We start from the raw sequence: 143,062 nt of genomic DNA, 5'->3' as shown, positions 1-143,062 counted from the left end.
TCGAGATTGGAAGTAGTTAAAACTTAGAAAGTGAGTACTTCACAAGCATAGAATAGTGTTAGGGGTTTCAAATTTTTACAGCCCAATACAATTAGCCTAGATAAATTAGCTTCACACGGTTTGGACCTAAAGATCAATGAAGGCTCAATTGTCAGAGTTTGGTGAAACAGATACAAAGTCTCGAAATCTAAACTCATGCTTTTCCATCCACAAGGCCATTATCAAGGCCCAAACTCAAGCAATTTCTATTACGTTTTTCCAAACTGTGGTCCAATTCTACTAAGAAATCCCAAGAAAAAAAAGTATGGGAATTGTGATTCGGAGGGTAAGAGAGGATTTTATCTTTCTTTTCCTTAGGCTCTAGGGAAAGCTTTGCAAATGGGTTTGGGGTATTACAAAGCCCATAACCCCATGAATGGTGTGCTACACAGAGGCCCAATACATAGGAAACACTTTGCACTTGCTAGAAGTATGTTCACACTTCACTCTCAGTAACCTTAAATCTAAGCATAATCACAATTAATACTTGATGTCATGAACACACAAATTTAAACAGTTTCAAAAGAAATTAATCCCCCTTACATTAACAAACCAAACTGAACTAGGCTGATCAGGTTACTCTACTCAGCACACTATTCACTACATTTAGCAAGAGCGAGACTAGTTTTCCTTTCAATTTGGCAGCACCAAGCAAGATGTTCTCTTCTCCCCAATCTCTCACCAAACCTTTGCTTTTTTCTTATTCTTTTCTTTTTTTTTCTTTTTTTCTTTTTTCAAATCAATTATGTAGATTAATATTCATGATTGTTTTGTTTTTTCCTCTCTTTGCTAACATTTTTAGAGTATTTCTATTGGCTCATGCAAAAAATTTTATATATTTTAGTATAAAAACCTATTTTTTTATTTTACATTACTATTTTTATAAACAACAATATCATAATTATTTATGTTACACTATATTTCATTAAAATATTATTTATAAATTAATTAATTATTATTATTCCAAATCATCTTTTTCTCTGAGTGAAGAAAATATTAAAAAAATAAACTTGCATATGAATAGCAACTATATATATTTACACACTTACTATAATTTTTGCACCATTTTAAATAAATTGACGTAGATAATGTTTTAAGCGTGGTGGGCAAATGGTAGGACACGATACTATTTAAAATGGACTATAAGCTCACAAGGTAGAGTTAAGTAACACATTAATATCCGTCAATTCACGTCAGTAGTGAACTCGACCTCCCTGATTTGAAACCAATACAAAGACAAGCCCATCAAATTCAAAAGACACTTGGCAGAATAACAAAAAGAACCTCTACCAAAAAAAAAAAAAAGAAAAAGAAAAAGAAAAGGAGAGAGAAGGTATTCATGGATTACACTAGCATTAATGAATTCAAACAAAAAAGGTGTCCCATTATCACTTCTTGTTAAAGCAAAAACAAAAAACCCAAAGAGCTAACTGCATATTATCGCCTTTGATTCAAAATTTGCTACTACGTCGGAACTGGTGGTAATAAAAAAGTGAGTGCTTCACAAGCATATTTTTTTTTGCTAAAAGAGTGCTTCACAAGCATATGATAGGCCTCCCATGTGGAGTAAAACATGGAATAACAAATAGACAGAACACGTGTCCAATGCATTAATATATTGAACATAAACTTAGCTCTTAACAAATTCATACAAAAAGTGTGATTCAATGTCTAATTATCACTTGTTAAAGCCAAATAGAGTAATGATCAAGGTGGTCAATACCGTACCAGTATTGAAACACCAACGTTTAGTACTAGTTCAAATACCGGGCATACCTGCCTTGTACTAGGTGTACTGGCCGGTACAAAAAAAAAAAAAAAAAAAAAAAAAAAAAAAGTTTTTTTTTTTAGTTTTGTAATTTTTGAATTTTTATAAGGGTAAAATGGTAATTTTTTTGCACTAACTTATTAGTATTATTTGTTTTCTTAGTATGCAATGAACAATGAAGCTTTCTATCTTTTATATTGTGTTTTTTTTTTTTTTTCTTTTTGTTAATACTAAAGTCTAAAACTATGAAAAATTTATTCTGAATTGAGGTAATGTTTTATGGTAAACTTTTATATTTATTATAATATATATATATATGAAATAGCGGTAAATCCTAAATGGTACACCAATATTGATCGGTACTAAAATATATCGTTTCACTGGTCAATCGGTACAACCTCCAGTACGAGATTGACTCTCCTGGTAACGATAGACAACATTTGAGGTGAAAATATATAGATATATACGCACAAATACAAAATACTATAAAAATAACCATCCTTATAAAAATGTCATCCCTATTATTTTATTTGTTAATTTTTTGTTAAATCATTCCTATTGTTCTATTGCAAGACCTGTAATAGTCACCAATTTTTTTTTTTTTGAGAATTAATAGTCACCATTTAAATGACCATGCATGTTGCATTGGCTGGATGATTTATTCACATGGATTAATGGTCAGTATCAGTTGAATCAGTCTTTCGCTTCCACATCTTACATCTTACACATTATAGTCATTACTATGACATGCGTTTTCATGTGACATTTTTTTTTTCTCATTTTTATAGTCGTTAATATATATATATATATATATATGATACTTATTCAACTCCTAGTTAGAGTATATATATATATATGATACTTATTCAACTCCTAGTTAGAGATCCTTCATAGATCTGTAATTAGAAGCCACACCCTTTTTTTTGGGGGGGCTAAAAGGTATCTCTGTAATTAGAAAATTATAGTTAGCTTAAAAACAGACATAGATTCTTAATTGGAAAATTACAGTTCTAAATAGAACGAACCACTTTAGGCATAGTTTTCAGAACCGGACCGGACCGGGAGGTCGGACCATGAAAACCGGAAACCGGGATGAAAACCGGTTTTTTAAGCCTAAAGAACCGGATTTTTTGTTAGTTCCGTGAACCGCTAAAACCGGGGTTGGACCGCACGAACCGGTGAGAACCGTGCGGTCCAACCCCTAGCAATTTTTTTTTTTTTTTTTTACAATTTTATTCTACTTAATTAAATTATCCATCTCTTACAAGGAATAAAAAAAATTATAATTAAAATCCTTCAAAGATATTCAAATTTACTTTAAAAATCAATCATAAATTTTAATGTTTTCATGGTTATTATTTTATTTTATTAACTTTCTTATTTAATTATTAAATATATGCTTGAAAATCATTAAATTTCCCTCACATATATAGATATATTGTCAATTTTGCTAGTTTTATAAATTTAATATCTATATTTAGGCTTTAATTAATTATTAAATTAATTATGACGTCATCAAGGTTCGACCCCGGTTCGACCTCAAAAACCTTGAACTTCTTCCTTTTACGGTTTAATGAACGGTCTGGATCTGAAAACCTTGACTTTAGGTACTCAACAACAAAATTAATACTATAATATTCTCGGATACAAGGAGATAGGGAAAGTCCATTGCTTTTGTTACTTTGTCTCTCTTTTTTTATTCCTTATTTTTCTTTATTTTTTACCCTTTCCTGTTTAGATGACTGTGATGGAAAGAGAAATGTTGCCAATATTAATTATCCTCGAATATTCTATCTATTGACGAAAATGGCAGAAGAGTGAGACAACAATTGCTGGCCCCAGTTAGAACCAATCGATATGATAAGAAATTGGAAAAAAAATAATAATAATAAAATTATTAAACACTGAAGGAAGACTTTACTTGTAGTTTAATTAAAGCTTTGCCCATCCACATCCAAATTTTATTTTGCTTGACCTCACCAAAGCAAGTAAAACTTGGATCAGCATCAACAAACAAGGTTTGGACCGAGCCTATTGTCCGTATATGCAGCATCATCATTTCATGTGGATAATACATGTTCCTTGTGTCTCAAGTCTTAACTACCTGTTTTTTGGATTCGTTTACTCTCATTTTATGCTACTATTACGGCTCTAATGCACTGAATTATGGGTGACACTGTCACATGATGCAGATTAGAGACTATTTTAATCTACTTTTTTTGGATTTTTTTTTTCCTTAGACTATTTCAAGTTAGGCCGGCACAATCTCTTGTAATCAAAATTCTTTGCCAAATGGGTTTAGGTTTGACAACACTAGAACTTGCTTCTATATATATATATATATATATATATATATGTATAAAAGTTTTTGACATTCTTAATTCAAAAACTTTGACACAAAAATATTTTACAATTGCCCTTGTAACAAGTTAATAATAAATGGTAAAGTGATTTCAGTAGTAGGCCTAAATGAGAATTAACAAAAGCCTACTAACTCAATTCTTGTGAAAAATATCATGAAATTTGTTGTGTATGGATTATGTAACACTACTTTTCTTAATGTGTCTTATTTTTCTTTCATTATTGTATCATTTGATTATATATTTCCTTAATAAATTAAACTCAATATTCTTTTCTAACTTATCATATATATTGTTAGGTAAACATATATAAGTGAAGTTTCACATTCAATAATAATAAGAAGAATGAATCGTTATTCATTAATATAGCATAATTAGGCTCAAACTCATTGGTTTAAACTTTTAGATTAAATTGTGTCTATGTATTTTATATTATCTACTCAATTGGAGACCTATCATTTATGTGAGAGAATGAAATACTACATCACCATTCTCTAAGAGAACTTAAGTATAAACACTGAAAATAAGATATTTTTATTTGATTCATACTATCAAACGTATAACTAAAATATTTTACTAAAAATCTGAATATTCAACCGTTTTTTTTTTTTTTTTTAATTTTTAAGTAAGAAAACACTACTGCTCGCCAACAACGCTATTTGTTTTCTTGACCTCATTAAGATGCTCGAGAGTCAAAATACCAAATAAATTCATATGGCCAAACAGAACATTATAGCTTGTTTTAAGGGGAGAGGAATACCGAGGAATATAAATAAGGGGGGGAGGGGGGGGTGTCGAATTTTCGAATACCATCTTGTTTTGGAGTTTAATTGGAGAAATTTTATTCCTTCCCCTCTTAAACTCTTTTTTATTTTATTTTATCACTATGAAATTAGGAGGAATTAGGGGAAGTTCTAGCTAACTTAACTAATTCACTAATTTGAATTCGGCTAACACCAAGAATTAATTGGTGTCATTATTTGATAGCAAAAACAATTATCATGGAGTGGATGTTGCAGTCTACAAGTTCAAAATCTATCATATCTAAAAATAATAATGAAATTAGTAAAGTATATTATCATCAAATAAATAAATTCTACCTAAAAAAATCATTGGTATTTTGGTCAAATGATAAAAAACAATTATCATAGCTATCAATATATATGTGAATTTTTATCTAAAACCTCCAATATTATTTATTAATTCCTATGCCTTATTTTTACTAATGGGGTGACATAAAGAGATATTTGTACACTTTGATAGTATTTCTTAACTTCCCATATCAATCACTTTCGACTCATTTATCAATACACCAATCGATTTTTGGTGCAAGTAGGGATAAAATCTTAAATCTCTTATTCAACCATTATAAACTTTACCAATTAAATTAACTGTAACCTATTAAGGTACTAAGATAAAAGTATACCTATGCATGTGCTAATATAGCAATATTCTATTAATATAAAGAACCGCTATCTTTCTTCTAAACCAAAAAAGGGTATAATATTATGAATTGTAACTTTGAACTCAAATTTTTAGTCTTGTAACTAGTAGTTAGATATGGCAAAATGTGCAGGTCGAGTCGGGTTCGGGTTGGATCAATTAGGTTACGGGTCAAAAACGAGTCATTTTAAGCGGATTAAAAATGAGTTCGGGCCGGATTAGTTCAGGTTGGGTTGACCTATATTTTTCACATGATCTTTTTTTTCTTTTCTTTTTTATATAAAGAAAACAACTTGTATTTGCCGTTTGGAAAGTCATGCAACAAATTACTTAATGTAAAATGCATTATTTTGAATTCACCACTTATATCAATAATGAACTCAGTTAAACTTATTAATACTTATTCAATAATTTTAAAATTATACAAATCTCAATATTACTAACTAAAACAAAATAACATAAAGATAAGTAAAACAAATACACATGTTTTATTTCTACACAATATCAACATCCCAAAATATAAAACAAAATTTCAAATGACTTATTAGATAACTCGTTTGACAAAGAATAAAAACATATAAGAAATTTACAATCTTGAAAATTAATTTTATAATCTATTATCAATTGTGGTTGGCACTCTATTTCAATTTGAGAATATACATAAAGTTTGATTGTTTACTTATTTATACATGATCTCTTTTATGAATATCATATCATTGTTAAGTAACACACACTCTAGGAAATATCATAATTTATTTTGAAAAGCCGTTTATTTTGGACATAAATTGTTAAAAAAAGGTCAAAGCATTCATAATTTATGCTAATTTAATACTTTGACTTCACTATTTTCACACTTATGAATGTTTCTCACACATGCTACAATTTTAAATCTATATTTTTGACTCTATTATAACCAGATTATCTTGGCATGTACTTACTATTTGATATCTAAAAATATTTACTTATTACAGAATGTTCAACCATTCATCTTTCAATTCATTTGTATGCAGTTATGTAAATGTCCCAATTGTTTCCTTAAAACTCACAACAAACAATTAAACCAATATTGTCTTAATTTTATTACTCTATTTTTTTTACCAAAAAAATTATTTTTAAAAATAGTTCGGGTCACAAGTCAGGTCGGATTGACCCGTAAAAAAAAACTAATCGGATCACAGGTCAACCCGTTTTTATTTCGAGCAAAAAAATCGAGTTCAAGTCAATTATTTTTTAGGTCAAATTGGGTCATAAAATTCAGACCCGGTTTACCGTATCTACAAATATTTTAACTATTGTTTGCTCTTCTTGTCCATGGGAAGAACCAAAGGGAATGTGTAATAATTTATAGAAAACAAACAAACAGACAAAATCCAAGCCGTATGATTCTCCAGAAAAATAGTGGGGCCGACCATGATATCATAGGTAAAAGGGCGTTGTAGCCGGCCTGAATGGCTAAACGAGCTTGTTGGGAGTTATGGGACCCATTGAAAGATCAGAAAATCAAGCGGTTGATCAGTGTGGATAATGCGGACGCGTCGCAGGGAATCAAAACAAGTACGTGGACCCGGTCAAAGCGAGGCCTTAGTTTTTCTTTAGCTCTGACGATGGTCCCTACTAGTGGGAGAGTGGCGACTCTCTCTCCACAGAAAAAGAGAACAGAACAATACAACAACGCCGCGTGCAAAACCGCGATGACTTTCGTGTCTGGAGCTGACTCGGCAACACGCCATTTTGCTTTTACCAGCTCTACCCTTGTTCTTCTTTTAAACCACCTAATTGCCATTCTTTTTTTTTTTTTCTTTTCTTTTTTATCCCAATGTATCATTTCTTTTTGTATTCACTAGTCAGAAAATAGAATTTATTGCTCTATATTTTCACATAAATTTTCTGTCACATGATTATTCTTAATTTATTTTAGCATTTTTTATTTAGGGCTTGTTCATAAATAAATTTGACAGGCTGTTGAATCGAGACGGTAGAGAGAGAATGCTTTGCATAAAGTTTTAAGTTGGTTAATTAGATGGAACGCAAAATTTTATCAACGGCTTTTATTTTTCTTTGCTTTGTCTTTGCTTTTTTGATATCTAGATAGCGAAAAAAGAAAAGCAAAGATGGACAAAGAACTTTAAATTGAAATGGTTTGAGATTTTAATTGGAAAAATTATAAGCCCAATACCTAATATGATAAAAAATAAAATAAAAAAAACCTTGAAGCTATTTTATGTAATTTATTCATTTTAGTACAAATTACATGAAAGACTCAAGTTTATCTTTGCTATTACATAGAAAAAGACTCCTTTGTGTTTGGATGAGTTTATTTTGTTTTAAAAAATAAGCAGGGTATAAATAAGATGTATTAAAGAATGTGAGTTTTAAAATTTTTTACGTAAGTTATATAAGTTAGTTCACACATTAATGTAGTAGAACAAAATAAGTTTAGTGACAACTTATTTCACAATCTGCTAAATTGGTTAGTTGAAAGTGGTGGATAATATAAGTAGTGTTAGTAATTGATTTATGTAGAAATGATTGTATACCACTGACAACTTACCAATTTAATAAGTTATAATTTTTTTTTTAAAAGCTATAAAATAAGTTTTGTTCTTAACAAAATTGAGGGGAACAATATTGTGTGTGTGTGTGTTTTTTTTTGGATATTGTATTTATTCCTAAAAAACCTAGGGTACATTTGGTACACTGAATGTGGATTACAACAGAAATGGTAATCTTTATTACCAAGAATAAAAGGTGTTGTAATGTAATAACCAAACCTATTCATTAGTTTAGTTGTGAGTTGTAACATTAGAATAAAACTTATGATCTATTTTAGGAAATATCTCATTTATACAAATATATTTCCTAGAAAATAATATATTTTAAATTTTAGAGAGATGAGTTATTTTTTGATGATTTTTTATTTCCATAATTATTAGGTGGATATGGAAAGTTTATTTATTTAGAAATATATTAATGTTAGAATTATTACATCTACTAAGGAATATCTATTACAACATTTTTAGAGAGGAATAATTATTCCTCATTTTAAAGAATAGTTATTCATAAAGAATGATTATTCCCTATAATAAAAACTATTCCTCATTTTAAAGAATAGTTATTCATAAAGAATGATTATTCCCTGTAATAAAAACTTAACCAAACTATTAAATAGCTAAACCATAGGAATAACTATTACATTACAGTGCCTATTACAATCTACCAAATGTGCCCCTAATTTGTTTAATTCATGTAAAGCTGAGGTTTTATCTCCAATTTCCCTCTCTTCTTCCCCTCAGGAGGAAAGATGGCCTTATTTCAGTTGTTTGTTCTTATTTTTCCAACATTTTGAGAATTAATTCCAGCTTACCAAAAAAACATAAAAAGGGAACTAGGAATTAAGAATTCCAAATATATATTTGTAAGTTTCTTTTACAAGGATTAAACATTAGTATCCTTCCTTAAAAAAAAGTATCCCTCTTGACTTCTTAAGTTTTTGTGTATATTATTTGGACATGGAATAGAGTAATTTAAATGCCGAATGCATATAATAATCAGCCATATATAAATACAATAATGCAAATTATTGTGGCATTAAGAGTAAATGCAATACCATCTAAAAAAACCCCCCAAAAAGAAAAACATAAACAGAGAAGAGGACATCCACTCTTTGTGAGATTAAAAAACTAACCAAATTAAACAAATACATGCATTCTTCGTTTTAGTGAGGGATGCAAGCCATCATTAGAAGTCAAAATTTATTATAACAGATCAAAATCACTAAAAAAAAATAGAAAAGTAATAAATTTTTTTGTAACAATATTAAGAATATGTAAGGAGTGGAGAGAAGGCAAACCAAATTATGGAAATTTTACAGGGAAATTATACTTTACCACCCTAAACTATACCTTAAATTACACTTTGCATGCTAAACTTTTCAAATGCACGTTTTGCACCTTAAACTATTACTCTTGTTACACTTTGCACCCCGATGTTAAGTTTGCCGTTAACTTGGATGGAAATATAATATTTATGGTGTAAAGTGTAATCAAGAGTATAGTTTAGGATGATAAAGTGTAATTTCTTCTTTGTTTTTAATGATTTGAGAAGATGGACAATTGGGTCATTTCACATGATATCATACTTTTCCATATAAGTTAATGACAAACTTAACATCAGAATGCAAAGTGTAACAAAGGTTATAGTTTAAGGTGCAAAATGTGCATTTGAAAATTTATGGTGTAAAGTGTAATCTGAGATATAGTTTGGGGTGGTAAAGTGTAATTCTCCCAAATTTTCAACCATTGATAATTTATTCCATGAAGGATTGTCATTGTAATTACTAAACGGGTTGGGTTGCTTGTCGGTAAGACTCCATAAAAATTAAATCACATCTTTTGTTTGTCTAGCTTTTACCTTCTTCTTAAAAAAAAAAAAAAAAAAAAAAAAAAAAAAAAAAAAAAAAAAAACCACTTCTTTTCAAAGTTCCAAAAAAGAAAAAACCGATTCAAACAAAAGGATTATGTTTTACAATTTTGGGGAGCAATGTAGACAACTTTCAAATGTGAAAATCTACTAGTAGTTTAGAACAAAAACATTTTTTTTAACATAACTGTTACATTTGGATACTCGAATTTGAATTTTAAATCAATGAATTTGAAATGTCTTGATTCCAAATCTATAAATTTTAAAATTTCTTATTTGGACGTATATTATACCTTGAAGGAGTTGAAACTACAAAATTTAAAATCTATTACTATAAAAATATTAATTAACGTGCACATTTTCGCGCAAAAAAATAAAATTAAAATCAAAATATATTGAATATGAATAAAAATAGAACATTCCAACAATTTCATTTATGTTCGTGGAATTTGTGCTATAAAATAGGTATTACTTAATGTCATGTATTTTTTTTTAAATGCTATGTTCACAATATTTTTAAAATAAATTTTATGTGGCAGATTGTTATTGCTTTTTATTAGTAGGCAAAAAAGTAATTTAAGTGGTGAGTTTATATTAGAACGGTAACAACTGACCGTTTAGGATTTATTGTGACAATGTTGTGAACATAATACTTCTTATTTTGGTAGCGAGTAGTATGATATTTTAAGAGAAATGTTAAGTCCATAACATTTTAACAACAATTTCACAATAAAATCATAGGTGGTAAGTTACGTCCACAACATTTTAACAATACTTTTACAACAAAATCATGGGTGGTAAGTTATTATTATTATTATTATTATTATTATTATTATTATTTTACCGAAGTTGTTATTGGTTGTTATTAGTTTTAATTTGAACTTACCATTGAATTTTTTTTTCCCCACCAATAATAACCCTTAAAGCCCTAAAAACATATCACTTAAAATTTATTGTGAAAATACTGTGAAAATATTATAAAGATAATAATTCTCAAAATTAAAACATAAAACATTTGAAAATACAGTATGTAGGGACACGATTCGTGACGGACCGTAATAGTGTTGGGTTCGCACGTAAAAAGACCCAAACAATATCATTTGTAGAGCGTGGGTTTGAAAGGCTAGGCCTTGGTCGCCAAACGGTAGGTTTTACGTGATATCCATACATGGTTAAGTCGTCTTCGCCTTAGGAGTCTTTCTCCTAGAGGCGGGCTGAGAAACTCTGGTTTTTAGCCATTTTTCCCAGCCTCCTCTATGTATTACTTACTTTTCCTTTTATACTAGCCCATGTTTTTTATCCTTCGTCCACGTGTAGGATCGACATTCCAAGACTGATACTTGTCCCATCAGCCCATACCCGGAGTGGTTGGGGGTGGTTGATAAAGCTGGAGTGTACGGCTCTATCAGGTGCAGAGTATTGAATGACAGTAAGAGCAGTTTTCCCGGGTCGTTATATTTCCCAGCGTACCCTTTTCTAAATGTCATAGATATTTTATATTTTTTCCAAAGTTATTTCTATACCCTTTTTGCCCTTTCCTCTTGTGAGATCTCGGTTATGCCGAGGACTGAATCGTCCTCGGCTGTGTCCTAAGACTACTTCGTATTTGTATTGCCGAGCATGGACTATCACCTTCCTCGGCTTGGACCTTTGGACCCCAACAAGTAAATGGGCCTGGCCCACGGATTATTGGGCCCCACAATAGCCCCTCAAAACCCTGCTGTCCAACCTTTTGGTTGGAGAGGAGAGTTTTGATAATACCAAGCCCTTTATTATAGCTCGTTCAACTCAGTCCTTCATTAATGTTGACGTTTCTTCGTCTGCCCAAAAAATGTACCGGTCTACGAGACATTCTTCTGAATTTATTCACGACGCGCTCATGCCGTTTGGCTATCCAAAACGTGCTTTTAATAGTTTCCCTTTTACAAGATCATTCAAATTTAACGGTTATTGATGGTGTGGGGAAGTGGAGCGGGCATATTCTTATTTGCAAATTTCCTTGGAGATCTGAACATATTAAATACCTTCCGCTTCGCCCTTCATATAAAAAGAAAAAACAAGAGATTATCTTCTCCCAACACGAACCCTTTTAACCCTCCCAAAATCTGAAACCCTTAGACTCCCTCCAGAATTTACTTTTACCCGCTGGTTACACCTTAAATCATGATACGTTCGAGATAGGAATAAGTAATGGAGGAATCGTACATTTCCCATAAACACCATATTCTTATGAGACTCAAAATGGCTCGGTCAGGGCAGGGATGGTGGAGACTCAAGATCCTTCTTACCTTCCTTTCAGCCAAAATCCGAAGCAGGGGCTCGTCACGTCAAACTTTCGGCGTGACTGAGCTGGGGTCACCCATTATCAGTACCAGCCGCTCTCTCATGAGTATAACTAACATGGCACCAGTGTGTTAGGAGTCAGGACTGAGGCAGGGACTAAGTGCCCCTGCTTCTTCCTCTCTTCGTTCACTAGTGTCTCATTTTACCTCTCTTTCTTCTTCTTTCCACCACCAGATCCATTCTGGTGCTTTTCCTTCTCCCTCTTTTGCTCCTCTTTCTTTCTTTTCATCTCCTCCCTCTTCTTCTCCTCCTTCTTTTCATTCATCTCCTCCATCTTCTTCTGAAGAAGGTCCTTCTCTCAATATGGGTGCTACTGAGGCAGAGTTTGGAAGGACTTCGGAGACGAGTTTAAAAAGGCATCTGACTGTTTATTTGTCTGCATTGTTGTCGTTTGTTTTTTTTTTGTTTTTTTTTTATTTTTTTGTTTTTTTTATTGTTTTGGTGATCCACCTTTTGTATAGGCTTGTTTAAGCCCCTCTTTGTACGTTGTAATACATGTTTATATTAATAAAAATTGTTATTACTTTACTTCGCATGTTCTATCTCTATATTTCCGAAATGATAACGCGATGAATAGACGTACAATCTTGTGAATTTTTTTTATTTTTAAACTTTGACCGACGTCTAGGACCAAAGTCCTAGTTAATAAAAAGATCTTGCCCTGTGTTTATAGAAACAATCCGGTTTAATGAGACTTAATCAAACAAGTGTACTTAGAGCTGAAACTCCTATTAGGCAGAAAAAAGAAAGGACATTATGATGAGCTTTACTGAGTCGGCCTGGCACAATACCGCCGACCTTAGAGTACAATACTTGGGGCCGTAATCCCTTATCAAAGAGAAAGGCGCTATTATGAACTTGCAAGTGCTGTTCGGCACAATAGTATAGCATTGAATTAATGACACCTAGGGTCAAAATATTTGCTAAGAAAAAGATATTATCATAATTTTAATAGAGTTGTTTGGCACAACAACGCCAACCTGCGAAAACAACACTTACCCCAAAAATAGCCGAGACGACAACTGAATGCTCGATACGGTGTAGGAAGTAACTATCCGAAGACATACCACCCACAAAATGAACAGCCCCTGTAGGTTGCTGAATAGTGGGGCGTTTTACCATCTTCTTAACACTTTTAATAACTTTAACCTTTTATAGTATTTGAGCCGAGGACTGAGTAACTTAGAATTTTTACTAAGTAGCCGACTTTTTCCCCATAGGTTTGAGTCCGAGGACCATACAATACCTTGGTTCTGTCCAAAACTCGATCTTTGGAGTGGGACCTTGGTTTTAGGTGAATTATCTCCTCGGCCAAGCCCCTAGAACCATCCATGCGACTGACGCTACCAAACGTAACCCCTAATCAAGAACCATAGCCCCTGACGGAACTTTACACTAGAACTCTATAACCAACTGTTAGAAATGACCAGAGAACTCTCTCGACCTACCGCCTATGCCAACACACAAGCCTTTCCCATAGACGGCGCCAATTGTAGGGACACGATTCGTGACGGACCGTAACAGTGTTGGGTTCGCATGTAAAAAGACCCTAACAATATCATTTGTAGAGCGTGGGTTTGAAAAGCTAGGCCTTGGTCGCCAAACGGTGGGTTTTACGTGATATCCATACATGGTTAAGTCGTCTTCACCTTAGGAGTCTTTCTCCTGGAGGCGGGCTAGGAGGCTCTGGTTTTTGGCCATTTTTCCTAGCTTCCTCTATGTATTACTTACTTTTCCTTTTATACTAGCCCGTGTTTTTTATCCTTCGTCCACGTGTAGGATCGACATTCCAAGACTGATACTTGTCCCATCAGCTCATACCCGGAGTGGTTGGGGGTGGTTGATAAAGCTATAGTGTACGGCTCTATCAGGTGCAGAGTATTGAATGGCAATAAGAGCAGCTTTCCCGGGTTATTATATTTCCCAGCGTACCCTTTTCTAAATGTCATAGATATTTTAGATTTTTTCCAAAGTTATTTCTATACCTTTTTTGCTTTTTCCTCTTGTGAGATCTCGGTTATGCCGAAGACTGAATAGTCCTCGGCTGTGTCCCAAGACTACTTCGTATTTGTATTGCCGACCCTGGGTCATCACCTTCCTCGGCTTGGGCCTTTGGACCCTAACAAGTAAATGGGCCTGGTCCACGGATTATTGGACCCCACACAGTACATGATTGAGATCAAACGGATAAGGACTGTCTTATCCTTCTTTTTCTTTTTCTTTTTTTCTTTTTTGTTTTGTTTTTGGTGGTAAGAATGAGGGACTATCTTATTCTAAAAAGCACAAAGAATATAGCATTTTGGGATAAAGATTCCCTTCAATTTTTTTATTATTTTTAAAATGAAGATCCCATTCCATTAATTCTCTCCAATTTATAGCTTTTTTATATATAAATACCAATTTTTAGCTAGTATAAAACAAACGTCATTTATGTGAATATTTTTATGTTTATTTTTTTTAAATGAATATTTTAAAGATTATTAAAATTTTAAATAACACGTGTCTTACATCTTGATTAAAATTTAAAAAAGGGTTAAAATGAAATGGGATCCTTTTCCTAAAATTTTTCCTCACTCAATTGCTCACTTTGAATGTTATTTAATAATAATGTTGTATGTTCTCTGGTGCATGAATAATAAATCTCACCAATAATTTGTAAATACTCCACTCATCATCATTACACTTGTGTGTTTGTAATTTAGATTGTATTTTAGCTTTGCAGTGGAGGGTAATATGGGAAGCAGAAGCCGAGTCAGCGTCCACGAAATGAAACAGAGAAGCGGTCTCGACTCTGAGAAAGTCCTGACCATTTCCCTCGTATATATACCATATAAAACATTCATTCCAAGCCAACCCTTTATCCTAACACTGTTGTCTTCTACCTCTCTCTCTCTCTGACTTGTTCTTCCTCAATCTCCGTTTCAGATTTTTTGCCTTCTCTCAGTTCCTCTTTTCTCTCTTCCTCTCTCACTTTTAAGCCAAAGAAAACGATTTTATTATTCCACTCTGTCACTTTCTTCATCCAAAATTGTTTTTTTCATCAGCAATGCCTGCAACAGATAATCAAGGTTCATTTCTGAATCGAATCAGTATCCGTCGAAACCAAGTGGTTTCGATGGATGGGAACCATGAACAAGAGCTGGAGGACCTCGAGCTTTTTCAGAAACATGTGGCGGATAGGTTCGCCGATCTATTGTCTCAATCTGAGGACACTTTAGGCGATGGGCTCCTATCCATCTCGTGGCTACGCAAACTCCTCGACGTGTTTCTGTGCTGCGAGGCTGAGTACAAGGCCATTTTGTTATTGGGTCGGGACCCTTCTCAGATTTCGAAGCCCCCACTTGATAAACTCGTCCCTGAGTTCCACGATCGAGTGGTGAAAGCTCTCGATGTTTGTAATGCTGTGTCTCATGCTGTCGAGACCGTGAGGAATTACCAGAAGCTGGCTGAGATTGCTGTGGCCGCGTTGGAGCAAAGGCCAATTGGAGATGGACAGGTTCGTCGAGCGAAGAAGGCTTTGAATTCTCTGATGATATTGCTCGAAGAAAAAGAGGGCAGCAACCATAAATGGACGGAGCGAGCTTGGTCTTTTGGTCGAAGAAGTACAAACGCGACGACATCGAGTGGCAAAGACCGTGCGACCTCGGCGAGTCAATTCAGGTCCTTGTCGTGGAGCATGTCGAGGGGTTGGTCTGCCGCGAAGCAAATCCAAGCCATGTCCTCCAATCTCGTCGCGCCGCGTGGCGGCGAGTCCTCGAGCCCGGCTCTGCCGGTTTACATAATGAGCACCATCACGGTGTTTGTGATGTGGGCTTTGGTGGCAGCGATACCTTGCCAAGAGAGAAACGGTTTGCTCACTCACTTCCCTGTGTCTAAGCAATTGGGTTGGGCCCAATCGATAATTGCGTTGCAAGAGAAGATCGCAGAGGAGTGGAAGAAAAAGAAAGAGAAGAATCGATTGGCTGGGCTATTAGAAGAGACACAAAGGATAGAGAGGTTGGGATTGTCTTTGATCGAATTTGCTGATTCGTTTCAGTTTCCTCCAGATGCTGATCGATTGGATGAAGTGGCGGTTCACGTGGCTGAATTGGGCGAGACTTGTAAGAAAATGGAAAAGGGATTGGTGCCTTTGCAGCAACAAATCAGAGAGGTGTTCCATAGGATTGTGAGGAGCAGGACAGAGGTGCTTGATTTACTCGATCAAGGTGGGAAAGTGACTGCATCCACTATGTAAATTCGACACACACTCCTAATGTCCAAAAAAAAAAAAAAAATCTTTTTTTTCTTTTTTGAGGTAATTTTGTTGATCCCAGGTTCAATTTGTTCATGGGTGTGTTTTAAATTTATGGTCTTGGCCTGCGAACAGAGAGGAAGATTTGAACCTAATAGTGTGGATCGGTATAGGAATCCTTTTTCAAGGAGTATATAGCATTATAGTTTCAGCCCAGCTGAGGTTGTGAAGAGGTATTATTATGCATTGCTTAATGCGAAATGTACTCTTTTTAGCTTTTGTTTTAATTGGTAACTTTGTTGTTCTTTTTTGGGTACAGAAGCTTTTTGATTGGAAAGAAATGTATATACCCAATATATATATATATATATATATATATATTTTGGTATTAAAAGGGCTGTTCAGAATGGTTGGCTTATTTGCATATTAACTGCTGAGAATTTGTTAAAGCATTCAAATTTTGATTCATTTCTGTAGGTGTTTGATATTGTTTCACATAAATGGAGTCAATTGACAATGCGAATGCAAATTTGGAAGTCTTTTTGGTGTTGCATAATTACATTTCCATGGAAATTGAGTGTCATATTCTGCTGGAAATTATAGGGAGGTTTTAGTTTGTTTCATACTTGCATATCCATGGAAATTGAGTGTCATAGCCTGCTGAAAATGTAGGAAAGTTTGGTTAGCATCACTAGGTTCCACCAGGACTTTATCCTTTTTAAGTTTTAATGACCAAAACGTGTTCATATGAATCGAATTGATGACCCATGAATGTCTGAAGTAGGTGAATCGTGATGTCAGATTCATGATTGTTTCTGACATAGCGCACAACTTTAATCAGCAAGTGGCTGAAGAACCCAAATTACATTAACTTTTATTTTTTTCCTTTCAAAACGGCAGAGAATTAGGGAACTTTTTGACTCTCTGGTTAACACTTGAGGTTCTCTGAATTATTTTATCACTTTGGTCCATCTTGCTACTAGAAAGAAAAGATAGTTTTGGCGTGGTCTTTTAGAATTGACGGGTTGAATCGAAAAGCGAACGGTCCAAAAGAGTGTGCCAACTGCCAATGTGAACAACACGCAACCATATTCTATTTATGGGCGTGGCAACCAAATTATGATCCACGTAAATAAACTTTTGGGTAAATTATATGGTCCGCCTAATGTGTACCTTAAAACTATCTATTTTTGAAAATATTCTTTCGAAAATTGAAAAAGTTATCAATATTTTTTTAATTTTCGAGAAATTTTTTTTAAAAATGAAAATTATTAGGTCACACATTAGCAAAATCTAAATTATAATTATACTTCTAAAGTTTTGGGCTGTTAGATTTTACTTTCTGACTTTTCAAAATTTAAATTTTACTCTTGATGTTTATAAGTGTTTGAATTTTACACTCTAAGGTTTTAGAATTTGGATTTTAACTCCTATATTTTAGGGGTATTTGGATTTTACCCTTTAAAGTTTGAGGGTATTTGGGTTTTATCTCTTAAAGTTTGGAGGTGTAAAATCCAAACACATAAACTTTGAGAGTAAAATTCAAATTTTGAAACGTTACATTGTAAAATTAAAATTCTGAAATTTTAAGGTATAAAATACAATCACCCCAAACTTTAGGAGTGCAATTTACGATTTATCCTAATATTTTATATCAAATTAAACCCTTTTTGGGTTAAAAGTAGTTTTGGGCGTTTATTTAAATAGCATTATGTGAGGCGTTACAAATAGATTTCTTAAAGTCGGTTGGGCCATTTGGTATTTGCTCAAGCCACAAATGCTGGTTTTAGATAGACGCCCCATGGTACATACAATGGGGCAACTTGCTCAAATCATGCAAAAAAAAATTGACAACTTTTTTCACACTTGTTGAATTAGTATAAGTTTTCACTAATTTCACCACAAAAATCCCTTTTTTTTTTTTTTTTTAACCGCTAACAATATGCTACGTCGACACTAAGAAGGTTTCAATTGTTTTTTTTCCTGTTTATAGACTTTTTCCATCTTCAAATTCTAATGTCAATGATCATTAGGCCACGTTGCAGACGTGAGTCCCATCTTACCAACTATAAATATGCTCTGATGGTTTAGTGGGACCCTCGGAAGACATGTGTCAAGCAGTTACATACTTTAGACTCTCCTTTTCTGACTAAAAACACTACGATCACACAAAGAAACAGGCCCAATTGTGGGTACTTATTAAAGTAGTTTAATTGTGATATCTGGTGAAAAAGTGATCATCCAACCGAATTGTTAGCTTAAGGGGGCCGATTGAACGGGCCGGATTGAATGAACGAACTCATCATCTTGAAAAAAGGGGGTGTTAGTGTTACACGCCTGAGAGAATAACTCAATAACCCTAATGACTGAACAATATTGTTGGGAGAAGAAGGGATCTCATGACATTGTATCAAGAGAATATTATCTCACAATATGTGTGGATTCCACATGTGTGAGTTTTATATACCATAAGAGAGTGGTCTAATGAACTATCTCTTTAAAATATCATTTCCTTTGAAAAAATGGGACCCCCATAAAATAGAAAATGCGATGTTTGGAATACGTGAGCTATATTCACAAGAATTGACAATTAGAGGCTAAGATCCACGCTATAATTAAGGAAATTCCCCTAATCTTGCAGTGTGGCAAAATCTATGTCCATTCCAATCACGATCCAGATCATGACTGAAATTAAAGAGCAACATGTGTAACCATTAAACATATAAATCACCATATAAATTAAAAAAAAAAAAAAAAAAACCTATAAATCACATGTACTATCCACTAGGGAGAGGTATGAAAAAATTGCTATTATTGCATACTCCTTTCTATGAAAGAAGTTACTAACTTAATCAGAATACTTAGACTGGTACCACCTAAGTCATTCATTTTTTGTTTTAGGCATTTATAAATCTTCCTTTTGAGCTTACCAACACCGGGTTAGATGTGTAGTTACTGATTCATCACCATCATTGATTCTTAGTATCAAGAAGGTATGCGTTGAATTACATGACCTGCTTTGTGAGTTCTAATGGGTCAATGATACCTACATGACCTGTAGTTACTGATATATTTTTTTTAAAATCTTGTTGTGTCTATATAAACAAAAATAACCTATTTATTTTATCATTGACCCATTTGATATAGTTTCTTATTGTTTTGGCTCCCGTTTGTCTTGCCATATAGTGCCTTTTCTAAGATTGGACATTGTTTCATTTTAGGTTTCAAAATTGCTAGAGGCAAAAGAATTAGGGCAAAGTTTTCCTCTAGTGTTTTAATGGGACATATAGTGTGCATGTATTTTGTGATTCTTGACTAGTATACAAAAACATTGGACATAAACCAAGTACAAATTCTACAATGATTTTTAAGTCCTCCCAAAGGAATGCTAATTTAAATAAAGGTTTTGATTACACAATTAGTCATTGACCTTTATTCCATGTTTCAAAATGGTTTTTATTGTTTTAAATGTTTCACTTTAATCCTTATACTTTCAAGTTTGTGTCAAAAATATATTTGTCCTTAATTCTTGATTTGATTTTAAGTTGAGATTGTTCAATAAAATCACAGGGATTTTGATTATTCAAATACTTTGTTCGACTCTTTTATGCTCGTTTGGGGATAGAGAACATAAACAATAGCTAACTAATGGACCTTTTTGACACAAACTTAGAACAAGGACTAAAACGAAACATAAGAAAAAAATTAGAGGACTACGTGTGTAATTAAACTTTAAATAAATAAATAAATAAAAAGTTATATTAAAATTGTAGTATGCAAAATTGTAGAGGGAAGTTGACTGTATAAACATCAAACTTAGTCTTGAGAATTATCTCCTGCAATGTCAATTAAAAAGTTTCTGATTTTTTTTCCTTCTAAAAAAAAAGAAAGAAGAAGTTTCTGACTTCTTATTATACTTTAGACCAAACTACACTTTTACCTAAAATATCGCTAAAATATCATAGAACGCAGCAATAGAAATGAATTGCAAGGCCCAATAATGAGTTAACAACTTTAAACTTTGCACCAATCACAACCCAAAGCCCAATTCTAGCAACTTCCTCTCCTTTGACTCTTTCGTTCAAATTTACACAGACACAGTACACGCGTCCTGAACCTCCGACCTCCTCTACTACACCCACCACCACTACCTCACTACTCAGTCACTCACTAATAACAATTAGCAATTACACAGACAAGTGCTCATAGTTACAGAATGTCTTCAGGTTCTAATTTCTATCAGCATCTCTATTTTGCTTCTTTATTATTATTTTTTTTTTTAACTCCTAATCTCTTCTATTTCTGATTTTTTTTTTCCTACTTTTACCATCCACAGTTCGTACATTTATGCTGACCCTATCGTTGCCACGCAAGCACGGGCTCTCTCTCTTGTCTCCACAATCTTCTTCGATCGGATTCAGGAGCTTCCGGAGAAGCTACGTGGCCGCCTCCTCGTCTGCTTTCGCTAACGAGAACCGAGAGTCAGTTTCTGATTTCATTTTTCTTTGTTTGTTTAACTTTGAATTTGAGGTCGAAATTGATGATGTTTCCCAATTTCTGGTGATTTTTGTTTTTTGGTTTTGGTGAAGGTTTGTGATCGTTGGAGGTGGCAATGCCGCAGGCTATGCGGCTCGGACTTTCGTCGAACATGACATGGCCAATGGACGCCTCTGTATTGTGTCTAAAGAGGTCCATTTATTTATTTTTAGCTTTTGCAAATTTAGTTTGCTTGGTCACTAATCACTATGTGTTAAACTTACCGCATATCCAAAAAGCTTAAGCTGATAGGATCATAGGATCAGACTGAATTTAATCAGTGAGGGAAGCTAAGGTTATTGCAAATTAATCGTGCTACAGTTACTACAAATTTTACTATGTGTCGAGTTTTTAAAATACTAAACAAAACAAAAATGATTATGAAGTTTATTTATTGCATTATTCATTTTCATTGTCACGTCAGTTTGTAAGTTTTATGTACTAAAATTGGTTGTAGCTTTAATCAGCCAATGTGGGCTAGACTTCTTATTAAGTGGAGTTTATATCATGGAATTTTTAACTTTTAAATGGGGGACAGTGTATGAATTTAGGATTAGTTGCTTTGATTCCACGTTAAATTATTGATTATTCCAGAAAATAGTGAATATTATCTCTTAATTATTCTAGCACTAAATATGCATAAAAAATTTTTGAACGAAACCCTTTTGATCTGAAATTTACTATTTTTTTGAGGTTATAAGCATGTTGTTTTTGCAGGCGTATGCACCTTATGAGCGTCCGGCTTTGACTAAAGGTTACTTGTTTCCTCTGGATAAGAAGCCAGCACGCTTGCCTGTAAGAATGATTTACTTCATATTGCATTAGTTAATGTAACTCAAAATTTGTGATTCAGAGTGTTTATTTGCTTTTAATTCTTACTATATTGGCTTAATTAGTGTGTGTTTATCATAGTAATATTTTTGGACTTGAGGAGCTCAAATGAATGCATATTGGCAACTATTATAAAGATGTGATTTTATTTATTTATTTTTCTTATAATGTTGGTAATGGTAGGAACTGTTCTGCTTTATTAAATTTCATGTAGGGATTTCATACCTGTGTTGGATCTGGTGGGGAAAGGCAAACTCCTGATTGGTATAAAGAGAAAGGGATAGAGGTATTCTTTACAGCTCTGTTTGTTTCAGCATTAACGTTTTTTAGAAAATATGTTATTTTCTAAAAAGTATTTACTGAAAAACTATCTTATTTTCCAATGTTTGGTAATGACCTTAAAAATGAGCTTGAAATTGTTTTTTGTTGTTTGGTATTTGGTATGCACAAAATTTTTATAACATTTCTTGTATAATATAAAACATATATACCATATGTATTGTGTAAACCCAATTAATGTAATCAGTATAAACAAAAAGTTGATTCTCAACTCATCTGCAGCCTATTCCGTTCAATGGCTAAAGCCACTAAAAAATACCTCATCATCTCGTCCAGTTACTAGAGGTGGTTATTGGCGTTCATCTAAAGCTGAAAAATTCTCTTCAGATTTAATCCCTACAACCTACTTCACTTAACAAATTCACATCAATAGCCCAAGAAACGAATGTAAAGTGCTTCCTGTCCATTGGAGGAGACATGAAAGCAAGCACAAATTCTTTTTCAATATGATAAGGACCCTAGATGACCGTAGAGACTTTATTAGCTCCTCCATTAATGTGGCTCAGCAGTATGGCTAATGGCTTTCATGGGCTAGACCTTTACTCGAAATTTCATGCCAAACCTCTGGTTGCTCTTTAAGGAGTGGCGTGACAGTCTTATAAAGGAATCTTCTAATTCTGGAAGACTGGAACCCAAATTTTTCGACGTGCAATTGTTTATTTTGCACCCAAAATTTTACCACCCAGTGATGATAAAGGTTACCCATTCAAAGCCAGCTATGATTACTAACTATGGAAGCAAGGACTTTACAGCCATTGCTGAACAAGCTTTGCTCTAAAGACCAACCTAGTATGAAATTAATTTTTGTTTCCTATGCACAAAAGAATAGAATTATTTATAGGAGTGATGAAGTGCACGGGAGAGAGATTGTTTTCCGAAATTTTTTTTTGGAAAACAAGCTATAGAAAATAAGCCTTATTTTTGTTAAGGTTTTCCATTGATTAAAGATAGTTTTCCATTGACCAATTTTTTTTATACTACCAAATGCTAGAAAATGTGGAAAACTATCTTTACAAAAGGTTTTCCATCAAAACAAACAGAGCGACATTGAAAACCCTTTTCTTACACTTCAGTGTTTTAATTAAATTTGGATGGAAAAAAAAATGTATGCTTAATAGTTAACACTTACCTATGATTGTGAAAGTTTGGAAGATACACACCTTATTTGACAGAGCAAACATGATTCTTTTCTCATTTATCTTGAGGTGTACATTCATGATTGTTTTGTGAAATGGTTTCTTTAATTTTGTCCTTTCCATCTTTTTGCGTAGATGTTTTATGAAGATCCAGTAACGGGTATTGATATTGAGAAGCAAACATTGAGAACAAATTCAGGCAAGCAACTTAAATATGGATCACTTATAATAGCTACAGGATGCACAGCCTCGAGGTATGCTTGGCTTTTGAAGTAGTAATTAATAAGAGCTTTTAGGTTACGCATACAAATGGATCAAGCCAAACTGCATTCTTAGTTATCTTTTTCAGATTTCCAGATAAAATTGGAGGAAACCTATCTGGTGTTCACTACGTCCGAGATGTTGCAGATGCTGATTCACTAATATCATCGTTGGTAATTTAATTTTCATCTGGTCGTTGTCAACTTGCTTTCACTTTCTTTTTTTTGGTTATAATATGCTCAGGAATAAGCTTATGCTCCTTAAATCTTTGTACCAGCTGTATAAATATTGCATGAGATTTTTAGGAAATTCCATTTCATCTCTGTAGGTGTTTACATTCTGAGTTATAAGAAGTATTGAATAAAATAGTTAGTGTTCTTAATTTTGTAAGTTTTCAAAATGAAAATTAGAAATTCTACAAAATTTGCCAGAACAAAGTATACTTTTAAGCCTTTTAAATATTTTATTATCTCAAAAGCTGCCTACAACAATTACGTGGACCTAGAGGAGAGAATTATTCTGCTCTAGGAAATTCAGATGTCAGCTCTGCTTCTAGATTATATGCGAGCCATTGGGCTTTGACAAGCTATAATTTTGATAAATCAATTTCCAGAGACCATCTTGTGAGCTGCATATTCTCAAGGATTGCCTAATGGATTGAAGCTTCCAATTCATTGTTTTAAATGAACTTCCCCTTTGAATTTTTAGGAGAAGGCAAGGAAGGTGGTTGTTGTTGGTGGTGGTTATATTGGCATGGAGATTGCTGCGGCAGCCGTTGGTTGGAAACTTGATACAACAGTATGTGTTCTGTTCAATCTGTTTCTTCTACAATAGTTGAATGGACTTAATTAATGAAAGTGAAGAATTTTGGAATTTTCACCACTTTTTTTCATCTCTATATTTGTTGGGGCATATTGTTTGTTTGGTGTATCTGAGACTGCTTGAATAGCCCCTGGCACCTCTAGTGCATTGCACTGTTTTTCAGAAGTTTTATTCTCTCATTCATAGGATCCTTAATACATGATAAAACTATGCTCATGGCAATGTTGTTGTTTTTTATTTTATTTTTTTATTGTTTGGTACACATATCATAAAGCAGTTTTATATGTAAGCAACTTGTAACGATTTTCCTTAAACATGAATGGGAAAACTTGATGACATGATGCTTAAGAAGAACCTTTACTTTGTCCGTCTTACTTATAATTCTATAACCAGAATTATTTAAATTTCTCCCACCTATTGTTAAGCAAAGCAAAGGCTATTTACTCTTTTGACATGGAGATAACTAACACTTTTTTCTCTTAAAAAATAAAGATCATATTTCCAGAGAAGCATCTCTTGCCAAGACTATTTACTCCTTCTCTATCCAAGAGATATGAAGAACTGTATCAAGAGAATGGCGTCAAATTCTTAAAGGTAGTCTCCCTCTCTCTCTCTCCCCACACACACACACACACGCGCGTCATTTGTGTAAACTTGGTATCTGTTTTGCTAGCAAACAGTTCATTTAGTTATAGCCATGCAGGCTGACTTTCTAAACTAATTTAATTGTTCTCCAGGGTGCCTCCATAAAAAACTTAGAAGCAGGTTCTGGTGGACGCATAGCTGCTGTCAAACTTGAGGACGGATCTGCCATAGAAGCAGACACAGTAATGTTCTTCTGATGTTTGTGCATTATATTTAACACTTTTTCATATATAGGGACAAGTTTTCTCTTCTTGCACCATATGTTTTATAATTTAATGAAACTGAAATTATGGTCTGCATGTTTGAACATAAGAAGGCAAGATGGAGAAGTTGATGATACAGCAAATGCTTTTCTCCTTTTGCAGGTAATTATTGGTATTGGAGCAAAACCTGCTGTTGGTCCCTTTGAAAGGCTAGGTTTAAACACTAATGTTGGTGGAATACAGGTGCGCTTGATTGGAAACTAATTTTAGGTACATAAAAATGAATGGAAGCTTTGGCTTGAAACTCTGGTAATATTTGGTTCCAACCTAGAGCCATTGAAATAAAATCCATGTTTTTTTCACAGATCTTGATAAGAAGTTTGTAGTAACTTTGGCAGTTGGAATATTAAGCCTACTTTAGGGAGAGGAGAAAAATAAAATAAAATATCGTCAAGACTTGACATATATGTAATACCAAATCCCAGGTTGATGGTCAGTTCCGGACAAGTGCTCCTGGAATCTTTGCAATTGGAGATGTTGCAGCTTTCCCATTAAAGGTATGTTTTTCTCTATTAAGCAGCAAGATTCTTGCTTAATCTGAATGTACAAGTGGTTCACACTGAACAGATGTATGACCGTGTAGCACGAGTTGAACATGTTGATCATGCTCGTCGGTCAGCACAGCATTGCATTAAAGCATTACTAAGTGCCCAAACTCGCATGTATGCCAGACTTTCTTTTCTTCTAATTAATTTCTAGAGATGTTAACATGATTATCACTGTATTTGTCTCCCTTCTTAGCGATCTTACATGTTGATTTGCATCACTTCATGTCTTCCAGGTATGATTATCTTCCATATTTTTATTCAAGGGTATTTGAGTATGAAGGTAGCCCAAGAAAAGTGTGGTGGCAATTTTATGGGGATAATGGTAAGAATCTTTAATGCTGTTTTAGTTTCATCAAATTTTAGATAGTTTTTCTTATACTAGGCAATAATTGAGATGAGTTTTTTGAACAGTTGGAGAGACGGTTGAAATTGGCAATTTTGATCCTAAGATAGCAACTTTCTGGGTAGATTCTGGTACTGTAATCTGTTTGAAACTCTCTCTCTCTCTCTCTCTCTCTCTCATTTGTACATGCATTTTTAATTTTTTTTCATTGAAATAAAATGATTAGTTTATTCTTGGCTCGCAGGTAAATTAAAAGGTGTTCTTCTTGAAAGTGGAAGCACCGAGGTAACTTTTTATTCCCCAACTTCTAAATACCATTTATGGCAGAGTAGCCCACAAACCAAAATATAGAAATATTGATTTAGCTGCCAAATTGAAGTAAGATAAATTTGTGGCATTTTTGTGAATCTTGAAAATTTTCAGAAAATTTTGGGATGTTACAATCTATAGGTCACTAATACTATAATTAGATTCTTTCGTCACAAGATAACTTGTGGCCAATGAATTTGCTTTTATAGGTCTCATGTCATAAGTCTTGGTTTGTTATTTATTAAATATTTTTAAAATATCATCAAACTATAATTGTAAAAAATACAATGTGGACGTAGTCCTCACCTACTCCCAATCGCTAGAAGACCTCTCCATTATTGAAGGGGAGAGAAAGCACCTGGCTACAAAGGTAAGTGGTCATAGAAATCTTAATTCACATTGGTATGTAATGCATCTACTAGCGTATGTCTTCACATGTTTCCAGTTCCCAAAGTATAGGCTATAGCATTAGCAATTTTCAAAAGCATAAGCTTTACATCTTGGTCAGACTTAAAAAGTTAATTATTGCGAATGCAGAAGTAGTAAATCCTCATTAGTGTTGGGAATAATTTCAGTCCTGAATGCCATCGATGCTAGATTTCGTTTTTTCTTTAAATTGCTTTCAGATTTACTTATATAAAGCAGACTCTAGAGTTATCGAACTATCCTTTCTGCATTAGGCTCCGTAGGCTAAAAAACTGACTCCTTATTATGTTGTTTAAGGAATTTGAACTCCTGCCTAAACTTGCAAGGAGCCGGCCTTCTGTTGATAAAGCCAAGCTTCAGAATGCATCTTCAGTAGAGGAGGCCCTAAACATTGCTCGAACATCCTTACAAGTATAGTACACTACAGAATAGTGCAGAAGACATGTTACAATCATCAACTGAGATTGCTTCATTTACAGATTTTTTAATTAATAATCTTCATTAGGACTTAGTAAGAGAAATAATAATAATAATGATGATGATGATGATGATGATGATGTTTCTTTGGGGATTATTTTTCCTCGTTGTCATGTTCAATAACTTGAATATTTTATTGATCTTATTGATGTTCCTCTCGTTTTATTGATCTTATGGAAAGTATGCAGAGAGAGACTGATGCTTTTGTATATATGGCAATCATATGGTACAAATGTTGACATATGTACGTATGGCTTTTGTTTCTTAGGGGAAGTCAACTGATGCTTGTGGTTACTTTAATGATAAATGCAGCAGTCCATTGTTTCTTTACAAAATCCATGGGCTTGGCTAACTAGTTTCCGTTTTTAATATCTTAGAAGGGTTATCTTTGATATTTCTTAGAAGGGTTTTCAATGATAATGATATATGACTATTTAATATATAGGACAAAATTTAGGTACAGTACCTTAGGTGCTGTTCTTTAGGTTCATCTCTTCAGATTTAGCCATGTGGTTATTTAACTAAAAAATACACTTCTAACTCATTAGAAAAAATCTACATAGCTGAATCTTAAGAAGGTTACTTAAGAAACAGTACCTAAGTATTTTCGATAGAAAACCTTGTGTAAAGATAGTTTTCTGTATTTTCCAGTGTTTGGTAGCATAAAAAAAGATGAGTCAAAGGAAAACTATCTTTGGTCAACATAAAAAGTATGGCTTATTTTTAGCCATTGTTTTCCATTAAATTTTTTTGGAAAACAACTTTATCTCATAGCAAGCTAAATAAGGGAAGTTAGGAAATTTTTTTTCAACTCATTTAAAATTGTTGCCAAACATTGGAAAATGAGATAGTTTTATAAAAAATAATTTTTGAAAAATGACTCATTTTCTAGAAAACATCATTGCTGAAACAAACTAATATATATATCTTCCTCTGATGCCTTAAAATGCCGTGTTGTTTATTATCATTATTATTGTTATTAATACTTTGGTTGGAGAGAGAATAACATACATACAACCTCGAACAATAGAACCTGATAATAATAATTTCATTACAAATAGTCAAGCATAGTAATCTACTTCTGTATCATGTTCTACATCATATTTTTATAATATGTTTTTATGAAGTTCCAAGATAGTGGAGGAATGGAAGTGGTAACAAAAAAATTTTTATCTCCGTACTCCCACTAGTACTCTCTACCCCTCACCTTTCCCCCAACCCAGCAACCATGTCCACTATCACCTATCCTCCCTCCTCCACCCACCTCCACCTTCAACCACCATTTCCTACAATATCCTTCCCACACAAAAGCTATTATCTCCATCTCAGATCCATCATGAGGTCTCGACCTCATATCACGCACATAAAAAGTCACCTGTGAAGAAGCCAGAATAGAGCACCCTTCAAGCCAAGCTCCCACAACCTCACCAAACCTCATCCTCCTTCCCAAAATTATCACCAACAAAGACATAGGACTCACCTACGACAAGGATGTGGCCTTTAAAGCATGGAACCCGGTCTATCCCTTGGAGGTGGAATGCATAAATAAAAACATTTTCATGTTTTCATTCCATCACGAAGTAAACGCGCACAGAGCCTACCATAGACAACCATGGTCTTGAAAGGGTGTACACCTTATCCTCAAAAAATGGAGCCCAGACATCACCTGGCAAGAGGTCAACTTTTCCCCATCAACCTTTTGGGTTCAAGTCCACTGCCTCCCCGCCTTGTGGAATATAGAGGACAACTAGAGAAGGATAGGCTCGCGGTTGGGAGAAGATACAGAAGTGGATCTAGTTGGTGAACCAAGTGGTGCATGGAAAAAATTTCTAAGAATTCGCGTAGACATCCCAATAGAGAAGCCACTTTTCCCAGGTTTCTTCCTCCCCACCCAAATAATAGTGATTCATGGATCGAACTAAAATACGAGAAACTCACAGACATCTGCTATAAGTGTGGGGTTATTGGACACGAAGAAAGGTCATGCACGAGCACCCTTTTCCAGCTCTACAACCCCAACGGTGCTAGATTCAAAGCTGCCGAACCATGGCTCCAACCCGGACATGACAACTTACCACCTAGAGTTTTTGAGCACCTAATCGACGCCTCCAACGTGGTCATAGCTTCACTCGAAAATCTACCAGAGAATAGCAGCAGCTCTATATATGACACTGTACTTAGGGTGGCACCACCAACAACGTACAATACACATCCAGAGCATAGTACTAGGCCACTACCTACACAGAATACGTAGCACCCCCGCAACATTCCCACCTCCACTACATTAGTAAGTACGGATAGTATTGCCCCAACGACGCATACCCAAGCTGAGTTGGAAACAGTACTAGGGGTAGTTGTACCCCACCATGTCTTATCCATCGAGACCAACTCCCAAGCGGGCCCTTCAGTCAAAGTATCACTCTGAGGCCTCCAAAACATGATTCGTCTAACCCCAATGCAAGTGGACCTAAGGCTTATAAAAGAGCAGACACCCCTTTCATCAACCCACGACCCAACAGCCCTATGATGTCCCAATTTGATTGATTGTATGATAACTGTGGGTGTGTGATAAGTCCCACATCGGGTATTTACTGGGTAGATTTAGGCTTTATTAATAACTACAAGGAGTCTCAATTGTGACTAGTTCTTTTGAGGTATAGCGTAGATGTGGCTAGCGTTTTTCCTTGGGTTGTTACAGATGGTATCAGAGTCATGCCCTAGCCGGAAGTGTGGGCCCCACATGCGAGGATGCGTGTGCTCGTAAGGGATGTGGATTGAAGTGACCCAAAAAGGGGGGTCTCGCATTTCATGGAATCCCACATCGCCTAGAGAAGCACATGAGAATGTGTTTATAAGGAATGACCTCCCTTCAATGTGTAGAGGCCTTTTCCCCCACTACTGTGTGCTTTAGGGGAGAACAAAACCGTGAGGGGTATGAGACTCCAAAGCAAACAATAACTAGACAGGTGGGGTGGGGTCGTTACAAGCCCAGTTAACACTCCTATCCCAATCCATCCACAATCTCCTAAAGACACCTCTGAATCCTTAATTATCCAATCTCTTATACACCCCACACCTCTGAGTTCCTTCACCGCTAAAGCCAACCAAGAGCTCCTAACCCAGCACCTTACCCCACCACACACAATAACACCCCCACCAAATCCTTTGAAAAGGAAAGTTATAGAAAAAGAACTTAGCTTCTTCGTCAAACATCTAAGAAAGGCAGCTAATGGACCAGAGCCAATATATTTCGACCCAGAGACCGTTGCTCTCATCCCACAATTGAGCCTGAAATATTTCATTCTTAAGGAAAGATGGAAAGCAAAATATAAAGCTCATAATCATAAGTCTTTCTACCATTTACTATTTGGAAGTCTGTCCAGGCCCTAATGTTAACCCCGATTCATCTACTTCTACGACCGAGGAGGCAAACCCTATCAAGTCCCCAACGTCCCCATGAAACTACTCTGTTGGAACTGTCGAGGCATTTGCAACGCCTCGATAGTTCGAGCCTTAAAGGCTCAAATAAAAGGGGTAGGCCCGATTTAATTTCCTAGTCCGAAACTAAAGCTGCTGTTAATAGAATGGAGTTTGTTAGAAGCTCCATCAAGTTTGATCATTTGTTAGTTGTTGAAGCAAGAGGTAAAGCAGGTAGGCTCTGTGTTCTGTCGAAAGTTAGGCTATTTGTTAAGGAGGTAAAATACAAAAAAAATCTCATTGCAATCAAAATCAGCGATGTTGCCTGCGAATGGCTCATGGTTCTTGAATCCCATCAAAGACCCTGGGTGTGTTTTGGAGATTTCAACTTTGTGTTCAATGAAGATGAAGCCTTATGAGGTTAAAAAGGTAGCTCCTCAACCAACTATCTCAAAGAAGTGATGTTCGAAGTTAAAGCCATTGATCTTGGATACTCTGGTGGTAAATATACTTGGGCAAAGGGCAAATGGGGAAATGCCGCAATCAAGAGAAGATTGGATAGAGGAATAGGTAATATATCATGGAGGTTAGCATACTCGAAAGCCACAATAACCCACCTAGGCTCTGATCATGCTCCAATCGTACTTGACACCAACCCTTTATCCTGCTTTGCTCACCAACATTTCAGATTTGAGGCTGCTTGGCTAAGGGATGACCACTGCTACTTGGTTATTGACAACGCCTAGAATGAGGAACCTCGTAGCTCAGACTTCATCAAGTTATGCAAAAAACAAGCTGCCACCAAGGATGCGCTCAAGAAGTGGAATAAGGAAGTGTTCGGACGGTGCCAAGACAACATTAACTCCCTGATCCAATGCATCAATGCCATCCAAAAAGAGCCTCCTACAAACCATTCAGGGGATTTAGAAGCATCCTTTCAAGCTGAACTCTTAGAATGGCTCCTCCGGAGTGAAACTTTGTGGCGCCAAAAATCACGAGAGCTCTGGCTGAAGCTAGGAGACAAAAACACCAAATTCCATCCTTCCACAGTTATCAGAAGGAAAAGAAATAGCATCGATGCAATACGAGATGATAATAGCTTATGGATCACTGAGGGCAACTCCATTAGAACTGCGTTCCTTGAGCACTTCAAGAACCTTTTTCAGCAAAGTGAGTTTGACTTTTCCCCTCATCTCGAGCATCTTGTCCTCCCATGTATCACAGAAGACAAAAATTCCGAGCTTTGCAAAATTCCCAAACCTGATGAGATTAAATCCATTCTTTTCAGCATGCAAGACCTTAAAGCCCTTGGTCCAGATAGCTTCCCTACTATCTTCAATAAGTAGTGCTGGCCTACTGTCAGCGATGCCGTTACCAATGCAGTCACCTCCTTCTTCATCAGAGGGACTATGCCAAGGGAGGTAAACTGTTCTTTCATTGTCCTTATTCCCAAAATTTCTAACCCTTCTACTGTAAATTATTTCAAACCCATAAGCCTTTGCAACGTGGTATACAAGATTATCCACCTGTCTGATCCAATCCATATGTATTGAATACTCTGCAATCTCAACCCCATTGATAGCTCCCTGCCCACCTCCACTCGTGCATTTATGGTTCCCACTTCCTACAAATAGCATTAAGATCAACGTAGATGCTGCCATTTCAGACTCTCAAGCAACTATCACTATGGTGGCTCGTGATTACCGTGGTGTACCCCTCAAAGTCTAGGCAAGGTTGATAAAGAGAACATCTCTCTTCCAAGTGGAAACTGAAGCTTTGCTATGGGCAGTTCAGCTTGCAAAAGTAGAAAAATTGAGCCATGTGATTTTCGAAAAGGACGGCAAGACCTGCTTCGACGCCATCAACACCCTGAACCATCCTTACCCTTGGAGAATTCACACCCCGCTACTCAACATCCTTGCTTTAGTAAAGTGTTTTATTTCTTTTTTTTTTAGAAAGAGTAAAGTGTTTTATTTCTTGTTCTCTTGTTTGGGTTAGTAGGACCTGTAATGGTGTGGAACACCACGTAGCTAGATTTTCTTTAGAATGTCGTTTGGCTTTCTTCTTCTTTTTGGATAACTTGCCCCCTGCTTTGTTGGATGTTTGTAAGGCAGATTATCCCCCTTATTCCGTGTGTTTTTTAGTAATGCATTGCAGATTATCAAAAAAAGAAAAGAAAAAAGAAGATGGTAGAGTATATTGTTGGATTAGGTTAGCTTCACTTGTAAATTAATTATTTTTTTCTCGAATAAGATATTTAAGTTAGCTCAATTAGTAAAAATTTTTTGTCATCGAATAAAAGATCTAACATTCAATCCTGACATATACTAAAAATTATTTAGTGTCTTAGTCTAATTGTAAAAAGCAATTATCAAGTTATCGCTATATATTGAAATTCTATCTTATCTTGGTTCTCCAAAAAAAAAAAAAAAAAAATTCTATCCTATTTTTTTTAAAAAAAATAAAAAAATTGTAGACTACACAAGGAAACCGAACCTTTCCTTTTCAAGTACAGGTATGATTCAATTCCAAAAAGTAATAGTAACAGATTTTATCAACTGGGTTGGTTTGGTGAAGTTTATTTTATTTATTTGGTTAGTTACATTTTTTTTTTTTAAATTGGATTTTTTCTAAAGCGCAATTGTATATTTATTAATTTTTTGAGCTCTACAATTGTATTTTTATATAACTTATTTTTAAAAACATTTTTTAAGGGAACAAAACAAAATAAACAAATAACAAAAAAAAGCCCATCCAAATAGTACTGAATTATGGATTAAAGGATATCAACAATACCCCTAAACTAGTTGGAATCTATAATCTTTATTAGTTTAATTTAAATAGGGGTCCTGTGAATGAGTACTCTCAAATCATTTGTTAATAAACTATTTATAAAAAAAAAAAAAATTGATACCATTTTTATAAAATATATAAAAAAATTGTTTAAAAATCGATTATTTCTTCTTATTTTTCCAAATAAATATTTGTTTATCAGTAAAAGGAAATAAAGATAAAAGAAGAATAACAATAACATATGCAAAGATAATGATTGAGTTCGTCACCTGTGTGGACGTAAGCATGTTTGAACAGTTGGCTTAGATGTGGACCAGTGAGAATGGTCGGCAATTGAGAGCAATCCAATTCCGACATCAAATCAAAAACTTAAAAGAGTCCACAAATGACAATCAAACTGGCAGAGGCGCACTTACTAGGCAAGACATAAGTATCAGTATTGGCGGTGCCATAATGATTTTATTTTAACATTCAATTCAATAAAATAATATATTTATAATATGAATATAATAAATAATCTGACTTATAGTATGATTGTATGAACAAAATAAAAAATATATATATATATATATTTATAGATTTTTTTTTTTTACATTTGAATTACATTGCACAACTAACAAATTACTACTTTAACTCTACCAATATAGCCTTAATTTTATAATTTATGGTGCTAAAAATAACAATAGAACTATTTGGCAACATCTAACCATTCGATAGAATTTCATATGCATGATATAAACTTTACCAATTAGAGTTTATCCAAAAAAAAGAAATGACAATATTTAATTGTCATGTGATAAATAAAATTATTAGGTAGCTGTTATTTTCACGTAAATAGAACTGAATTACATTACTATCTAAATTGCGTAACCCTTCATACAACCTTATTCACTGCTTTAGTTTGGGACCCAGCACCTCTAGCCTCAGGCTCTCAGCCTCAGTAAAATTAAATAAATAAATATAAAAAGAGCTAGTCTCATCCACTTCTATTTCTGCTCAAAACATTTATTTATCTCATTCATTCACTTAGCAAAAAAGGGCAAAAAAAAAACCAAAAAAAAAAAAAAAAAAACGCTTTAAGACAATAATTGTTCTCTCTCTCTCTCTCTCCTTTTTTTATTTTATTTTTTATTTACATTAAAATATTTTTTTATAATCATATTATCAAATTGAAAATAATATGATATTCTTCAATATTTAACCTAATGTCTATTGCGAATTTGCAATTCTTAATGAGGAATCGAGATGATCACATTCACACTACCTTTAGAAAGTAGTAAAAGCAAACAAACAAATACACATTTAATTTTTTATTATTATTTATAATTTAATAGTTACAATGGGGTGAGAAATTTAAACATTGGATGTCTCATTTGAAAACACCAAAAAGTATGAATCAGTTAAGTTACAAGACTCTTAGCAAAAAAACTCATTTAATTGAATGTTGTGGGAGCTAACACAATAAATATTCAAATTAAAAGTTGTATACCTTTATTCTTCTTCTCTCCCTTTCCCCAATCTAATGTAATATGAAAATTTTAATCAATATTAATTAATAAGTAATAAAATATGCTCAATTAATATGAAAAATATATCTAGCTGAATTTGGACTTTAAATATCGGTTTTGCATAATTAATGAAATCACATTAGTCCAAGTTTAGAACGTAGCATCATTCACCTATTTTCTTGTGATTTATTATTCTGTTTGAAATACAATTTCTTTTTATCTCAACCATCATATATAACTGGCTATTATGTATTCTTCTATTTCATTTGTTTTTTCAAAAGCTTCTAAACACAGTATAAACCACATTTCTAGACTTTTCTTAGCAATCAATCAAAATAAGCTAGAAATATGCATCATGTATGGGAAAAGAAAACTATACATCAATTTCAAGGTAAACAAACACCTTATTTGAAATGTTGAAAATTTGAAATGCATCGAAATTTATAATGATGTCTTTAGTTGTGAAACCATAAAACGTTCAAAACCAGAATTTTTTCTAAGCATCATTAACCTATAGATTTCCAACTTCATGCAAATGTAATCGACAAAGAAGTATACATAACCAAGTCAGATCGGCCAAAAAAATACAATAATCGTGATATTTATCATGGCAGCAAAATTTCTAAAAAACAGTTTTTCATGAATTTATTTGGCTTAAGTCCATTACATTGGGATAATGACACGTGTACGTAATTCACATTGGTATGTAATGCATCTACTAGCGTATGTCTTCACATGTTTCCAGTTCCCAAAGTATAGGCTATAGCATTAGCAATTTTCAAAAGCATAAGCTTTACATCTTGGTCAGACTTAAAAAGTTAATTATTGCGAATGCAGAAGTAGTAAATCCTCATTAGTGTTGGGAATAATTTCAGTCCTGAATGCCATCGATGCTAGATTTCGTTTTTTCTTTAAATTGCTTTCAGATTACTTATATAAAGCAGACTTAAGAGTTATCGAACTATCCTTTCTGCATTAGGCTCCGTAGGCTAAAAAACTGACTCCTTATTATGTTGTTTAAGGAATTTGAACTCCTGCCTAAACTTGCAAGGAGCCGGTCTTCTGTTGATAAAGCCAAGCTTCAGAATGCATCTTCAGTAGAGGAGGCCCTAAACATTGCTCGAACATCCTTACAAGTATAGTACACTACAGAATAGTGCAGAAGACATGTTACAATCATCAACTGAGATTGCTTCATTTACAGATTTTTTAATTAATAATCTTCATTAGGACTTAGTAAGAGAAATAATAATAATAGTAATGATGATGATGATGATGATGATGATATTTCTTTGGGGATTATTTTTCCTCATTGTCATGTTCAATAACTTGAATATTTTATTGATCTTATTGATGTTCCTCTCGTTTTATTGATCTTATTGAAAGTATGCAGAGAGAGACTGATGCTTTTGTATATATGGCAATCATATGGTACAAATGTTGACATATGTACGTATGGCTTTTGTTTCTTAGGGGAAGTCAACTGATGCTTGTGGTTATTTAATGATAAATGTAGCAGTCCATTGTTTCTTTACAAAATCCTTGGGCTTGGCTAACTAGTTTCCGTTTTTAATATCTTAGAAGGGTTATCTTTAATATCTTTGAAGGGTTTTCAATGATAACAATATATGACTATTTAATATATAGGACAAAACTTAAGTACAGTATCTTAGGTGTTTTTTAGGTTATTCTCTTCAGATTTAGCTATGTGGCTATTTAACTAAAAAATACACTTCCAACCCATTAAAAAAAATCGACATGGCTGAATTTTAAGAAGATAACTTAAGAAATAGCATCCAAGTACTGTTCCCAAGTCTTGCTCTAATATATATATCTTCCTCTGATGCCTTAAAATGCCGTGTTGTTTATTATCATTATTATTGTTATTAATACTTTGGTTGGAGAGAGAATAACATACATACAACCTCGAACAATAGAACCTGATAATAATAATTTCATTACAAATAGTCAAGCATAGTAATCTACTTCTGTATCATGTTCTACATCATATTTTTATAATATGTTTTTATGAAGTTCCAAGATAGTGGAGGAATGGAAGTGGTAACAAAAAAAAATTTCTCTCCATACTCCCACTAGTACTCTCTCCCCCTCACCTTCCCCTTAACCCAGCAACCATGTCCGCTATCGCCTATCCTCCCTCCTCCACCCACCTCCACCTTCAACCACCATTTCCTACAATATCCTCCCCACACAAAAGCTATTATCTCTATCCCAGATCCATCATGGAGGTCTCTGACCTCATATCACGCACATAAAAAGTCACCTATGAAGAAGCCAGAATAGAGCTCCCTCCAAGCCAAGCTCCCACAACCTCACCAAACCTTATCCTCCTTGCCAAACTTCTCACCAACAAAGACATAGGACTCACCTATGACAACGATGTGGCCTTTAAAGCATGGAACCTGGTCTATCCCTTGGAGGTGGAACACATAAATAAAAACATTTTATTTCCATCACGAAGTAGATGCGCACAGAGCCTATCATAGACGACCATGGTCTTGAAAGGGTGTACACCTTATCCTCAAAAAATGAAGCCCAGACATCACTTGGCAAGAGGTCGACTTTTCCCCATCAACCTTTTGGGTTCAAGTCCACTGCCTCCTGCCTTGTGGAATATAGAGGACAACCTGAGAAGGATAGTCTCGCGATTGGGAGAAGTTACAGAAGTGGATCAAGTTGGTGAATCAGGCGGTGCATGGAAAAAATTTCTAAGAATTCGCGTAGACATCCCAATAGAGAAGCCACCTTTCCCAGGTTTCTTCCTCTCCCACCCAAATAATAGTGATTCACGGATCGAACTAAAATACGAGAAACTCACAGATATCTGCTATAAGTGTAGGGTCATCAGACATGAAGAAAGGTCATGCACAAGCACCCTTTTCCAGCTTTACAACCCCAACGGTGCTAGATTCAAGGCTGCCAGACCATGGCTCCAACCCGGACATGACAACTTACCACCTAGAGTTTTTGAGCACCCAACCGATGCCTCCAACGTGGTCATAGCTTCACCCGAAAATCCACCGGAGAATAACAGCAGCTCTGTACGTGACACTGTACTTGGGGTGGCATTGCCAACAACGTACAACATACATCCAGAGCATAGTACTGGGCCACTACCTACACAGAATACGTGGCACCCCCACGACATTCCCACCTCTACTACATCAGTAGGTACGGATAGTATTGCCCCAACGATGCACACCCAAGCCGAGCTGGAAACATTACTGGGGACAACTGTACCCCACCACGTCTTATCCATCGGGACCAACTCCCAAGCAGGCCCTTCAGTCAAAGTATCACTCTGAGGTCTCCGAAACCTGATCCGTCTAACCCCAGTGCAAGTGGACCTAAGGCTTATAGAAGAGTAGACACCCCTTTCATCAACCCACGACCCAACAGCCCTATGATGCCCAAATTTGATTGATTGTATGATGAGTGTGGGTGTGTGATGAGTCCTACATCGGGTATTTACCGGGTAGATTTAGGCTTTATTAACAACTACAAGGAGCCTCAATTGTGACTAGTCCTTTTGAGGTATACCGTAGATGTGGCTAACGCTTTTCCTTGGGTTGTTACAGATGGTATCAGAGTCATGCTCTAGTTAGAAGTTTGGGCCCCACACGCGGGGATGCGTGTGCCCACAAGGGGGGGTGGATTGAAGTGACCCAAAAAGGGGGGTCTTGCATTCCATGGAATCCCACATTACCTAGAGAAGCACATGAGAATGTGTTTATAAGAAATGATCTTCCTTCAATGTGTAGAGGTCTTTTCCCTCACTGCTGTGTACTTTGGGGGAGAACAAAACCATAAGGGGTATGAGACCCCAAAGCAAACAATAACTATACAGGTGGGGTGGGGTCGTTACAAGCCCAGTTAACACTCCTATCCCAATCCATCCACAATCTCCCAAAGGCACCTTTGAATCCTTAATTATCCAATCTCTTATACACCCCACACCTCTGACTTCCTTTGCCGCTGAAACCAACCGAGAGCTTCTAACCCAGCACCTTACCCCACCACACACAATACCACACCCACCAAATCCTTTGAAAAGGAAAGTTACAGAAAAAGAACTCAGCTTCTTCGCCAAACATCTAAGAAAGGCAGCTAGTGGACCAGAGCCAATATATTTCGACCTAGAGACCGTTGCTCTCATCCCACAGTCGAGCTTGGAATATTTCATTCTTAAGGAAAGAAGGAAAGCAGAATATAAAGCTCATAATCATAAGTCTTTCTACCATTTACTATCTGAAGTCTGTTCACGCCCTAATGTTAACACCAATTCATCTACTTCTATGGCCGAGGAGGTAGGCCCTATCAAGCCCCAACCGTCCCCATGAAACTACTCTGTTGGAATTGTCGGGGCATCTGCAACGCCTCGATAGTTTGAGCCTTAAAGGCTCAAATAAAAGGGGTAGGCCTGATTTAATTTTCTAGTCCGAAACTAAATCTACTGTTAATAGAATGGAGTTTGTTAAAAGCTCCATCAAGTTTGATCATCTGCTAGTTGTTGAAGCAAGAGGTAAAGCAGGCGGGCTCTATGTTCTGTGGAAAGCTAGGCTATCTGTTAAGGAGGTAAAATACAACAAAAATCTCATTGCAGTCAAAATCAGCGACGTTGCTTGCGAATGGCTCATGGTTGGCTTTTACGGCCCCCTGTACTTCTCAAAAAAGAAAAAAGCATGAGAGAATCTTTTCGCTCTACTTGAATCCCATCAAAGACCCTAGGAGTGTTTTGGAGATTTCAACTTTGTGTTCAATGAAGATGAAGCCTTATGAGGTTAAAAAGGCAGCACCTCAACCAACTATCTCAAAGAAGTGATGTTCGAAGTCGAAGCCATTTATCTTGGATACTTTGGTGGTAAATATACTTGGGCAAAGGGAAAATGTGGAAATGCCGCAATCAAGAGAAGATTGGATAAAGGAATAGGTAATATCATGGAGGTTAGCATACTGGAAAGCCACAATGACCCACCTGGGTGCCATCAGCTCTGATCACACTCCAATCGTACTTGACACCAACCCTCTATCCTGCTTTGCTCACCAACATTTCAGATTTGAGGCTGCTTGGCTAAGGGATGACCACTGCTACTTGGTTATTGACAACGCCTAGAATGAGGAACCTCGTGGCTCAGACTTCATCAAGTTATGCAAAAAACAAGCTACCACCAAGGATGCGCTCAAGAAGTGGAATAAGGAAGTGTTCGGATGGTGCCAGGACAACATTAACTCCCTGATCCAATGCATCAATGCCATCCAAAAAGAGCCTCCTACAAACCATTCAGGGGATTTAGAAGCATCCCTTCAAGCTGAACTCTTAGAATGGCTCCTCCGAAGCGAAACTTTGTGGCACAAAAAATCACGGGAGCTCTGGCTGAAGCTAGGAGACAAAAACACCAAATTCCCTCCTTCCATAGTTATCAAAAGGAAAAGAAATAGCATCGATGCGATACGGGATGATAATAGCTTATGGATCACTGAGGGCAACTCCATTAGAACTGCGTTCCTTGAGCATTTCAAGAACCTTTTTCAGCAAAGTAAGTTTGACTTTTCCCCTCATCTCGAGCATCTTGTCCTCCTATGTATCATAGAAGACGAAAATTTCGAGCTCTGCAGAATTCCCACGCCTGATGAGATTAAATCCGTTCTTTTCAGCATGCAAGACCTTAAAGCCCTAGGTACGGATATCTTCCCTACTATCTTCAATAAGTAGTGCTAGCCTACTGTCAGCGATGCCGTTACCAATGCAGTCACTTCCTTCTTCATCAAAGGGACCATGCCAAGGGAGGTAAACTGTTCTCTCATTGTCCTTATTCCCAAAATTTCTAACCCTTCCACTGTAAATCATTTCAGACCCATAAGCCTCTGCAATGTGGTATACAAGATTATCCACATGTCTGATCCAATCCAGATGTATTGAATACTCTGCAATCTCAACCCCACTGATAGCTCCCCGCCCACCTCCACTTGTGCATTCATGGTTCCTACTGCCTACAGACAGCATTAAGATCAACACAGATGCTGCCATTTCAGACTCTCAAGCAACTATCACTGTGGTGGCTCGTGATCACCGTGGTGTACCCCTCAAAGTCTGGGCAAGGTTGATAAAGAGAACATCTCCCTTCCAAGTGGAAACTGAAGCTTTGCTATGGGCAGTTCAACTTGCAAAAGTAGAAAAATTGAGCCATGTGATTTTCAAAAAGGACGCCAAGATCTACTTCAACGCCAACAACACCCCGAACCATCCTTACCTCTGGAGAATTCACACCCCGCTACTCAACATCCTTGCTTTAGTAAAGTGTTTTATTTCTTGTTCTCTTGTTTGGGTTAGTAGGATCTGTAATGGTGTGGCACACCACGTAGCTAGATTTTCTTTAGAATGTCGTTTGGCTTTCTTCTTCTTTTTGGATAACTTGCCCCCTGCTTTGTTGGATGTTTGTAAGGCAAATTATCCCCCTTATTCTGTGTTTTTTCAGTAATGCATTGCAGATTAAAAAAAAAAAAAGATTGTAGAGTATATTGTTGGATTCGGTTAGCTTCACTTGTAAATTAATTATTTTTTTCTCGAATAAGATATTTAAATTAGCTCAACTAGTAAAGTTTTTTGTAATCGAATAAAAGATCTAACATTCAATCCTGACATATACTAAAAATTATTTAGTGTCTTAGTCTAATTGTAAAAAGCAATTGTCAAGTTATCGCTATATATTGAAATTCTATCTTATCTTGGTTCTCCCAAAAAAAAAAAAAAATCTATCCTTTTTTTTAAAAAAAATTAAAAAATTGTAGACTACACAAGGAAACCGAACCTCAAGTACAGGTATGATTCAATTCCAAAAAGTAATAATAACAGATTTTATCAACTGGGTTGGTTTGGTGAAATTTATTTTATTGATTTGGTTAGTTACAAATTTTTTTTTTTTTTAAATTGGACTTTTTCTAAAGCGCAATTGTATATTTATTAATTTTTTGAACTCTACTGTAAGGACACGATTTAGTACCGAACCAAAACAGTATCGGGTTCGTACGTAAAGGGCCCAGACAATATGATTTTTAGAGCGTGGGTGTAAATAACTAGGCTAACTGTAATCTCTCCTCCAAAGACTCAATTTCACGAACGTACAAGGTTTTTCAGTTGATACTCTGGATATTCCTCCTTAGTGACTAGTACCAATCTTTCTTTCTCTTCTCCCTTTTCTCTCTCTAATTTCCGTCTCTTGTTCTTTTTCTTTCTTTTTTCTGTCTCGATCCCCTTTTTTCATGTTCTTCTTTTAGTTTATATATCCCCCTTTGCGCTCCATCCTCGTCGCACACGTGTAGGTTGGGTTCGGAGGATTTCTTTCTGTCCCATCTGGCACCTCCTGGAACTTCCTATGGGCAGCTGTAAGGCTGCTTCCCCACTGTTCAGGTATCATCTCCACATTAATGCGGCCAGAGAGTTGGTTGAGAGGTCATTAATGCGGAGGTAGCTGTTGCTTCAGATATTTGTTTGCCTTATCTCTTTCATCTTTAGTCGGCTACTCTACCTTTTGAGATGACTGAATTCTGAGATCTGATCGCAATGAGACCACGTCCTAATCGTCCTCGGACGCGATCGTCCTCGGACGCGTTCTGCCGAGGACCATGGTGTCCTCGGACGGGTATATGGCCTCCGATGGGCCACTGGCCCAACAATCCTGAACCCATTCTAAATCCTATGGGCCTATTAATCGAACGATCCCTACAATAGCCCCTCAAAATCCTACTTTTCGACTCTTCAGGAGAAAAGGTGGATTTTGACGTCATAAGCCTGCACCTATGCGCGTTTTGGGGCATGCCCTTGACGCTTCAGCACCCCGATTTTGGTAGCATTAAATTCTGACAACTCCCTTGTCTCCCACGTTCGACGGTGAGATCCAAATCAAACGGTAGGGGGCTTCTCTTGTTTTATGAGCGGGAATTTTACCGCTCACAACCTTCACATGACTATAAAGGCGCTCCCAAATTGAACCTGCACCTTGTCCTTAATGGTTACGTGGTTCCAGAGTTTATACATTGAATCTGCCTTCTTCCAGTCTTCACTGTTCTCCTGGCGACTACAAATAATCATACGTTGTCCGAGGTCCTTCCTTTGAACCTGTAAGTCCTCTTGAAGCTTTTGCCATTGTTTTTCTACACCAGAAAGTTTTTTCTCTACTAAGTCTCTTTAGAAAAATGGGGAAACAGAGGAATCCCTTTCGGCGTCTCGTTGACTCCGAGGAGGGTATTAGAAACTTCTGGTCTAAGTACAATATCCCACCTATGGTAGGGATGAGGTATGCAGCCCAAGGGGAGTGGGTTGACGCTAGGCAAACTGGGGAGGTGGTTATCCCCATGATTGCCTTTATTGAAGGCGGGATGACCATCCCCATGGGCAGTATCACTAGGGGTTATCTTAATTTCTTTAGGCTATCCCCCACCCAATGCGCTCCCAATATGTTTAGGGTTCTGGGGAGTATAGACGCTTTGAATCAGAGAATGGATCTAAACCTATCCCATCACGACGTGAATTGGGTATACAGCCTTCACCGCCTAGCTGACCAGGATTATTATCTCAAGTCGAGATATCCTGCAGTAAGGCTAATTCAGTGCCTCCCTACTTCAAATAAGTACTTAAAGGAGGATTTCCTTATTTTTTCTGGGGAATGGCATGATGGTCTACCTTGCCCGACAGTAGAAGGAACACCAGGTGGGTGCAAAGTTACAGACCTATGCCGCTTAGCTTGTGAACACATTTTACTTACCTTTATTATTTTCGGGTCTTACAAATTTAACTTTAAAATTAACGGTTTTGCAGATAGACGCTACACGAAGCCCAATCTCAGATTAGTCAATAAAGCGAGCCTAGACAGATTATTGAAAGCCAAAATATACGTGAACGAGGCTGATGGTCAGCTACGGGCAGCACATTTAATTTTTGGCTATACCCCCCTTTCTTTTGGCTTTCAGGCGCCGAAGTACGTGATTAGGGCACGCGATCCTCGGCTTCGCCGTATCAGTGTTGCCTACGAAGGGTTCATTGTTCCAGAGGGTATCCCACTTCCCAAACACACACCTATCACAGAGCCTCTTCTTGTGGCCAGCGTCTCGGCGGGGCCTTCTTTACCCTCATCTTCCTTCAAGAAAAAGGGAATCAATAGAAAAAGGAAAAGGGGAAAAAACAAGGAAATCGTTGTAACAGTGTCTGAATCCACGGACGACTTAGAGATTCTCGATCAGCCCACAAGCCCCGAGGAAAGTTCTGACGAGATGGGGGTACACAGGAAACCCCAGGAAACCCCAGAAAAGTTTAATGGAGCTGATGGAAGGTCAACAGGGAAAGGCTGCACCTGCCCAAACAGTACCATCCCTGGTTTCATCTCTTCCAGCCAGGTCTCCTCCTACAGTTCCTCGCCACCCTCCTCAATATTCTCCGCAACCAACGCCGACCAGTGCTGCCGAGCAAGAAAAGCGCAGAGAACAGAAGGGTAAGGAGGTGATAGATGCGAGAAAATCTCACCCCACTCGAGAGGAGGATGTCCAACGAGCTGCAAAGCAGCAGAAAACTAGGCACGCCGCTACGAGGGGTCAAGAGAAATCCGATTCCCCACGTCCCGATTCACAGGCGTGGCTGCTAGCTCCTATGCTCGGTGGGGAGCCCCTGCGAGACGATGCCTCTATAAGGGACTTCAACGGCGGCATTGGGTGTCATGTAGCCTCGGCCATAGAGGAGGCCTTATTGCTCCCAAAGGATATGGCTGAGATAAAGAAGGTGAGGAAGAATCAACTCATCCTTGACAATAAACGATATTTGGGCATGGTGAGATACCGTTTTTTACACTGTTTCATTGTGCGACTGTTGCTTACTAATGCGCATTTTTCATTAACTAGGACGCTAATTCACACCCCGTTTCTTACAGATCATCCAAAATACTTTCAAGCTCGACGAGATGCTCAATGCTTGCTCCAACCAGCTAGATGGTGAAAGGAAAAGAAGGGCAACGGCTGTACAAACCTTGTCCAAATCTGAACAAGATTTAATCGCCTCAAGGAAAAAACAACAGGTCGAAGAAGAAGCTCGCAAGAATGCTGAATTGACATCAGAAGGTTACTAGAAGCAGACCGAGGAACAAGCCAAGCTTCTGCGCGAAGCGAATGCCGAGCTGAAGAAGACTCAGGAGCAAGTTCTTGTTCTTAAGAAGCATCTGGAAGAGACTCAGAAGTTAAGGGAGAAAGCTGAAAAGCTCAAAGAACAAGCCGAGAAAGCGAAAATCAAGTCCGAACAGGCAATGAATGAAGTCGAGGAGAGGGGCTATGAACTTGGGATAGCTGAAACTGAGAAAGCCCTAAGAGCCGAAGTTCCGGAGGTGTGCCGCATCTTCTGCGCGAGAACCTGGAGTGAGGCTCTGGACCGTGCTGAGGTTGAAGCCTCATCGGAACTACGTAAGCCAGAGAACGTATATTACCCCGAAGCGATACGCTCTTCAGCGCCTCAATCGTACCAGGCTGATACCCCTTCCCCAGCTATTAACCCTAACGAGGAGGCTCTGCCTCGCAATTCCCCTCCAGGAGCTTCCCCCAACAAACCCACCACTGCTTCAAAGGCAGAGACGGTCTCACAAGGTTTTCAACAAGAATTGGACTCCACAGTTCAATCAACTGGGGACATTACCAATTAAAAGTAAAAAAGTAGAAACTGTTTTGTAACTTTGACTAGACATTTAATAGAGTACTTTCTCGTTTAGCTTCTTATCATTCTGACGACTCTAAGTTATCTTCACCCGTACTTACTTTGTCGTCGTAATTTTGTATGGGTCCATCTCAATCACCTTTTTCATTACACGCCAACCTTGCATTCGGGGCTTTCTCTTTCTGACTCTTTAATGAATGTTCATAGGGCATTTTTTTCACCAAGTTTATGATTTAGAAAGCTCATCACCGCTCTATTTACCATTTAATAATTCGATACACCACTTAGCAGGTCAATTTCTACCGAGTTTACGGTCTGAGGACTTGACATGACCTAGTTTCTGTTCAACAGTTCAGTATGAATGATAGGATGTTAATTTCCACTAGGTTTGCGATCTGAGGACCTGGCATAACTTAGTTTCTGTTTAACAATTCAGTATGAATGATAGGATGTTAATTTCCACTAAGTTTGCGATCAGAGGACCTGGCATAACTCAGTTTCTGTTTAACAATTCAGTATGAATGATAGGACGTTAATTTCCACTAAGTTTGCGATCCGAGGACCTGGCATAACTCAGTTTCTGTTCAACAATTCAGTATGATAGGATGTTAATTTCCACTAAGTTTGCGATCCGAGGACCTGGCATAACTCAGTTTCTGTTTAACAATTCAGTATGATATGACAGGATGCGAAATTTACAGGATGCATATTCGACGTAAGTTTAAAAGAGAAAATCTGAATTGAAACTTCTTTACTAGTAATAATATCTTCTGAGATTATTTACATTTCAAGGATGGAGTACAGGTTTTTCATCTAGGTCTTCTAGATAGTAAGCCCCTATTCCTGCTACAGAAGTAATCCGGTATGGTCCCTCCCAATTGGGTCCCAGTTTTCCCCAATTTGGATTCTTAGTGGCCCCCAGGACTTTTCTCAGCACCAGATCTCCTATGGCTAACGGCCTCATCCTCACATTGCTATCGTAGAACTGCTTGAGTTTGTGCTGGTAGTAAGCTAGCCGTACCATCGCGCTTTCCCTTCGTTCTTCAATCAGGTCTAGACTTTTTTCCAACATTGCATCATTGTTGCTAGAAGAAAATGCACTGGTCTTCAATGTCGGGAATCCAGTTTCCAGGGGAATAACGACCTCGGCCCCATAGGTCATGGAAAAGGGAGTTTCTCCCGTCGAACGTCGGGGTGTTGTTCGATACGTCCAAAGCACATGTGGTAGTTCTTCCACCCATTTTCCTTTCGCGTCGTCTAGTCTCTTCTTAAGCCCATTGACAATGACCTTGTTAACAGCTTCAGCCTGCCCATTGCCTTGCGGATAAGCTGGAGTGGAATATCTGTTTCTTATTCCTAGTTCTGAACAGTATTTCCTAAAGGCATTGCTATCGAACTGGAGCCCATTGTCCGAAACAAGAGCTCGTGGGATTCCAAATCGCGTAACAATGTTCTTCCAGACAAACTTCTTCACATCTACGTCCCGGATGTTCGCCAAGGGTTCAGCTTCAACCCATTTAGTAAAGTAGTCTGTGCCGACCAGCAGGTACTTCTTGTTTCCTATAGCTTTAGGAAAAGGGCCGACAATGTCCAGCCCCCATTGTGCAAAGGGCCAAGGGCTCGAAAGAGGGTTAAGAACTCCTCCGGGTTTGTGGATATTCGGAGCATATCTTTGACACTGATCGCATTTCTTAACGTACTACTGTGCTTCTTTCTGCATATTCGACCACCAATAACCTTGCGTTAGTGCTCGGCATGACAGGGACCTTCCTCCGGTATGGCTTCCACAAATGCCCTCATGCAACTCTTCCAGGATTGATTCTGCGGTCTCAGGAGGCACGCAGAGCAAGTATGGCCCAGGGAAGGACCGTCTATATAGCTTTTTATCCTCGGATAACCAGTATCGAGGTGCTCTCCTTCGTATTTTCTCAGCTTCCACCTTATCCTCGGGCAACACGTCATTGTCGAGAAATTTTAATATAGGATCAATCCAGCATGGCGTCAAACTAGCTTGACGAATTTGGCAAACTTCCTTTTCTGGGGAAGCGGGAGTATGCAAGTCTTCGACAATAATTACCCGAGGGAAACTTCGTACTGAGGAGGTGGCAAGGGTTGCTAAGGAGTCTGCGTGGGTATTTTCACCTCGTGGAATATGTAATACGTCAAAAGATTCGAACTCTGTTCGCATATGCCTAACCCGGTTCAGATACCCTTGCATCCTTGGGTCTCTGGCCTCCAACTCTCCAGTCACCTGGCCAACGACCAGCTTCGAGTCCGAGAACAGTTTCACCGCCTTTCCGCCCATTTTATGGACCATGCTCATTCCCATTATCAGAGCTTCGTACTCTGATTCATTGTTAGTAGCTGAGAACCCTAGTCTTAGCGACTTCTCGATGATGACCTCTTCGGGAGATATAAGAACCAATCTCAATCCAGCTCCCCGTTGGTTTGCGGCCCCATCCACGTATACCTTCCATACCGGCCCTCCTGGAGCGGATATTACGCCAACCGATTTTTCATCCATGTGATCTTGATTCCTACTAATTTCCTCAGGGCACTCAGCGAATTCAGCTACCAGATCGGCAAGAACTTGACCCTTCACGGAGGTGCGGGGCATGTATTTGATGTCAAAAGTACCCAGAATCGTTCCTCACTTGGCAATTCTGCCGGTATAGTCAGCACTTCTAAGTATGGATTTGAGAGGCAATTGGGTCAAGACAACTACAATGTGAGCTTGAAAATAGTGCGGAAGTTTACGTGTTGCATGAATGACTGCCAGTATGGCCTTCTCTAACGACAGATATCTCACCTCGGCTTCATGGAGGGATTTACTCACATAATAAACCGGCCTCTGGACGCCACTGTCTTCTCGCATCAAGACGAAACTGACTGCGTGAGGAGCTACTGCCAGATAGGCATACAACACCTTATCCACTTCAGGGCTAGACATGATAGGCGGTTTGGATAAATAGTCTTTCAACTGCTGGAACGCCTCAGCGCACTCCTCGGTCCATTTGAATCCCTGCCACTTATGTAACAGACGGAAAAAAGGACGACACCTTTCAGCCGATCTGGAGATGAACCGGTTCAACGCAGCAGTCATCCCCGTCAACCTCTGGACTTCCTTTGGATTTCGAGGCGCTTGCAAATCGTTAATGGCCCTAATCTGATCTGGATTCACCTTAATTCCCCTATGGGTCACCATGTACCCCAAGAATTTCCCGGAACCTACACCAAAGGAACACTTCGAAGCATTCAGGCGCAACTTATGCTCTCTTAATATCCCGAAGATGCTAGTGAGGTCCTCCACATGTTCAGTCACTACCTTGCTTTTCACCACCATGTCATCAATATAAACTTCAATACTTCTGCCCAGCTGTGGCTCAAACATTTTTGTCATCATGCGTTGGTAGGTAGACCCAGCGTTTTTGAGACCGAAGGGTATCACCTTGTAATGGTAGTTCCCAATCGGGGTCACGAAAGCGGTTTTTTCCTGATCATCAACGGCCAGCGGTATTTGGTGATATCCTTGAAAGGCATCCAAGAAACTCATCTTAGGGTGGCCCACGGTTGCATCCACCAACTGGTCAATCTTGGGCATAGGAAATGGGTCTTTAGGGTAGGCCTTATTAAGATCGGTGAAATCAACGTACACTCGCCACTTTCCTGTTTTCTTCTTTACTACCACCGTATTGGCCAGCCATTGGGGATAAAAGACTTCTTTAATAGCCCCAGCCTGTTTCAGCTTGGCGACTTCACTTCTAACTGCCTCGGCATGCTCTTTCGATGGTCGCCGAGGGATTTGTCTCCTAGGGGGAATGGCAGGGTTCACGTTGAGCCGGTGGCAAATGAAACTTGGGTCTACTCCTGGGGCTTCATACGGGTCCCATGCAAAGACGTCCACATTGGCTCGGAGGAACTCCAGCAAACTCGCTTTCTCTTGCAAAGGCAGCTTAGCCCCAACCCGGAAGAATTTTTCTGGATCATCAGCGACAATCACCTTTTCCAGATCTTCACACTCCACCCCATTGGTTAGTATGTCTAAACCCGACGCTGGGGGCTTTAATTGCTATGACTCATTATCGGCTGTAGCCGAGGTTTCTGCCTCTGGCCGATGCTGAATGGCCGCTACTTGGCATTATCGAGCAGCCGCTTGGTTCCCTACTATCTCCAGCACTTGGTCTCCGGATGGGTACTTCACCTTCTGATGTAGGGTGGACGAAACCGCTTTGAGTGCGTGAAGCCAAGGTCTTCCCAAGATAGCCGTATATGGAGAATAAACATCTACGACAATAAAATCCACCTCTACCACCTCCGTGCCTGACTGAACGGGCAACCTGATTAGCCCCATAGGAATGACCAATCTTCCTTCAAAACTGACTAGAGGGGAATTATAGGTCGTCAAGTCCCCCGGTTTCAAACCTAGCCCCTTGTACAAATCCGAATACATCACATCCGCTGCGCTCCCCTGATCAACCATCACTCTTCGGACATCGTACCCACCAATACTCAGCGTGACCACCAAGGCATCCTTATGGGGTTGTATAGTTCCAATCAAATCTTCATCTGAAAAACCCAAAATCAAAGGGACATGCCTCTTGGCTCTCTTCGATGCTTGAGAACGATCCTCGGCGGGGAATCGGGACACCGACGACACTCTTGTGGGGCAAGAGCCAGTCCTTCCCGGGGCCGCAAAGATGACATTGATCGTTCCCCAGGGTAGCCTTGATGAGGCATCCCCCCGCACCTCAGAACCTGCCTGGCTCGCCCTTCCGCTGGAATGGTGCAAGAGTTGCTTTAATTTCCCCTCTCGGACCAACTGCTCCAAATGGTCCCATAAATTCCTACAGTTGTCTGTCGTGTGACCATGGTCTTGATGGTAATGGCAATACAAACTCGGGTTGCGCTTTGTAGGCTCTCCCGCCATTCTGTTCGGCCATTTGAAGAATGGCTCACCCTTTATCTTCTCCAAGACCTGTTGAACAGGCTCCCGAAACACTGCATTAACGGCCTGGGCATCAGCCGAGGCTGACTGCCCAGCGAAGTCTCTCCTTGGTCGATTATTATTATAACGATCCGACCTGAAATCCCTTCTCTCCTGAGGGATCACTTTGGCCTTTCCTTTCCCCTGATTTTGATCCTCCTCTATTCTCTTGTACTTCTCTATTCTGTCCATCAGCTGGCGCACACTGGTGACAGGTTTGCCTGTCAAAGATTTCCTCAAGTCGTAGTCAGCTGGGAGACCGGCTTTGAAAGTGGTTATAGCCACAGCGTCATTCTTCCCCCCTATTTCATTAAACATTTCCCAGTACCTATCCGAGTAGCTCTTGAGAGTCTCACCCTCTCGCATAGACAAAGTCAACAAGGAGCCCAGAGGCAAAGGAGTTCTGCTGCATGTAATAAAGCGAGCGCCAAAAGCCTAGGTCAGTGCTTTGAAGGATCCCACAGAATTGGCCCTTAAGCCATTGAACCACCTCATCGCCGTTGGACCTAAACTCGATGGAAAAATCTTGCACATCAGAGCATCATTCCTGGAATGAATAGCCATCTTCTGGCTGTAATAACTTACATGTTCCACCGGATCCGAGTGGCCATCATACAGAGAGAACGTAGGTTGATTAAACCGCCGAGGATGGGTAGCATCATCTATGCTTCTTGTAAATGGTGATTTGGAAATTTGACTCAATACTTTGTTCATCGCATCGTTTCCCAAGCCCCTGCTAGTGGGACTTTTACGCCTTCGCCTATGACGACGCTCCTCTTCGTAGGAGAAAGTTTCGCTTTGCGGAGTCCTCGACCTCCGCCTGTAACTAGTTTCATCCGACTCCCCGGATGATAGTTCGAAGCGAGGTGGTGAACGTTCCCGTCGTGCATGGCGTAACTCTCTCTTCAAGTCCGCAATCTCACGTTGCAGATCCCCATCATACTTCACGTGGGAAACGTGACTCTTCCCGCGTGTACGGGTTCTCGTGGTGTGAGTAGTATGTATGCTCCCCTCCTGGACTTCCCTCTGTTCGGGACTTCTTCGAGGACCACCATGCTGAGAGCCCCTTGACTCCGCCTGATGCGGGCTGATATCACCCTGATACAGCCCCGCTGCCGGGTGAGGCAGTTCCACTCCTTCCATCGAAAACGTTGTATTAGAGGTTACACAAGCTAACACAAGTTCTTCCCACAGACGGCGCCAATTGTAAGGACACGATTTAGTACCGAACCAAAACAGTATCGGGTTCGTACGTAAAGGGCCCAGACAATATGATTTTTAGAGCGTGGGTGTAAAGAACTAGGCTAACTGTAATCTCTCCTCCAAAGACTCAATTTCACGAACGTACAAGGTTTTTCAGTTGATACTCTGGATATTCCTCGTTAGTGACTAGTACCAATCCTTCTTTCTCTTCTCCCTTTTCTCTCTCTACTTTCCGTCTCTTGTTCTTTTTCTTTCTTTTTTCTGTCTCGATCCCCTTTTTTCATGTTCTTCTTTTAGTTTATATATCCCCCTTTGCGCTCCATCCTCGCCGCACACGTGTAGGTTGGGTTCGGAGGATTTCTTTCTGTCCCATCTGGCACCTCTTGGAACTTCCTATGGGCAGCTGTAAGGCTACTTCCCCACTGTTCAGGTATCACCTCCACATTAATGCGGCCAGAGAGTTGGTTGAGAGGTCATTAATGCGGAGGTAGCTGTAGTTTCAGATATTTGTTTGCCTTATCTCTTTCATCTTTAGTCGGCTACTCTACCCTTTGAGATGACTGAATTCTGAGATCTGATCGCAACGAGACCACGTCCTGATCGTCCTCGGACGCGTTCTGCCGAGGACCATGGTGTCCTCGGACGGGTATATGGCCTCCGATGGGCCACTGGCCCAACAATCCTGAACCCATTCTGAATCCTATGGGCCTATTAATCGAACGATCCCCACATCTACAATTGTATTTTTATATAACTTATTTTTAAAAACATTTTTTAAGGGAACAAAACAAAATAAACAAATAACAAAAAAAAGCCCATCCAAATAGTACTGAATTATGGATTAAAGGATATCAACAATACCCCTAAACTAGTTGGAATCTATAATCTTTATTAGTTTAATTTAAATAGGGGTCCTGTGAATGAGTACTCTCAAATCATTTGTTAATAAACTATTTATAATAAAAAAAATTGATACCATTTTTATAAAATATATAAAAAAAATTGTTTAAAAATCGATTATTTCTTCTTATTTTTCCAAATAAATATTTGTTTATCAGTAAAAGGAAATAAAGATAAAAGAAGAATAACAATAACATATGCAAAGATAATGATTGAGTTCGTCACCTGTGTGGACGTAAGCATGTTTGAACAGTTGGCTTAGATGTGGACCAGTGAGGATGGTCGGCAATTGAGAGCAATCCAATTCCGACATCAAATCAAAAACTTAAAAGAGTCCACAAATGACAATCAAACTGGCAGAGGCGCACTTACTACGCAAAACATAAGTATCAGTATTGGCGGTGCCATCATGTTTTTATTTTAACTTTCAATTCAATAAAATAATACATATAATAAATAATCTAACCTATAATATGAACACAAAGGCGGCTTGATGCATTTGGAGGCCTAAGGTGAAAATTGATCATCTTGTTTAGATGCAAAATTACTACTAATTAACATGAATTACATAGAATTTTTTTTTTTGAATTTTTAAGACAAAAAAATTTGACAAAATTTTTCATACTTGTTGATGTGGTAGATTGATAGTGGTAAGTAAAACAGTGGTGTTAGTGGTAGATTTAGATGAAAACTAGTAAAAGTTTGCTAATTAAACTCTTATTATTATTCTTTTTTTTTAGAAGTGCAACATTCACAATATTTTTTACAACAAATCCTAGATTTTAAACTGCTTTTTGTTTTTTATTTGAAAATATCACTATAATTATTTTTTTGCCATCCACAATAGGCTGTAATAACTTACTACTTAGCATTAGTTGTAATAGTGTTGTGAAAAATATTGTGGACGACGTTGCATTTTTCTCTATTTTTTTATTTGTTTTTCATCTAATAAAAAAATTATTTTATTTATTGATTATAAATAATCTTATTGGTTAAAATTTAGGAGCCTTTTTTTTACTTAGGGCCTTAGACGGTTGCATTTTTTGCTCCACCATAGAGCCGGCCTGCATGAACAAAATAAAATATATATATATATATATATATACATATATAGATTTTTTTTTAGCATTTGAGTTACATTGCACAGCTAACTAATTACTACTTTAACTCTATCAATATAGACCTAATTTTATAATTTGTGGTGTTAAAAATAGCAATAGAACTTTTTGGCAACATCTAACCATTCGATAGAATTTCATATGCATGATATAAACTTTACCAATTAAAAATGACAATATTTATCCAAAAAAAGAAAAAAAGAAAAAAAGAAATGACAATATTTAATTGTCATGTGATAAATAAAATTATTAGGTAGCTGTTATTTTCACGTAAATAGAATTGAATTATATTAATATCTAAATTGCGTAACCCTTCATACAACCTTATTCACCCCTTTAGTTTGGGACCCAGCACCTCTAGTCCCAGCCTCAGTAAAATTAAATAAATATAAAAAGAGCTAGTCTCATCCACTTCTATTTCTGCTCAAAACATTTATTTATCTCATTCATTCACTTAGCAAAATAGGACAAACAAAAAACCAAAAAAAAAAAAAAAAAAGCTTTAAGACAATAATTGTTCTCTCTCTCTCTCTCTCTCCTTTTTTATTTTATTTTTTATTTACATTAAAATATTTTTTTATAATCATATTATCAAATTGAAAATAATATGATATTCTTCAATATTTAACCTAATGTCTATTGCAAATTTGCAATTCTTAATGAGGAATCAAGATAATCACATTCACACTACGTTTAGAAAGTAGTAAAAGCAAACAAACAAATACACATTTAATTTATTATTATTATTATTTATAATTTACTGTAATAGTTATAATGAGGTGAGAAATTTAAACGTTGAATGTCTAATTTGAAAACACCAAAAAGTATGAATCAATTAAGTTATAAGATTCTTAGCAAAAAAACTCATTTAATTGAATGTTGTGGTAGATAACGCAATAAATATTCAAATTAAAAGCTGTATACCTCTATTCTTCTCCTCTCCCTTTCCCCAATCTAATGTAATATGAAAATTTTAATCAATATTAATTAATAAGTAATAAAATATGCTCAATTAATATGAAATATATATCTAGCTGAATTTGGACTTTAAATATCGGTTTTGCATAATTAATGAAATCACTTTAGTCCAAGTTTAGAACGTAGCATCATTCACCTATTTTCTTGTGATTTATTATTCTGTTTGAAATGCAATTTCTTTTTATCTCAACCATCATATATACTGACTATTATGTATTCTTCTATTTCATTATGTTTTTTCAAAAGCTTCTAAGCACAGTATAAATCACATTTCTAGACTTTTCTTACCAATCAATCAAAATAAGCTAGAAATATGCATCATGTATGGGAAAAGAAAACTATACATCAATTTCAAGGTAAAGAAAAACTATACATCAATTTCAAGGTAAAGAAACACCTTATTTGGAACAATGATGTCTTTAGTTGTGAAATCATAAAACGTTCAAAACCAGAATTTTTTCTAAGCATCATTAACCTATAGATTTCCAACTTGATGCAAATATAATCGACAAAGAAGTATACATAACCAAGTCAGATCGGCCAAAACAATACAATAATCGTGATATTTTTCATGGCAGCAAAATTTCTAAAAATTAACCAGTTTCTCATGAATTTATTTGGCTTAAGTCCAATATGTTGGGATAATGACACGTGTACGTAATTAAAAGCAAACATGTGCCATCATCATGACGGGTTCAGTGCAATTGGATACCAATCCAAACTTTGCTCCTCATGAATAACCATGAAAAACAATATTAAATGGGGAATAAACACAACGAACCCACTATGAACAAGTCAAAACTTAAAAATGAACTTTCATTTTCCTAAAAGAAGAATTGATGTTACTAATTTAAGTACCGGAGAGTATTGGTGGTTGGCAATCGGAATCACAGTGATGTCCTTAACTTTTCTTATATTTACAGGAATTCGTTCTCATGTCAACCGAGCAATTAATTGTAACATACTAACATCACAACTCTTTAGGAAAAATAATTTGTGAATCCTACAATAATTGAAGCATTTAACATTAAGAGTTTGGAACACACATTTTCTCTTTCTCTCTTCCTAATTTAAGAAATAATATAAATAATAGGTAATGATTTCCATGAAGGTTATTTCAGAATTACAACTAATTCCACATTTATTTCCACAATTATCAGACTGTGATTGACAATTTGTTATTTTTACATGAATCTATTACTTTTATTTCCATCACTCATAGTTGGTCATATAAGATAGTTGTAAAAATGAACGTGAAATTAATTGTGGTGTTATAATTTTTCTCATTCTTTTCCTCCATTTCATCCAACTAAACATAGTAAATGCTTATCCTTCCATTCTTTTTCTCCCTTTTCCCTTTATTAAATATGATATAAGGCTCTTAAATCTTAATTGTCAAAAACTAATTATAGACTGGGCTCAATTTATTTATTTTTGAAAAAATGTATCTGAATGAGTTTGGACTTTGAAAATCAGCGTAGCATAATTTATAAAAAGCCAATTAATACAAATTACAAATTGAAGATCATCCACATATTTCTCATGAAAAATGCAACCTTTTGTTTTCAAAGCCACACTTCGTAGAGTTTTCCTAGCAATCAAAAATTTAGGACCACACAGCAGCTGCAGCTGCAGCCACAGCTAGAAACGTAAGAAGTATAAACTCCTTGGAAAAAAAAATGCACCCATTTCAAGTTATTGTCTACTTGGGAATGAAATGTCTTTACTTTTGCATCACAAATTACAAAGATGTCTATAAATTTTAAAATTTTTTTTTTTTTTTTTTTTTTTTTTTTTGCTGGGTAAATGCGGGGGATAGAACTCCCAAGCTAAAAGTACACAACAGAATGGGGTGTGGCACAAAGATGTCTCTAATTGGGAAATCATTAAAAGATTGATGTAATCCTAGTAAGTACAAAAGTGCTTCAATTAAAGTAAGTTGAAATTTTCTGTTTGCTGATGCAGATGCTTGGAGTAATTTTTACCTAGACTTTGTACTGTTTAATTATTAATCTACCTTTTCACCAAAAAATAATAAAAGTAGGTTGAAGTCTCAAGATTATTTAGTGGTAAATTTGGATGGCAAGATTTAAGCATGTGGATTTGAATTTTGAAGATTAAATTTCAAATATCCTTGTTTGGATAGTTTAAAAAATGTCAATGATTTTGATTTGATAAATACACAAAAAATTTTAAACTTTGAAATTTTTGGATTTGAAATAACTTCTAAACCCATATTTTAAAAATCCTTAAGACATACTGCAGTAGATTTTAAATTTTATAATTTCAAATCATCATAGGTATAAAATGCATCCAAAATAAGGAATTCTAAATTTTAAACATTTGGAATCAAAACATTCCAAATCCATTTCTGTAAAATTCAAATTTAAGAATCCAATTGCAACCTAGAGGCAATATTAACATGTGGATTTGCCTTTCTTTAATCAATTGGCAAAAATCTTGAAAATGTAAAACCTCCAATGAAGTGAACCTTCCTTATTCAACCTCTCATTTGGTCCATTCGTGGGCAAATACAACTTATACAAGTTTAGTAAATCTAGTTACAGGTCGTGGTGTGTAACTAGAAAGAACTGACTTCTACAATTGGATCAACCACAATGATGCAATATTGAATTTTGAGCTCTTAAGGTTGTTTATTTGTTTATTTGTTCATCTAGCATTAGGTATTCATTGACTTATTAGTGGCCAAACGCGTAATACATATTGAATGAAGACAAGTTCAATGGTAGGAAAGTAGTATTAATCAATAGTTGCTTAACTTCCCATTCAAAAAAATACGGAGTACTTGCTTAAGCATAATTGATTAAATAATGATTGCCTAATAAAGACACTAATAAGTCTGATTATCACAACATTATTAACTCTAAATTTCAAAGCTTTTTTTTTTTTTTTTTATAATTTTGATAATCTGTCATATACAATAAAGAAGTACATATAGAATTTGCACCTGACTTCTCAGATGAATTAATGTAATTATCTTGATGGCACTTGGTGGATGATTGAGATTGAAGTAGGCCTGAAAACTTTAATATTTTAGTAACTTTTAAGAAGAACAAGATTAACTATCAGAATATATATACACACGCACACACAAAAAGAACAAGAAGAACAACAACAAAAGATGCTGACAAAAAATTTGACACGGCAAACTCCATTTAAGCATAATAACAGTATTAAGTACCTGTTTGGATTGCATTTCTGGTTCCCAGCGTTTGACGTTTTGGTTTTATTTTTTTTTTGAGAAGTCAATTTTCACGTGATTATGCACTATTTAATGGGTCTCATGTACTGTTCACGGGATCCACAAATCTCTTTTTTTTAACAAAAATTTCATTAAAAATTGGTCCATGACACTATTTACACATTTAAAAATTATTTTGCTACAGTGTTTTCAGTTTTCAGGAAAATAAGCGGCATCCAAATGGACCCTAAGGCAATGTAATACAAATAGAAATAACGACCAGTCAAGATATAGATTCCTCGAATTGAAATCATGACTAAGATAGATTTTAAAAAAAATTCATGACTAAGGCCCCGTTATTCTATGATACATATTATGTGTCACTAGTGATTTCTTAAAGTTATGTTTATTAGTGTCAACTAATTTCAAAATAAGGGTTTTATTCAAATATTTGGATTTGGGTGTATTTCGTTTATGGTAAAAGTCAGCCATGAGCTGCCTTGAAGATCTTAAGAGAATTGAAGACTAATGAATTTCACTAATGAATTTCGCTTAAGCTAAATTGATTTTGCTTGAGCGAAATTATATAGAATACACACTCAAATAATCAAATTGACACAAATTATGGTATCATAATCTAGTTATAATGAGAATCTTTGTTTATAGAGCCTAAATCAATTTAGTAAATGCTCGATGACATATTCACACAACACTCATTCAATCAATATCAAACTAATTTACCACCACACACTCTTGATGTGATGGTCACTCCACAAGTATAAATGCTTATGGAGTGTGGGTAAGGGTCGATATTCAAGTCTCTAGAAGGGAGTTTCACATACATATACACTTAAATTAGGTAGAGTAGAATTTCTATCTTGTATATATATATATATATATATTTATATATATTTATATATATCAAACCAATTGAGGCATCACAAAGACCATAGACAATTTTGGAGGTTTTATTAATTCGTTATAATGGTTTTAAATATTAATTAATATGATGGTGGGTCTCAAAATTGTGAGGTCTATCTTCATGTGAGAGATATCTTGTATTCAACCCCTTACAAAAAATGCAACTATGAGAGACCCTAATTAATCTCTCACATTTAACTATAATTTAACCTTAGCCCTACAAATACAAGGATCCCAGTAACATAAGTGGGTAACCGACAATAATCCAGTGAACCAATCTCGATTACAACCTGGCCAATCACAATTTTTTTTTTTTTTTTTTTTTTTTTTTTGAGAATGACCAAACATAAATTTAGTACTCCTACTAGTATATTTTTTTTGAGAAAATACTCAGTACTATGAGAAAGTAAACCTTCACCACTAGGACTTGGTCCTCGGCTTCGGCGTTCAAAGATTGATTGGTTTTCCTCTAGAACCAGTAAACTACACACAGACTATATTTTATTGTTTTTTTTTTTCTTTGACTTGTTTTGGCATTACATTAGACCTGCCTATTATATTTAAAGGCTCCTCCATTTTGCAAACATTGTAAAACAAAGGAAAAGCCTTGGAATTTTCTCTTTCTTTGTACTTTCTAAGTTCTTCTTCTTCGAAGTCTCAAAATCTTCTCTTTCTTTGCACCTTCTTAGTTCTTCTTCTTCTTATATAATCAGTGCCTTTGTTTGCATCTTAGATCATTTTTTATTAGAGGTCAGAACTTTGGACCTAGGAAAATGAAGGTGAGGTTTCCCCTCCATGCCATCCTATAGGCTTAGATAAATTTTTTATTAGTGTAATCTTGGTATGCTTGAATTCTTTTTTATCTTTTTTAATGCTCATAGATGGACTTCTGGAGTTTTTATCTCTTTTGGGGTTTTCTCCAAATTTTAAATAAAATAAAACTTGCATGGCACCTGTTATACTGTAGATTTGTCGATGAAGTTTTGGTTTTGTTATTTCAGAATTCATTGTTTAGGGTGATCATTTCCTTCGTTGCTCTTTTCATGGCTCATAAAATTATTAATTCTATGAAGCTTCTCTGAACTATTCTTAAGCTGACTGGAAATTGAAATTTGAAAGAATGAATTTTGCAAATTTTAATTGTGTTCGTTTTGGTCATGGTCATATTCAGTGTTTCCTATCTCTGACATACAAAGTTTCTATTTTTCTTGCAGAAAGTTGTGTTGAAGCTAAACTTACACGATGACAAAGATAAACAGAAGGCCATGAAAGCAGTTTCCACCATTTCAGGTATTGATTTTTTTCAAACCGGTTTACCACTATCTCTGTTAGGTTAATGGCAAAGCCAAGAAAACGTACTAGACTATTAGTCATTTGGGTCATTTTTTGTTTCAAGATTTTTAAATTTTTGTGAAAAAGATCAGAGTGAATTACTTCATTCAACCATTTGAATTAGGCCCAATTGAATGAAACTTACAGTTTATTTATAGTCCTAATCAACTTTTGCTCTGTTCTGCAATATTTGCAGGTATTGATTCAATCGATGTGAACATGAAGGACCAAAAAATGACTGTAACAGGGGATATAGACCCTGTGGTTGTTTGTTGCAAACTAAGAAAAGGTTGGTACGCTGAAATTGTGTCTGTTGGGCCAGCAAAAGAGGAGAAGAAGAAAGAAGAGCCCAAGAAAGAGACACCAAAAGTTTGCTATCCTCCCATGGCCTATTACATGCCAGTTCATGAAGAATATCCAAATAGTTGTGTCATATGCTGAGAGTGAGATTTGAGAGAAACTAGTGAGAAATGAATGCTTAATTTGGTGATGAATTTGATATATTTTCTGAACCTATAGGAAATAATGCTGAGTATGGGGGGCTCTTGTGTGTAATTGAACTTAATTGTATTAATTAATGGTCCATAAAACTTATTATTGTGGACTTGAGAGAAAACAATAAATGAATTTTGGAGTAGAAGAGCTTTCTTGTTTAGCATTTGATATATTTTCATTTAAATTTTTTATTAAGTTGGAACTTTGATTTCCTATAACATTAGCTCAACAACAAAGGTGTGGACGATAATGTATTTAAAAAAAAAAAAAGGTATTTCACCAAAAAAAAAAAGAAGTAAAAATTTGTTTTTTTTTAGGTACTCATAGCAGTATCCCAAGCCAGACATGATAATTGATGATGCTGATAGAATATATTATTTAACAGGTTAACATATACCATTTGAGATTAACAACCCCACTGGCACTACATAAAAGCAATAAAAGAAACAGTAGTGTACGACCATTCTTGCAAGTTGCATTTGGGTATGTCATGTACTTGTGTAACGAACAAGTTAGTGACAAATATGATGGTCTAGAATGTAGATATACCTAAAACAGTGTGTGACATAGTTTAGAATGTTAAACTTCCAACCTTCTTAAGTGAGACCGGTGGGTACAGTTTAAACCTTTGACATCATCTTCCATTTTTCATTTTTCATTTTTCATTTATCCTTAATTCCAATATCCAAAGAAAGAAACCCTAAGCCTCAAGGCCTTTTTATTTATTTATTTATTTGAAAGGAGGAATGAAGAAAATAGAATAGATTGAAAATTATTTTTTAAGAATATTTTATCCATCTCTTAAGCGTTCTTTCTAAAAGTAAAATAACACTTGCTAGTATTCCTTTAAGAGATGACGTATTGATTATATTCATATTTTGGGGAAAATAAATAAATAAAAGGTGAAGGTTTATAATTGTAAATCCTAAACACACTATAGAAAATACATCATATTCAATATTATTTCATCCATTTATGATTTATCCATTCTATTCTATTATGTTATTTTAAAACTTCAAATTATGGTGAATTTTAGTTAGTTCAATTGATAAAATAACTTGTCATCGAGTAAGAAATTTATTGTTCAATCTCACAGCTGTGGGATTCACAACTCCACATGTCAGTGAAACATAAGTCTCATGCGTCAAACATATGAAATACCATCTCACCCTAAAAACACCCATTGACCAAACTCATAAATATTAGTTAGCATGCTTATAATTTACGAAAGAAAGTTGGGCCCTCAAAAAGTTATTAATAATTAGAAATTAGTGTTACTTGAAATATGTTCATACCTCATACCGTGGAGTCTTCCATATGTTTTAAAATATAATTTTTTCTTTTCTATTGGAGTTTGGGTTGAATTGACAATTGAAATTTGAAACTTGAACTTGAAGGAAAAGTCCGTAGTCCTAACGGTGAATCTATGAAAAAACGAAAATAAATGAAGACTTTTGGATGAATACAATCTCCAAAGACTTGACTCATTCAGAGTCAACTAGGTGCCCATGTTCAATTAATTGAACGCCCCCACTTAATGAAAATTAATGAAAAAATAGGTTAAATAATATTTTAACCAAAAATGGTAAAAACTACCCATCTCCAACGAAATTGTTAAAAGTAAATATCAACTACGATGGAATTGTTTTTGACACAAAATTTTTGGGTTGCTTGGTTGAACTAAATAGGATGAACTTAGAGATATATCTATTAGTATGCCTCACTCTATGAATCTCAAATTAAGACTTTTCTGCTCTCCAACACACTTAGTATATGGGAAGGTACTATCTGAACTAATGAGTTAGATGGTGATTATGATATGAAGTTGATTAGGTGAGATGATTAATAAAATGAGAAAAAAAATTATTATTTTGACTTATATGTCATGTATAAAAATTATTACTCTTGCTTGATTAGAGCATTTACATTGGGTTATCTGAAATAGCATAATAAGGAATGAACCCAATAGAAACATCCACATTAACTTCTTTATACATTAGCCAAAATGCCATTTAGCTACAATGTCCCCCTCCCCCCCCCCCCCAAAAAAAAAAAAAAAACCATTGTAGCCTTCAAATGAATATTTTATTCATTTTGGATTTGGGTAGTTTGAAAAGTGAAGGAAATAATGAAAAATAAAATAAAATAAAGTTTAAAACAGAAAGCCAAACGTGGGTGTCTTAGAAAATAGTTAGAAAAAATAGATTATTTTTATGAAATAGAAAGAAAATTAATTTGAAAGCTATTGGTTCAGCACCTACTACGGCACCACAACCTCAACCCATCCTTTGCCAAAAACAGTCAACATCCAAGCAAGCGGACAATACTTTTATATACAGTGCATTTGCCCAAATCAAATTGTCTTTCATTAGTCATAGACAATTAACACTTTTGAATTCATGCTTGAACTATCACAGGCCAAATGGCCCAGAAACTTTAATGGACCCTTGTTATTTTAATAAAGGCATAAAGCTTTTAAAGCTATTATTGAAAAAAAAATAAATAAATCAATCTCTCTTGCAATAAGATAAAAGGAAAAAACCTAAGGGAAACCCAACAAAACAGCAGTGAATAAATTACAATGTTAATCTATTTAACGGACACTTGTTATTTTGATACAGGCATAAAGCTTTTAAAGCTCTTATTGGGGAAAAAAAAAAATCAATCTTTTTTGCAATAAGATAAAAGGAAAAACTAAGGGAAACCCAACAAATAGCAGTGAATAAATTACAATCTTAATCCATGCATGTCCATTTCATGTCCAGTGCCATGGTTTTGTTTATTTTCCGTTGGAGTCATAGTGATTAGACAAACCAGGTCCCATGATGTCATCTCTCGTTGGCTTCATCCACCTATTTCTAACTAATCTTCGGTTGTTTAAGCAAGCCTATCTGATTTCCTACACCATTCTTATCCTTTGATGCCACGTAATAGAGCAAGAAAATGACTGATTATTAATTAATTGCAAAAGGCGGATAAGAGCGAAAAAAGAACGAAATATGAGTTTTAATTAATTCAATTTGTAATATATATATATATATATTTTTTTTTTGTTAATAAGGAACTTTAGGATTGAATCCCGATTATATATATATATATATATATATATATATAGAAAAATCAATTGGTGGTCAAATACTAAAGGCAATAATTATTGAGCAAATATTATATTTTTAGGTTGAGAACTTGAGATCTTGTCGAATCTCTAAAAGAAAAAGTTAATCTAACAAATATCTACCAAGTTGATTTTTTTTTTTTTTTTGATTAATTATTGCTACTAGCTCTCTTTAAGTCTTTACTGTGACAAATGACAATGGCACTTTCTGCAATAAAGAAGTGGAAATTTTGAAATGCTAGTAATTAAGTATGTGCCGCAGGAACAACAGTACAATACAGCTTTGAAATATATGATTTAATTATATATTATGAATTGGTCAAGAGTTTCTTACCCAACTGCATAACTGTATTTTTGCTAAAAGGACTATAAAAGTTAGTTGAAATAGTATTGTAGGATCTATAAATAGTATTAAAAAGTGCAGTGAGACCTATGAATAATAACAAAAATAAGTTAAATAGTAAAATAAATTGACTTTAAACTCACTTTTCAAACGCAACCTAAACTTCAAAATTACTAGCATCAATCAAGTTAAAGATATATAAATTTACTAAGTAACCAAGAAAATTTACATGGACGGTATTGGGTGATCTAAACCTTCAATTCTCTAACCCTGCACAAGATGGCCCCGCCAATTTACTGCTAATACATTCCACACAACTCACACTCAAGTGGTATTGTGGTAAGACAAAGTGGACAAGGTAGTTGACTATAAGACTTCCACCACCTTGGGGTCACTAATATATTATTACATCAACTTGTCATCTTTGCTGGCTTGTCATTAAGACGAAGAATTGTCAAAGTAGGCTACTAATACATTTGTCTTATCTCGTCCATACATTAGGCTTTGTCTCTCTTAAAAAAAATCTCTGACGTTAAGACACTGCCCTTTGCGATTGAAGGAAGGTCGGAAAAGAAGACTGGACCCAATGTTCTAGATCATTACGAATCCTACGCCAATTGAGTTATCTCGTTTGGTGTGGGCATGAGTTGAAGTTTCAGTTGTTGTAAATTCTCGATGAGAAATGTATTATTATGGGAACTTCTCAATAAAGTGACCCTTTTTGGAAACACTTTCATTGTCTATTAATATGTAAGGAGCATATTTGAACTTTGAAGTGTGAAATCAATTTTTTTTAAACCCTTAATTTACCATAATTAGGGATTTGTAAGAAAGGAGGATGTTTGGTATGTGAATTTGATTTACTAAAAGTATAGGATAAGGGGTTATTTCCTTTTAAAAAAAGAAGAAGGTAGTAACACTAGTCACTAGACCCCCAAATTTTTTGTTCTGTAAATATAACACTCTGCCCTGCCATCATTATAAGTGTATGGTCCTAAGTTTTAGTAGCTTTTACAAATATCATACTTCGATTTTGACATTAATGTGAATATCAATTTGGCTCTTAGACTTTTAATTTGAATAAACAAACCCTACACTTTAGTTTTGTAACAAATTAGACATTTATTTTTATTTTTTCAGTTAAAATTAACAAAATTAATCACATATAAAATGTACATGATAATTATAAAATAGATGTATATCATGTCATTAAATGTGTTAGTCTTTAACAAAAAATATTAGTAAGAAATTTAAAAGGAAATTTTTTTTTTCCCCTCCTTTTATGTTTAGGATAGTTCACAATTCCTTTATTTATTTTTCAAACCAATCAGTTTCCTCCTCTACTCTGTTTGTTTCAGCATTAACTTTTTTTGGAAAATAGTTCATTTTCCAAAAAACATTTTCTAAAAAACTATCTCATTTTCCGGTGTTTGGTAACGACTTTGAAAATGAGCTTGAGAATGTTTTCTAGTGTTTGGTAATTTTTTTATATAATTATTATATAATTTAAAACATGTGTATTATGTAAACCAACTAATATAATCAATATAAATAAATAAAAAAACCAAGAATGAATTGAGTTTTCATACTAAAATTTTGATAATAGATACAATCAAAATTAGTTTTCAAATTTTCATGATCTCTACCACTCATCTTGCTCATATATATGGACAATAATGTACTTACGTATACACACACACACACACACACACATATATATCAACCATTTGTCTCTCTCTCTCTCTCTCTCTCTCTCTCTCTCTATATATATATATATATAATTGATAGAGAAATACATTTTTAATAAGTACAAATAACAATAACTTTTAATTGTCTACTCTTTTTGCTAGTACACTAATTGTCTACTGTGGGGCTAGAGAACTTGGCGACCCCGGTCCACTTTGTGCTGGGCCCAAAACACGTGCCGAGGAGAGAAAAATGTCCAAGGACATATGATGAAAATCCAAATGGTCTAGAGATGTTGCTGAGGACGATTCTGTCCTTGGTATTCCAGAATCCAGAAGGGAAGAACGGCACGCCATCAGAGGCAGCATCCCAGGGCGTTCCTCGAAGAAAGGACGAGTACAGTAGGACGCACACAGAGGTATGGTGTAGGAACAGTTCCAGGAAAAGCTGTCACCTCCACATTTAATGCGCACAACTAACATCCTAGCCGCATTAATGAGGAAAAGACACCTAAGCAGTACGGCCTTAGTTGCCGCAACTCACAGAAGGTTTGGGAAGGCGGCTGATGGAATGAGCACTCGAGTAATGACCTGCACAATCAACAGATAGAGGGTCAAGATCGACTGAAAAGAAGTATATAATGAGAGAGACCCTTCAAGAATGGAGCATCGCGAAAAAGGGAGAGGAAGAGAGAAAAATGAGAAAACTGTAGTAATCTGCATGGTCTTGAAAAACCAAGGGAACCTAGTACTAAAAGTAGAAGAAGAAGAATATCAAGCTCCTCGGACGAAACACCCAGGGACAACATTTCATGCTTGAACCCATTTCCTCATTGGTCCGCCCACACCCAACTATGTATAGTGATTGTGGTTTAGACTAACACCTAGTTCTTAGGCCCACTCTCTAAAAATTCATTGTATTGAGCCAGTTGGGTTTGAGACCTTTCATCCAATAGGAAGAGCGCTCAAAATCAACACCCTAAAGAAGTAGTGGTACACTACTCATTCGCTTCAAAGCTTATAAGGTAGAAAGTGGGGGGATTTCTTTTCGATGTGGGACGCCTAGGACATTGCAAAGCATGCCGAGGTCGGCCAAGGACGTTGCTAAGCATGCCGAGGATGTTGCAAAGCATTCCGAGGACGGCCAAGGACGTTGCAAGCATGCCTTAGGTACTCACATTTACTATGGTCAACCACAAGTCTTCAATAATACTCTAAATTATGTATTTACATAATGTATCTGCATAACATATCATCACTACATAATATCTGCATAATGTATCTGCTAACAAATGCAATTTTCCTAAACAATTATAATTCATTATATAAAAATATTATTAATTTACAGTAAAGATTGTCTTATGTAAAAGCAATTTAGAGCCATATAGGCAGCATGTTTAAAATTTTCGTATTTTACTTCATTCTTTCTTTCTTCTTCTTCTTCTTATTATTATTATTATTATCATTTTTCTTTTGTACTTTTATGTACGGCAAAGAAGTGACCTCTGCCTGGAATCCATCAAACTGAAAATTTCTTAGAGAATAAAGAAAATCAAGCTTGAAATTCAAAGCAAAGAATTGAGATTTTGGTAGAGAGGAATGAAATAATTATCACTGCAAATTTGTTTTCTTTTGCATGTCGGAGCTATTGACAAATCAGTGAGTGGAAAAAAAAATAATCAGAGAACTGTGTTATAAAGGGGAAGAGAGAGAGAGAGAGAGAGAAATCTATGGAAGATGAGAGACCAAAATTAATGACAGGGAAGATATGAGGAGAGAAAAAGTAAGGGGAAGAGAAAAAAAGTGAGAGAGCTTACCATGAGAGAGAGCTTGTTTTCCAAAAAAAATATTTGGAAAACAACTTATAGAAAATAAGTCTTATTTTTATTAAGATTTTCTGTTGATTAAAGATAGTTTTCCGTTGACCAGTTTTTTGTGTGCTACCAAACATTGGAAAATGTGGAAAACTATCTTTACATAAGGTTTTCCAACAAAACAAACAAAGCGTATGTTTAGGAAATGAGCAAATACTCCAAATTCGTTACTTTTTAGTTAAATCAATGAAATCACAATAATTACAAATGTAATATAAAAAAACAACAATACAATCCTCAACATTTTTTTTTTTTGGTGATATACAATTAATAATTTATTCAAAAAACTTATCGGATTTAACTGAGAAAGTAACAAATTGAGAGTATTTGCTTATTTCCCAAATATAAAGGGAGAAATTGATTGATCTAAAAAATAAAAGGGTAAATTGCAAACTATCCAAAAATAAAAGGAGAAATTTTTTTTCCCCCAAAATTTAATATATAACAAAACTAAAAGAGTAGCATAAACCAAAAACTATCACATGAGTCCACTCAATGGGGCGGGCTTCTTACAAGCTTGTGGGTTCCACAAGCGTGGGATTTAGTGAATTTAATATATAACAAAACTAAAAGAGTACCAAAAACCAAAAACTATCACATGAGCCCACTCAATGGGGGTGGGCTTCTTACAAGCTTGTGGGTTCCACAAGCGTGGGATTTAGTGATTTACATGCTTGTGAGTCGCTGCTCAATTGTACGGCCGCAAAAGATTCCTACTCGAAGTGCAGGAGTTACTTGTTGAAATCAAAACTTATGGGCTAAATATTGATACTCATTTTAAAGTCCAACTGTGACAGTTGTAAAAAGGCCCAAAAGCGTTTAGGCCTTTGGGGTTGGACGTAGGAGCATATGAGCTTTTTTGTTGATTAACAAATTTCTCAATCCCATTCCTTTATGCAAGATTAGTCCACCAAAGGCAGCTAACTTCTGCCTCTGACTGGTGCTAATATTCCAGTAGGCCCAGAACATTCAAGAACCAATTGAAGCTGGTGAGGCTTAATCAAAACGTGATACATATACTTCTTAGTAGGAGTGAGTTTGGGTCGAGTCGGGTCGGATTTATTGTGACCCGAAACCCGATCCAATATATATCGGGTTTGACTGTCTGAAACCCGACCCGAACCGAAAAAACGGGTCTATAATCGGATCGGTTTTTCGGGTCTTGGGTCGGGTCTCGGGTTGGTCTTAGCCTCCATAGATCAAATAAAATAAATAAAAAAAGTGAGAGAACCGGCGAAAATGGGTAATTACCCATAAAACCCCAACTATTTAGTTAGTAGGGTCAGTTTGGAAACATTTTCGCAAACTAGCAACTCGAGCCTCAGAGGCTCGATTTTGGGCCCCTAAATCGAGCCTCTGAGGCTCGGTTTATGTGGTTTGACATGGCCTTGACGTGGCAGGAGTGTACGTGGAACTCGAGTTTTTAAGTCTCGAGTTCCACGTAGGCGCGACCTAAACTCGAGTCTTTGAAACTCGGTTTACGTAAAAAGGTAAACCGAGTCTCAAAGACTCGAGTTTTAACCAAAAAGATACGCGTGTTGAACTCGAGTCTTTGAGACTCGGTTTACCTTTTGAAACCGAGTCTTAGAGACTCGAGTTTCAAACCATTATTTCCCCTCCTGTCTAGTCTTATCAAGTGTCTTTGCTGTCCTCTGTGCTAGAATACGTGCTCTGTGCTCTAGTCTATTAGCTGAATACGTGCTCTGTGCTATTATTAAAGCTTGTGTTGAATGACATGTTTTGTCTGTTGCTTGTGCTAGTCTATTAGTCTATTTTGGTGCTTTTGCTAGTCAACAGTCTTTGTTGCTTCCTCCAGCAGGTAAGATGAGTACGTTGCTGAAGGACATGTGAATATAATTTGTCTGTTTTGAGACACATTCAAAAAATATGTTAAACTAGCACTAGCACAAGCACCAAAAACTTCTCTCAGTATGTTGAACCTAAAAAAACTCTCACACTACTCTCAGATGCAGAGAATATTTTGACTAAACACAACTCTCTCACATGAAGAACAACTTGCCTCAACAACTCTCACCTTCAGCAACTTCAATCACAGAACCTCTCTTAAGAACTCTCACAGAGACTCAAACTCTCATACATATTTAGCAGCAAAACATTGCTCCTCTCACTCTCATACAATCTCAGCAGTACATTTGCACATCATTATGTCAAGTAAGGGTCTCCTCACTCTCTAATTAGTTGTTTAGTGTATATAGCTGCTTTAAAAAGTGTTGCTTGCATTGTTTTAGTGTATATGCCATTTCCTAATAAAATATTTGTTTGTATTAGGCAAATATATTTGTTTCCTGATAAGATATTTGTTTGTATTAAAATATGTATATTTGTTTCCTTATAAAAAATACGTATATATATTTATATTTATATTTATACAACTATATAATTAAATATTTATATAAATATATTTATATTTAGCCTATTTATACAACTATATAATTAAATATTTATATAAATATAATTATATTTTTATATTTATACAACTATATATATAAATACTTATATAAATATATTTATATAAATATATAAATATTTAATTATATAGTTGTATAAATAGGCTAAATATAAATATATTTATATAAATATTTAATTATATAGTTGTATAAATAGGCTAAATATATAAATATATTTATATTTATATATTAAATTAGATGATATGTCTAATTTGATTGATCATGATTATATTCACATTAGTGTTTTTTTTTTTTCTTTTTTTGTCTGATGAACCCTGCTCTATGTTATTTCATCAATAGTAGTGTAATAGGGTATGGCATTAATTTAAAATGACTTGAATGATGATGTTACATAATTGCACTCATTCATTTGCACATCCTCATGACTTTTGTTGTTTGGTTTGATATTTTTATTTATATTTTTGTTAGAGCTGAGTTTCAATTTTGTAATGGGGGTGAGTTTTGTCTTCAGTTTTTTTATTTGTTTGAGTATGAAATTATAATGATTGAGTGTGTTTGTATGTGATGTGGGGTGAGTATATGCAATTGTTACACTTTTAGAAGTTGTGATTCTTGTACTTTGAGTAGATAGAAAAGTTTTTGTAATTGATGTGAAATGAAAGAGATCAAATATGTCACTAACATAAATTTAGTTGGCTCTCTAATAGGTGCACAATCTTTGAAGAATATTGACATAAATGTATACTTCGGTGGACACCTTTACAATCCTGAAGGGATTGACGGATTCCCATTTAGAGGGGAGGGTATCGAATGCTACTACATGATGTTACGTCGTAAGTTGAAGACGTTGACTGATTTGAAGAGGAAAATAATGGACGAATTGAAATTGAACCCTGCTTGGTATGACATCAAGATTATTTATCGTTGCCCACAAGAAGTTCTTCATGAACGGATAAATTATGGGTATATGGCGATTAAAGAAGATAAACATGTAAAGATGATGTTTAGTAGGATCCAGAAAATGCCCCAAGTAAATGCTGCTGAGTTGTATGTAAGTTTGGAGGCGAGTGTAGACAACAGTACTGAGGTGGTGCAAGAAACATCTACGGCTTTACAATTTACAACCCTAGATGATGGATGCACTACAATGGGAGGTTATACGCTCTCATCTCAAGATTATGTTGCGAATACTGGTGGAACCCTCTACTCTCAAGAGACACATTTAGAGGAGGAAGACGAAGACGAAGACGAAGACGAAGATCATGCTGTGAATGATGGTGAAAATAATGATGATATGGATCAGTACGAAGAGAGGATTGAGCGAGGTGACTTTGAGAACGATGTGGATGAGCATGAAGTCGTTCCTAATTTTGAAGAGGAAAATATGGAGTACCATGATGAAGGTGATGCAGATGATGATGATATTGGTGTCCAGCATGATACATATACGACCACTGGCTACAGACCTCCTGCGGACTCATTCTACGCAAATACTTGGGAAAATATGGTTGATCCTTCACGTCTTCAGATACCATATCTTTGTACTTGGCAAGATGGGATGCATTTTTGTAAAGGGTTGACTTTTGCAAATAAAGCTGCGGTGAAGCGTGCATTGATAATATACGCAGCAAAGGATAATAGAAATTTCTCCATCCAAAGGTCGAGCACAACTGAATTGTGCGCCGCATGCATTGATGACAATTGCAAGTGGTACGTTGGGGCATACATGAAGCCTAAATTCAATGGTTTGTGGATGGTCACGTCTTATGTGGGTCCACATAGTTGTATACCCTTTGGGCTGCGAAGAGATGGTAGAATGATGGATTCTAATTTTGTTGCATCAGAAATTGTGGGAAGATTGCGAAAAAAGCACACTGCTACTGTTGATGAGCTTTGGGAGATCATCCGTACTAAGTATGATCATGAGCTTTCTTACTATAAAGTATGGGACGCAAAACAAAAGGCAATTGCTAAGATTTTTGGGGATTGGGAGGAGTCTTACCAAAGGTTACGAAAGTTGTTGTTGGCATACTTGGATCAGGATTCGGGTACCCAGTATAGCTATCACACCATACCTAAGCCATTAGAAGGTACTACGTTACTGCGCTATGTATATTGGGCATTCGCTCCATGCATTGCTGCATTCCAGTATTGCAGGCCAGTGATCAGTATTGATGGAACTCATTTATATGGTAAATACAAAGGGGTATTGATGATTGCAATGGCAACCGATGCTAATCAAAAGGTTTTGCCTATCGCCTTTGCTGTTGTGGACAAGGAGTCAGGGGCTAGTTGGGGGTGGTTTTTAGAGTGTTTCAGGACTTCGATAGAGCGTGTTATTGAAAATAAGGACATTTGCATTATTTCTGACCGACATAAAGGTATCAAATGCGCCATTCGAGAGTGGCCTAGAGGGCAAGACAGAAGAGAACGGGTATATCATCGATATTGCCTTCGACATGTTGCTAGCAACTTCAACACACATTTTAATAACCCGACTCTAAAGGCATTGGCCTTGAAAGCTGGATATGCGACTCATGATGCTAAATTTGTGTCCATAATGCAAACCATTAAGGAGGCCGAGATTAATTTACTGAGGGGTGTAGACCCTACTGATCGCCGGATTATACGTTATATGCCATACACATATCTAATGAGTGAGGATGTAGACAAATGGACCCAGTCACATGATGGTGGAAGACGTTACGGGGCAATGACAACCAATATCTCTGAGTGCTTTAATGGGGTTCTTAAAGGTGCCCGCGGTTTGCCCATTGCTGCAATGGTTGAGTTCACTTATTTTAAACTTGTTGCATATTTCCACGATCGACATAAACAAATTACTTCTGATCTCTCTCGAGGTAAGGTGTGGAGTGATTATGCAATGGAGATCTATAACAAAAATGAGCAGAAAATTGCAGGACACATTCTGAGGAATTATAATCATGCAGAGGGTATATATCAAGTGGTTACCCCGTATAACGACCATAGAGCTGGAGGGGGAAATCACAGTCATGATGTGCGCATATTTGATAGAACCTGTGGTTGTGGAAAGTGGCAAAACTTGAAGATCCCTTGTTCGCATGCAATTAAAGTTCTTAAAGCTCTGCATCTCGATGCGCCCAGCTATATTGACCCATGTTACAGTCTGAACAACGCCATTCTCACATATTCACATAATTTTGTGGTGCCAAAGTCAGAGTCATTATGGAGAGACGTTCGCGGACCACGGTGGGTGCCTGACCCACGATTGTTGCGGGCCAAAGGTCGTCCTACGATGTCAAGAATAAGGAATGAAATGGATGGGGTACGGCGAGAACGGGGAAGCCGGAGGGAAGATCCGGAGTTGAGGGAGATTCAACCGAGGCAACGATGTACAGTGTGTCATCAAGAGGGGCATAACCGTAGATGTTGTCCCAATTCCCATGGGGCTTCGACAAGTGGTAGTGCTATGAACTAGGCAAGTGCCGTCACTGTTTTTATATAATATACTCAGAATGTCATTTGGTTTTTGTTCTTTGCATTTGGAAACTAATAACCGTATTTCATGTTTGTCAGGCAAGCGGAGACTTTATTTTCGTAAGTGACATTGTACGTGGGACTTGTCGTTATCTTCTGTATGGACAAGCTAGGTGATTATGTAGAGTATGTTGTATCAGTATGGACAAGTGTTAGGTGACTATGTATAATATGTTATATCCGCTAGGCGAATATGTAGACTATGTTGTATTAACTTAGTTGTTATTTTGTTTATTGTTGTAAATTACGAATAATTGAACTCTTTGCTATCCATTTTACTCGTTACATTAGTTGCGTGATGCAGCTTTTTCCTATAATACGAACAATGATATTACTTTGGCAAGTTCAACCACAAGGCCCTTCTAGTATTGAACTGCCATTGTGTGCTAAGACTTTTGTCCAACAATCATTTTATTGAATAGTTACTGTTTTAATTTGGTTGTAAAACTTTAATGTATGCTCCCTTCGCCTATCATACGTATGTAGTTGTTTGATGTGTTCTGGACCCTGGAAAATTTGCTGCAGGGGAGAAAACTAATTCTGGTCCATGCACCTGTGGCAAAAAAAAAAAAAAATCCCAGTAGAACTCAAGTATCTAAGACTCGATTTCTATTTATGGAAACCGAGTATAAAATACTCGAGTTCTATTGGGATTTTTTTTTCCTTTTTCTTTTTACCCCAATTTGAGAACTAAAAAACGTAATTCAATGTGGTAAATAATTCTGGTCACCTGCGGCCAAAAAAGAAAAAAAAAAAATTCCCAGTGGAACTCGACTATGTTATACTCGGTTTCCATAAATGGAAATCGAGTCTAAAATACTCGAGTTCTACTGGGATTTGTTTTTTCCTTTTTTTTTTTACCCCAATTTGAGAACTAAAAAACGTAATTAATGTGATAAATAATTCTGGTGACCTGCGGCCAAAAAAGAAAAAAAAAATTCCCAGTGGAACTCAACCATGTTTGTGCCCCCCTGTCCCACACGGTGGTGCCTTTGATATGCGTTTAGGCCGACCTTCAGCCGCTGTAGGTAACCCAACCGGCTGCTCAGCCTGAACATGGGGTGGGTCAATGGCTGAAGAAGGGGTACTAAACGAACTATGGGAGGGTGGCTCCTGCTGCATGTCAGGTGGGGTACCCAGGTCAAAGGATGGAATCGGTGATAGCTGAAGAAATGACTGTGGGGTGGGTGGACGGACGTCAGACCCAGAACAAGGAAGTGGGGTGGGTGGACGGACGTCAGACCCAGAACAAGGAAGTGGGGTAGGTGAAGGGATGGTGGGCGTAGGGGCTGGATGTGGGCTAGGTGAAGGGATGGTGGCAGTAGGAGCTGAATGTGGGTTGGGTGAAGGGATGGTGACGGTAGGGGATGGATGTGGGATGGATGAAGGGATGGTGGGGCTGGCGGATGCATGTGGGGTGGATGCACAGGGATCGGGGGTAGGGAGAAGCTGAGGGGTAGCAACAGGCGGACGGGATTGACATCCGGCCGGAGCTGTGCTCGTGCTTGGGCCGGTAGGCATAGCTGCCTCCTCAATCGGGGCCTCAGGGATAGGAGGTTGGACACGTGTCATCGCCTGTACTGCCGTCAACACCTCAGTAATGTCGTTGTGGTCCTCCGTGCCCACTGGATGACGCCTCAATAAACGGACGTATCCTTCAATCTGCACATGGAAAAACCACACATATTAGACCTGCAATACGAAATCAACAATGCCAATTGATAATAAAATAAATGTTGGTTCTGCTACTAATAATTGCAAATTAAAGGGAGATGAAGTGGTAAGCAAAAAATGTAGTAACAAACATCATGCTCTCTAAACAGTGGTTTCATGGTAAGAAATACGGTAACATGTAGAAGAGATTGAGAAGTTACCAGCAGAGTCACTACAGCACCAGGCCTATCGATGAACCTCCGAGTCACCCTTTTGAACCAGTCATGGTACTCGTGCTCTGGAGGCATATCACCAAGCACAGCTTCACAACGCCGATCAAAGCGATAACCCCACTCAAGGATATGCGCAGCATGCTTCTGCATCCAATTAACACCGATCTTCCCCCTCAAATCAATGCCATGAAGCACTCTGTCAGTGTTAACAGCGCGGGGAATTTCTTGGATCATCCCGAATTGACGAACAACACGATCCGGTGTATGTTTCTCTACTAGGTGGAAACATACAAGCGGCACCGTTGCCGTCCATACGGCCCTCCCTGCAACACACCAGGGCGGGAGGTCGTCAAAATGAGCTTCATATGGCTGCCACACCACCTACAATAGCCAAAAAAGAAGTACACAACACATTAGGGAACAATGTTTATATTTCAAAGTTCACGAAACCTATATGGACGTTCGTAAAAGCGTAAAATAAGGCATTTTCATACCTGGTCTGGCAACATGGAAGCTAGTTGCTCGCGATACCTGTCCCTGAAGATGTGGGCGGGCCTATTTTTCTTGTTTGGGACCCACAACCACCTACAATCAAGAAGAATGGATCAATAAGTACTGAGATAATGTTAAAACTATAATGTAATCACATATATGAAATAAAAGGAAATAAAAGGAAATTGAAATTTGAAGAAATAATGTAATCACTTAAGATGAAGAAATGAAGAAATAAAAGGAAATTGAAAGTAAGGTGGAGGGTGAGGTCATGTGAATTGCAATAGTAATTAATTCAAAGTTAGCTTTTTTATACTTTTTATTTATTTATAATTTTATATGCTTATATTTCTTTATATATTATGAGTCAAAATCCATATAATTTATTGAGTCTTAAAACTATAAGTCCATATTTCAACTAATATATCAATTTCAAGTCTAAAACTCTACCCAATAATTATAATAATACTATTGATTCTCAAAAAAAAAAAAAAACAAAACTATTAAAACAATTTTTCTATTAAAATATTCTAAAAAAATTACAATTAAAAAACAGAAATATAAAAGCTCAAGTTAAATATTGCAGTACTAGTTTTATTACTTATATATTACGTGTGGACCCACATAAACAAAGCCTAAAACTTTTTTTTTCAAGTCTCTTTCTCATTTCCAACAACTAGTCACATGCTAGGTTCACAAAACAAGAAAGAAAACACAAAACAAGGCAATGAAAATTCAAAATAGAATTGAAGAAGGACTAGCGAACGAAGAGAAAGAAGAAGAAGAAGAAAAAGAAGAAAGAAGAAAAAGAAGATGAAGTAGCAATAGCAACTGCCTCGCCTCAGCCTCTCCACACAACTTGACTGAAAAGCTCATATGTTTAAATAGCTTTCACACTAGTGTTTTATTTTGATCTTTCTTAAATACAGTCCTAATGAATCAGGATGGGCCACATATATTCTCAATTATATATTTCTTTGTTCTAGGGGTTTCTGTTGAACTTTATATTCTCAGTCATAATGCTAACTCTCTTTACATGAAAACATCCAACTATATAAGTAACATATTATATTCCTTTTTGATTGGCCTTCCAACTGAGTTTTCTCTACTTCTTTTAATCATTACGTTGTTTCGATATCTTCTCTTGCTTCTTATAGGCACAATCCCCAAGTTCCAAACTGAAAAGGAATATTTAGATTTATATTGTTTGAAATGGCTTTCATCTTGAATAGACAAATCATTGATGGGATTGTGGCTGCATTGTTGACAGCCTCAATCCTAGTGGAAATATGCATATAAAGATGGTAAAACAAATTTCCACATATAGATGCATTTGTGTGTGTGTGTGTGTAATGCATTGTAGTTGTCAAATATAGAATCATATTGGGAATCAATTATTATTATTATATTCTTTTTTTGGTATTGTGCATCATAATGTGCAGACATTTTGAAAATTTATATAATACTATAATTCATATAATAATTATACATATATAATAAAATTAAAGCATTTATGCTGATTCACCTCTTACTCATTATATGTAGTGTCTTTTACATTCTTTATAAATAACCTAAAGACTCTCTCTATGAGTGTTACTGATTACAATAAAACCTTTATAAAAAACCTAAAGAGACTACGACTTCAAATAGCAAATAAAATTCCTCAAGAAGAAGTTAGAACCAAATAGAAAAAGAACTCAAAACATAATATAAGACTCGTGCTTTGGTGAAGACAGTATGTTATAGCAGTATGAGGTAGAGACTTACTTCAGGGATAGTGGACCACGTACTGAAGGACCGTAAGCACCCACTGGCGGGCCTCGCTCAACTGTCGGGCACAAATAGGGGAACCTGGCCCATGCCCAGTACTGGAGCAACAGCAAGCACCCACCAATCTGACTGGTGTCCTCGCTTGCCCTGCATAGCTCTCGATACAACCATGCAAGGCAAGCACTTCCCCAACTGTACCTCCGTGGATTGTGAAGGTTTTCCAACTGCTGCACCCACATTAGATGCACCCTATCGCCGGATTTGTCCATGAATATTGTGTCCCCCAATAGCGGTAGGATGTAGCATCGTGCGTACTTATGCAGCTGATCCTCTTCAGCATCAGGCGGCAATGGGTTAGCAACTTCCTCCAAAAGGCGGTTGATGAGAATCCTCTGCCCATCAAGTTGCTTATGGTTATTTTGAGTTACAAGTTGAAAACCAAGGAAGTCCCGGCACACATTCACCCAAGTTTTTTGTGTGCTCCCTGATATAGCGTCACCATCAACAGGAAGCCCGAGAAGAACCTCCACATCCTGCAATGTGATGGTCACCTCACCATGTGGCATGTGAAAGGTGTGAGTCTCGGGCCGCCATCGCTCCACTAAGGCCGTTATCAGGCCATTGTCAATCTCTCTACCTGGGACCCACAGGAGTCCCTCCAAACCAACTGTGGTGATGATGTTCCTCACTCGGTCGTCCACCATTGGAGGTTGCTTGGAGAACTCTGAACTACGACTACGGCAAGTAATGGACCCTGGATCCTGCACATAACAAAATCATGGATTAATATAGTATATGCAAATACGTGTACATTGTATGGATTAAATGCATGTGCACAAGTTACTGTTTTAGTTGAGTGTTTTACCCGCCCATTCCAAATAGCTTCGGACCGATGCGTCGCCTGCTGTGTCAACACCGAGTCGTCAATGGGTCCAGGCTGTGTATAGTCAATGCGTCCAGCATTTGCAGCAGCCATACTGAAGAAGAATGATAAGCAGTTAGTTTCAAAATTGAACACACAATATGCTTAAATATATAGGTATGACTTAGAGCAGCCATAATGAAATGACGACTATGGTTGCTTGTTCATAATTGCAGAATCATAGCAAATTTCTTAGAACTTTGAAGGGAGGACTTCACCGGGAATTAGCTTACTAAACCGGTATTTTGGTAGTTATTTATTTAATTTTTTTTTTTCGGTATGAAAGTTTCCAACATATATCTACTAAATCCTTTTCATGAGAATGATTAAACCAAAATACTCCTCACATGTTTGTGTGTATACTGGCTTTAAAGTAAAAGAAACAACAAGAGAATGAGCCTAATCTGTTCATACATGCACTAATTCAAACATAGTTTGAATTGAATTTTTGTCTATCAATAGAGTATAAAATCATAAATTACAAATTAAGTTTTAACTATTTCAAGTATCTTGCTTTATATGGTAGTCGATATTTACACTATTTATGCTGTAGGTAACTTAGGTTGATTTCAATGGATTTAACTATAGCATATTGCTTTGCTTTGCTTTGCTTTGTATCTCACAGTCATATGATTGTGGACCATTGGGTAATCTTAATTTGTTAAGAATCAAATATGTTAATATATGGGACGCTTTTTAGTGCTAAATACTAACTATGAGCACCATGTTTGGGATTACAGTGCCAGCACTTAGGGGAAAGGACTACGGCAAGACTAAAATGCGTTATCCGGACTACACAGAGACAGAATAAGGTTGCCAGATGAAAAATACATAAGGCCTCCAAAAATGTTTTTAAGTGCACAAGCATCATAATTATCTGTTCTAACAGCATATATATATGAGAATGCAGGACTTGCGAGTAGGAAATGGCCCCATACCAAAGATGGGAGAGACTGTAGTGGTAAGCCACTAATTGTGGAGAAGATTGTGGAGAAGCCCAGTGACCCCCCCAAGAAGAAGCCTACTACTACTACTACAGACAGGTACTCTTCTTCTCTTCCCTTTCTCTGTCAATGCAATCTTTTCTGGGTATAACACTGTTTTTTTTTTTTTGTTTGGCAGGAAGAAATCAAGTTCAACAGCGCCGAAGGCAAAGAAAGCAAAAACTGACAAGAAGTCTAAGGATCCAAATGCCCCCAAGCGCCCACAAACTGCCTTCTTTCTCTTCATGTATACTATCTCTCAGTCCCTCTCTTGCACGTTTGGATTATCTTTCCGCGTGTGTGTGTGCTGAAATGTTTTCAATTTCTGTGTCAGGGATGACTTTAGGAAGACTTATAAAGAAGAAAATCCCGATTCGAAGGGTGGTAAAGAGGTACAAGTATTTATTAATTACTGCCCTTGCTCTTTATTTTTTATTTTTTGTTAGGTGATTAAACTTTGGACAGGTTGTTCTAATCTTCTTGTTTGACTTACAATGAATTGTAGGTAGCAAAGGAGGGTGGTGAGAAGTGGAAATCTCTAGACAGAAAGAGAGAAAAATATTCCTAGGACATTAATAGGTGGAAAACAATAATTATTGACTATGGAACAAGATACAAATGCAGCAAATGAAAGGCAAAAAAAATGGCAGAAGAAGAAAGGACAGAGTTACCTATAGAAGAATTAACATATAAGTGCCTATATCAAGTCATTTTTGGACTTGTCCTATCTTCTCCTATCCACTCTTTATGGTGTCCTTTTCACAATGGGCAACTACGGATTGCAACAAATAGGAAGTACTTATCAAATTGTCGCCATCTTCATTGACAAGAAACACATCACTAAGACAAAAAGTCTACTTGCATCTAGATTCAAACTTTTAAACCTGTAACACCAACGCCTTATAATTAGCAACTATAATTTCAAGCCATCCGTACTAAGGATAGAAGGTTGCATAAGTTATAAACTTATAATGGTCACGTTTCTGCCACACTGAAATGAAGGAGTTCCTTCTGTAGGCCTTTCTCGAAAGTGTATCCATGTGTGAGAATTTGCTTGAGCACAAAATATACTTCCCTACATACTAGAATTTGATATCTGGTTTAAATGAGGCCAACAAAAATAAAATAAACCAGTAAGAAAACCATCTCCTTACAGGGGAAAAAAAAAATCAAATTTTCTAATCACATTTCATCACTTGGCAATGACTTATACATAGCCGAAACATATAAATAAACACTGAGAAAGAACCATGGTAGGCATTCGAGTTGTTTTCTTTATATATGACTGAGCTTTGGTGACATTTTTATACTTCAATATGGTGTTTTGATTCTCCACCCAATAAATTTCTGTGCGTGCTGGATATAACCAGAATATTTTACCTCTATAACAAATTCAGTACAGAAACCAAAATAGAAAAAAAAAACAAAAAAAAAAACGAACTGATTACATTGCAAAATGCATAGGGGACTCACCTTTTTTTCTTCTTTTTCTTTCAGATGGTGGAGACTGAGTTACAGCGGACAGGGACGTGCGACAGTGGGTCGGTGAGCGAGAGAGTGAGAGGGTGACTGAGCGGTGAGGCTGAGAGGGTGAGTGGGTTGGGGCCGGCGTCGGCGTCGGCGACGGTGACGCTGAGAGAGTGAGAGAAGGAGAGGGTGAGTGAGAGTGGGTCGGAGACTGAGAGAGGGGTTTCAGAGGACCGGTGAGGCTGAGAGGGTCAGTGGGTGAGTGGGTCGGCGTCGGCGACGGTGACGCTGAGAGAGTGAGAGAAGGAGAGGGTGAGTGAGAGTGGGTCGGAGACTGAGAGAGGGGTTTCAGAGGACCGGTGAGGCTGAGAGGGTCAGTGGGTGAGTGGGTCGGCGTCGGCGACGGTGACGCTGAGAGAGTGAGAGAAGGAGAGGGTGAGTGAGAGAAGGAGAGGGAGAGTGGGTCGGAGACAGAGAGGGGGTTTGACTGATGAGGGAGAGTGAGATTGAGATTGGAGAGCGTTAAATTCAAAAAACGCCTATTAGAAATCGAGTGCCTGAGACTCGATTTCCATTTTGGAAATCGAGTCTTAGACAGTCGATTTCCATGTGTAGTCCACGTGGAAATCGAGTTTTAGACACTCGATTTCCACGTGTACTCCAACGTCTTTTTTGCCATGTCAAAGGACGTAAACCGAGCCTTAGAGACTCGATTTAGGGGCCCAAAATCGAGCCTCTGAGGCTCGAGTTGCTAGTTTGCGAAAATGTTTCCAAACTGACCCTACTAACTAAATAGTTGGGGTTTTATGGGTAATTACCCATTTTCGCCGAGAGAACCTCCAATAAACAGAACAAAAAGAAAACTCCAGCCAAACCCACAAACCCACATACCTTCCTTCCAAGCCAGCCAAACCCACATACCTATCTTCCTTCCAAGCCATCCAAAGCACCCATTTCACTTCACAACTCAATAATGCACAAGCACAAACACAAGCACAAGCACAAGCGACGGTAAAATCGTTCCCTCCATCGGCCAAATCGATTTTCCCTTCGTCGGCAAAATCGCTCCCTCCGACACGTACAAGATCTGGAAACGCACAGTAATCTCTGAGCCAATATGTCCTTGGTCGCTTCGACGGTCTGAAAATCCAGCGCGCCGATCAGAGCTGCCTCTTCCTCGACGACGGCGACCAGAGCCACTACATTCCCTCCGGAACTCTCCTGGTCCTCAACCCACGACGATTCTAACGGGTACTCACTCCTTAACTCAGCCGAAGAAGTCATCATAGACCAGAAAGTCGTGGTAATCAAGCTCCCTCTTTTGTGATAGAGCCAACATCGCCACCATCAGCGATAACAAGGCCATGGAGACAAACCTACATGAAAATTATTAAAACCCAGGTGAGGCAGACAATGATTTTGTTTATTTGACTTGCCACTATCAACCATTCTCTAAGGGAGGCGGAGAGAGAACAAGTAGGGTTTTTTTCAAAAAAAATCGGGTTGAAGGAGTATACTTATATGACCCGACGCCGACCCGACACCGATCCGAACCCGAAAATAATTCGAAATTTAGGCCCGAAACCCGACCCGAGTATTCTCAGACCCGCCCAAAACCTGTTGGTTCGGGTCGGTTCGGTCGGGTTTGCGGGTGGGCCGGGTCCCTTGCTCAGTCTTACTTCTTAGAAATGCAACGCAGAATGAGACAACAACGTGATACTTCTTTTTCATGCTCAAGGCGATTTTTCGTATTTATTGTCCTCCAAGGGGCAACTCAATTGACAAAGTACAGAGCTAGTCCACAAACATGTTTATCTTTATGTAAACGTTGGGAGTCTTGTCCACAAATTTATAAGGGCTTTATCACTGAGCAATTACAAAATTTTCAGGAGTTGTATGATGCACAATTTTATTGGCAAGACATCTTTTTCATGACATTGATATACACTAATATGATCCAACTTGTCCCGAAGAGGTTACAAATCCACATTATTCTAAAATTTGTGCAAAAAACTATAACAATTTAACACACTTGTAATCAACAACTTTAATGAATTATAAATTATAGACTTTTTGTCGCCACCATATGAATGTGAAAAAAAAAGTAAAGAATGCACTCAAGAAATTATTTCGAAGGTATAATAATTAGCCTGCAATTAAGAAATTAAAGAATCTTTCAGCCTTTGCCGCAATTTGCAAAGTTAACTGTTTTTCTTTTTCCCTAGTTCCTTGCTCGAACAAGTGGTGATTGAGCTAAAGGGGAGTGAGGTGACATTAAGCACTGTGGCATCATGATATCATCCATTCTTCTTGATTTGAAGCTGAGTCTTAGGTTGTTTTGTGGCTTTTGCCAACACTGTCTCTTCATAGGCACTGTGGTACAGGTCTCATTGTTTTGAACCGCAAAGCTTTCAATTCTTGTTAAAGCTACATCCATAGTCTGGTCATCCATGTTGGCAAAGCAAACCCTGAACCACCCTGGTGCTGAGCAATGAAAAGAAGAACCAGGAGAAACATTTAGCTTAACTTCATCTATTATCACTTTCCATAGTGCCATCTCTGCTTCAAATGTCTGTTCTTTGAGGAGGTGATGCAAATCCATCCACACAAAGAGGCCAGCATTGCTTTGCAAACAACTAATGCCTACTTTAGCAAGACCTGTAGTGAACACCTTATGCCTAGTTGCCAACCTATTAGCACTCTCTGCAATAAATTTATTGACAAACTCATCGTCTGATAGCATTGATGCAATTAGATGTTGAGTTTGTGAGGAAACTAGTCCAAAACTTGACATTTTTCGACAACAGCTCACGACTGCATCATTGTAGGAATAGACAATGCCGGCCCTGAATCCAGGGAATCCCAAGTCTTTTGACAGACTATAAACAATGTGGATGAGATCATGATTGCATTCGATTTCTTTCTCCTGTATTATCTCAGCTATGCTAATGAAACCAGGCTGAGTAAAGACAGTGGCAGCATATATTTCATCACAGACTAAGTGGATGCTCTTTTCATTTATGAAGCTCACTACCATTCTTAGTGTCTCTCTGTCTAAGATAGTGCCTAGCGGGTTTGATGGATTGGTAATGAGCAACCCCTTTACTCTAATGTTGGCCTCTTGAGCACTCTTATAGGCAGCTTCCAATGCTTCTCTTGTCACCTTGAAATCGTTAGAGCGTTCACATACCACTGGAACAAGTTGTGCTCCTGTTCTCCATCTCAAATCTCTATCAAAACTGCAATGAAAAGGCAAGATTGTGAGACAATGTTTTGAATATTGCTAGAGGTCTTGCAAAAAAATCTATGAAAAAATACAAATACTTTTCATCATTTTGAGGACATGGGAATCATGTAATTAATTGGGTTCCACCATCTTTATGATGTAATAAACCATGTAACCATCAGAGCATAATTAATTGCTTTCCTAAATGATTTGACAGTAACATTCATATATTAATATGGAATTTGAAAAAGAAAAAAAAAAAAAATTCTTAACCTTCTGCCCTCAAGCCAGAGGGCAGTCAACTGCGTGTTCTTATCTTGGACTGATGGAAAATTGGTAATTGACTCACAAATGGGAACTAGGGCTGGTCTTTGAGGAAGATGGGCCTCATTTTCCTAGACTATTTTTTTCCAATTTTGTCAAGATTCAAGATAGGGACTTAAGTTTTTTATATCAAAAGAATCCTTTTACTTGAAAACTTCTTTCTTCCAGGTGTAATAAATTGGTTTGTATTAACTGATTCCCCCACCAATAATTTTGTTAGTAGGTACTTGTGGTTATGGCACTGATGTTGAAAACTTGGAATTAAGAGCTTGGGATGTTGACATTAGAGGAATCATTCTCAACACTCAAGCAGTGTCGTGGACTAAATCAATCTTTTTTAAAGTAAATTCTCCCTAACAGTATATCATGATCAAAGTAGATTTAATAGTCAATCTCTCTCTCTCTCTCAAGAATCATTATGTATATGAGTAAAAAAAACAGCTAAAAGGCCAAGTCAAATAGCCACCCCAATATGCGTCTAAGGTCTAACCTACATTATTACATCATTTTTGAACTTAATTTTCATTAAAAGAGAAATTTATGAAGCATAAAGAAGTAGAAAATTGAAATGGAAGAAGAGGTATCGATTATATTACCCTGGATAATAAGGAGTAGGTACTAGAAATGCATCCCCAGGGTCAGCCAAACAAAAGACAGTCATCTCATGAGCTCCGGTTGCTCCTCCACTCATAACAATGCGGTCTGGGTCGAATCTCACTCTATTTCCTCTTACTTTCTCCATAAAATTGGCCACAGCCTGTGGAATATACATAAGAAACTTCATTAATTAATCTTTTATGTGTGTGAGAGAGATGAAATGGATAATAGAGTATGAGGAGCTATATATATCTATATATTAGTATGTTATTTACATTTCTGAACTTCGTCAAGCCATGATAATCCTGAAAGATAGCTATGTCCCGGAAGTCATTTACTCCTCCAGGTGTGCAAATGGAGGCTTCTGGGTTTTTCATTAGCCACGTTTCTACCAAATCAAAAGAAAGCTGCAAATTGAACAAGACAATAAAAACCATGAATACAAATAAATAATAATGCAACTAAACTCTGTGACTCTTTGAGTGCACTTCAAAATAATAAAATGCACGTTAAGAAAGTCATAAATTTAGTTACCTGGTTTTCTGCTAGGCCCATTTGGATAACCCCATGAGGATTTTTAGTAGGATGAAATGGATTATCCTCAAAAGCCTTCCATCCATCAAAGTATGGAGAATTTTCACCATGACCATTGCCAGTGGCCATCTTTGACAACAAGTTCTGTTGATTTTTGTTGATCATTTCCCTTTCTTTTTTGAAATGCAGCTAGCTAATTGATATATAATAATATGGATGAAGAAGATGGGAACAGCTTTATAGTTTGTAGGAACAAATCAAATGGGTCCTTGGGCAGTCTTAATTGGTTGAGTTAGAACTTTTGGAGTTGGGACAGGGCTGAATAAAGGTTGAGTCGCTGAGAAAGTGTAACTTCCAGGTCTTTAAAAGCAGCGAGTTTTCCTGTATTCATGAAGGTTCATACGAAGGACAATAAATTTGGTGAGTGTGCGCCGTGTGCGATTTGAAATTTACCTTCTTTTTTTTTCTTTTTTTTTTTTAACATACAATGACACGCCAACTTTAGTGTTGATATACCCGTGCACATGCGGGACAAAGCCCCCACACCGGTTTTTTGAAATTTACCATTTGATTTGGGTTGAAGTAAATTTGAGCATCTTCATTCGGAAATGCCATCTCATCCTATTTTACAATTTTAAAAAGCTACTTTACTATTTATACTATACAATTTTCCAATACTTCCAACACTCCAACTTTTATTTTCTAATCCTACTTACTAAAATAATATAAATTATATAATAAAATAATATTTAAAATTATCTATCCCTTCTCTCTCTCTCTCTCTCTCTCTCTCTCTCATCCCTCTCCCTGCCTCTCTGAGTCTCTGTCCCTCTCTCAACAACCAAAAAACCCAATCATCACCGACCACCACCACCACCACCATTCCTACCACGCCACCATGCCCACCAAAATCCCACTGGAACCAAAAACCCAAATTAAGGAAAAAAAAAACCCACCAGATCACTGCCACATCCACCGAGCGAAACCATCATCGGCGACATCGGTGATCTTGAGCGAAACCATCATCAGCGATCTTGAGCGAAAACATTATCGGCGACATTGGCAACCCACCAATTTCCACCGAGAAACCCACCAATCTGCACCGATCCATACCCACCCCAATTGTACGATCCAGCCACCTTTCTCTCCACCAATCCCCACCACAAGTCCATCATGATCCCCTCCACTCCAGCGCTCTTCAGCGCCTGCAAACTCGCGTTCATCGCTTTCCACCTATTCACCGCGTTCTTCATCGTCACGCTATCCAACGACATCATCAAGGAGAGATCGGCTCGTGTCTCGGCTCGTGTCACGGAGAGATTGGCTCGGAGTTCTGGCGAGAGCTCTGATGTGGTGCGTGATGCTCAACGCCATGGAGTATCTGAGAGTGTGAATAGAGAAGAGGGAGAAAGAGAGGAAAGTGTGAGAGACAGAGAAAGACGGAGAGATAGATGAGAGATGAGAGAGAAAAAAAAGCTGAATAAAATATTAATATTATTTTTGACATAGTGCTACAGTGCCAGCTACTAGGTGTATTTTGGGCCTAAATGCCAAATGTTGCTTACATTTGACATTTCCAAGGCCGGCTGGGGATGCTCACATAGTCAGCTCTTCCAGCAGGCAAAGAGGCAAAATTATTAACTGGCTTACCTAAGGTCAACACGGGCGGCTCTGGGTGCAGCGCAGGGGGTTCATGCGCTGGGCCCAAAAAAAAATTGTATATAATTTTTTTTTTTTAATTTGATCCTCCTAAAATAAATTTTGAACCTCCTAAACTTAAATTTTTTTTTTTAAGTCTAACTTAAATGAATTTGAATATGATCATCTTGATAATATCTTGGTCTTTTTAAACAAACAAAAAAAAAAAAAAAAACCCCAATAGTAGACCAATATGATATAAAATATGAGGGAAAAAATAATAAGCCTAACAACAAAAGCTTAAATCTAAAAAAAATCATTTACATCTTAACAAATTTGAAATAAATTAATACATAAAAGTTTATTGTATTTAGATCTCACTTGGAGCTCACTTGGAGCTCACTTAACAACAATAATTCGTATGATGATTGTATTTAAAAATAATAGATGATTTCTAAGATTTAATCTTAGCAACAATAATTATTATCTTCATCATATTAATAAACAATATGTTATGAACTTATATCTTATATGATGAATGCTATGTTCATTATACACTCATAATAAAGTCTAATTGGTAAATTGTTACTAGTTGTTACTAATGAGAAAAAAAACATTTCAGTAGTGAGTTTAAATTATAACTAATAACAACTTATAACCTAAAATTTGTTAGAAAAGTGTTGTGAAAATGTTTTAGATATAGCACTTCTCATCTTTTATTCTTTTGCTAGTACTTATTATGAAAAATTTTGTAATAAAAAAAATCATATAAATGGTAAGATTCATATTTTTTATATCTAAAATACATCTTCTTACTGATCCCCTAAAAATATATCCTAGAATCCCTACTAAAAGTCAAAAAGTTTATTAGGTACCCTATGACCTATCAAATGTAGCCACCGATACGTAACCTGCCTGGGTCCCCATATGAAACACTAAAGAGTAGTGACAACTGCCTTATATCATATTTTGGCAATCTTGACATCACAAGAATCAAACGTTTTATATAAAGAATTACAAATACACTGCATAAATTTCTTGCGAAAACTTTACCGTGTTTTTTTGTAACAGCTTATTTTACTTTTTATAGTGTGTTTTTTATAATAATTTATTTCACTTTTTTTAAATGTATTAAAATATACTTATACCTTAAAAAAATAAAAATATTTGTGCTAAACTATACTTGTTCCTTAAAAAAATGAAAAAAAAAAAAAAAATACTTTAAATAGTTGTACATAAAAACTAAAAGTTAAAAATTGAACTTATAAGTTGATGCCAAAAAAACACAATCGATTTCCACATAAAATTTGTATTCTAAAAACACAATTTTTTTTGCCATAAATAGGGTAAACTACGGATTTAGTCCCTATCTTATACATTATATTTCAATTTGATACCTAATCTTTCAATTGCATCAATTTGGTCCCTAATCTTTCAGTTGTGTGTCAATTTAGTCTTCAACGTCATCTTTTGAATGAAAATTGATGATATGCCTAATGCTCAAAACAAAAAATTAGCTTCCGTTGATGTGACAATAAACTTAAATTATATTTTGGTCATTTGCATTGTCATCAACTTTTTATTTAAGATATAACTGCAAAGACTAAATTGACATGATATTAAAAGGTTAAGAACTAAATTAACACAATTGAAGCGTTAGGGACTAAATTAAAATACCGTGTAAAGATTAGAGACCAAATATCTAGTTTACCTACCATAAATATAATGTAACATATTATAAGTAATTGCCTATCCTTTTTACATAAACTTTCTATATTTTTCCACCACTCGGTCTATGGCATCAAAAATTCAAAATTGTGACAAAAACATATGTATAAATGTGGAAATTTACCCAATTATAGTTTTCTTGATTCGCATTATAGTTTTCTTGACCGCGTAATTTACGCATTGAATTCTTTGCTTCAATGTACTATGTGACTAACCGCGTAATGTACGGTTTATGTTATAGTTTCAGCGTTTCACTTCAAATTTTTATGTGCAAGAATCTGTAGCCGATTGTCACTCTTCCGACAATATTATAAGTAATTGCCTATCCTTTTTACATAAACTTTCTATATTTTTCCACCACTCGGTCTATGGCATCAAAAATTCAAAATTGTGACAAAAACATATGTATAAACGTGGAAATTTACCCAATTATAGTTTTCTTGATTCGCATTATAGTTTTCTTGACCGCGTAATTTACGCATTGAATTCTTTGCTTCAATGTACTATGTGACTAACCGCGTAATGTACGGTTTATGTTATAGTTTCAGCGTTTCACTTCAAATTTTTACGTGCAAGAATCTGTAGCCGATTGTCACTCTTCCGACAATATGATTACTGTGAAAGATCATAGTCAAGGAAAAGACAAAGAATGTAACGAACGATACAGAGAAGACTAATTTGTTTGGACGTAAAATATTTTACATTTTATATGTTAAAAAATTCTACTGTAAAATATTTTCAGTTGAAAACATTTTCAAATATTTGGCAAGATTAGACTTTTCAAAATGTAAACAGCTACCTGCTTCCAAATACAAGCACACCACCCCTACTAACCACCTGGAAAAAAGGCAAAGATAAAAAAAGAAGCCACCTCCGCCCCGCTGCACCAAAATCCAGTGACTACACACCACCAACAGGAAGCAACAATCCCAAATGAAAACAAAAATTCCAAAATCAAAGATCAATGAAATCCACTCTTATTCAGCCACCATCAAAACCCACGAACCACAACAGCTATAGCAGTTCCGGCCACCAACCTCAAAACCAAACCTGAAAACACCAAACCCAGCCTACCAAAACCCAAAACCAATGACCCAGCCGACTAAAACCCATCACCGACGATCCACTCCACCACCGAGAGGGACACTGGCACTCAGATCTGACGACAACCCACCCCACTATCGACCTTATCACCGATCTGCACCACAAAAGAGGTAGTGGTCGTCGATCTGTACCGTCCTTGCGCTCGACATTCACGTCGGGAACATTGATGCCGAGAGTCAAAGTCCTAAGGGTGGCGCCGCTGGTGGGTAGCACCGGTCGGTGAGTGGCTCCAGTCGGTGGGTGGCACCGCTGTTGGGTTGTGCCGGTCAGTGGGTGGCGCCACTAGGTTTTGGGAGAGAAGGTTTAGGTTGACAAGGAGAGAAAATTGAGAGGGAGAGAATAGATTGCCTGAGAGTTGTCTGGTGAGAGGTAGAGAGAAATTGTAAAATATTTTATCAAAATTTTAAGGGTAAAACACAAATTTGCTTGGTTGGTTTAATTGATTGAAAATATTTTAGTTAAAATGTCTTATTGAAAAAAAAAACTATAAAATAAGAAAATACTTTTTTATAAATATTTTATGTCAAAACAATTAGAAGAGAAAGATGAAATTATGGAGATATATGAGATGGATCAGCAAGAATTAAAGAGTTCAAAAGATGAAATTATAAAAAGAGATATAATTCAAGCAGTTTGGAAAAGGTGGGAATATATGTTATTCCATGTAGAATATTTTGATAATCTTAATTACCTTGAATTCATCCTAGAAATTGAAGGGACAATTACGGATATTTACAACAACAATAAAATCTTAGTCCAAGAATTTGTGGAGTTGGCTAATCCTCAACGTATTAGTTAAGTCAATATCATTATCAATTGTTCATAAGTCCTCTTAGTGACACCTAAATCTAGGTGTTAAGTTCAAATGGACTTAAAGGACATTACATAAATCTAAAAGTCCTAAGTTTTATCTAACATTCTATTAGTTCATAAGAGGATTTTTGGAATATCTCATGAACATAGAGTGAATAATGTTGGGCATTAAGTATACAATTAATGTGCATCCCCATTAAAAGGATAACTAATAGATATTATGATAAATTTTTTTGAGAAGAAGATCTTACGATAAAGAATAATGTTAGAGATAGAAACTATTTTACAAAAAAATTTACAAATAGCTAATGTCGTGAGTAATTATTGGTAAATGAAAAAATAACGTTAATAGTGGACCTAGATGAAAACCAATAAGAGATTGGCCACATCAACATTTTGTATAAATGTTGTAAAGTAGTTTGTGACTGTATCATTACTCTATGATAAATTGATAATGCTATAAACTATGGCGTGGTGATATCAATATCATATGCAGTTAACCCCAATTGATAAAGTATCTTGTTATTGAATAAAAGTTTTGAGTTCTAAACCCTACTTATAACAAAATGTAATTGAATGTCTTTGTATGATGATAAAGAATAATAATTTTAGAACAAACACTATAAATTTGAAATTCAATTATATATAGTAATAATAAATTTAAAAAAAAAAAAAAAAAAACAAATATCCTAAGACTCTGTTGTCAGCGTCACGTTGTCAATATCATCTACTCTTATCAAAATATCACATGAAAACTTTATGCATTGATGTTGAAACGCTGTTTTAGGTCAAAGGCATAAGCATAAACATTCTAATTTTCTTTTTAAGGAGCATGACAAATGAGAAAAACTAATAAATTGAGTTCCTACTTTTTCTTTAATAAATTTCTTTTATATGCTTCAATTTCATTCAAAAGAGAGTGAATTTATACCTTACAAGCAGATTCAATGAACTACTAGTAGATTACCTTTATTGAAACAAAAGCGCTCATTAGTCATTAGAATTGCAGGACCTTTTAACCCAAAGAAAAACAACAGGAGAAAAACATTTTAGCCATTTTTTTTGAGTTCCTACTTTTGTATACATAGAAATATGTGGGTTAGATGGGGTTTGGCCATTTTTCATTTAATTGGGAGGGTGACTATGTTGAGGTTATTGAAGCTCGTACATTAACAGCAATTCTTAAACAATTTTAAACCCCAAAATTCACAACATTCTGGACAGGGACATGTTATCCATAATCCATTTTGGACTCAAAATGGAAATCAATAACTACTTGTAAAAAAAATAAAAAACACACACAAAGGAAAATAATCAAGAAGCAAGGTGCATTGGATAGCCGCGAAAGATTTGTGGGGGCCTAAACAGCTGTGGTTGTGGTCCTATTCAATAAATCAATGGACACCATAATATTAATAAACACAGACACACACAATGCTTTTTGTTTTTGGTTTTTTCTCTTTTTGGCTTAAAAAAATAATAGGCGGCCCTCAATTTACTTGCAGTCTTTGTCCATCCAGAACATTCAACCACTGTTGTGTGCCCCATACTTTATAATTATAATATAATCCATCCAATTAAGAGTTACACCAGAAATTAATTACTCCTTCCGTTCCATTTTGTTTGTCTTGTTTGAAAAATCAAACTTTTTAAAGGAACATCATTTATTATCTTGTCTATCTTTTAAAAATGTATAAGTTTCCAAAACTACCCTTAAATAAATTTATCAAAAAATTGAATTAGTAAATTAAAAGGGATATAATAGAAACATTAGTAAATTAATGACTTTTATTTTTAAAAATAGGACAATATTTTGGGACATCCCAAAATGGAATAGAGGACAAACAAAGTGGGACAGATGGAGTAATTGGCTTGGTAAAAAATGGCAAGAAAACAGGCACCGAATACAAAACCCTTTATGCATAATTCCCTGAAATATCAATTATGAACTCATTTTGGCTATATAGTTTAGTTGATTTAGGTACACCGTCACATAATATGTGGCTAGTTTATATGGCTTTTGGTGACATTGATCCTTGCAAATGAATGATGCGGATCTTCTTGCACATGGGTTCGGTCCGTATTTCTAAACTAGTATAGAAAGTAACCTTTTAAATTTCTTTTATATCATTTTATTGAATGTGAATTCTGAAAATTTGATTGCATATTTTTTTTATGTTCTTAACATGCATGTTAAATTTCGTTCAAATCGAATGTTATTTTACTATTCGATTGATAAACTTATTTTTTACGGATAATTTTTATCACAAAAATTTAAAATTTAAACGTGTCATTGATGACATGGTTGTTAATCTTTTATCTTCTTGAAATTTTGTAAGCATGTAATATGCAATCTAGTAGTTAGATTTTCAAAATTTACACCCAATAAAAAGATATATCAAGAGTTTAAAAGATTTCTCTATAAACTAGTTTAGAGATAAACTTTTTCCAAATTATAAAGCCTTGGTGTCCCTTAATTTACCATAATTATGGGATTTGTAAGAAAGGAGGATGTTTGGTATGTGAATTCGATTTACCAAAAGTATAGGATAAGGGGTTATTTCCTTTTTTAAAAAAGAAGAAGGTTGTAACACAAGTCACTAGACCCCCCAAATTTTTTGTTCTGTAAATATAACACTCTGCCCTGCCATCATTGTGAGTGTATAGTCCTAAGTTTTAGTAGCTTTTACAAATATCATACTTCGATTTGGACATTAATGTGAATATCAATTTGGCTCTTAGACTTTTAATTTGAATAAACAAACCCTACACTTTAGTTTTGTAACAAATTAGACATTTATTTTTATTTTTTCAGTTAAAATTATCAAAATTAATCACATATAAAATGTACATGATAATTATAAAATATATGTATATCATGTCATTAAATGTGTTAGTCTTTAACAAAAAATATTAGTAAGAAATTTAAAAGGAAAAAGTTTTTTTTCCCCTCCTTTTATGTTTAAGGTAGTTCACAATTCCTTTATTTATTTTTCAAACCAATCAATTTCCTCCTCTATGTTTAGGAAATGAGAAAATACTCCAAGTTCGTTACTTTTCAGTTAAATCATTGAAATCACAATAATTACAAATGTAATATAAAAAAACAACAATACAATCCTCAACATTTTTTTTTTTTTTTTGTGATATACAATTAATAATTTATTCAAAAAACTTATCGGATTTAACTGAGAAAGTAACAAATTGAGAGTATTTGCTTATTTCCTAAATATAAAGGGAGAAATTGATTGATCTAAAAAATAAAAGGGTAAATTGCAAACTATCCAAAAATAAAAGGGGAAATTGGATTTCCCCCAAAATTTAATATATAACAAAACTAAAAGAGTTGCAAAAACCAAAAACTATCACATGAGCCCACTCAGGGTCCGTTTGGATACAGCTGAAAACTGAAAACTGAAACTGAGAACTGAAAAACACTGTAGCAAAATAATTTTTAAATGTGTAAATAGTACCGTGGGACCCATTTTTAATATTTTTTTCTGAATAAAGTGATTGTGGGTCTCATGAACAGTGCGCAAACAGTGTATGAACAGTAAAATTTGTCTCTACACAGTAAAATTTGTCTCCCGCACAGTGTATGAACAATACTTTTACTGTTCATTTGCTAAAAAAAAAAAAAATCTTAAACGCACTCTCAATGGGGGTGGGCTTCTTACAAGCTTGTGGCTTGTGGGTTCCACAAGCGTGGGATTTAGAGTACGTTTGGGAAGCGCGTTTTGCGCTAACGCGCTTCCCAAACGCATGTTTGCGTTTAAGAGTTTTTTTTTTTTTTTTTTTTTTTTTTTTTTTTTTTTTTTTTTTTTTTTCAGCAAATGAACAGTAAAAGTACTATTCATACACTGTGCGGGAGACAAATTTTACTGTTTATACACTGTTTGTGCACTGTTCATGGGACCCACAATCACTTTATTCAGAAAAAAATATTAAAAATGGGTCCCACGGTACTATTTACACATTTAAAAATTATTTTGCTACAGTGTTTTTCAGTTTTCAGTTTTCAGTTGTATCCAAACGGACCCTTAGTGTTTTACATGCTGGTGAGTCGCTGCTCAATTGTACGGCCGCAAAGATTCCTTCTCGAAGTGCAGGAGTTACTTGTTGAAATCAAAACTTATGGGCTAAATATTGATACTCATATTAAAGTCCAACTGTGACAGTTGGGAGATTCAGGCATTTTATCCTTAATTTTTTTAAAAAATTGGCAATATGCTCCTGTTTACAAACTATATAGGAGTGTGCTCCTGTTTCGATACTCGATTATCTTAAAATCGAGTTCAATTAAATACTCGATTTGCAGAAAATCGAGTTCTGCCCAATCAAACTTAAAAAAATATTTTAAAAAAAAAATTTTCCTAGAACTCGAGTTTCAGGAGATCGAGTTCCATGCAAAAAAAAAATTTTACAAGTGTCATTGCCCCAAATTTAGGATCCCTATAGTGGCGTTTTTAAGTCCTATAGTGACGTTTTAAAGTCCTATAGCGGCGTTTTCCTGCAAATTTTTATAAGTGATGGCCCATATTCAAGGTTCCCTATAGTGGCGTTTTTAATCTCTATAGTGACGTTTTAAGGCCCTATAGCAGCGTTTTCCTGCAAAAAAAATTTTTAGTGTAAAAGCCTTGTTCTGGGTGCCCTATAGTGGCATTTTTAGGCCCTATAGTGACGTTTTAGATTCCTATAGCGGCGTTTTCCTGAAAAAATTTTATAAGCCCCATACCAGGTTCAAGGGGCTCTATAGTGGCATTTTTTAAGCCCTATAGTGACGTTTTAAATCCCTATAGCGGCGTTTTTGAACTCGACTTCCCTAAAATCGAGTTCCTTGATTTTTTTTTTTTTTTTTTTTTTTTTTTCGGCATAACTTGATTTTCTACGATTCGAGTATTTCATTGAAACTCAATTTTTAGGTAATCGAGTATCAAAACAGGGGCATATCCCTATATAGTTTCGAAATAGGGGCATATTGCGAAATTTTTTAAAAATTCCAAAGGCAGCTAACTACTGTCTCTGACAGGTGCTAACATTCAAGTAGGCCCAGAACATTCAAGAACCAATTGAAGCTGGTGAGGCTTAATCAAAACGTGATACATATACTTCTTAGAAATGCAACGCATAATGAGACAACAACGTGATACTTCTTTTTCATGCTGAAGGCGATTTTTCGTATTTATTGTCCTCCAAGGGGCAACTCAATTGACAAAGTACAGAGCTAGTCCACAAACATGTTTATCTTTATGTAAATGTTGGGAGTCTTGTCCACAACTTTATAAGGGCTTTATCACTGAGCAATTACAAAATTTTCAGGAGTTGTATGATGCACAATTTTATTGGCAAGACATCTTTTTCGTGACATTGATATACACCAATATGATCCAACTTGTCCCGAAGAGGTTACAAATCCACATTATTCTAAAATTTGTGCAAAAAACTATAACAATTTAACACACTATTGTAATCAACAACTTAAATGAATTATAAATTATAGACTTTTTTTGGCCACCATATGAATGTGAAAAAAAAAAGTAAAAAATGCACTCAAGAAATTATACATCAAATTTCGAAGGTATAATTCTTTATGTAATTAGCCTGCAATTAAGAAATTAAAGAATCTTTCGGCGTTTGCAAAGTTAACTGTTTTTCTTTTTCCCTAGTTCCTTGCTCGAACAAGTGGTGATTGGGCTAAAGGGGAGTGAGGTGACATTAAGCACTGTGGCATCATGATGTCATCCATTCTTCTTGATTTGAAGCTGAGTCTTAGGTTGTTTTGTGGCTTTTTCCAACACTGTCTCTTCATAGGCACTGTGGTACGGGTCTCATTGTTTTGAACCGCAAAGCTTTCAATTCTTGTTAAAGCTACATCCATAGTCTGGTCATCCATGTTGGCAAAGCAAACCCTGAACCACCCTGGTGCTGAGCAATGAAAAGAAGAACCAGGAGAAACATTGAGCTTAACTTCATCTATTATCACTTTCCATAGTGCCATCTCTGCTTCAAATGTCTGTTCTTTGAGGAGGTGATGCAAATCCATCCACACAAAGAGGCCAGCATTGCTTTGCAAACAACTAATGCCTACTTTAGCAAGACCTGTAGTGAACACCTTATGCCTTGTTGCCAACCTATTAGCACTCATTGCAATAAATTTATTGACAAACTCATCATCCGATAGCATTGATGCAATTAGATGTTGAGTTTGTGAGGAAACTAGTCCAAAACTTGACATTTTTCGACAACAGCTCACTACTGCATCATTGTAGGAATAGACAATGCCGACCCTAAAGCCAGGGAATCCCAAGTCTTTTGACAGACTATAAACAATGTGGATTAGATCATGATTGCATTCGATTTCTTTCTCCTGTATTATCTCAGCTATGCTAATGAAACCAGGCTGAGTAAAGACAGTGGCAGCATATATTTCATCACAGACTAAGTGGATGCTCTTTTCATTTATGAAGCTCACTACCATTCTTAGTGTCTCTCTGTCTAAGATAGTGCCTAGCGGGTTTGATGGATTGGTAATGAGCAACCCCTTTACTCTAATGTTGGCCTCTTGAGCACTCTTATAGGCAGCTTCCAATGCTTCTCTTGTCACCTTGAAATCGTTAGAGCGTTCACATACAACTGGAACAAGTTGTGCTCCTGTTCTCCATCTCAAATCTCTATCAAAACTGCAATGAAAAGAAAAGATTGTGAGATAATGTTTTGAATATTGCTAAAGGTCTTGCAAAAAAATCTATGAAAAAATACAAATACTTCTCATCATTTTAAGGCCATGGGAATCATATAATTAATTGGGTTCCACCTCCTTTATGATGTAATAAACTATGTAACCATCAGAGCATAATTAATTGCTTTCCTAAATGATTTGACAGTAACATTCATATATTAATATAGAATTTGAAAAAAAAGAAGGAAAATAAAAAATAAAAAATTCTTAACCTTCTGACCTCAAGCCAGAGGGCAGTCAACTGCGTGTTCTTATCTTGGACTGATGGAAAATTGGTAATTGACTCACAATTGGGAACAAGGGCTGGTCTTTGAGGAAGATGGGCCTCATTTTCCTAGACTATTTTTTCCAATTTTGTCAAGATTCAAAATATGGACTCAAGTTTTTTATATTAAAGAATCCTTTTACTTGAAAACTTCTTTCTTCCACGTGTAATAAATTGGTTTGTATTAACTTATGCCCCCACCAATAATTTTGTTAGTAGGTACTTGAGGTTATGATGTTGAAAACTTGGAATTAAGAGCTTGGGATGTTGACATTAGAGGAATCATTCTCAGCACTCAAGCAGTGTCGTGGACTAAATCAATCTTTTTTAAAGTAAATTCTCCATAATAGTATATCATGATCAAAGTAGATTTAATAGTCAATCTCTCTCTCTCTCTCTCTCTCTCAAGAATCATTATGTATATGAGTAAAAAAACAGCTAAAAGGCCAAGTCAAATAGCCACCCCAATATGCCTCTAAGGTCTAACCTACATTATTACATCATTTTTTAACTTAATTTTCATCAAAATAGAAATTTATGAAGCATAAAGAAGTAGAAAATTGAAATGGAAGAAGAGGTATCGATTATATTACCCTGGATAATAAGGAGTAGGTACTAGAAATGCATCCCCAGGGTCAGCCAAACAAAAGACAGTCATCTCATGAGCTCCGGTTGCTCCTCCACTCATAACAATGCGGTCTGGGTCGAATCTCACTCTGTTTCCTCTTACTTTCTCCATAAAATTGGCCACAGCCTGTGGAATATACATAAGAAACTTCATTAATTAATCTTTTATGTGTGTGAGAGAGATGAAATGGATAATAGAGTATGAGGAGCTATATATATATATATATATATATATGAGATTAGTATGTTACATTTCTGAACTTTGTCAAGCCATGATAATCCTGAAAGATAGCTATGTCCCGGAAGTCATTTACTCCTCCAGGTGTGCAAATGGAGGCTTCTGGGTTTTTCATTAGCCACTCTTCTACCAAATCAAAAGAAAGCTGCAAATTGAACAAGACAATAAAAACCATGAATACAGATAATGCAACTAAACTCTCTGACTCCTTTGAGTGCACTTCAAATTAATAAAATGCACATTAAGAAAGTTATAAATTTAGTTACCTGATTTTCTGCTAGGCCCATTTGGATAACCCCATGAGGATTATCAGTAGGATGAAATGGATTATCCTCAAAAGCCTTCCATCCATCAAAGTATGGAGAATTTTCGCCATGACCATTGCCAGTTGCCATCTTTGACAACAAGTTCTGTTGATTTTTGTTCATCATTTCCCTTTTCTTTTTTGAAATGCAGCTAGCTAATTGATATATGATAATATGTATGAAGAAGATGGGAACAGCTTTAAAGTTTTGTAGGAACAAATCAAATGGGTCCTTAGGCAGTCGTAATTGCTTGCGGCGTTAGAACTTATTGGAGTTGGGACAGGGCTGAATAAAGGTTGAGTCGTTGAGAAAGTGTAACTTCCAGGTCTTTAATAGGCAGTCGATGAATTCGTGAAGGTTCATACGAAGGATCAAGCCGCGTGCGATTTGGAATTTACTTTTTTTTTTTTTTTTTTTTTTTTTTAACACACAAACATATAATAACACGTCAACTCTAAAATTATTAATGACAGTTAAATTCGCGGAGTTACTGATATGAGATTAAGAGTGCGTTTGGATTAGGCGTTTTCTGCCCAATCCTGCGTTTGCGTTTTTTTTTTTTCTTTTTTTTCTTTTTTTTTTTCACGCGTTTTGGGTGTTGCGGCTACTGTTCAATGAACAGTAGCCGCCACACTTTGACTTTTTCAAATTTTATTTGGACCAATCACAGCACATCGTGTTACTGTTCGCGACCCACAAATTTTCACTTTTCGCAACTTTTTTTCATTAAAAATGGGTCCCACGATACTATTCACACATTTAAAAATTATTTCGCTACAGTGTTTTTCAGTTTTCAGTTTCAGTTTTCAGTTTTCAGCTGTATCCAAACGGACCCTAAATTGGGTCAGGAGCTGGCGTAAAAGTTTTACGCCAGCCAATCCTGACCCGACACGTCAGCAAAATAAAATAAAAAACTAATTTCGCTCTTCCTCTCTCATCTTCCCATCCTCTTCAGTTTTCCAGAAACATGGTAGGCCTGAAGCAACGTTGTTTTTCTGAACACTATACTCTCTCTCTCTCTCACACGGTGAATTTTCTTTCTTTTTTTTTCTTTTTCTCATCTTTCTTCACTGGTCAAGTTTTCTTCTTTTGCTCCTTTCTTCATCGGAAAACTCCATTAATATACCAGAAAACTCCATAAACAAGCCAAAAAACTTCACTTCAACACAAACCCATGTCAATCTAAGTCCATTTGGGTTAGATCTAGCGATGGCAGCAAGGCAGATGCGGCGGCGGCAGCAAGGCAGATCCGGTGGCAGCAACGGCGGCAAATTTGACTGATTTCCATTGGGTTTTTCATGTGGGTTTATGTTGGATTTTTCATATGGGTTTTCCGTTGAATTTAGTTTATCTCTCACGCCTCTCATCACAGCACCCAGTTCTTCTTCGTCTTTTTTCTTAGGTCCTTTTTTTTTTCTTCTATCTTTTTTTTTTTTAATTAATTTTTTATCTTTATTCAAATACGCATTTGAAGGTTTTATGTTGCAAGGCCTGTGAAGTGAAATTACTTTATATCGTGGTTTTGAGTTTTTTTTAGTAATATTGTTGTCTATATTGTTCTTTGTGGCTTGGGTATTGCAAGATTGAAGTAAAATTGCTAGTTGAAACTGCTGGGTTGATTTTTTTTTTTTTTTTTGGGTGGATCTGAGTTTGTGGAATGGGTTTCTCACTGTATTTTGTTGTGAGTTCCATTGATGGTTGGTTTGGGTGTGTGAACAGCCCCTTGCTAAGGAAGATATCCTGGTAAAATTGTGCACTTCTTTCAGATGGAACTTGCACAAAGGAAGGAAGATATGAAAAAAAAAAAAAGAGAGAGATTGTGGCTCCTTCAACGTTGCTTCAGGCCTCTGGAAAAGTGTGGGGGATGGGAAGAGGAAGAGAGAAAGGTTTTTTTTTTTTTTTTTGCTGATGTGTTGGGTCAGGATTGGCTGGCATAAAATACACCTTTTACGCCAGCTCCTGACCCAATTTAATCTCTATTGATATACGCATGCACACCAAACAAACCATGCGATGTTGGACAAAGCCCACACACAGGTTTTTTGAAATTTACTATTTGATTTGGGTTGAAGTAAACTAACATAGCTCTTTCAGCAGGCAAAGAGGCAAAATTATTAACTGGCTTACATAAGGTCAAAAAGTTTATTAGGTACCCTATGACCTATCAAATGTAGCCACCGATACGTAAGCTGCCTGGGTCCCCATATGAAACACTAAAGAGCAGTGACATCCGCCTTATATCATATTTTGGCAATCTTGACACCACAGGAATCAAACGTTTTATATAAAGAATTACAAATACACCGCATATATTTCTTACGAAAACTTTACCGTGTTTTTTTGTAACAGCTCATTTTACTTGTTAAAATAAACTTGTTCCTTAAAAAATAAAAAATAAAATGCTTTAAATAGTTATACATAAAAACTAAAAGTTAAAAATTAAATTTATAAGTTGATGCCAAAAAAACACGATCCATTTACACATAAAATTTGTATTCTAAAATCACAATTTTTTTTGCCATAAATAAGGTAAACTACGTATTTGGTCCCTATCTTATACATTATATTTCAATTTGATCCCTAATCTTTCAATTGTATCAATTTGGTCCTTAATCTTTCAGTTGTGTGTCAATTTAGTCCACGTCGTTATCTTTTGAATGAAAATTGATGATGTGTCTAATGGTCAAAACAAAAAATTATCTTCTATTAATGTGACAATAAACTTAAATTTTATTTTGGTCATTTGCATTGTCATCAATTTTTATTTAAGATATAACGGTAAGGACTAAATTGACATGACATTAAAAGGTTAGGGACCAAATTGACACAATTGAAATGTTAGGGACTAAACTAAAATACGGTGTAAAGGTTAGAAATCAAATATGTAGTTTATCTGCCATAAATATGATGTAACATATTATAAGTAATTGCCTATCCTTTTTGCATAAACTTACTATATTTTTCCACCACTTGGTCTATGGCATCAAAAATTCAAAATTGTGACAAAAACATATGTATAAACGTGGAAATTTACCCAATTATTTCTAGTTTTCTTGATTCGCACTATCTTAGAAAGTAACCAGAACTTTAATTGTATATATATATATAGGTACAATTTGACAGACCGCGTAATTTACGCATTGAATTCTTTGCTTCAATGTACTATGTGACTAACCGCATAATGTACGGTTTATGCTATAGTTTCAGCGTTTCACTTCAAATTTTTACGTGCAAGAATCTGTAGCCGATTGTCACTCTTCCGACAGTATGATTACTATGAAAGATCATAGTCAAGGAAAAGACAAAGAATGCAACGAACGATACAGAGAAGACTAATTTGTTTGGATGTAAAATATTTTACATTTTACATGTAAAACAATTAAACTGTAAAATATTTTCAATTGAAAACATTTTCAAATGTTTTGCAAGATTAGACTTTTCAAAATGTAAACAGCCACCTGCCTCCGAATACAAGCACACCACCCCTACTAACCACCTGGAAAACAAGAAAAAGAAAAAAAAAGAAGCCACCTCCGCCCCGCTGCACCAAAATCCAGTGACTACACACCACCACTCACACGGCCACACCATCGCAACAACAACCACCAACAGGAAGCAACAATCCCAAATGAAAACAAAAATTCTAAAATCAAAGATCAATGAAACCCACTCTTATTCAGCCACCATCAAAACCCACGAACCACAACAACTATAGCAGTTCCGGCCACCAACCTCAAAACCAAACCTTAAAACACCAAACCCAACCTACCAAAACCTAAAACCAATGACCCAGCCGACTAAAACCCATCACCGACGATCCACTCCACCACCGAGAGGGACACTAGCACTCAGATCTGACGACGACCCACCCCACTATCGACCTTATCACCGACCTGCACCACAAAAGAGGTAGTGGTCGTTGATCTGTACCGTCCTTGTGCTCGACATTCACGTGGGGAACATTGATGCCGAGAGTCAAAGTCCCAAGGGTGGCGCCGCTGGTGGGTAGCATCGGTCGGTGAGTGGCTCCAGTCGGTGGGTGGCACTGCTGTTGGGTTGCGTCGGTTAGTGGGTGGCGCCACTAGGTTTTGGGAGAGAAGGTTTAGGTTGAGAATGAGAGAAAATTGAGAGGGAGAGAATAGATTGCCTGAGAGTTGTCGGGTGAGAGGTAGAGAGAAATTGTAAAATATTTTATCAAAATTTTAAGTGTAAAACACAAATTTGCTCGGTTGGTTTAATTGATTGAAAATATTTTACTTTTGATTAAATGTCTTATTGAAAAAAAAATATAAATTGAGAAAATATTTTTCTACAAATATTTTATGTCAAAACAAACAGAAGAGAAAGATGAAATTATTGAAATATATGAGATGGATCAGCAAGAATTAAAGAGTTCAAAAGATGAAATTATAAAAAGAGATATAATTCAAGCAGTTTAGAAAAGGTGGGAATATATGTTATTCCATGTAGAATATTTTGATAATTTTAATTACCTTGAATTCATCCTAGAAATTGAAGGGACAATTACGGATATTTACAACAACAATAAAATCTTAGTCCAAAAATTTGTGGAGTTGGCTAATCCTCAACATATTAGTTAAGTCAATATCATTATCAACTGTTCATAAGTCCTCTTAGTGACACCTAAATCTAGGTGTTAAGTTCAAATGGACTTGAAGGACGTTACATAAATCTAAAAGTCCTAAGTTTTATCTGACATTCTATTAGTTGATGAGAGGATTTTTGGAATATCTCATGAACATGGAGTGAATAATGTTGGGCATTAATTTCACAATTAATGTGCATCCCCGTTAAAAGGATAACTAATAGATATTATGATAAATTTTTTTGAGAAGAAGATCTTATGATAAAGAATAATGTTAGAGATAGAAACTATTTTACAAAAAAATTTATAAATAGCTAATGTCGTGAGTAATTATTGGTAAATGAAAAAGTGATGTTAATAGTGGACCTAGATGAAAACCAATAAGAGATTGACCACATCAACATTTTGTATAAATGTTGTAAAATAGTTTGTGACTGTATCATTACTCTATGATAAATTGATAATGCTATAAACTATGGTGTAGTGATATCAATATCATATGCAGTTAACCCCAATTGATAAAATATCTTGTTATTGAATAAAAGTTTTGAGTTCTAAACCCTACTTATAACAAAAAATAATTGAATGTCTTTGTATAATGATAAAAAGTAATAATTTTAGAGCAAACACTATAAATTTGAAATTCAATTATATATAATTAAAAAATTAAAAAAAAATAAATAAATAAACAAACAAACAAACAAATATCCTAAGACTCTGTTGTCGTTGTCAATGTCATCTACTCTTATCAAAATATCACATGAAAACTTTATGCATTGATGTTCAAACGCTGTTTTAGGTCAAAGGCAAAAGCATAAAAATTCTAATTTTCTTTTTAAGGAGCATGGCAAATGAGAAAAATTAATAAACTTTATGCATTGATGTTGAAACGCTGTTTTAGGTCAAAGGCAAAAGCATAAAAATTCTAATTTTCTTTTTAAGGAGCATGACAAATGAGAAAAATTAATAAATTGAGTTCCTACTTTTTCTTTAATAAATTTCTTTTATATGCTTCAATTTCATTCAAAAGAGTGACTATATACCTTACAAGCAGATTCAATGTACTACTAGTAGATTACCTTTATTGAAACAAAAACGCTCATTAGTCATTAGAATTGCAGGACCTTTTAACCCAAAGAAAAACAACAGGAGAAAAACATTTTAGCCATTTTTTTTGAGTTCCTACTTTTGTATACATAGAAATATGTGGTTTAGATGGGGTTTGGCCATTTTTCATTTAATTGGGAGGGTGACTATGTCGAGGGTATTGAAGCTCGTACATTTACAGCAATTCTTAAACAATTTTAAACCCCAAAATTCACAACATTCTGGACAGGGACATGTTATCCATAATCCATTTTGGACTCAAAATGGAAATCAATAACTACTTGTAAAAAAAATAAAAAACACACACACACACAAAGGAAAATAATCAAGAAGCAAGGTGCATTGGATAGCCGCGAAAGATTTGTGGTGGCCTAAACAGCTATGGTCGTGGTCCTATTCAATAAATCAATGGACACCATAATATTAATAAACACAAACACACAAATGCTTTTTGTTTTTCTTTTTTCTCTTTTTGGCTTAAAAAAATAATAAGCGGCCCTCAATTTACTTGCAGTCTTTGTCCATCCAGAACATTCAACCACTGTTGTGTGCCCCATACTTTATAATTATAATATAATCCATCCAATTAAGAGTTACACCAGAAATTAATTAATTGGCTTGGTCATAAATGGCAAGAAAACAGGCACTGAATACAAAACCCTTTATGCATAATTCCCTGAAATATCAATTATGAACTCATTTTGGCTATATAGTTTAGCTGGTTTAGGTACACCTAATATGTGGCTATTTTATATGGCTTTTGGTGACATTGATCCTTGCAAATGAATGATGCGGATCTTCTTGCACATGGGTTCGGTCCGTATTTCCAAACTAGTATAGAAAGTAACCTTTTAAATTTCTTTTATATCATTTTATTGAATGTGAATTTTGAAAATTTGATTACATATTTTTTTATGTTCTTAACATGCATGTTAATTGGTTGTTATTTTACTATTCGATTGATAAACTTATTTTTTACAGATAATTTTTATCACAAAAATTTAAAATTTAAGCGTGTCATTGATGACATAGCTGTTGATCTTTTATCTTCTTGAAATTTTGTAAGCATGTAATATGCAATCTAGTAGTTAGATTTTCAAAATTTACACCCAATAAAAAGATATATGAAGAGTTTAAGGGATTTCTCTATAAACTAGTTTAGAGATAAGCTTTTTCCAAATTATAAAGCCTTGGTGTCCGGTGTTGAGTTGAGGTAGGTTTTAGATTTTTATGATTAAATCTAAAGATTATCTCTCTCATTTTGAGTTAAATATTGTTAAGCCAAGATTACAATTTTAGAAACTTGTTAAGAGAGAAACATTTTTCAAATAATAAAGGATTGCTGTCTGGAATTGAATTGAGGTATAAAAATCTAAACGATTATCTCTCATTCTGATTTAAATATCCTTAAGCCAATGTTACAATTTTGGAGCCAGGTCTTATGTTCCTTATCACATTTTTTTTTTTTTTTTGGTCAGGCATGTGGGTGGCTAAAATGGGTCGCTGCTCAGATATTCCTGGTCAGCAAAGCAAAACCATTCAAGCCCTCGAGGTTTCCCTTTGGACCAGCTTTGTCTGGTTAAATTCCATTCTTACTGAAACATAGACTTGTCAAAAGTCATACGCATGCTCTTCAACGGTAGTAGTTGAAGCTCTAATCCGAGCAGGACTAATAGCATATTTCCATTAAAAAGAGGTAAAAACAATTGACTTCCGCTTTGAACTGATCGGGTCTAACTTGAGTTCACTGAAATATTTTATTTTAAATCTATTGTACATATATCTTACATTTTGTATGTCACTACCAAAAATCTTCTAGTTTACTTGGCATCTCAAGGTGCTTAATGTGTTTGATATGATGGAAAACAAAAGTCAACAGAAAACATTTTCAGTGGTTAATGGAAAACAAGCCTAGTAGAGCAAAAAAAAAAAAAGTTTTCTCCTCCGTTAAACTTGTTTTCCATTCATCACTAAAAACATTTTCCATAATATTACATACTCAGTAAACTATCACAAAACAAATTCCTCAAAAAAAAAACTCTCCCAACAATATTCCTCTCTCTTTGCCCTATCTCTCTCCAATGAATGATCTTTAACCAGCACTGACTAATCATTTACTTTTCTCTAAATGATACTTTATGCTCGCGTTAGTATTCTACTAATTAATTTTTTACAAAGATTTCAAATTTGGGGTTTGTTTTCCCTTTTGAGGTCCTAAATGACCCCAAAATAGAAAATATTTTCTTGTTTCGGATATGTGTTCATGAATGAAAGTTTTGTTCATATGGTTATTTATAAAATAAATTAATGTTCATAATTTTCAAGGCAAGTCAAACAACCAAAAATGTTTTCCCTTGATTTTTTAAATCTAACTAACATTATCAATAATTAAGATTTTTTATTATTAATCTTTATTGTAGTTGTGGGGCCCAATAATTTAAAGACCAAGCCCGATTGCTCCTGGAAAATCCGAAGGCCCAGTCCGAGGAGAGTTGTGGCCCAAGCTCTACAGTACAGAGCACAAAACAATTTTGGAAAGCAGCCGAGGACAGTTTGGTCCTTAGCAGATCTTGAATCCCACCGAAATAAAGGGGTAAAACTGGTATAGGGACGAATTTGTAAGGAGATCCAAAATATCTTGGGGAAGTTATCCTTACTACCCTTCCAGATAAGACCCAACACATGACAGAGCCGTACTCTGCAGCCTTATCAACCATACCCAACAATTCTGGGATTAGACTGATGGGACAAATATCAGTCTTGTAAAGATTGACCCTACACGTGGACGAAGGACAATTAACACAGACGAGTATAAAAGAAGAAAGCAAGTAAATCTAAAGGGGATCCCATCCCACCTCCGAAAAATGAGGATCACATGGGAGAGAACATCTCAACAACACCGGACTTCACTGAAGAAAGTCCGTCTTTGGATAACCGGGGTTAGGCCTCAATGGTCCTCGGATCAACTCCGAGGAGTCCCATCCCATATGGTGCGACGTCTTAGGGCTTAAATGTTCAGGCCCAACACCTTTTTCTACCTAAATTCCTCTAAAACCAGGATCGGACATCGCCCCGCGACCAGCGGCTAGCTTTTTAAGCCCACTCTCTACAAATTATATTGTGAGGGATCTTCCGTGCGCGAGCCCAACATCCTTATTGGGCCGCCAGAGAATTGTGTCCTTACAGTAGTTTAACTAATAAAATTTAGGAATGGAGAATTCAGAAACTATTGATACATAAAAAAATGTAAACAATTCAGAAAACTATACACTTTTAAATTCTATTTTTCGAAACTTTTATAGATAATTTGATTGTTTATATTGAAAGAGAAATTGTTGAGTATTTCAAATTAGATTTATATAAAAGAATGTAACCTAAAGCTTCTTCTTTTTTCTTTCTTTTTTTTTTTTGAGAAAATAACCTAAAGCTTTTTATTTGTATGTTTGGGAGTTTATAAAAGAATTAATGGTAACTATTGTAAGATTTTAAATTTTCTCATCATTTTTACTACCTACATTTTTTAGAGTGAGGGGTTCTGACCATTTCACCTACTGGAATTCTCTTTTGTATATTCCAATTTTCAATGCAAGTTTTATGAAAACGGGTTGAACAACTATGTTGTGATGACTAAAAATAAACACGTGTAGCTAATAATTCACACATTTAAATTAGTGGTTGTAGATCTGGGCACAATCAAAATTTTCCAAATTCCAACCTGGAATCCTGACATACATATGGACTGCAATATTGAAAACATGGAAGTTGGTCGGCCTGGTAAAAGGTAGAATGGAGAAGCGAAATGTCGAAATTTTAATCCTTAATATTGACTCTAGATTCAAGTTTGAATTCAAATTAGGCAAACTGATATAAAATAGTTCTGTTGAAATAAAGAAACTGTGCTTAGTCATAACTTAACATAATTGTTCAAAATGTTATCCATGGCCAATGTAGAATACCTGCAAAAGCCCAAGGAATTTTAAGACAACTAAAATATACGTATGTTGCTTATGCCCATCAGTAAAACGATGCTTTGAATAGACTGTCCTGAGTCCTGACTAATTTTAGCAAAGAGCTCATACATATCTGAAAAAATACACTTGTTCAACAATTACATATATTATTATACCTTAGGAAGAAAGGGTAAAAGAGAAGGTTTTTTTTTTTATAAGAAAAGATATTGTTTTTTTAAGTGTACAACAACCCCATGGTATTCTATCCCAAACCAATGGTTTTGTCAAGTACGTAATTGGATCTGTGAAACCAGTGTACAACTATGCTAACAGCACACAATTCTTACATTTAGACACAATTCCTGCCCCTTTTCTATTTCCTCATAAGAAGAACCACAGTGTGAGCAGCAATACTCCGATTCTCCCCAAGGCTATCAACCTTCTCATGAGTTTTTGCTTTTAGATTTACAACAGCAGGGTCAGCTCCAAGCAGCGCAGACAAGTTCGCCTTGATAGCCTCCTTGTGAGGGCTCACTTTTGGTCTTTGAAGAATCAAAGTGGCATCTAAGTTTCCAAGTTCATAACCAGCCTCATGCATGAGTCTCACCTGAAATGATTCATATCAAGGAGGATAAGCTGGATAAGAAAATTCATCTTCTAGTTAGAAGAGTTCTTTTACACCCACACATGTTCCCAACAAAGAAGATGAAACAGATAACTCTTATTACTTTGGAAAACACAATAGCAGACTCGTGCTCAGCTTGAAGCATGATCCAGAACATTAATAATTTAAAAAAAATTCACATAATGGATTATTCAACCACATTAATATCAATTTTATAACATCAGTTACTCAAAAGCATTTCTTTAATTCAGTCAAGTAATGCTATATGCTTATATGCTTTCTTTTTTTTTCCCCTCAAAACTAAGGGTACCCCTTCCTGTTCCCAATTCCTTCCTCCCCCTTGTTGAACCTCAAGACCTCACCCTCCCAAAGGGGAGAGGTAAGACTCAACCACAAACACAAATGCCAGCGGACTGGTAAATAAAATGTCATCCACCAGTGTGCATTTGAATTGACTTACTTATCAAAAAAAAGTGAGGATTTAAAAAGATCTACGTAGGCAAATAAGCTCCAGAAAAAATCTAAACCAAACACACATGGTATGTTAGGGCCATAATCTTTATCAGCACATGGTAGCACTATTCATTTCTTGAAATGGTGCCATCTTTATTCCCTGTGACCAGAGAGCATAAAAAGACAACTCTGTGATCTTATCCTACCCTACGTCCATCTCCTTTTTATCCCAAGATAAGCTGATAATTATATCAAGAATAAGGTTAACAAATTATGAATTGCCTCTGCAATATCCTCAAATTTATGAAACAAGGTTCAGTAGCATGATAGCCTGGTGTTTTTTTTCACTTCGATAGGGTATTTAAATCTTCCTACATTCTAATTCTACATAACCCATCAATGAGGGCGTGTATCTGTAGATATTGAATTAGCATTCGTTTAAGTGGTGAGAAAAAAATATACTTGACCACGTGAGCTTATGCAGGGTTGGAAAACAAGCGTTTTCAAGACTACGAAAATGTAAAACAATGAGCTACACTGCACTGTGGCTCAATACACTGGAATAAAACGCTTAAGGTTCATATAGAAAACATTTCCATCATGTTTAACGAAGACAGGCCAAATCAACAACCCAACTAAATGCAACCTAACCCAAATTTGCAAGTCTAGTTCACATGCTGATTTCCCAACAATAACAAACACTAATGCTTGCTTTTCAAACCATTCAATGTCATGAAGTTCCTAAAAGTGTCCCACAAAGAGAGGCTTGAATATCTATCATCCAAAGAGATATTATTCATGATATCTAGAAAGCAAAAGCACCCAAAAAAAAACTCACAGCTTCTTTGATGAAAACTGAAGATGGCGCTCCTTTCCACTTAGGATCATTATCTGGAAATATCTGCCCTATATCAGGAAGGCCCAAAGCACCCAAAATTGCATCAACCACACAATGTAGTAACACATCTCCTGTAATAACAACAACATTAAAATAAATAAATGAAAAGAAAACCATCACCTTCAACGACACACTTCAATTCCAAGGGGGAAAAAAATATAAATTAAACCATTTTCTTTGATCCCTAAAATGTTGAGTAGGTTCCAATTTGAAAAATTCCAAATTGACCCCGACCAAGCTAAGTAATGTCAATTGGTTCCTAAAATATGGGGTAGGTTCCAATTTGAAAAAATCTAGATTGACCCCAACAACCCTCATTAATGTATTCATTGCTGCTTATATGCAAAATTAACAGTTTAACAAATAACACAACCGCAGTAATAATCACCACAATTCAAAGCAATAAAAAGAACAAATGGATTTTGGTGACAAAATGAAAAACTTTTGAAAAAACTTATTACAAAATAAACCACTGAGAGTGACCAACCCCGCCAAATTTCCGTTATAAAAGAAACAATTGGTACAATCAGTCTATACTTACAGAGCCTTTATAGACTAAACACAAATTATAACCATAGCAGACGACTCGTTTGCCTCCCGCCTCAGCGGCTTACACCAATAAATTCAATGGTAGAGGTTTTGGAATTTCTATATAGTTTGACTGAAATAATCTTGGAGAGGTTTTTGACATGGTTTTCACATTGATATTTAGCCCTCTTGAGGAACATGGGACAACTACCTCCCTAACTGAATAACGTGCATGGAGGGGTATTTACAAGTAGGTTAAGGTTTAGGTTGACAGATATTTAAGAAATATCAGGAGTCTCAATTCAAAAACTTACAGTCTTCAAAGCAGTAATTAACCTAAAAAATCTTGAAATGTATACAATCCACACTATAACACGTTTTGGCACAAGAATTTTCCAAACATAAACCCAGAACCTAACACAAATTAGTCCCTACATATCAAAAGCTTCTAATTTGAAATTTCATCCTCAATAATTTTAATGTTAAAGTAGTATAGTTATTGGAGGTGACAAAAATTTGATGATATGGCAAAGGCAAACAATAAGACAAGCCATGTCATCAATTTATTTAATGGCATCATCATTATCAAATAGCACAAAAGAACCACATTGATAAAATTATAAATAAAAAAACACACACAAATCAACGCCAAAAGCCTTTTAACTTAACTGACACATTCGGAAAACATTCACGATCCAAATCCCTCGTACAAAAGTTCACAACATTTTTTGCAACCACTAATATTATTACTTCCAGTATTTCACATAGACCCGCCACTTTCACATGATCCTATAGTAGCAAGACACTCAACAAATTGTGAAAAAATTTTGTGAATTCGTGTCTCTCTAAACTTGTTGAATTAGAATTTACCTTATATAGCAAAATTAAACTATAGCATCACTCCAATCACGACATGACACTGAAATTTGTGATTTTTTTTTTTTTTTTTTTAGTTTAGCTAGAATTCATGTTTCACAGAATCAACAGCAAATTACGAAATTACCCAAGCGAGAGTGGGGGAAATTACGAAATTACCATCGGAGTGAGCCTCGCAGCCTCTATCGTGGGGTATGTCAATCCCACCAATGATGAGTGGGTACCCGGGCTCCAGCCGGTGCAGATCGAACCCGTGCCCGACCCGAAACGGCAAGGTTTTGGCGGGAGTGGAGGATTGTGGGGCCTGGCCTAGTTCCACGGCTGTGGTTGCGGCGGCCGACACGGAAAGCCTAGGCGTTGTTGTTAATTTAGTGGATGGTAGCGGTGGTCGGAGAAAGAAGATATTATTAAAGAGTGGTTTATTGGGAGAGCTGGAGAATGAAGAAGAAGAAGAAGAAGAGGCATAGAGTGGAGGTGCTGCTGCTGCCGTGGCCATTGAATTTGGAGACACAGAGAGAGAGAGTAGTGCTACGAGGTGTGTGTGTGGTTTGTGTTAAACAGTGACTTTTTTAGTTTTGTTTAAAATCAAGATCTGTCTTCAACTATTTCATCGCATATTCCCCAAGGACTCTTGTCGTGTTACTCGTGTATCATGATTCATGCATTTTTAACGTGGGAGAAAAAAGTTAAAAAATGCGAAAAATTTTAAAAGTTTTATAGTTTTAGAAAAATAAAAATTAATCCAAGGAGTGAGATTAAAAGTGAAAATTTTAACTTTTCAATTGTAAAGCAATTTTGTTAACTGTAACTAATTTGATCCTTCAATTATTGGGTTAAATTCAATTTAATCCATCAACTTTTTTGTTTTTAGAATCTAATTCATTAACTATTAAATTGGGCTAGTGTAGTCTCTTGATTTTTTTAAATCAAATCAATTTCATCATTAAATTGTTTCTCTGTTTAAATTTTAATGAAATTAGCTGCAACAAATAAAATATGCACTAAAAAGTTACAACTTACACTCATAAATATATTAATTTCTAAAATACAAAGAAAAAAAAAGATTTGACTTACCCCAGTACTTTTTAAAGTAGATATCTCCTATTATTTTAAATATACAATAGCAAATGATAATAGATTTTAATCTCCATATTTTATTTAGTTAATTGATGATGTGACAGTTTCTCATTAAAACAATCATTAAAACAAAAGGAGATTTCAGTTGAAAAAGTACTTAAGGTAAGTCAAACCCATAAAAATGAAGGAATAAAATAAAAGAGAGCCAATTACACGGTAAAGGGAAGCAAATAATATCTATTACTTTCATTTCATCATCCATGTAAACTGTTATAGGGATAACCCAACTCTATAGTATTTATGAATTATACACACAAAATCTACACTTCTGGCTAAGCTGCTTATAGATAAAACCCCTTTTCAACCCACAAGAAACTCACGCATATTTGGCATGACAAAAACATTTACATGAATTAACTATTGGGGTTCCATATAACAAGATAAGGGCTCAGCAGGAACTGGAAGATGCCCTAGGTTGCTTGCATCCATGCTCAGGTACAAGATGTTCTGGCGCAGCTCTCTTCGGTCTCAACTGCAACAAGAGGCGCCATTAAAGTTAGAAGTATTTCAGAATCTCAAAAACTGTCCTTTGTATATATACTTTCAGTGTGTGTGGGTGCATTATGTGGCCACACAAATGTGCATGTTGCGTGTTTAACTAAATTTGCATCATAAAGCACACATTACATCCTTCTCTTCAGCACGCTGATAGATATGCCTTAAGAGAATGTTTTTGGCGTCAGTAGTTATCACTGCAAAAAGAGTTTAAATAGGTCAGTTCCACAATAATTAATACAAAGAATTAGCTAAAAACCAGAGAGAACTTGTCATAACGAAAGTAAATCGTTAATTACAAGAAACAAGTAATCTTCACTACCTTGATCAGGTGGTGGAAGGGTGCGGCTGTGAGTAGGATGATAGGTTGCAGGAGTCATTCTCTATATAAAGGGAGAAATGTTATTATAAATGAAAAGAGAGATGCAGCGCTTTTATTTTACATGTCATAAACATAACAAAGAATGGGAAGTGACAAATTTTTCACTCTCAAGATTACAAGCAAAATAAGAATATACATCAAAGAAGTCAATCCAATTTTCCTGAACATACATCTGCACAAATGCTAAAGAGACACACCAGAAGATATAATCATATAAATATTATTATACCAGCAGCTTATTTACTTGAATCTAGCTTGGTTTAGAAGAACTGTATCCAATAGTATCACAGCCTGCACTCTACAGCTCTATGGTACAATTTTCCATACTATAACAAAAATACAAATTGCAAAGACCTCAACTGGAAAACAGTCTGGTTATTAATAATGCTATACCCACAAGATTGCAAACCATATGATAATTTTTGTTATAAACATTGAGAAATTGTTTAGATACCATTGATTTCAACTATGAAAATCACTAAACATTACTTAAATGGATAGAAAACATATTCTTAAGCATTTGGAAAGTTAACTAATGTAACTGTTAACTTCATTACCTAGTGCTGGTCCCATTAAATTCTGAACTAGTTAAAATTTAATTTGTCCTCAGGTTATGTCATTATATCTTTTTGGTGGCTACTTGTTGCTATTTTTTTAAGGGATATGGTCAAGCATCATATAAGTAAACTCAATCAGTTTGAGCCAAATCTCACTTTCTTCGCTAAGAGAAACCAACCATATAGGTAGTTTACATTTTTTTTTTTTATATGAAAGAGTAATTTTATTGCTAAACAAATGAGAATACAATGCAAAAATGCAAAAAGTTGCAAAAATTCTATTTACTAGAAAATGTTCCATTTCTAAGGCTATCAACTCTAGAAAAACCAGAATTGTTGCCTCCAATCTCCCATTCAATCTTCAGTACGAAGAGTAATGTTTCCATCTAGTGCTTCTGTGCACTGGATGGGATACAGGACCAAAACATGGCCATATTAGGACATGTGTTGTGTCTGTGTCATGTCCAGTGCTCCTGTGCACTGGACGCAAGCCAAATCCGTGCTAAGAGAAAGTTTTCTGATATTAGCTGTGGCAGACTTGTCCCTCATTTGCTCTATTCTCCAATTTAGTTCCCCTTTTATAGACCACCTCAACATATGACTAGATATGCTCCTGGTGAATTACAACTAAAAAGCAAGTGTTCCCAAACTCTCCTCAGGATTACCACAAAGCACATATATTATTTCTTTCAATCTCCCAATATTCACAAGTACTTCCAGTCTGATAAGCCTTTTGTCAACAGTCAACAGTCAACAGTCATCCACTAAACAAAGGCTGGTTCACTTTTACCAGATATAAGGAATGGTTTTGAACCAAAAGTTGTAACACCATATGTCTCTAAGGGACTAGCCAAATAATAACCATGTCAAAACCATGCAACATATATTTGGCAGAGCTTTGCCAAAAAAACCCCCAAATTCTGAGGGGTGACATAAGTGAGTTCCTATTTAAATTTTAAACACCAGATTTTCTACCTCAAATTGGAAACCTAGCAATTGAGTAGTAACACACATGAAAATATAGTAGTCACAACTAACAAACATTTAAATGACAACGCATACTTCTGCCGTATTGCTAAATTCTAAATTACAGCATAATTATATATGGCAATGCCTTTTTTACCTATGTATGTATAAGGAATTTGTATTCGTTTGCTCTGTTCAATTTTAGAAATTCAAGGTATAATACCTGAATATGGAAATATATGTTACCCAAGAGAATCTAGTATAGACCTAGATGGAGATATTATTATTATTACAGACTAAGGAAATACAAAGCAACTTCATAACAAAACATGGAAATTTTCAAGTAAAAATTTTGTAGTGTTAAAAGGATAAATATGCGTATATCTCAAATTCCTGCAAATAAGATGCTCACAATTCACATGACAATTATGTCAAGTATATGGGGGCAAAAAGGTTGTGCTGAAGAGCGTAATCAAAACAAAATACCATCAAGGTATAATACCTGAATATGGAAATATATGTTACCCAAGAGAATCTAGTATAGACCTAGATGGAGATATTATTATTATTATTACAGACTAAGGAAATACAAAGCAACTTCATAACAAAACATGGAAATTTTCAAGTAAAAATTTTGTAGTGTTAAAAGGATAAATATGCGTATATCTCAAATTCCTGCAAATAAGATGCTCACAATTCACATGACAATTATGTCAAGTATATGGGGGCAAAAAGGTTGTGCTGAAGAGCGTAATCAAAACAAAATACCATCATAGCAAAGTACTAAAGAATAAACATATTAAATCGATTGCCAATGAGGTACAGAAAAGGCACCTTTCCCTTGTAAGAACAAGGGGGAGTGAGGTCGTGGAGCAGAGTATGCAAGGTGTGGAGCATTTTTGCTCTAAGGAAACCAGTTAATCCTTAAGGCAATTTTGCTTGCCCATCCCCTTTCTAGCTATAAGATAGCCAATAACAGAGTACCACTAGTTTGGATAAGGCATAAACATGAGTTTCCTTAGAGCAAAAAATGCTCCCACGCCAGGTGTATATGTATTACCAATAGGAAGAATGGAATTATATTAGTGTGTATCTATTAACCTACAGTAATGTATATGCTTACGATTTAAATATTATAAAAATTATTCATCTGGAATCACTAATGCTTTGACAGCAATATTCATGCAGTTCTGCCAGCATAATCTTTCCTATTAGGGTTCTGAAGATAGTCTCTTAAACTATCAGATTACTTGGAATTTAATTATAAGAAATCTCCATTGCCATGGACAATATTATCATAGTTAATTACATCACTGGAAGGGCAAATTAACTCATAGAAGGATCAGCTTATATATCTACCATTGATATCAGTCAAGAATTAAATATCCAAAGAAAGATCTTCTTTTGACACCTCTCTAGAATCAATCCGAATATCCACCTTCTCAACAAGATTTAAGACCATAACAAGTAAAGTGAATTAAATTATCTCATTCATGACATGGATCAAAAACTTTTAATATATTGGTTTCATTACAAATGCATGAAAGGATAATGCTCGTATAAGAAACATCAAGCCACCCCATGACCAGGAAAAAATGCGACTTTACTTTGTTTCAGGTATGGCACATGGGAATAAAAGAACTGAGAACTAAAACATCACATTGACTTCCACACGACAATGAAAGCAAAGTTTGGATATGAAAAGTTTGTGATTATGGCTTATATTCTAGATATTGAGGAGCCACTAAGAACCTAACACACATCAAGCTAATGTTTTATGAGCAACAGAGGTTTGCTTGGTAGAAAGCATAAAAATATTCTAAATGCATTTCAACTCAGAGACTCACTTGCACTCCTCCCTCAATTTTATCCACGTCAAGCCCAAGTTAATGGTTGAATAATCATTCCCAACAAAACTCAGCAAATTTAAGAAGAAAAAAAAAATTCTTTCTAATATTAAACTAACCATTCAAGAAATTCTCAATTTTCAGATCAATCAAAATAAATCCCAGTATCTGTTACTATGAAAAGTTTTATCTTAGGTTCAGTGCTGCAAACAGCATCAGTGTCTCATACCAAATGCCCCATTATGTTAATAAAGTGTGCCCAACAAAGTTAAAAGTACCATTCAGATTTCCATGAAGCAAAAATCTTCAGAAAGATCAAAATTGAACAATTTCAGAGACCACAATTTGCCAACACAAATCAACGTGTTTCTAACCTGTCACCCTAAGCACTAAAAACCTTTACAAATTCCCATTAACTTCAGTACCCAAAAAAAAAAAAAAAACACAAGTGGGTATATCAAAAAGCTACAAAAATCATACAAAGTTGAAAGCTTTCCTCGACTATGAAACTTAATATCAAACTGTGTTTGGTTTAGAAGTATAAAAGAAATACTTACAGAAGGACTAGAAGGATCGGAGGGTTGGAGTTGGCTGAAGTTGTGAGGGTCAAATGATGGCCAGTCACCAAAGAGAGAACCCATAAAATGCTGGTTTCTTTCGGCACAAAAATCTAGGGGGAGAGAGAAAGAGAACACAATGCGGCGATTCTAAAACCAGACTCGAGTGTTGAGATTTGAGAATGGCAAATTGATGATCCTATATATATACAACAATTTGTTTTGGGTTTCTAGTTTCTACCCACAGGGAAAAAAAAAAACAAAAAAACAAAACAAAACAAACCTTATTTTGGGCCCATTCTTTATCTTCCACTACTCCACCAATTCTCTCTCTCTCTTTCTTTTTTTTTCTTTTTTTTTGAAAAATGACTCCCCCATTCTAAATAACCAAAACAATCCAAGTATTATCACCCCCCCCCCCTTTTTTTTTTGTGAGGAACAAGGTTAGTCCTCATAGCATCTAATTATTTCCTTAGGTGTATGTAGTTCTCAATTCCAAATACACCCTAAATTATTACATAGAGGAATCAATTATGTGGCGTTTGATATGGGAGAATCCACATTACTCCTGATATTCAAATTTCTAAGAATGTGATTTCTTGCAATCTGAATGCCTAGAAATGTAGCTATTTTTATGTTTGGTTTCATTAAGAATCTCTTATGATTCTTAGGAATGTGAAATGATAATATTTGATTTATTCCCAGAAATCTTAAATAAATTATTTATTTTTCCCATTCTATTCTTAGACTTGAATGTGAACTACCAAATCCTTTAAAAAGAAATCTTCATCTAAATAAATAATGAAAAAATAAAATATAAACTATTAATAATTTGTTGAGCAACACACGCACAACAGCAAAAGTGAATACCTGGCAATAATGGAGGGTTTCCTTCAAAAAATTTTTTTCCACACATGAAACCTAAAGAGAACTTTGTTAAAGAATATATCAACAGAGTTATCCATCCTGTTTACGTTATTTTGGCGGGAAATAATAAATATAAGGGAAAAGATATTGATGAATTGTTTTATATTTTATATTAATTGCTTAAATGATAAGAAAAATGAGTTAAAATTGTCAATTTATAAAAAATACAATTTCCTTTAAGTTTGGGAATTTGGATATCCATCTGTTTTAAAATGAATCAACATTCGTACTGAGAGGAGTTTAAAGGGAGAATCCAGATTCCACAAAACATAAGAATCTTTAAACATTACTAGGAATCCTAAGACATTACCCCATACCAAACACCACATTAGAATATCATAAGGCCTTAAGAACCACTAAACCAACTCTTTAAGGTTCGTATATTCCATTATTAGAAAATTGACAATTTTATATATGCTCTTTTGTTTAGTTTAGGGGAAAATCCATTTTCTTAAATTAGGGTTTGTTTGGATATTACTTATAACTGAAAACTGAAAACATTGTAACAAAACAATTTTTAAATGTGTGAATAGTACCGTGAGACCTAGTTTTAAAGTTAGATTTGCGTTTTTCAGTATTTGTAGGTTCCATGAACAGTGCACAGGACCCAACTAAAAAAACACAGATGCGTGGTCTGCGGCTATCCAAACCTAGCCTTATACTATCATGAGTAATATATTGTCTATTATTAAAACAAAAAAGGTTGTTTAATATGAGTAGTAAAAAAGGATGTGCCAGTTAAGAAAATAACAAAGAGTATAACTTTAGTTAGAATAGAATGGTAGAAAAAAAAAAGGTTAGTTTTCTAAATTATTATCCTTAATTTATACTCAAATAAAGTAAACAAATGGACTCTGTTGGTTTATTGTGGTTGAATTACTTGAACAAACGTTTATAGTTTTCTTACTTTGTATCCTCTATGAATGGATTTCTCCTGAATGGAATTTTAAAGTTATTATTTCACTTTATCATCTCCTTGCCCTTTTAATTTAATATAAAAGAGGTGATTCAAAATATTAAAAAGAAAATGTATTGATTTTTCGTAACATATAATATGCTTGGGGAAAAATATGTATTGGCTTTTCATATCCAATTATTTCCCTTCTGCTTTTCGTTTTTTTCTTTGTGGGGTCCTATTTGCCGAGTGACCAAAATAAATACTATTTTAAAGTTCAAAAGGTACATTTTTTAAGTGTATTTTGTTTTTAGTTTTATAAATAATCTTTTGTTAAATATGATTTTAGGACTTCAAGACAAATATGGCTTGTCAAACACAAGAAGACCTAATTTAAGGAATAGCAAAGAAATATTTCTAAGAGATTATTATGACATTGATGCCACAATGTATTGAGCCAATCCTTGAGAAATTCAGTATGCGTTTTGTGACGAATCTCAGGGTATATCCGAGATTAATCATCACTGTTACCTTGCCTTTTCAGCATTAGAAAAATTGATAATTTTACACATTATCTTTGGTTTAGTTTTTTAAAAAACTCCAAAAATTTAAAATGATTTCATTTAATATATTGGCTTCAAAATGATATTATTATTATTATTATTGGCTTATACTCAAATACAACGTATGAACAAAATAGTATTACCTTTTCAAATAAGTAAATGGATTCCATTAGTTTGTTTTGGCTTAATTGCTTGAAGGAGCATCCGCAGTAATTAACTCCTATACATGGAATCCTCTATGGATAGAATTGACATGTTACTATCTGTAAGACTAAGTATGAGTTCACTTGACTTCCTCCTTAACCTTTTAAAAAGCATAAAATGTATTGATTTTTCGTAATAATTTTTTTTAATTTCTCAAAAAAAAAAAAAAATCTCGAAATGGATTTTTTTTGGGTTGAGAAACAAGACTATTCCTTTATTGAATTAATAGAAACTTCCATCAAACATTACAAGATTGGCAGCATCACAATGGATGTCTTCTAACCAAATTTGAAGGTTGGAGAAAGATCTTTGCTAGTTTAGTTAATTTATCAGCTACTACATTGCCATTGCGTTTTACATGGGTGAAAGAATCTCAAAGTGAAATATTGAATGATCAATATGAGGGATAAAATGGGCTTCTACCATTTTCGGGCAAATTAATTAGCTTTTTGCCCTTATTCTCAAACTAATTAGGGAAATGCCCCTCTTTTGAAACTCGACTTTTTCAAAATCGAGTTTTTTTAAAAAAAAAAAATGGAGCCCTATAGTGACGTTTTATAACTTGATATCCATGAAATCGAGTTATAGACAAATATCAAGTTACAAAACGCCACTATAGGTCTTTAAAAACGTCACTATAGGTCATTGAAAACGTCATAATGACGTTTTGTAACTTGATATCCATGAAATCGAGTTATAGGCAATATCCATGAAATCGAGTTATAGGCAATTTTAAATTGCCTATAACTCGATTTCATGGATATCAAGTTACAAAACGCCACTATAGGTCTTTAAAAACGTCACTATAGGTCCTTGAAAACGTCACTATAGGGCTTAACTCGATTTTGAAAAAATCGAGTTTCAAAAGAGGGACATTTCCCTAATTAATTTGAAAAGAAGGGTAAAAGGCTAATTAATTTGCCCGAAAAGGGCAGAAGCCCATTTTGTCCTCAATATGAGGTGAAAAATACCAATCTAATATTTAGCTATGACTTTCACTCATATTCAATTGCTGCCACTCTCTTTTTTATTTGTAGGGTTTTATTTGCCAAGTGATCATAAATGTATATTTTTGAAGTTTTTCCTGCAATCATGCAAATGCAGCAAACTAAGGTACCCAGTCCTATGGTATGTTCACTATCTTTTACCCAAGATGTTGGCATAAAATAGGCTATGACTATGATGTTTGCAAAGTTGTATTAGCCATTTTAAATTCGGGTAATATCCTTTTGGCCATAAATTAGTTTCTTAATTACCCAGATTAATCCTCACAATTATCTGGTATTAAAAAAATCCTAATTATTATCCTCATCTTCCTACCATTAGAAAATTGACAATTTAATATATTCTTCTTGTTTTGTTTAGAGAGGGATTTTTTTTAAAATGATATATATATATATATATATATATATAAACATAAATACACAAGGAAAAGAGAATGAAGTTCAAACTTCTAACAAAAAGAAATACACAGTTTTCAAAAATATGATGTTCTTAACTTATACTAAAATAAAACAAATGGAAAAAATATATAGTATGCCCTTTTCAAATAAAGCAAAACAACTCGATTGGTTTATTATGGTTGAACTACTTGAACGAAGGTATTTAGTACTTTTAATGTTTAACCCTTATGCATGGATTCCTCCATGGTTAGAATTTAAAAATTATAGTGGTTATGTTAGGAGTTCACTTGACCCCCTTTACCCTTTTAATTTAAAAAAAGAAAAAGAAACAACGAATGTTGTGATTTTTCATAATATACTTCGAACCAAAAAGAAAAAAAAAAAAAAGCTCAAAATAAAAAACTTGATGAATGGTATGTCTACCGACCAAGTTCAAAAGTCGTAGGGCTGCAAGAATGTCACCAATTTTGGTCACTAATGAATGACCAAAATATGCAATTCCAGGAAGAATTATCCATAACCACCAATACCATTGACTATAGCACCCCCAAAATTTTTATTTTATTTTAATATTAAAACTTGGTCCCTCCAAAGTCTAAACTATAATTCCTAGACCTGACTTCGATGGAGAAGATTTCTCCATGCTGTGGCAAAACTTTTTCTTGATGATATAACAAAAAATTATCATTAATAACATTAATTATTATTGTTATTTATTATTTAAAAGAAAAAAATATTTTTTAAAAAAACGACACCGTTTTTAAATCACCGCGGTAGTTGAAATCCTGAAAATGCAAACACGCTACGCATACATACTAAAGGGACCGTTAGATTTGTGGGACTCACCTATGATACAACTGGAAGCACACAAGATGAAATCAGAACCGCTCAATAATAAAACTCACACCAAATTCAGAGAGAAACGCACCGTACCGTAGTACAGTTTCCTTTCTAGGTTTTGAGCTCGTTGTTCCTTCCTTTCTCAAACGTTTCTCTTTTCCTCCTCCACCGCCACAAAGAGAAACAGAGAGAGAGAGAGAGAGGCGGCTCTCTGGATCGTCGGCCGAACAGCGAAAAACGACGTCGCTAAAAGACATGGCCGCTCCCGAAGCCCCTCTCTGCTATGTCGGCGTCGCCAAACAATCCGCTGCTTTTCGCCTCATGAAACAAATGGTACTCCTTCTCTCTCTCTCTTGAGAATTTGAATTCAACGGTTTTTGATTTAATTTATTTATATAGGGCTGGGAAGAAGGAGAAGGGCTTGGTAAAGACAAGCAAGGCATCAAAGGACACGTTCGAGTCAAAAACAAACAGGACACTTCTGGTTCGTTCCTTCTTCTGCCTTTTGTTTTTGTGTTTAAATTTAATCTAGGTCTGATTTGTTAACATTTTGAATTCTTAATCTCCAAGTGTTAATGACTTTACTTAATAATGGATTAGTGAGTTTGATTTGGATATTGTTTTTGGTGGGATTTTTGATAGGTATTGGTTTGGAGAAGCCAAATGAGTGGGCATTTGACACTACTCAATTTGATAATATACTCAAACGATTGAAAGTGGTATGTTTCGCATTAAATCTATGAATAAGCTTTACTATGTTGTACATTTTAATTTCGCTGCGAGTTTCTAATGTGTTTTTTGGTTATGTTTTTATTTTATAGCAAGGGGTGCAAGCCAACAATGAAGGTATAAGAATTGTATAAGATTATTGGATTGACTTAGTATTGTTAACTTTATGATACAGTGTAACCTATGGTGTTGTGTGTGTTTTTTATGATAGGTGTTGAGAACGACTCGGCTGAAGTAGGTACTGAGACTGATGCATCTAATGATGTTAAGGTTCCGGTTGTCAAGACTACTCGGCCGCAGGGAAGGTCGGTGCAGTTTTGTTTAAATTGTGTGTTGGGTGCTTGAAATGTTCGTTATGGTTTTGCTTGTATTAAATATTTTGTTTGTATTTCCTTTCCCTGAAAATCAGATATAAGAAAAGAGAGAGAGGGAAGCTTGTCCATGCCTATTCTTCGAGTGATGTTCAAGGAATTCTCGTAAGTTGGAAGAACACATTTCTTGTGAAACCAATGTCTCTATATTTTTGTATTTTATAATTTATGTTACTGATTAAGTGCTTTGGTAATGTGGACCCTAGGCCAAAAAGGTTGAGGAGTCACCAGGAACAAATCCTGATGTAGATGGTGAATTGGAATCAGCAAAGCTGTTCGAAAGTGAATTTATCTATGTTGAAGGTAATATTTGGAGTGGAGTAGCTAGAGAGCTGTTAACTATCCATTGGTTTTGAATAATGCGGCTAAAATTTTGTTATGAAATGGTCATATCCTTATGTATGCTAGTCCTTTTAACATTCTGGTTAAACTTTCTTTGCTATTCTTAAAGTAAAATGCCAAGTGTTCTATATAATGTTTTAGTCTTGTTGCTAGCTCTCTCTCTCTCATGCTTTCATACATGCGTGTGTAAATAATTGTTCACTACATCCACCATGTTGCTTGAGAAGTTTATCCATGTAGCCTTGCCCCTTAAGCTGGATACTGGCTATGATGCTTCTGATAAGCTATAATCTGACAGACATTTTGACAAAAATGTTTTGTTGGAGATATCCCAAAGAGAAATTTTCATTGGAAAGAAGTTAAGATTTGAAGCATTGAAGCGTTGGCATGATCATTGGTGGGGTGATGGCTCTTCAAGGATTGTTATCTGTACCTTATTCTAATTGCTAGAGACAAAGAGGCAAAGGTGGCTGATTATTTTGCTTTGTGAACATGTGGGGATTCATGTTGGGCCAGCTATTTGTAGAGCTAAATCGGCACTTAAAAAAAAAAATATATATATATATGGGTGATAGTGAATCACAGGCTTTTAACGACAGAGAATTTAAGGAGGCGGGGCATTGTTATCTGTGATTGGTGTTGCATGTGTGTCTGATAGGGGAGACAATTGGCCACTTATTTCTACATTTTTGGGTAGCTAGAGAGCTATGGGGTTTCCTCTGGTGTCTTCTTAGTGTGAATTGGATGCTACCTAGATAGCTTTCGGATTTGCTGCTGAGTTGGGCTGCTCTTCATGTTAAAAAGGAAAGGACAGCTCGGCAATCTGAAGTTCGATTCCATCTTGTTTGAAGAGAAAAAATTTGCGCGTTTTTTGAGATAAAGAATGTTTGGTTGCTCAGCCTTCTCTCATTCCCCAGATTGTGGTTGGTTTTTTTTGGTTGTTGTCTTTTCTAGATAGCATGTATCTTTGTTTGCATTTTTTCCTCTGTTTGAGTGTTCCGTAATATACTCCCTTCGTACTTGGGCCTTGTCCTTTTCTTTTTAATGAAATACTTTACTGATGGGGAACATATAGGGATTCATCTTGGGCCAGCTATTTGGAGATCTAAACCGACACTTAAAAAAAAAAAAATATATATATATATATATATATGGGTGATTTATTATTAGAGGATTTTTATCTATCAAAAAAATATATATATGGGTGATAGTGAATCGCAAGCTTTTAACTTCAGAGAATTTAAGGAGGCGGGGCATTGTTATCCCTAATTAGTGTAGCATGTGTGTGTCTGATAGGGGAGGCAATTGACCACTTATTTCTACATTTTTTTTTTTTTTTTGATAAGTAAGAAGAGAATATTATTAATATAAGAATAGCAAGAAAAACAGAGAGTTCACAGTAGTGAACAAAGGAAAAAAAGGAACAAAAAGACAGAAGCAGCCCCTAATCTATTCTAATAGATGAAAGAAAATCCTTAAGGGTAGAACAATTCGAGAAAGCCCAATATCGAGACCAATCAAAGAAGGTCCGTTGGCAAAACTCTAATAACTGAACCACAGTTTTCCTCTCATCCTCAAAAGACCGCTGATTCCATTCAGTCCAAATAGTTCACATTAAACAGGTTGGAACCAAATTTCAAATATTAGAACTATGCTTCCCAAGCCAATGATACCAACAAAATAATAAGTCCACAACTAAACCTGGCATGACTCAATCGATCCCAAACAACCGAAGCATATACATCCACAAAGAATGAGCTATCAGACAAAAAAGTAATAGGTGATCCACAGATTTCTCATTACAACAGCACATACAACAATGATTCGCCAAAGAACGACCACGAAGCATAAGGTTATCCAAGATTAGAATCTGACCATGAGCTGCTGTCCACATGAAAAAAGCCACCCTTTTAGGAACCTTAGCTTTCCAAATGCCCTTCAAAGGGAAAGTGGAAGGAGCTGCATTTTGAATCTTATGATAAAAAGACCAAGTATCAAACTTCCCACTTCCATTAAGATACCAACAAAGCCTATCATACCCTCCACCCCTAGGAATTCGGGTTTGGATGAAATGAAGAAGGGAGTAGGAAGCCGCTAACTCCCAATCATTGAATTCCCTATAAAATCATAAACTCCACACACTGTCATTATCACCCACTGGAGGGCTTAACACATCAGAAATACAGGCCTCCTTATTGGTTGAACACAAACATAACTGAGGATAAAGAATTTTAAGAGGAACATCTCTAGTCCACTTATCATGCCAAAAAAGAATACGAAAACCATCCCCCACCACAAAAGAGAAAGGCTTTGCAAAAGTTTCCCACCCTTCACTAATACTTTGCCATAACCTACAACCATGAGCCCTACTACAAGCTCTAGTGCACCAACCCCCTTTTCCCTCCCCATATTTCATGGCAATGACCCTTTGCCACAGATGAGTGGTTTCATGGCCATACCTCTAAAGCTATTTCCCTAATAGGGCCAGATTAAAAGACGCCAAATTCCAAATTCCCAAACCACCCAACTCACGTGATAAGCAAACCTTTTCCCAAGCCACCAAAGGATATTTGAAACACTCAACTGATGAACCCCACAAGAAGTCCCTTTGAATGCGTTCCAATCTAGTCGCCACAGCTTTAGGGATAGTAAAAAGGGAAAGGTAATCAGTCGGAAGGCTTGAAAGGGTACTTTTCAGAAATGTGAGTCTACCACCCCTTGACAAATAAAGCCGTTTCCAACCTGAAATCTTCTTTTCCATCCTCTCAAGGATTGGATTCCAAATAGAGGCTGTTTTATTCAAAGTTTCCAATGGCATACCCAAGTAAATCATAGGCAAACTACCCCCCTGCATTGAAGAATATTAGCCAAAGATTGAATGTTACGCACCTCCCCTAAGGACAATTTCACTTTTCCCCACATTCACCTTCAAACCAGTAAAAGCTTGAAAGCAAGTCAAAACAAGCCTAATAGAAAGAATCTGCCCTCTAGAGACATCACAGAAAAGAATGGTATCATCAGCAAATAATAGGTGAGAAACATGGATACCGGTAGAATTAATAGGACTCGCTTGAAAACCCTGAATGAAACCACCTTCCTTAGTTTTCTTTAGGATATGACTTTAAACCTCCATGATTAAAAGAAAGAGAAGGGGAGACAAAGGATCACTTTGTCTGAGACCTCTAGAGCTACCAAAGAAACCAACAGGAGATCCATTAACCAGAATTGAGAAGCGAACGGTAAAGACACAAGGCTTTAGCCATCTCCTCCATCTATCCCCAAAGCCCATCCTCTCCAACAGATAAAACAAAGTGTCCCAAGGTGATCCAGAGAGTTGTGGGGTTTCCTCTGGTGTCTTCTTAGTGTGAATTGGATGCTACCTAGATAGCTGTTGGATTTGCTGCTGAGTTGGGCTGCTCATCATTTTAAAAAGGAAAGGACAGGTTGGCAATCTGAAGTTCGATTCCATCTTGTTTGGAGAGAAAGAATTCGCACATTTTTGGAGATAAAGAATGTTTGGTTGCTCAGCCTTCTATCATTCCCCAGAGTGTGGTTGTTTTTTTTTTTTCCCCGGTTGTTGTCTTTTCTAGATAGCATGTATCTTTGTTGACATTTTTTCCTTGTTTGAGTGTTCCGTAATATACTCCCTTCGTACTTGGGCCTTGTCCTTTTCTTTTTAATGAAATACTTTACTAATGGGGAACATGTGGGGATTCATCTTGGGCCAGCTATTTGGAGAGCTAAACCGACACTTAAAAAAAAAAAAATATATATATATATATATATATTTGGCTGAAATTTTTAAGCAGAGAGAGGAGAGTTGCTTTTTAAATATATTTTTGTCTAGTTTACATGCCTTTTGTAGCATGTATCCAAAGAAAACCCTTCCTTTGCAAGAAACAATATTAGTGTTTATCTTGGTCTAATGGTAAGCTTCTTTTGCCATTTAGGTTGTTTAATACTTGTGATGAATAGTTATTGCTGGTATTGCCTTACTAAGTGGTACCTTCTGACTGCCAAGAAGTGAGTGACTGATTTTACTGAGTGGTATTGCCTCCCTGTAGCTTTTGTTTCATTTCTTAACCCTGATGCTGCCATTGAAGCTCTGGATGTATCAGGGTATCTGCCTTGCATCCTTCTCAATATGCATTGCCGACTGTCTTCCAAGTTCTAACATGTAGGTGGTATTTGAATTTTGGTTCTCTTCAGAACCTTTTGTATGATGTACCGTGTTTGTTCGAAATTACCTAGCTGCATGTGTGTGCTAAGTATGCTGCTCACTGTAAAGCCTTATAATCTTCCCAATTTGCTACTATTCATATACTTCATCTTAGCTGCTGGCTGGATAAAATGGGATGAGTCCATCGTTTTTTGAAATAGCCTTATGACATTCTGACAGGAGACAAAGTTGAAGATATTCCTCCAGATTGGTGGGGCTATAAATATGGTTTTGTCTCTGGAGGTTTTCTTGGGGCGGAATCTAGAAGGAAATCACAGACTACTGAGAATGCTAAAACAAATAATGAGAGAACTGTATTCTGTGAAGATGATCAGGAGAATCTATATCATCTTGTTCAAGTACGTCTCTTTTTCATTTGAATTCTTTCTTTGTAAACATGTGACATATACCTTGTTCCCATAAAGGCTAAGCTAATCTCTGATAAAAAGGTGCTAGAATATCCAATGATAGTTAGTTGAGTAAAAGGAAGGATAAGTGTGCAAGAGATTAAGTTTAGACTTTTGATGCAAGTTTGTTTTCTTTTCAGGATAATGCCACGACTGGAAAGCAAGGACTAGGTATTAGAAGCCAGCCAAAAAAGGTTGCTGGTTGCCGCTTTCAGGGGAAAAAGACATCATTTAGTGATAGTGATGATGAAGATACCAGCGATCTTGGTCATTCAGCCAAACGAAAACGTGATGACTTATCAGAAGGAGACAAGGCTGACGAACATAAAGTGAAGTTGAAGAAGTTGTGCAAAAAGCTTCTTCGTCAGGTTAGTTCTCCAAACTGCAAATTTTTATAGTGTTCAAAATTCTTTTGTCACTGATGGAGGGCTTATCTCAGGTACCTGGAGAGTCATTAAAGCTAAAACAGCTGAAACTTCTTATTGATGAACATTCATCTTCTATTTTTTCCAACTTTTCCTCAAAGAGAGATGCTGTAGCTTACTTGAAACAAAAGGTATGTTGTTTAGCTACTGTGGAACATTTTTTCTGCTGTATCCCAAATAATTTTTGTCCTTGGAAGACAATAGGATTTAGGTCCTCATACATTTCCCTATTAACATTAAAATGTTAACCTAAAAGTAGAAAAAAGTACGTTGCTGAGAGTATGGACTTCAAGATTTGCTTTCTTGTCAATTTCCATAATTCCTCAAGTAGTTTTGAGCTACTGGGCACGTTAATAAACTCCTGAGTGTTTGGATGAGCTTATTTTTATTGGCATTTATTTTGTTTTAAAAAGTTGTGTAAAGGTGCATCCCTATCTATTAAAAGTAGGGCTTTAACAATTCGTATATAATTGGCCATAAAAATAAGTTAGCAAGACCTTTAGTGTCTGTTTGAAAACAACTTATCTAGTTTTTTTTTGCTGAAATTATTGTAAATAAAAGGTAAAAACTAAATAAAATTAGTACTCATGTGGGCCCGAAAATAGTATGGAAAAAATAGCAATAAGCTGGTTTATAATTAAGATCCAAACACACTTATTATTTAGAGTGGGTCCTTCAGGTCATCAGTAAATAGTAAATACTGTTCAATTGTGAATATGCTACTCATATTTGGGTGTTGGTGTCTTTATATATATATATATATATATATATAATTTTTAAATTCTGCAATTCATGAAATTTTCTGTTAACTGCAGCTGGGAGGTAGTCAGAAGTTTTCTGTGGAAGGAAAAAGAGTGAGTCTCAAATCAAAGAGAGGCTAGAGATTTTTGTTACAAATTTTTGGGTTCCATATTCTTTTCCTGGGATTCTGAGAAGCTTGTACCGATACTGTATATTGCAGCTGAGACTAGATTATAATCTAATTACATCAAAGCCTTTAATAGATCTGTTGTAGTAATTAGATGCAAGTATTTTGTGATAGTATATGCTTCAATTATTTTGCTGGAATGTAATTTCAGCAAGTGTCGTTGCTTGGGTGAGAATTGTAAACATTTAAACTGCTGCTTTTCTGTGTCATTAAACTGGATATAATAAGATGAACCTACAAAGTCTAGGTTAACCTGATCGATCTTAAGCAGTCTTCTACAATATCCTGGGTATTCTCAAGCAATTGTCTATGGACATGTAGATTGGACATTTTAGTAAGCCTTTTTTTAGCATTGCTCTAGTTGTGGCAAGGGGACATTTTAGGAAATCGCTTGGTATCTCTTTAGTTGGGGGTGTGCTAGATAGAAAACCTACGCATACTGTTGGAAGATGAGGTTTTAAAGAACAGTTTTTACAGATCATTTTGATTGGGGGCCATAGACCATTTAAAATGTTATCATCATTCATAAAGATAGAAAAAAAGGGGATGGTCATCCCTGCAATAGTCTATTTCGCATCTAAATTACCTTTAGATTGCTATGATATTCACAACAGAAATTATCAAATTATTTGTGGAATTACGGCTGCTTATCTGAATTAGTTGTCAAACAATAGTGTCCTAGGCATTGCAACTTGAAATTGTCAGACTTGCTTGTGGTGTTAGGTTCCCTATGATTTGATCGGAATGTGGCTGGCGTATCATGTACATTGGTACTCCAACCTATTGCTGATCACAAGTACATAATAGCTATGCTCTTGTATATTTCCATCTTATTAGCAATGGGCTCGTCTCCACTCCTTGAACAATCTTCTTTCCATACCTATAGGGACTATTTTGTTAGATGTAATTGGCTTGTACAATTTTCTTTGCTATATACTTTCCCAAATAACCATATCCGTGGAAGTACAGAGCCTCGATTTCTACTCTCTGACCAAGCTGAACCATTACTGCTAGTTCTTCTCTGTAGTTCTCCTGCCATGCCAAAACACCAGTTTGCAATTAATACAGATCTTGTTTTACACTAAATGAAAAACTTTCTAGTAGATAGAATGAACCTACTTGACCTTACATGGGACTAATGGAAAGGGCCAAAGTTCTGTGGTGGTGGGTAGTTTACCTGCAAGAATTCTGAGGACATCAAGCTTGTAGCAATTTGCAAGTCCCGCTGTTTCAGTGGAACCATAGATTGTTCAGGTATGAGTTGTAGATCATTTCCTCGAAGTCCCAACCATTTCACATTGCAAGCTTTAATCATGCAAAAATGCATTAGGCATTGACTTGTTACTTTCTACTGAAGGAGAAAGCAGGTGCAATTTAGCATGATGTGACAAGAAACTCACCATATCTGTATGCCTCCAGTCCCATCCCTATACTTCCAAACTTGAAGGTGCAGAGTATAGCCAATCCAGCTGGATTCCTTGATATTTAATTTCTGGGAGTTACAAGTGAGTGCTAACAAACAACTCATGCAGTGGCAAAGAGAAAAGGTCGCACATACCAGTCAACCAGTGCTAAAATAGGCAAGTCTGGAAAAGCCCGGCTTAATCGGTGAAGAAGAAACCTGCATTGAATGTCTTAGTTTAGGTTGAGACCAATCCACAATGAAGCAAAAATAGATCCAGCACAAGTAAAACTGTAGTGTGTTGAAAGTTTTGACAAAGGCAAATGTTGGAAGATTTCAGGAAAGTAAAAAACAGTTGCTGGAGCTTAAAGCCTCAAGCTCTGGTGGAGTGAGTTTTTCAAGCTATACCTTGTGGCAATATCTGGGTACCCTTTTGCGGTGATTAGAATGCTTGGAATTTGGTTGAATATGCGATCCTCTGCTAGCCGCTGGAATATTGCATGCTAAACATATTCAAGTACCCAAAATATTGTTACATGGAAATCGGGAAGTCATAAAAAGGGTGTAGATTGAGAACTTGAGCAAAGGAAATACCTTTTCCACTACAATAATGTACCGTGCATCTGTCTTTAAAATCAACTTCTCTAACAAATTCAGATCACCAGAAATAGCATGCCCAGATGATCCACAAGCAGAACAATCCACAACCTCTTCGTTTGGCTCCTATACATGTTTCAAAGACACGTAAGGGTGCTAATGTGTTCTACTAAACTTTTCTTCGCAGAAACATTACTTTAGATTTGAAAATTTGGTCTGTGAACTTCCCTAAATTCATTTTCCAAGACAGAAGTAAATTATAAACTGTAGTTCATTTCGTCTGGTGTCACGACTCATGAGTCTAGACCATTTACAGTGAATGACCTATCTGCAAGTGTTTAGTTGCATTGTGGACATAACATACTTTAAATGAGTTGGAAAAAGCAAAAAGGTAAGTACTGCTCGTCCACACTATCAATGTAATTGTTACAGTGGCAATGCATGAACTGTGGTTTACTTGTTAGTATATGCAAGGATTAATATGTTAAAATATTTATGTTGAGAAGCGTTATTACAATTAAAAAGTTTGCAAAGTGAATATTTAATTCAAATACAATAGTTTAGTATTCTCAAAAAAAAAAAAAAAAAAGAAGAAAAAAAGAAAAAAAAGTACAATGGTTTAACAGAAGAATCCAAAAAATTCTTTGTCAAGGAAATTTATATTTGATATTTTATAATTATAGCTACACACCACTTCACCTTTCTCTTTTCTTCCAATAAGTCTAGAAACACAACTTTTATCACAATCGTTAACTTGATATGACCTGTTGTGATTGATGCATCATAAAATTGAGGTAGTTATGGGCATAATTAAATTGATATTTTTCCAATCAAAACAGATTATGTCAACAATTACAAAAATCGTTGTGTTACGCATTATGGTTTTTCCTCACACACCGTGTGGGGAAGACTGTCTCCCTTAGAAAAGATCATATTTGTTTTTTTAAATCAATAATGACCAGAAGTCTTTTAGCCAATGCTACCCTATAAGGATGCATGCATCATGATCACATGAAAAGCAACTAACTTTTTCTTAAGTCAGAGACCCACGTGGGGAAAAGCTCCTATTGTAACACAAAGTCAAGAAAAACAACTCATTCAACTTGCTTACCAGCTCATCTCAACACAAACATTCCTCTCAAGTATCAATCATACCATGAATAACACCAGCAGCTCCAGCCAGAGGCTTAAAGCTAGCAAGTGAATTCCCATATCACTAGTAATCAACGTGCTTGTTGGATCGATTTAAAAAATATGTGCCATTGCCCAAATTACGATTGATTAAACTAAAAGAAATTAGATAACATGCCTGCAGTAACAGGCGCCCTGCAACAAGTCCTCTGCTAGATGCCATGATTCCAAGACTGAATCGGCTACATCGAAGCAATGCTACTACATCTGTTAGACATTGACTGAATAACTTAGAAACAACAGCTAAATTAAGATGTAACTGAAAAAAGAAGAATCAGAAAATAAACCTTGGATTGTCCTGTTAACCTGCAACTGAGAAGTAAAATAGTCTGGAGAATCACAAAGCAACTTGTAGAAGAGCTCCCTCTGCGTGACCCGCTTTTCTTGCACCAGAATCTGAAAGCACATCTCCATCACCTTCCACACTATCAGGTAGAAAAAATATTTAAAAGCAGAACACACAAAAATAGAACTGTTATCAATGTACAATTGTACGTACACCCTAACAAGAAAATAAAATTTTGGGCAAATTGCACTTTCCCTCTTTAACTATGGAGCAGCTGCAATGTCCTTAAACTACAAATCTATGCAATGTGGTCCCTTAACTACTGGATATAAGCATTTTGCCCCCTATTGTTAGAAATTCTGTCAAATCTAATGGAAAATTCAAATTTATATTTGAAAATTTTTGATTTTTTCATTGAAGTTGACTGAAAGTTTTTTTGACACGATATTTGCTTATTGCCAATAGTAATGAGAAACATTGCTTAGTTTTGAAGGGGAATTATAACTATACCATAGTTAAGGGGTGAGGAAAAGTTTACCCTAAAATTTTGAATTGATAGTACCTCGAATGAAGGCTTTAGCGGCATTGGCTCGCATCAAAGACCTTGTGCAAAAGGAGTGAGAGAGAAAAATCCATGAAACTTCAGTTAACAGTCCTTGACTCACTCGCCTATTGCTTGACTTCCTATTGATCTGTTCGTTGCATTGATTCAAAGATACTCAAATCATTTACATGCCAGTAATTTGAACTTAATTTCAGTTTAATTTCTGAGGAAACGCACAAAGAAATGAAAGCTTGAATTTTATGGTCAAAATTTTTTCTCTTTTTTCTCAGTAGCCAAACAAAGATTATGCTAATTAATGAGCACAATGAAATCAAAGGCTGAACAATTTGTATTACTCGGCTCAGGGCCGGCTCAACAAATGTGGGGGCCTTAGGCGAAAACTAGGCAGAATTTTTTTTAATTATTTAAATATTAATTAGATAATATTTACTTAATATATATATATATATATATATTTTTTTTTTACATTTAGTATCTATTTATCATTCTCTTTGAGATACAAAATTACTAATTAAATTTTTACATTTAAGTTTCATTAACATTTCCTTTTAATATCACTTAATCTTTTAGTAATAATTTATAATTAAAATAAAACATGATCTGTAATAGAAAAATTATTAATTTTATGGAATAAAAAATTATTTATCACATAGCTTAACAAATTAATTTTAATACAAAATATATTATCCTAAACTTATAATTTTATTAAATTAAGACAACACTCTACCTATAACAAATTAATGACTTTCTAAATGGATGGGAAAAAAAAGCATAAAAAAAAAGACTTGATGTAGGTTGAAAATAGAAGCACTAAAATAAAGTTGAATGCTTATGTAAACATGTATGTAACTATAGTCTTGATGTAACTATAGCCTGCAAATTGCAATTCACGTTTCTCAAAAAAAAAAAAAAAAAAAAAGTCTGCAATTCACATGGATTCTGACTTTTGATAACTCTTGCATTGACATGATAACTCATAGCATAGAAAAAGGTGGAATGCTTCCTAGCTAAAAACATGTACAACTTGTACTTTGGAGAAAAATATTAAAAATTTTAAAAGTTTAGTAAAAAGTTCTGGGTGTTGACTATGACTAGAGAGTGTTTCGTTCCAATTCCTTAACAAGAAAAAGAGAGACCCAAATCAGTGAAACTCAGCAACAAGTAAAACAAAAAAAAAAAGAAAAAAAAGCCTAGTAGCAAGAAGAATAAAAAGAAAGGAAGAGCAAATAGAAGCAAACCTGAATGGAGATCAAAGAAGAGTAGCTAGCCAACAACTAAGAATGCTATAAAAATAGAATCAAGATGGAGACTAGAGAGAAGCAAGGTGAGCAGGGAAAAAAAATACTAATCAATACTATATTTGATTTCTTGAGATTTAAGATGGAGAGAAAATGTTTTTTTCTGTTTATTTTTTCCTATAGATTCAAGTAATAAATGTTAGTTTCTATCAATGAAGTTATTTACAAAGCTATTAATTTAGATTTTAAATAGGAACATTATCTCTTCAATTTCTATGTTTTGGGAATGGCAGCTTTAATTTTTTTTTATAAACCGTTGGTTACAAAGGGGCCTAATTTTTTCTCTCAAGAGCCCTTAATTTTCACTCTTCATTTTAATTTATTTTTATTAGTGGCACCTTAAATTTTTTTCCTAGGTGTAGGAGCCAGAATTAATTTGCATTGAGGGACCTTCTTTTATTTGGGGGCCTTAAATCATTGCATCAATTGCTTCTATAGTTGAGGTTGCACAGACTCGGCTATTGCTTGACCTCCTATTGATCTGTTCGTTGCACCAATTCCAAGATGCTCAAATAATTTACAAGCCTTTAATTTGAACTTAATTTCAGTTTAAATTCTGAGGAAACGCACAAAGAAATGAAAAGTAGAAAATTTTAAGTCAGTTTTCTTCTCTCTTTTTCTCAGCAGCCAAACAAAAAATATGCTAATTAATGAGCACAATAAATCAAAGGCTGAAGAATTTGTATTACTCGGCTAGTGCTCGACCTCCTACTGATCTGTTCGTTGCATCGATTCCAAAGATGCACTAATCATTTACACACCGTTATAGCCAAACAAAGATTACGCTAATTAGTGAGCAAAATGAAATCAAAGTTAATTCGTATTACTCGGCTATTAGTTGAGCTTCTATTGATCTGTTCGACATAGCGTTAGTTTTGAACTGAATGTCCGTATAATTTCTAAGGAAACGCACAAAGAAATGAAAACGAGTAAGTTTGAAGACAATTTCTCATGTTTTCTCAGCAGCCAAACAAATGCTTATGGTAATTAATGAGCAAAATGAAATCAAAGACGGACTAATTTGTATGCAATAATTGGCGTGAAAGCGAAAACTAATACCAGAGGAAGATCGGAGATTGCAGGAGCCGGAGAGGTCAAGATCCTGAGGAAATTGAGCACCGCAACTTCGATTCTCGCTCGGACCTGAACCAAAATATTTCAATTCTGAGCCAAAAGAGAGAGAGAGATGGTTGATGGTGATGATGTTGTTACCTCAGAAGGAGGGATGATATCGGCGAAGCAGAGGTGTTGATCGGAGAAGAACCTCATCGAGGAATTACATAGATCTTCCATTTTTGTTGAGAGCGAGACTGTGTGTTTGATCGCTGAGAAATTGGATTTTTGAAACTTTTGCACTGTTTGTGATAGGCGCGCAAGCCTTGTGAAGTCGTGATGATATTTGAATAGAAGGCTGTGAATCTGTGTTAGCTAATAACCGATAATTGAAAATGCGCTTTCAGGTTGATGAAATGATGAGTGCTTGCTTGAACGAGGAAAACGCTAAGGGAAAACACGATTTTGTTATTGTGGCGGTGTCAAGACAAATATGGCCCACATGTCTTGTCCGTTTGAGTCCATTTGCTTGTATGATTTGAGTTTTGTGACAGCTATCAATCAAATCTATCGAAACAAAGTTGTTCACTTTTCTACCCTTTAATAATTATTGATGTGATTTATTATAGTTAATGTAAAATATTAAAAACAATTTTAGGAGTAAATTTATATAAAAATGATGTTATTATTCTAATTACAATTTACTATACATATTTAGCAAATTGCAAATAAAAAAAAAAAAAAATATTTGTGCCCTTAGCGTCATTTAGAATATTATAACAAATACTCTGGTAAAGATTGATTATAAGATATGCTATTAAAGAGATTGTCAATGTGTAGGATTGAAGATCAACCACTTGGCTTGATCAACTCATTCTATTTTATTTTAATAATATTTGAATTTAAATTTAATTGGATTAAAAAAGCGAGGGATACACAAATTTATCATATTGTCAACTTTTAAATACAAAATAAAAAAGTATTTTTATTATAGGGTTGATGTAATATCATTTACATTCGAATAATTATTTAAAGTAAAATTAGTATTACCTTCAACGTTTTTCTTTTAATTAAGTTGGATTCAAGGCCCTGCGTGTTGTACAAGTTTGGAGGATTTGGGAATCTCTCATTATTCTAAAACTTTCAAAGGTCTGCCTCATGGTATCTAAGTTGAGAGAGATAAATTAAACAAATATAACTGCCCCCTATTGAGATATACTATTCAACCTAAATTGGGATTATCTACTAAGAATTAAGGTAAAGTAGTTTAAGGCAGTTGCATAGGCAATACCGGCATACACTATGAATGTCCTTAAACTACCAAACACTTTATGCAATAAGATGACAAACATGGTCCGAAAATTTTATGCGAGGGCAAACTAATGAAAAAACTAAGATGACATGACTTAGTTGGGACAAAGTTTGTACTCCAAAGGAGAATGGTGGCTTAAGCTTTCGAGATCTTAAAACTTTTAATCTTGCACTTTTAGCCAAATAAGGGTGGATGCTTCAAACAAATACCTTATCTCTAGTCTATAGAGTTTTAAAGGCGAGGTATTTTCCAGATAGTGACTTTCTTGGGGATAAATTGGGCCCTCGATCATCTTTTGCATGGTGAAGCATTATTGCGGCATAGAATATTGTCAGAAAAGGGTGTAAATGGCAGGTGGGTGATGGGCAATCAATTGGAATTTTGGACTGATAAATGGCTTAATGATCCGTCTTATTTACAAGTGTTGTCCTAGCCAAGCACCATCCTCACTCAATCTACGGCTAGTGTGGGCTTATACTCCAAAGGGACAATTTATAGTTCGAAGTGCTTACAAGCTTGCAGTGACTGAATTTCTAGTGAGTACGACGAGATCCTCCAATGCTAATACACACAAATTTTTTTGGAGAAGACTGTAGGGCTTGAATCTGCCAAATAAAATTAAGTCTTTCGACTGGAGAGTTTGTAATATCCTTCCTACAAAAATGAATCTGTGTCACCGACAAGTCATTGATGAAACTTAGTGTGAAGCTTGCGGTCTAGGGGAAGAATCTAGTGGCCATGTGTTCTGGGAGTGTGGAGTTTATCCGGTATTGTGTTTGAGACACAATGAATTTATTATCAAGAATTTATGGACTTGGTATGGTATTTGATTTTCATCCAACATGCTGGAGATGACACTTTGGAGATGATAGCGCAGTTTTTAGTCATATTCGAGGGTTTGGGGTTGGGGTGGTGATCCGTCATCCGTGACCATGAAGGAAGGGTTGTAGTAGCAATGAGTAAGAAACTTCATCAACCTTTGGGTCCATTGGAGATTGAGGTGAAAGCTATGAAAATTGGAGTGTCATTTGTGTGGAATGCTAGTATAAGGGATGTGGTAGTTGAAAGTGATTCCAAGATAGTAGCTGACACTATACTAGGTTTATGTACTCCCATGGTTGTCTCAAATGTTCTAACTGGTATTGCATACAAACTTTAGGATTTTAGATCTGTTCAAGTGTCTCATGTGAAGTGTCAAGGCAATAAACTTGCACATTTTTTGGTAAAGTTTACCAAAGAAATAGAGGAAAATTCATCGCTGGTTGAATCAGCTATTGCTCATAATGTACTGAATTTATTTTCTTCTTAATAAAGTTACAAATTTCTCATTAAAAAAAAAAATTATAAGTATGGTTATGGGGTTTCTTGACTCTATTTGATTAATTAAGGTTTACATTGAATATACAAGTTGATCATTGCTCTTCTGCAGCTTTTCTCCGGTCTCATATATATATATATATAATTAAATATTTAATCCTATATCCCTCTTTCCTCACCCACCAACTTATGCACATCAATGCCGTGCACTGTGCACTACATCCATTGATAATCTTATCTTGGAAGTATTATGGGGTCTTCCTAGCCATCATCGAATGTCAAAGGAAAGTATTTTTTTTATATGTAAAAAAAAAGTAGTATTATTAATGATAAAAAAGTAATGGATTTTAATTATCTATTTTTTTTTAATCACAGGTTCAAATATATCTTAAAAAAAAAAAAAAAAAGTTAGGTACGTTATTCTTTGAAATTCTTCCTTGACATAATCTGCAACGTTTTGCACGAGCTATATTTGATCTAATATCGGTAAGATCCCACTTATACCTTGAAATTATATAATAGTACAAAAGAACAATAATTACAGAAAAGTGGTTTTCGGCGTCAAAGTTTTGAATAACAAAAACAAACAGAACCAAAAATGGGTCATATTCGTAGTCTTTAGTCCTTACCATTCCGCGTGGAACAGAACAGACAGCCCATTTAGAAAAAAAAAAAAAAATCAACAGCTTTCAAGTTACAGTCTTTTCAAACTAGCTCCAAGTGGCCTACCCTCTATGCTTAATAGGTAATATTTATGAGCCAAGTGAAAGATATCCGATTTCCCATTCAGAATCATTCAGAATCTTTAATTGTAGGGTCATGCTGGTCACCAAAAGTCCATTCTTGAGCTTCCCTGGAATTCACGTAACAAAACACTTTTTTTCTTTTTTTTTTTACTTTAGGCAAATTGAGCTCGAGCCCCCTTTTAGTCTCTATTTACAAAGGAGTATATATATATATAGATGTATGTTTTTGTGGATAAACTATGGGTCCGTTTGGATAGTTTGGATACAGTTGAAAATTGAAAATTAAAACTGAAAATTGAAAAATATTGTAACAAAATAATTTTTAAATGTGTGAATAGTATCATGGAACCCATTTTTTATAAAAAAGTTACTGAAAAGTAAAATTTGTGGGTCCATAAACAGTACACGATGTGCATTGATTGACTGAAAAAAGTGAGAAAAGTCAAACTTTGCGACTACTTGTCATTAAACAGTACATGAACAGTAGTCACAAGTCTCACAAACGAGTGAAAAAAAAAAAATTGAAAAAACGCAGACGACGTGTTGGGTTTTCAGCCCAATCCAAACGTAGCCGATATGTAGATATATGTATGTATAATTATTGTATATAACACTTTTAGCAAGTTGCAAGAAGTGGCCGGCTTGTTCTGCTTTGACTTTGAGAAAGTTCTTGTCTTTAAACGGCGGTTCATTATTCGTGTTCCCTTTGATCCTGAATTTGCGAACAAAGCTATGGCTCTTAATTTTGGGCTCTTTGGGCACGTCTTTGTTTCTTGTGAAAGGTAAATTTGACTTTGTCGGTAAGGGGTTGTAGCTAATCTTTTTTTCTTTTGTGCGTGCTGAAGGGAGTTTGGGACCAAGCTAGCTAAATCATATATCTTCTTGTATATCCGAATAAGTGTAAGATATGGGACAAATGATCACTACTATAACCCCCATAATGCATGGCCGTTTGTAAGTTTCTTTTATGGAACCAGAATAATCTTTTATATATTCTTGAGAATGTTTGTTTTATCATCATCAGCTGGTCTCTACTCTTAGATCAAATGCAGCAGGTCTGTCCTCTTCAACACAAACACACACAGTGTGAACAAATCACAAATCCAAATTCATTTCTAAAATCTACCATTCAAATACAGGCCACATTTTAGAAGTATGCCATGCTCGAGATGGAAGAACTTCATGCAAGTGAAAACGTTAAATTTGTATCATGAATTAATGATAATATTAAGTTTTTATTTTTAATTTTTATGAATAATGATAATATAATATAAAGTTTTCTTTTTTGAATGAGCTATATAAAATAAAGTTGAAAAATATCAAATTGATATAATATATACAACATTGTACACATTTGTTTATAGACTGAGTTTTCTTTGTATAAGAAATTTTTTTAGTTTACATTGTATTTTCAATGTAGATCTTACATTCTAGACAAAAAAAAAAAAAAAATTCAGAATGTTGTACACAATTAGGGACCTTCGGCCCCTCGCCCCCGCCTCGCATGATTTTGTCTTATTCCATTCTTGCCCAGTCTCGCATGATGGGAAAAATTTTCTTACACCATCCTTGTCTCTTGGGGCCCTGCGAAACCCTGCCCCACCCCGTAATACCCTACTTCTTTTTAACTTTCCTAGAACTATTACAATTTTTTTAAAAACTAAAATGAAGTTACAAATAAATTTATCCCATCAAATCAAACTAATTTTTAGAAAAAATTAAATAATTTATCTAAGTGTTTAACAAGATAATATCACCAAAAAAAAAAAAAAAAAAATCTCATAATACAAAATCAATTATTCAATAGTATATAAATTTGTTTTTAATAAAGACAAAAAAGAAGAAGAAGTTAGAATTAGTACTTTATTTCCAACCTTACTAGAGAGAAAAAAGAGGTAGAGAGCCACGTTGGGTAGAATAAAATAAACTGATGATATATTTGTTTAAATAGTAAAGTTTTAGGATATGAAAAAAATTACAATTTAACCTTTAATTATCAATGCGAGGTGGGCGGGGTGGGGTAGGTCTAAAAAGTCTAAACCCCTCACCCACCTTGTGGTACATGACTAAAATCTCGTCTGATCCCCACCCTTTGCAAGATGAAGAACATTCACATGAGCCAAAGTAGGGAGGGATGAGTCAAGCGGGACAAAATTGCTATCTCTATACATAGTACATATTTGTTTAGTCTATAATATAAATTATATATTGCTAATACAATCTAAACTATGAATTTTTATTTGCGTAAACAAGGTAGGTATAATAAGTCTTGTACAAAAAGTTACTCATACGGTTTTATAATTATTAAAATGATACCTAAATTTTTTTGACCAAAAA

At 35.6% G+C, this 143,062-nt stretch overlaps 12 protein-coding genes and 1 long non-coding RNA gene across 16 annotated transcripts; 7 read left to right on the top strand and 6 right to left on the bottom strand.

Moving 5' to 3' along the window:
- Positions 1–15,208: 15,208 nt before the first annotated feature.
- Positions 15,209–16,919, top strand: LOC115972431. Its single transcript, XM_031092719.1, has one exon. It carries the CDS (start codon positions 15,419–15,421, stop codon positions 16,604–16,606), a length of 1,188 nt encoding a protein of 395 aa, XP_030948579.1. The 5' UTR covers positions 15,209–15,418; the 3' UTR covers positions 16,607–16,919.
- A 3,689-nt stretch (positions 16,920–20,608) lies between these two features.
- On the top strand, positions 20,609–27,713 carry LOC115971897 (monodehydroascorbate reductase, chloroplastic/mitochondrial). The gene is made up of 17 exons (XM_031091997.1): positions 20,609–20,829; positions 20,940–21,084; positions 21,193–21,292; positions 21,857–21,934; positions 22,185–22,256; positions 23,581–23,699; positions 23,795–23,879; positions 24,415–24,504; positions 25,021–25,122; positions 25,266–25,355; positions 25,539–25,619; positions 25,862–25,933; positions 26,004–26,098; positions 26,218–26,306; positions 26,396–26,458; positions 26,572–26,612; positions 27,360–27,713. The coding sequence occupies exons 1-17, from the start codon at positions 20,820–20,822 to the stop codon at positions 27,477–27,479; spliced, it is 1,452 nt and encodes a 483-aa protein (XP_030947857.1). The 5' UTR covers positions 20,609–20,819; the 3' UTR covers positions 27,480–27,713.
- Positions 27,714–39,742: 12,029 nt separating this feature from the next.
- On the top strand, positions 39,743–40,991 carry LOC115970543. The gene is made up of 2 exons (XM_031090163.1): positions 39,743–39,853; positions 40,392–40,991. Exons 1-2 carry the CDS (start codon positions 39,743–39,745, stop codon positions 40,989–40,991), a joined length of 711 nt encoding a protein of 236 aa, XP_030946023.1.
- Positions 40,992–59,829: 18,838 nt separating this feature from the next.
- LOC115971793 (heavy metal-associated isoprenylated plant protein 39) lies at positions 59,830–61,258 on the top strand. Its single transcript, XM_031091833.1, has 3 exons — positions 59,830–60,050; positions 60,486–60,561; positions 60,800–61,258. The coding sequence occupies exons 1-3, from the start codon at positions 60,045–60,047 to the stop codon at positions 61,042–61,044; spliced, it is 327 nt and encodes a 108-aa protein (XP_030947693.1). The 5' UTR covers positions 59,830–60,044; the 3' UTR covers positions 61,045–61,258.
- A 13,756-nt stretch (positions 61,259–75,014) lies between these two features.
- On the bottom strand, positions 75,015–79,187 carry LOC115970542 (serine/threonine-protein phosphatase 7 long form homolog). The gene is made up of 5 exons (XM_031090161.1): positions 79,077–79,187; positions 78,209–78,972; positions 76,444–76,534; positions 75,938–76,330; positions 75,015–75,725 (listed from the first exon to the last, which is right to left on the bottom strand). Exons 1-5 carry the CDS (start codon positions 79,185–79,187, stop codon positions 75,015–75,017), a joined length of 2,070 nt encoding a protein of 689 aa, XP_030946021.1.
- Positions 79,188–79,848: 661 nt separating this feature from the next.
- On the top strand, positions 79,849–80,684 carry LOC115970541 (high mobility group B protein 3-like). Its single transcript, XM_031090160.1, has 5 exons — positions 79,849–79,915; positions 80,023–80,176; positions 80,256–80,363; positions 80,451–80,508; positions 80,622–80,684. Exons 1-5 carry the CDS (start codon positions 79,849–79,851, stop codon positions 80,682–80,684), a joined length of 450 nt encoding a protein of 149 aa, XP_030946020.1.
- A 2,791-nt stretch (positions 80,685–83,475) lies between these two features.
- LOC115970076 (1-aminocyclopropane-1-carboxylate synthase-like) lies at positions 83,476–86,580 on the bottom strand. Its single transcript, XM_031089746.1, has 4 exons — positions 86,265–86,580; positions 86,006–86,137; positions 85,730–85,890; positions 83,476–84,822 (listed from the first exon to the last, which is right to left on the bottom strand). The coding sequence occupies exons 1-4, from the start codon at positions 86,427–86,429 to the stop codon at positions 83,805–83,807; spliced, it is 1,476 nt and encodes a 491-aa protein (XP_030945606.1). The 5' UTR covers positions 86,430–86,580; the 3' UTR covers positions 83,476–83,804.
- A 10,230-nt stretch (positions 86,581–96,810) lies between these two features.
- On the bottom strand, positions 96,811–100,040 carry LOC115972430 (1-aminocyclopropane-1-carboxylate synthase-like). Its single transcript, XM_031092718.1, has 4 exons — positions 99,683–100,040; positions 99,430–99,561; positions 99,145–99,305; positions 96,811–98,227 (listed from the first exon to the last, which is right to left on the bottom strand). The coding sequence occupies exons 1-4, from the start codon at positions 99,845–99,847 to the stop codon at positions 97,210–97,212; spliced, it is 1,476 nt and encodes a 491-aa protein (XP_030948578.1). The 5' UTR covers positions 99,848–100,040; the 3' UTR covers positions 96,811–97,209.
- A 9,450-nt stretch (positions 100,041–109,490) lies between these two features.
- Positions 109,491–113,347, bottom strand: LOC115972263 (2-C-methyl-D-erythritol 2,4-cyclodiphosphate synthase, chloroplastic). The gene is made up of 3 exons (XM_031092477.1): positions 112,924–113,347; positions 111,301–111,431; positions 109,491–109,991 (listed from the first exon to the last, which is right to left on the bottom strand). The coding sequence occupies exons 1-3, from the start codon at positions 113,258–113,260 to the stop codon at positions 109,758–109,760; spliced, it is 702 nt and encodes a 233-aa protein (XP_030948337.1). The 5' UTR covers positions 113,261–113,347; the 3' UTR covers positions 109,491–109,757.
- Positions 113,348–114,063: 716 nt separating this feature from the next.
- Positions 114,064–118,972, bottom strand: LOC115972627 (DET1- and DDB1-associated protein 1). Its single transcript, XM_031092960.1, has 4 exons — positions 118,706–118,972; positions 114,719–114,779; positions 114,529–114,593; positions 114,064–114,373 (listed from the first exon to the last, which is right to left on the bottom strand). The coding sequence occupies exons 1-4, from the start codon at positions 118,787–118,789 to the stop codon at positions 114,290–114,292; spliced, it is 294 nt and encodes a 97-aa protein (XP_030948820.1). The 5' UTR covers positions 118,790–118,972; the 3' UTR covers positions 114,064–114,289.
- LOC115972628 lies at positions 114,773–117,019 on the top strand. The gene is made up of 2 exons (XR_004087505.1): positions 114,773–116,515; positions 116,795–117,019. It is a non-coding gene; the product is annotated as an uncharacterized LOC115972628 (long non-coding RNA).
- A 4,671-nt stretch (positions 118,973–123,643) lies between the features above and the next one.
- Positions 123,644–131,217, top strand: LOC115971411. The gene is made up of 11 exons (XM_031091322.1): positions 123,644–123,870; positions 123,937–124,021; positions 124,180–124,256; positions 124,359–124,383; positions 124,478–124,571; positions 124,676–124,742; positions 124,844–124,940; positions 129,379–129,557; positions 129,746–129,973; positions 130,045–130,161; positions 130,846–131,217. The coding sequence occupies exons 1-11, from the start codon at positions 123,793–123,795 to the stop codon at positions 130,909–130,911; spliced, it is 1,113 nt and encodes a 370-aa protein (XP_030947182.1). The 5' UTR covers positions 123,644–123,792; the 3' UTR covers positions 130,912–131,217.
- A 358-nt stretch (positions 131,218–131,575) lies between these two features.
- On the bottom strand, positions 131,576–137,655 carry LOC115971410 (meiotic recombination protein SPO11-2). 4 transcript variants are annotated; one of them, XM_031091318.1, is made up of 11 exons: positions 137,510–137,655; positions 137,357–137,440; positions 134,997–135,126; positions 134,436–134,573; positions 134,267–134,355; positions 132,955–133,083; positions 132,769–132,863; positions 132,517–132,579; positions 132,359–132,435; positions 132,136–132,263; positions 131,576–131,990 (listed from the first exon to the last, which is right to left on the bottom strand). In XM_031091318.1, the coding sequence occupies exons 1-11, from the start codon at positions 137,588–137,590 to the stop codon at positions 131,856–131,858; spliced, it is 1,149 nt and encodes a 382-aa protein (XP_030947178.1). In that variant the 5' UTR covers positions 137,591–137,655; the 3' UTR covers positions 131,576–131,855. The 4 variants fall into 4 exon arrangements, with proteins under 4 accessions (XP_030947178.1, XP_030947179.1, XP_030947180.1 ...); XM_031091319.1 differs by having other exon boundaries at positions 132,769–132,848; XM_031091320.1 differs by lacking the exon at positions 134,997–135,126 and having other exon boundaries at positions 134,436–134,544.
- Between the last annotated feature and the right edge of the window lie 5,407 nt (positions 137,656–143,062).

Source organism: Quercus lobata, chromosome 12 (genome assembly GCF_001633185.2).
Source record: "Quercus lobata isolate SW786 chromosome 12, ValleyOak3.0 Primary Assembly, whole genome shotgun sequence".
NCBI lineage: Eukaryota > Viridiplantae > Streptophyta > Magnoliopsida > Fagales > Fagaceae > Quercus > Quercus lobata.
Note: the sequence above shows the minus strand (reverse complement) of the source record. Positions and strands in the feature narration are given on the sequence as shown.

Excerpts from the sequence above, each read along its gene's own strand:
- LOC115970543 (XM_031090163.1), top strand. The coding sequence starts at position 39,743 with ATGGAGTTTGTTAAAAGCTCCATCAAGTTTGATCATCTGCTAGTTGTT. Across the intron at positions 39,854-40,391 it reads CTAGGCTATCTGTTAAGGAG|AATGAGGAACCTCGTGGCTC; the intron begins GTAAAATACAAC and ends GACAACGCCTAG.
- LOC115972627 (XM_031092960.1), bottom strand. The coding sequence starts at position 118,789 with ATGGGTTCTCTCTTTGGTGACTGGCCATCATTTGACCCTCACAACTTC. Across the intron at positions 114,780-118,705 it reads CCGATCCTTCTAGTCCTTCT|AGAATGACTCCTGCAACCTA; the intron begins GTAAGTATTTCT and ends CCCTTTATATAG. Across the intron at positions 114,374-114,528 it reads AGCGTGCTGAAGAGAAGGAT|TTGAGACCGAAGAGAGCTGC; the intron begins GTAATGTGTGCT and ends CTCTTGTTGCAG.
- LOC115972431 (XM_031092719.1), top strand. The coding sequence starts at position 15,419 with ATGCCTGCAACAGATAATCAAGGTTCATTTCTGAATCGAATCAGTATC.
- LOC115970542 (XM_031090161.1), bottom strand. The coding sequence starts at position 79,187 with ATGGCTGCTGCAAATGCTGGACGCATTGACTATACACAGCCTGGACCC. Across the intron at positions 78,973-79,076 it reads AAGCTATTTGGAATGGGCGG|GATCCAGGGTCCATTACTTG; the intron begins GTAAAACACTCA and ends TGTTATGTGCAG. Across the intron at positions 75,726-75,937 it reads GTGCTGTAGTGACTCTGCTG|ATTGAAGGATACGTCCGTTT; the intron begins GTAACTTCTCAA and ends TTCCATGTGCAG.
- LOC115972263 (XM_031092477.1), bottom strand. The coding sequence starts at position 113,260 with ATGGCCACGGCAGCAGCAGCACCTCCACTCTATGCCTCTTCTTCTTCT. Across the intron at positions 111,432-112,923 it reads CTGCGAGGCTCACTCCGATG|GAGATGTGTTACTACATTGT; the intron begins GTAATTTCGTAA and ends TTGTTATTACAG. Across the intron at positions 109,992-111,300 it reads CAGTTTTCATCAAAGAAGCT|GTGAGACTCATGCATGAGGC; the intron begins GTGAGTTTTTTT and ends GAATCATTTCAG.
- LOC115970541 (XM_031090160.1), top strand. The coding sequence starts at position 79,849 with ATGAGCACCATGTTTGGGATTACAGTGCCAGCACTTAGGGGAAAGGAC. Across the intron at positions 80,177-80,255 it reads ACTACTACTACTACAGACAG|GAAGAAATCAAGTTCAACAG; the intron begins GTACTCTTCTTC and ends TTTGTTTGGCAG. Across the intron at positions 80,364-80,450 it reads ACTGCCTTCTTTCTCTTCAT|GGATGACTTTAGGAAGACTT; the intron begins GTATACTATCTC and ends TTTCTGTGTCAG.
- LOC115970076 (XM_031089746.1), bottom strand. The coding sequence starts at position 86,429 with ATGATCAACAAAAATCAACAGAACTTGTTGTCAAAGATGGCCACTGGC. Across the intron at positions 86,138-86,264 it reads TGGGCCTAGCAGAAAACCAG|CTTTCTTTTGATTTGGTAGA; the intron begins GTAACTAAATTT and ends TTCAATTTGCAG. Across the intron at positions 85,891-86,005 it reads GCTTGACGAAGTTCAGAAAT|GCTGTGGCCAATTTTATGGA; the intron begins GTAAATAACATA and ends TATATTCCACAG.
- LOC115971411 (XM_031091322.1), top strand. The coding sequence starts at position 123,793 with ATGGCCGCTCCCGAAGCCCCTCTCTGCTATGTCGGCGTCGCCAAACAA. Across the intron at positions 124,743-124,843 it reads GTGATGTTCAAGGAATTCTC|GCCAAAAAGGTTGAGGAGTC; the intron begins GTAAGTTGGAAG and ends TGTGGACCCTAG. Across the intron at positions 129,558-129,745 it reads ATCTATATCATCTTGTTCAA|GATAATGCCACGACTGGAAA; the intron begins GTACGTCTCTTT and ends TTTTCTTTTCAG.
- LOC115971897 (XM_031091997.1), top strand. Across the intron at positions 21,293-21,856 it reads TCTGTATTGTGTCTAAAGAG|GCGTATGCACCTTATGAGCG; the intron begins GTCCATTTATTT and ends TTGTTTTTGCAG. Across the intron at positions 26,613-27,359 it reads TTGAAAGTGGAAGCACCGAG|GAATTTGAACTCCTGCCTAA; the intron begins GTAACTTTTTAT and ends ATGTTGTTTAAG.
- LOC115971410 (XM_031091318.1), bottom strand. The coding sequence starts at position 137,590 with ATGGAAGATCTATGTAATTCCTCGATGAGGTTCTTCTCCGATCAACAC. Across the intron at positions 132,436-132,516 it reads ATTTTAGCACTGGTTGACTG|GAATCCAGCTGGATTGGCTA; the intron begins GTATGTGCGACC and ends TTAAATATCAAG. Across the intron at positions 132,264-132,358 it reads ACTGGAGGCATACAGATATG|CTTGCAATGTGAAATGGTTG; the intron begins GTGAGTTTCTTG and ends GCATGATTAAAG.
- LOC115972430 (XM_031092718.1), bottom strand. The coding sequence starts at position 99,847 with ATGATGAACAAAAATCAACAGAACTTGTTGTCAAAGATGGCAACTGGC. Across the intron at positions 99,562-99,682 it reads TGGGCCTAGCAGAAAATCAG|CTTTCTTTTGATTTGGTAGA; the intron begins GTAACTAAATTT and ends TTCAATTTGCAG. Across the intron at positions 99,306-99,429 it reads GCTTGACAAAGTTCAGAAAT|GCTGTGGCCAATTTTATGGA; the intron begins GTAACATACTAA and ends TATATTCCACAG.
- LOC115971793 (XM_031091833.1), top strand. Across the intron at positions 60,562-60,799 it reads AGCAGTTTCCACCATTTCAG|GTATTGATTCAATCGATGTG; the intron begins GTATTGATTTTT and ends CAATATTTGCAG.